This window comes from Poromitra crassiceps (assembly GCF_964638095.1).
Source record: "Poromitra crassiceps genome assembly, chromosome: 7".
In the NCBI taxonomy this organism is placed as follows: Eukaryota; Metazoa; Chordata; class Actinopteri; order Beryciformes; family Melamphaidae; genus Poromitra; species Poromitra crassiceps.
In genome coordinates, this window is record NC_139628.1 from 2081864 (window position 1) to 2226042 (window position 144179).

A 144179-nucleotide genomic window follows, 5' to 3' on the forward strand; every position below is an offset into this window, starting at 1 on the left:
GTTTTCTAATCCGTTGAAATTTTTGAAATTGGTGGTTCGCAGTGATTCACCGTTGATCTAGACGAAAACTTGCCAGGAGACAGACCTAACTTGTGAATCAACGTGACTAGACTTTTTTGTTGAGAGACAATAATGGCAGTAAAATGCGGAGTGAAATCGTGCACGTCGAAGAAGCAGGAGTTAGGCTAACTCCCTCACATCACATAGGCCCATTGGATAGTGCTGCTGCCTGCCCGCCCTCCCCTCTCCATTGTACAGCTCACTGCCTTGGATGGGTATGCAGGGCTGTAGTGGTGGCTAAACGCACGTAAACAGCGTTTACGTACCTTTTTCAATGCTCTGCAGCGTTTAGGCACCTTTTAAGATGGTTTACTCACATGTTTAAATCGTTTATGCACACTTATTATTGCACGAGTTTTAACACGTTCGCAAAACTCCGTTGATGCAGAGACCATGCCAAGCACGTCACACACCAAAAGAAAAGAAAAAAGATTACACATGGGCATGTCACTGACCAGGATCTCCGTGAACCGTAGCCTATTTTTGTGGAGCGCTCCGCGGGAAAGGTACACGGCCCCGGTCACGTTGGTGCCTTTATCGAGCTGTGCTTGCCTGCCCAGACAGCGCTCCCTTCAAACAACTTAACGGTGCCATTGTGCCAGCGATGCGCAATGCGCATTTGGAGAGCTGAACATAGGTAAGGTTGGTTAAAAATGTGTGTCCGGAGTGGGGAAAATCATATAGGCTCACCGTTTTACAACTGAAGAGTGAATCACTGGTGTAAGAAACATGATTGATTTCCCTCTGATCAAGTAAAGTTTGTAACATTAGGTGCGTGCGAGTCGACTTGAATAGTCCAGGTGCTACTGTATAAAGCCAATATAATACGACCATGTTGAAAACTATCTAGAAACATACTGGTGTTTGTTGTGCCGAGATCTGTATAAATAAATATTGGCTGACTAAAATTTAGTGGCCAGAGTGGCAGAACCATGTGTTGTGGACAGTTTGAATTATATATTGGTATTCAAGAATCACAGATTCAATCTGTCTACATACTTTTAGCTATAAAGCTGAAGCTGACAATCACAGGTACAGTGTGTGTGAGAGAGAGAACTATATTACTCTTCAAACTGTATATACTGGGTTCATACAAGGTCCTTTAAAGTAGGCTACCTACTGTATAATTTAACTTTTCATACCTGGGGAAATTCAACAAATGTTCAATAAATACATTTTATATTGATTGTTTAGGCCTAATTATTTGTAAAGTCACAACACATTAGAGATGTGTGTAGTTCATTTTGCTCTTAAATGCACCAGGTTGATGAATTTTACTTTAAAATGTAAAAAAAAATCTTCCGGGGGAGAATCCCCCCGGACCCCCCTTGAGGGGCAAGGCCCATCCCATAGCCAGCTATACTTTTTCTATCTGGCTGGCTACTCAGAAATGTGGGGGAACCCCCTGATATACCAGGGCTATGATTCAGATTAAGTTGTTCTATATACTCTCATATTTTGTCTTGTATATCGGTCACGGAAGCTTATTTATCCGCCGTTATAACACTGCTGGTGCCGCGTGAGAAAGCTGCCTTGAGTCAAAAGTATAGTTTACCCACTTTTTTTTTACCACTACAGCACTGTGGGTATAGGTGATAGAAGGTGTGTGTGTGTGTGTGTGTGTCTGTGTGTGTGTGTGGGGGGGGGGGGGGGTCGAGAGTTATAATAGTAATCAAACGATAAATGCAGAAAGGTACTACTGCGTCAAAATAATGACAACAAATCTATGGCTCACACTACAAGAATCTCAGCTAGCAATAAAATAGATAGATATATAAAAGTGGGATTTCTAGTAATTATAGGAGTTGGCTATTACAATATGCTATATGAGACAGTATAATAGGAGAAAATAAATATTACAAAAAAATATAAAGTCATCAAAAACTCTGTACCTTCTAAGTCCCTGTATAAATGTTATAGATTTATTTTTTGTTGATTAGATTAATTATGGAGGTGTTGTCTTAGCACTACATGTGGTTGACTAGAAAAAACTGACTTCGAAATCGGCTATTAGCTGAGGGAAATTGGCTGAAACACTTTAATATCAATCTGCCATTCCCTGTTAGTCTTTTTACTAATGCAATTGAGAGATCTGAGCAGATTACAAGGTCTGAGAGCCATTTCCATATTTTGCTTTAGATGAAAAAGTTATAGAACCACTGTCTTTAAAAATGGATACCTTTGGGGATTGTACGATGCAGTAGGATTTATATTTATACATTCTGTGAAATTTCAAATGGAACAAATAAAGACATTGGATGTGAAGAATTTATTTCAAATTTTAATGAACATAGTGACATTAGCCTATGTAAACAAGATGTGACATGAATAGTGGATGTCCAAATAGCGATGTTCAAATTTCCAATAGTTGTTCAGATCACATTTACCATGATATAGCCTACTATAAATGTTAAATGGATGCCCTTGGATGTCTTATAGAAAGAGTTGTGCGATTGCAACATTGGTGTCCTGGAAGCCACGGTATTGTCCATCATTTGCGGGGTACATGCGCCTCTGATCGCCTGCACAACACACGCTGGCAACACTATACGATGAAAACGTCTTTCGCCTCTCAGGACCCATTCGATGAAATGGCGATAGGCTGTCAGGCGACACTGACAGACTGCAAGAAAGAAAGACACACAAAAAGCAAGATTAGAACGGCAAGCCTATTTGCAGGGTAACGTTTGGTGGTAGACGTTAGATACAAAATGTTCAGATAAATAGTATAATCCTAAATCTATTGCTGAGAGTAGTACAGTAGAGTAGAGATTTTATTTATCCCCCCGGGGGCAATTCAGATGCAGCAGAACTAAATATGTAGCCTAATTCTAAAACATACAGACATGAAAGAGTAAAAAGTAGGGATGTCTTCAAACATAGTACATTTAAAAGGACACGAAACCATGTGTCCTCCATCGCTCCCTCAGGTTCAATCAGGAGAGGCCAGTTGGTAGGATTAGACAAACTTTATTTAACAATCGGCGTGCATGGCAAATGCTTTGGCGCTTGACTCCATTGGCCAGTGGCGCTGCTCTTGAGGCAGAGGAGGGCGCCTGCATGGGCTAGGAGATCCCCCCCCCGTGGGGGATCAGGAGTCAAGACTCGTTGGTGGCGGACTGGGGAGGTGGGTGGGGCAAAACAACGCTTCGGAGGCCGGCTTCAAGGGAGATGGACTGCCGTGAGCTGCTGCTGCTATGATCGGCCAGAGAGAGAGAGGTGACGTAGAACCCTTGCTATATATATGAGGATTAACTGACGTCATGTTTGACGTCATAGCAGACGTCATACTAGGATTTTTGACTGACCACGTTATGCTAGAACTTGACTGACGTCAGGGGATGATCGGATTATGCGTGAGTGGCCTTCTTCTTGAACTATGGTCTGGAGACCTCACTTCAATCAGGAGAGGCCAGTTGGTAGGATTAGACAAACTTTATTTAACAATCGGCGTGCATGGCAAATGCTTTGGCGCTTGACTCCATTGGCCAGTGGCGCTGCTCTTGAGGCAGAGGAGGGCGCCTGCATGGGCTAGGAGATCCCCCAAAAGGAAGATCTGATTACCGGAGGGTAATTGAGATCTGCAGGCGCCAGTAGTTGATTGCACTTTTCCGGCCTTCGACCTTTTTAGCGACTTACAGCTATTTGCGGCTGGCGCTCCCAACTTGGTCGGGCCTTCGATCTTGCTTTTCCTGCCTTCGACCTTTTTAGCGACTTACAGCTATTTGCGGCTGGCGCTCCCAACTCGGCCGGGCACCTCGCGATAGCGCTTCCCAGCTTGGCCTACCTGGCCGCCTTGGCGCTTCGCGATTGTACTTTCCGGCCTTCGACCTTTTTAGCGGCTTACGGCTATTTGCGGCCGGCGCTCCCAACTCGGTCGGGCCTTCGATCTTGGTACATTAAAATTTAGCTTGGCGCTTCCCGGCTTGGCCTACTAGGCTGCCTTGGCGCGACTACCCTGACTTTCTGCTCTCTCTTTCTCTATCCCCCCCCAAAAATGAGCCGGGGAGTTTACTGCGCCTTGCTGGTGCCATGCTTTCGGGGAGCCACCACCAACGAGACATTTTCTTCATCGGCACGGAAGTCCGGGACATTGTTTGTTGCCATGCTCACCGATTTAAGGGAGGAGGGTTCTTTGGGCCGCCAGTATGGCCGCCTGCTCCGGGCGGATGTAGCTGGAGAATGCCGATGACGACCAGCGGCCCATTTGCTGGAGGGAGGCGGAGGACACTCCTTGCTCGGCGGCTGAGGTGGCCGCTCCGATCCTGAAGGAGTGGCTGGTGTAGTTCTTTGTCGGGAGGTTGCATTGCTGGAGCGTCTGCTTGAGGTGCAGGGTGAACCAGGATCTTGTCATGTGGTGACAAGGTGCGATGAGGAACAGGGGGGCCGAGGGGCCGGTCCGAGGCCTGAGCCTGACGTAGTGAGCCATGGACGAGAAGGGGCAGAAGGGGGAATTGTTCCGGGCGATGACGATGGAGCATGCCCCGCCTGCTTTGGCGTGTTTGAGGGCGATGCTGTAGTGGTCGGGGTAAAACTTTAGGTCGGCCAGGGTCACGTCCCGTGCGGGGTCGAACGTTGTGGGGGAAGTGAACTCGCTGACCCTGAGGAATCCGTAAAAGGCTAGGGAAAATGCGCATTCTAGGAGGGCATTTATCAGTGGTGAGGGGCTGGCCTCTCTCGAGCGGGTCAGCAGCTGCCGCAGCACGGGGAGGGTGATGGGACGCCTGACGTCTGGGGCGGGGGGGAAGGCCTTGGTAATTCCTTTTAGCAGGGACTTGATGATGGCGGAGGAGAACAGGCTGGGGAACGCGGGGTCGTATTGCCTTGCGTGGAACTGGATCCCCGCCACTAGGCTGCGGATGTAGCGGGGGCGCAGGCGTCGGGTGGTTGCGCAGAAAGTCATGAAGGCGCATACCGTGGGGAGCAGGACCGGGTAGGTGGGAAGGTCCACTGAGACGCAGAACGAAGCGAATGACCGCCAGGCCGAGTCGTAGGCTTTGACCGTGGAACTGGCCAGGCCATTCCTGATGAGGAGTTGGGCAGTGTGGAGTAGATTGGTGAGAAGGGGATTGTGGTGGTGAGGGGGCAGGACGGGGAAGGGCTGGCTTACGAGAGGGTGAGGGTGGAGAATGGGGGAATCGGTGTTGGAGATGGGTCGGCCTCGGGGCAGAGTCTGCGGAACGCCTGAAAATTGAAACGGGAGAGATGGTCAGCAAGGATATTAGAGTGACCGGGGAGGTGCTGGGCTACTATAATGAAGTTATGGGCGACTGAGAGCCAGGTCAGGCGCCGCACGAAAGGCATGATATCCGGGGATGCTGAACGCCCCTTATTGACTATGTCAACCACCGCTGCGTTGTCGCATTTTACGGCTATCCGTTTCCTTGCCCAGAGACTTCCCCACAGGTGACATGCGACCACTATTGGGTAGATTTCGTACAGCGCGGAGGACTGGTCCAGCCCGGCGAACTGCCGCGGCCATGGGCCGGTGAACCACCGGGCTCCGAAAAGCCCCCCGAAGCCCACGGACGGGGCCGCGTCTGTAAAAAATTTTGGCGAGAAGTTGGGAGACTACTTCGGGTTCCTTGAGGGCGGATTGCAAATTTTTTGATATGTGGGGGGCCAGGGGGGGGGAGACTACGCCTATCCTGAACCCCTGGGAGAGGCCGGACAGTAGGTAGTCGACGAAAGGGCGGTTGGGGTGAAGGGACAGCTCCTGTGTTAGAGCTGGGACGTCGATGGGGGTGGAGGGGTGGAGTTTTAGTATTGCCGAAAGCCCGATCTCTCCCTCTTGAGGTTCAGCTTTGGGGGGCGGTTCCTTCGCGGGCAGGCGGAGCGGGGGTGGGCGTCCCCGCAGAAGCTACATGAGTGCAGGAAGGAACAGTTAGGGACCGTGCACACGTTCTCGTTGAAATATTTGCAGAGCGTGTTGAGGCCAATGTTACGCACCTGGTTGCCTGCCTGGGAGGACCCGCTGGTGCCGGGCGCCTGGGAGGGGGCGGCGCCGGACTGAAAGGCCGCCTTTGGGCAGAATTGAGCGGAGTGCCCCGGTTCGCCGCATGAGTAGCAGGTGTTCGCCGGCCGCCCGCTAACCAGCTTCATGAATATCTGCATGTCCATGACGGACCAGTCAAGCCGCCTATTTGCCCGAGTGATCATCAGGGCGGCTTTAGCGGAGAATGCTTTATGATATTGGTAAAATAGTTTACCGTGGCTGGAGTAGAGATCCCCTATTAACGCTAGATATTTGTCTAGCTCATGGCGGCGCTCTGGATACACTTCGCAGATCACGTCACGGTAGACGCCGAACGTGTTCAGGAGGTCTGGAGGTTAGTGCGACCGGGAAGGACGAGGCGTCTCGCGGCGGCCCCGCGGCCTGCGTTTCCCCGGCGGCTCCCGGCTCTCGGGGCGGCTGCCTCTACTGGTCTTCGCCCGCGGCCTCTCGCGCGTCCGCGCCGAGCGGCCTCTCCTTCCGGCACGCTCGCACGCGTACTTGGGCGTCCACGGGCCGTCGCAGTGGCGCGCCCCGTGCCACGGGAACGCGTGCTGGGCCTTCTCGTTGGGGCTATGCTAGCAGCCTGTGTGCTAGCAGCCTGTGCAGCCTGTGAGCTAGCAGCCTGTGCAGCCTGTGGTCCAGCCACTTCGCCAGCGTCTTCATCAGAAGACTCGGAAAGCAGGTACGCTCCGTTGCCGGTCCGGAACAGGGAAGCGATGTCTAAGCTGTCGTTGCTGTCCGTGGACAGCTCTGGCTCGGAGCTCGACATACCGGAGTGGAGTGGGGAGCGTTGAAATCTGCGGTGAATATCCACGGGTGGAGAAGGCTTGAGGATGCTGATTCGGTCTGCAGATGTGGAGCAAAACACGCTTCGGAGGCCGCAAAACAACGCTTCGGAGGCCGGCTTCAAGGGAGATGGACTGCCGTGAGCTGCTGCTGCTATGATCGGCCAGAGAGAGAGAGGTGACGTAGAACCCTTGCTATATATATGAGGATTAACTGACGTCATGTTTGACGTCATAGCAGACGTCATACTAGGATTTTTGACTGACCACGTTATGCTAGAACTTGACTGACGTCAGGGGATGATCGGATTATGCGTGAGTGGCCTTCTTCTTGAACTATGGTCTGGAGACCTCACAACAATGGCTGTAGGCTATCTCTTTCTGAAACAGCGGGCCATCCGTTTACATATTTCTCTTCGTAACCTACTGCTATATCGAGACTAACGTTAAAACACAAACACCAAAACAGTATAGTGATGTATTGTTACACGTATCGTTGTATTGCTCAGAATAACATCACATAGTCATTTAATTAGTGCCCAGAGGCCACTATTCTATTCGGCATATTTATAATCCGCACATATGTTTTGTGATACTAGTTTGGTTTGATATACGCTCAATCAGTTTCTACTGCTATCTTCGCCTTATCTATTTTATCGATCGAAAAACATCGACTGTCTTGAACTGGCATAATACAAAGGCTGTTCATCCATATCATACACTTCAATTTCATCGGATAAGTTTGCTTCAGCCATGGTACAATACTTACTCTATGCTCAACCGCCCGTCTGGTCCTGCTGGCCGAGGTTGTCTTTTCCAGTTGATCCTCGGTCTCAGGAAGAAGGTTTCCAATACCCAGCGATCCATGTGCGGAACACAACTTGGATGCATGGTTAGACATCCCTCTCCTCCGTCCGCCGCGTATGCTGGCACTTCTTCGAGAAGAAATTGGCCTCTGTGAAATTCGCTGCAGCATAGCGACTCCTCTTCTGTCTGCATAGGTCCACATTTTCGGCATCGACACCAAAAGTTCTGACCCGCTCGGGGTGGCTGTGGGCTTGGGGGGGAGCCTGCCTCGTCCTCCTGTATTTCTTCTTCTGCTTCCATATGGAGCAATTCCTCTGCACTGTATTCTGGCTCATATAAGTAGCCCTGAATGTCAGAGTTTATTAGCACACTATCAAAATCGTCTTCATCCATATCATACACTTCAATTTCATCGGATAAGTTTGCTTCAGCCATGGTTCAGGAGCAGCTAAGTTAGCTAGCGTAGCAGTCAGCCGATGCGGTGAAGAAAAATGGCTGCCTTTTGTTTTGGTACAAGAGTTGTGAAGGGGCGTGGAGGACCTCTAGAGGCGGGACCATGGCGGCAGAGTCCCACACTTGTAGTTCATAGGCGCTCGACTTCCGCAAGGCGGACTTGGACCAGATGACGCGAAACGCGTCGGCTGGCCCAAAAAATATGTAAGAGATGGTTGATATCTCTGGCAGTGAACCACCAATTTCAAAAATTTCAACGGATTCGAAAACCTTAGGGGCGTGAGATTTAATATATATTCATATTCCCCATGGTAAAGCCGTCCTTTAACTGTGTTTTAAACTGACTGGCTGGCCCCTGCCAACATGATAACGTTTCATCATTGTGTGAAGAATACTGGGTAAAGTCTCCTTTCACTTTAAGTTCCAGTCCAACTTTTCTTTTCAACTGCCATATTTTATTGCCATATTATATATATATATATATATATATATATATATATATATATGTGTGTGTGTGTGTGTGTGTGTGTGTGTGTGTGTGTGTGTGTGTGTGTGTGTGTGTGTGTGTGTGTGTTTAGGATCCTTACCTGGTGACCTCACGTTCTCACGTTATACCACCTGTAGAGGAAACACAGAGAGAAGACGTTTATTCTGCGTCAGTGTTGATCCTCATAATATTATTATGACATCACACCAATTGAACCTGTTACCACACCTGTGGAAAAATCACAGATCAGGGATGTAGTTCTGCTGTTCATCCACTAGATGGAGCACATTAACCATGTCATCTACAAGAGCAGTCTCAGCACAATCAGACTTGAGTGGAGTTGGCTCCTGCTGGACATTAGAAAGTATGCAGTTTGGGGGAGGGTGGGGGAAGGGTGGCTCTGAGAGCAGAGCGGAGAACATACACCGAAGTCCGAAGTCAGAAAGAAAAGGAATCTCCTAAGGTTCAGTAAAGTGTAGCATAGCCCACTCCTCAAATACATATGATGTTCATTCAGCGTTCATTCAGCGTGAGCATGGAGGTCTCATTTATTTATTTTCTCTATGTAAATAACCTATTCAGCTTTTGTAGGAGGATTTGTAAACAAGATGGAGATGTTATCTTGGACACAAAAAGGCATAGCTCCATAATCAATTCAATTGAAAATACATTACATTCTGACATCTAAATGCAGCTTCAGTTCCTTGCTATTTTATTTGAGTTCCTTAGCAGAAGTAGGCAATGAAAATCACGAGGTGGCCCTGTCCTGCATTTAGGCTACAGCACCCACACAAGAATACATTGAACAAGCATCTCACCGTGAGTCTCACGGCCATTACAGTTCGACACCCCCCCCCCTCCCCCCTCCCCGTAACCCTACCGTGAGAGGAGCACACGGAGTAAAGTGTGGAGCAGTTGTAGCAAAAGCCAGTGGGGAAGGAGACAGCCAGGCTGTGCGGGATAGATGTGCTGCTGTAGGAAGCTGAAGCAATACTGACTCAAGAGGCGTGTCTGTGCATGTTTATTTGATGATTATAGCTATGTAGGCCAGTGATACTCAACTTGCAGCCTGCGATGGGATTGCAATATATATATATATATATATATATATATATATATATATATATATATATATATATATATATATATATATATATATATATATATACTTTTTTTTTGGTTGGTTTTATGGTTTCCCACTCCCAGTCCTCTCTTCCCTTTATAGCCTAGGGTGGCATGTGCGGGGGGGTCAAACTGTAGGCAACACAGAGACACGCCTCATGTGTCACATGACTTACAAGAAGGGAGCTGTTTTACTAACCTGCACTGCCAGATGGTTTGCTGCTTTACAGGAAGGGATAAGGCCTAACTTTTTGCATTTGTAGCATCTGGTGGTAGAGATCAAAATAGCCATTGTGATTGTGTTTGTGTATTCATTCAAGTAGCCTATTTATAAAAGAAAGAAAGACATACATAAAGAAAGAAAGAAAGAAAGAAAGAAAGAAAGAAAGAAAGAAAGAAAGAAAGAAAGAAAGACAGACAGACAGACAGACAGACAGACAGACAGACAGAAAGAAAGAAAGAAATTAAGAATGAAGGAAAGACAGACAGAAAGAAAGAAAGAATGAAAGAATGACAGACATAAAGAAAGAAAGAAAGAAAGAAAGAAAGAAAGACAGACAGACAGACAGACAGACAGACAGAAAGAATGAATGAATGAATGAATGAATGAAAGAAAGACAGAAAGAAAGAATTAAAGACAGAAAGAGAGACAGAATGAAAGAAAGAAAGAATGAAAGACAGAAAGAAAGACAGATAGAAAGAAAGAAAGAAAGAAAGAAAGAAAGAAAGAAAGAAAGAAAGAAAGAAAGAAAGAAAGAAAGAAAGAAAGAAAGACAAACAGACAGACAGAAAGAACAAAAGGAAGGCAGAAAGAAAGACAGACAGAAAGAAAGAAAGAAAGACAGACAGAAAGAAGCTATATTAGAGAGCTGCAGCTGCGGGGCCCTTGGGCCTGCCAATACGGGCGAGGCCGGGCTTGTTTTTTATTTATTTTTAATTAATAGGTCCGGGCCGGGGTCGGGCCGTTTCAATAATTAAATTAAATATCGTATTACTCGCTTAATTTTACACAGCAGAGCAGTCAGACAAAGAGGAGGAGTGCACAGATACTCCCCCAGCCACACAGTCACACAGTCACACACAGACCCTCATGTGACGTTAGTCTGCCAGGACTCATGTCATGACATGTAGCTTTCCGTTCAGTCAGCGACAGACAGTGTGCTGTCAGTATGTAAAACACAACGTGTGTGCCGCGTGTCCGTCTGTGTACAGCAGGGGACTGCTCCCGAACAGAGAGAGAGCACCCGATCTACTATGAATCACCTCATTCAATGGAAAGGAATTGCTTCAGAATGTCCTATGAATCACCTCATTCAATGGAAAGGAATTGCTTCAAAATGTCCCCATTCTCTGGGGTGGAGTTGTACAATCTCTGCAACCCAGTTTCTCTGGGGTTGTAGACATTGGGGTACTGTACTGTATATATATATTCAAGTCACCAAAAACACACATTTCAACAGTGCCAAAAAGCTATATGTACATCTCAGCGATTTTCCAAGATTTTCCATCCTATGTGCCACCTACTATGGCAACGCCCACTTGCGCGCCTTCCTCATTTAGGTCCGCAAGTCAGGTATAACCTAGTGGCACTGCCATCGAACTGCTCCCAATTTCTTCACTCAGCAAGACTGACAAGACCTAGATGGACGGCTTCCAGCGCGACTTCAACGCCAGTGAAGGACCCTCGGGCAGCGCCACCAGGTTGAAGCACCTCTCTTCTCACTTCGAGCAGGTCGTTCACCTCTGCCCGGAGTGCAACACCGGCTTCATCGTGCCCGACGGTTTCCACCACAAGTGCTCCTCGTGCTTGGATGCTCGGCACGCTGGACTGGCGCTCAGCTTTGCTGAACCCGCCTGCCCATACTGCCGGAGCCTCTGTGGAGTTCTTCGCTGGCCTGGCTGAAGGAGACTAGTCTGACTGGGCGGCAGCTGCTCCCAGCAGCACCGCGATTTGGTGCCGCTCTCGACTCGAGCTCTTCAGAGCCAGAAACTGCCAGAGAGGAGGATACCATTTCCCTTTCCCCCTCTTCTCCCCTCGAAGAGCTGGGTATCATCGGCTAACCCAGCCGATGAGGAAGGAGCCATGCCGTTCAGGCTTTCCCTCTCACCGACAAAAGAAAAAAGAAAGCATGCACACTGCAAGGCTCCAAGTTGAGTGTATTTATTTTACACCGGTGGTTTCGGGCAGCACCCTGCCCTTCCTCTCACCGGCCCCGTCCTCTCCATCTCCGCCTGTCCCCGCTTCCAACCCGCCTGCCGCCCCGCCTCTCCGCGGTTCGACCTCCCAGGGATTATTGGCAGAGCAGCGCGCCGCCTGGACCTCATGCTGCCTACCCCGATGGTGAGGCGAGCTGACGGGTGCTCCAGTCCTCCCCTGTGGCCCGCCATGCCAGGACTCCGGGACCTGAAGACGAGCGCTTTAGCCAGGCTGGCCGAAGAGCGGGGCCCTGCTACAAGATGGCAGGACATGACAAGGGTGGCCGGGGAGACAGAAAATCGATTCTTCACTGTTCCCCTGCTGGAGGCCAGCCTCATCCCTTCTCTCCTGTCTGGTGCTTCCTTCTTCAAGAAGCGAAAGCCCACACCTCCGCTGGAGAGAGATGTGGCGTTAATGAGGTTGGCGGATTGGTTGCAGCTGCCTCCTCCCTCCTCCAGGCAGCGATGTGCCCCCAGAGGTACCTCCATGGCGGTCATCGCCCAGCTCACACAGGCCTCTATTGCCAACTCTTCAAGAACCGTGGCATGGCAGATGCAGATCGAATGAAACATTTGGCTGCATGCCTCGTTGCCCGCCGATCTACGCCAGACACTGCTGGACGGGCCCATATCCTCAGGTGGGTTATTTGGCCCGACTCTGCAACGCGTAAGGAATGATCTTCACCTTGCCACCATGGAAAGAGAGAGAGGCAGAGCACCGCCACCCACAAATGCAGTTGTTGCCCAGTTGTCTAACTCTTCACCAGACTATAAAAGTCCCCTAACAAATGCCCAGGTTCTTGGAGCCCCGGTTTTGCATAGAAAGGCACCACAGAGCGCGGCCTTATTGCCCAAGCATAACGCTGTGCTACTGTCCTCCGCTCTGATAAAGCGTACAGGACAGCCCAGTGTACAGTCTAATCAAATCCTCCCTTCCCGGGCCTCACCACCGGCTAAGCGGCGTAACATTTGGTTAGCAGCGGAGTTCGATATAAAACCCAATATCAACCGCCCATTGCCAAATGAGCAACATGCTTTTATTCCCTCTCCCTTTTAGTCATATAATAAACCGGGAATAAAGCATGAAGTGGTTTCTAATAGTGTAAAACCCACTTTGTCAAGCGTTTTCAGCTGCCAGGAAACCCGCTCGCCCGCTACGCTATCGGAGTTTCATTCTGTAATTTTTTTTTCTGTAAAGTTTTTCACGGGGCCGGAGTTCTCTAATGATAGAACAATAAAAGAGGCTCACGCTCCTAAAATGTTATCACAAAGCGTGCTTAGTGCGACTTCCAGGGTGCTGGTGAAGGAGCGGACTCTCCCACCGATGATGCCCGTGCCGGCGGTTCCCCACTCAGCCACACCCTTCACGACAGCTCCGCTGCTCTCTCAAAGCTCCAGAGTGGCCTCCAGGCGTTTGGAACAAAAGACCTCAGCCACAAACAAACCTCCTGATTGGTCGTGGCAGGAAGGGTTTCTCCCATACAAGCAGAAGTGTAGAACCACTCCCACCTGATGCATGCACTCAAATCCGTCCAATCACAAGAGGGGAAGCGAAACAACAGATTTTGAATATCTGCGCGAGCGGTCACATTCGGTGAGCAGAGACATTTTTTCTCCCGCTCTCCCTCTCCCCTCTCGGATGATTTTAACCACGCCAACCTCACATGAGGACGATATGGACTCAACCTTTCCGTCCAATCACAGAGGGGGAAGCAGTGACACAGCATTTGCATATTCACACAGGCGGTCTCTTTTAAATAGAAGTGACTTTTCCTCTCTGGCTCGCCATACAGCAACACCAGCAGAGGAGCGGGGCAATCCCAGAAGGGATAGCGCTCCTCCTCCCATAGTGGCCCCAGCGAGCACAGCAGTGGTGCGGTGGGACGAAAGTTGGCTGTTAAATCAAACAAACAATACAGATCCATACAGGGTTACCCTCTCAGAACACAACTCAGTTTGGACACAGATTGCCCACGATCAAATAAGGTTTTTGAACATGGTCAGAAGGGGATACGCTCTACAATTCGAAACAATACCCTCTCCTTTCATCCTTTCAGGGGCATGTTGGAAACAGTGGTCTTCTTCCCAGAAGGGAATGTAGCTCTGGAGAAAGAATTGTCAGACCTTCTGGCAAAGGAGGCAATTTCTTGCGTCCCCACGGGAGGAAGTACAGAGCAGCTTTTATTCCCGTTAATTCCTCACAGCAAAAAGGTTGGGGGGGCGTGCGCCCAATTCTGGATCTGTCATATTTCAACCACTTCCTAAAGAAACGTTGACGATGAGACATTTGATGGCATGCATAAAACAAGATGACTGGTTTGCAACGATAGACCTGGCAGATGCCTACTTTCACATACCGATCTGCCAGGACCATCGCAAATATCTACACTTCTCCTTCAAAGGAGTAGCCTACCAATACAACCGGCTTCCTTTCGATTACGCGCTAGCTCCTCGGACCTTCACCAAATGCATGGAGCTCGCCCTGGCCCCCCTAAGAAAGAGAGGCATCAGAGTCCTGCACTATCTGATCCTCTTGGGGCACTCAATGGGCCATTCACACAAGGGAAACAGTGGAACACCTCCAATTACTGGGCTTTGCCATAAATTGGAAGAAAAGCTCCCCTTTCCCCAGCCAAACGGGGGTGTATTTGGGGATACACCTCAACTCCAAGACCATGATGGGGAGACTGTCCTCAGAAAGGGCAGAAGCCCTCCTCTCTCTCCTCCGTCATTGTGTTCCTGGAGCATCAGTGGCAGCCCTCACGGTGATGCGCCTGTTAGGAATGATGGCAGCAAGTCACGTGGTAGTGGTGCTAGGTCTCCTCCACATCTCCCTATCTTCTCCCTAAGCAGGGAGAAGTCCGCTACTTTACAATGTGATGAGCCCTCTTGAATAAATTAACTGTTCGTTGCAAATCCACACTCGGTGACTAGTACCTTGACGGCTGCATCGGGGTGAGAGCAGTTAATGGGATACGCCACTTTTTCGGGAGTTTAGCTCATTTGCCATATCCCCCCATAACCAAGGTACACCATGCCTTTACCGTCACTGTCTGAGCAGTATGCAGTGAGCTACAATCGTGAAGTTAGTAAATATCACCTTACAATGGAGGCCAATGCAGCCATTCAAAATAACCAAAAACACATCAAATATCGTCAAAATACATGTTGTGCTTCGGGTACTCACCACGAGATGAAATATTAATCCATAGTTATGTGAAACGTCATTTTCGGAATAAATCCCCACCCTGAGTTACTTCCTTATTTGCTTGTAAATAGCGCTTCCGCTGTTACACAGCGCATGCGCTGTATGTCGCACATGCCTGGTGGTCATGTTTAGAAAATAATTCCGGCTATGTATTTCCCTTAAAAAAGATAATTTCTCTGCATTTGGATTAATATTTCATCTCGTGGTGAGTACCCGAAGCACCGCATGTATTTTGGCGCTATTTGATGTATGTTTTTGGTTATTTTGAACGAGTGCACCATTGGCCTCCATTCTAACGCGATATTTACTAACTTCACGAGTGTAGCTCAGCGCATACTGCTCAGTGACAGTGACGCTAAAGGCATGGTGTACCTTGGTTATGTGGGGGGGATATGGCAAATGAGCTAAACTCCCCAAAAAGTGGCGTATCCCTTTAAATGAAAAACCCTTACCATCAGGTTAGCATAGGGGCAATTTTTTTAAAACTTTATACGGTGTCACCGGTAACACCGGCGTTGTCACATGTTTATAAACCCGTGGGGAAATGTCCACACCGTGGCATCCCTACAGCAAACAGGAATATATTGACAACATTGCACAATGTTATTGCATGCAACATTTACTAGGTTGGTTGGTACTTGGTGTCATTGACATTAATGATTAACTAGGTTGGTCTCATTGACATAATGGCTCTTTCAGATAGGACACGATTTGCACAAACAAAATAATTGAAAATACTGTTTCAATATTGTACAGAGCAGACAGTTCGATTTATCCTTTGCTTTCTGCTCAAAAATAATCAAATAGTTGTTTACTAGGAACTAACTGGGACTGATAACAAGAATCTGAAACTGAAAATCTGAAACTGATAACAGGCCTACCCATTTCTACCTGGAACAAAGAGCAGCTTAACCGGTCACAGAAAAAACATCAAGCACCTGGTGTCCCTTGGCAACAGTCCAAGGTGTGTGTGCGTGCGTGCGTGAGCGAACTTGAATACTGCCATGACGCACATACCCTGCAGTGTTGTATTGTTAGTCAGTTGAATGTGAAACAGAGACAAAGCCTTCCTGTGGTTTTCCCCTCAGGGTTAACTCAGCACTGGACTGAAGTTAGGGACCATTCGTTATTTAATAGGAGGGGGGGGGGGGTGGGGGGGGGTCACTGGAGGAAAATGAGGGAGGGTGATGCTTTTTTAAATTTTGTCTCAGGGAGGGTACACTGTTATTAATTTGAACAGTGGAATTCAGAATTCAGCAACTATACCCAACAACACCCCTCCTGGCCAAACTTTTTGATATGACCTGGTGTCATGGAAAAAACGAAAAGACTCAAAAACGTCCAGTAGCCTACAAGCAACACCTGTGTGAGAGAGGGAGAGAAACGATCGATCCCTGGCTATCAAAACACATCAATCGCATATTGTCAGTTTTGATGCATGAGCATGTTGGGTTTGTCTAATCAATGCTCCTCACTAAATGTAGGGAAACGAGGCTTGATGACTGAACTTTTAAATCTTCAAGAAAGAAAAACAAACACCTGAATATTATGTCAGGGGGAAACTGATGGGCGGTGGATGGCGACACTATCAAATCAATTTCATCTGCGCATTTCATCAGCGGGTCTCCTGTGTGTATTACGCGTGACTTCAGCGCACCTGATTCAGCGGCTTTGATCTCTATACAGCCTCCGAATCCCACGCTACAAGCGGAGAATATGAACTTGATACTTGTATATTGCTCGTAACACTGTGTCAGAATACATTCATCTCGGAAACTTTGCAATAAGACAATTCTGTAAAGGTAAAGGTAAAGTCCCAACGATTGTCACACACCTGAGTGTGCGAAATTTGTTCTCCGCATTTGACCCATCCCCTGGGGGAGCGGTGAGCGGCAGCAGTGCCGCGCTCGGGAATCATTTGGTGATCTAACCCCCCAATTCCAACCCTTTGATGCTGAGTGCCAAGCAGGGAGGCAATGTGTCCCATTTTTATAGTCTTTGGTATGACTCGGCCGGGGATCGAACTCACAACCTCCAATCATCACTAAAGTGCATGTCATGCAGGAGAACCAATAAAAAACAAATTAAATGGTTATCATATTGACATTTAAGGTGTGTTCACGTTGGATTTGCACCCCTAAAGTAGGCTATGTTACTGCTCTGTTTTGAAAAAGTGATCTGAACATGACACAATTTTATCCCATGCGTGATGCCCTTGTGCTGCCTATGATTTTATTGACACTGAACATTGTTTCACAAGTGAAAATAGTATAACATTTCTTCAGGGAGGGTCAATCATAATTTTCCAATCACTTGTGGAGGGTCAAGGAAAAATATATTTTGGCCAGAGAAGGGTCACAGCTTTTTATTTCAGAGTGCTGAGAATCCCTCCAGTAGTTACCCTCCATTTTAAATAACGAACGGTCCCTTAGTCTGAAAGCGTAGTCCAACTGCTTTGTGCAATAACAACAGACCAGTTTGATCCTTCTGCTCTGGCTTTGAGCAGCATTTTGTTGACAAGACTGAACAGGCTGTTTACTGTGGTGAGGGCTGTGGGTTAAGGTTGCTTCAGGTCATATTTTACTGTCAAACTCCACCCATCCTCGCCATGAATGAGGAAGTGTTGTTGCAGCAGCAGAGAACAGTGTCCCTAAATGACACCATGTCAGCAGTTAGAAACTCTGTCAGCAGGCAGACTAGCAGCCAGATGCAGACATGCAGATGCAGATAAACTATGAAAACATACTTTACTGTGTGTAAAGTAACATACAAAAAGACAACCACACAGGGATCAGACAAGGCAGAATCAGAGAGACATATGTCAATAAAACACAAGGACAGAGAAAATAGAGTAGAATAAAAATATATTTAATAAATAGTTCCAGCCACAAAGATACAACAAATGTAATAACTAAGTGGTGTTGATGAATGGGACACATAAAATGGCATCTGGCACAGGCCTCGAGAGTTCCGTTCAGTCTGGGGCATAGGAGATTGGGGCTGTGGCCCTCAGGGCACCTTGCTGATAGTACAGACTAGTCTACGTCTTGTTTTTGCACTGTTTTGTTATTCCTGTTCTGTCCCACTTTTGGGAACCCCCCTGAACGTGAGAGGATTACTGGATTCCTTATGCATCCAAACGACCAGTGTTGGCCGAGCACCGGCATGCTTCCAGACTGCAGACCACATCAGATTTCAGACATATATATGTATATATATAGTTTGGGTTTGTGACATCAAGGGAGCGGGAAGGTGGGTGCTGAGGGTGCTGCAGCACCCCCTGGTGGCAAGAGATGGGATTTTCGAAATTGTTGGATTTGGCTATCTTGTGTTTATAGGACCAACAAAATGCATTTGTGGTTCCCAGCTCTAATCGTATTTCATACGCTCTCTCTTCAAAAGTGTTTTTTCATCATAATCTGCTTTACCATAATAATAATAATAAGTTCAGTGTTTATGCCTGTGTTGCTGTCTGTTGTAGTGTAAAACAACTAAAGGAAGAGCAGGTGCTTACATGAAAGTGAGTGAGAAAAGGAGAAAATACTGAAAAATGACATCACAGCAGTATAATCCTAATGTTAAATTAAAATTAAATATTCTTCTAAATATAGATGAAAGTCAAAAAACGTCCAATTTTCTTGCGGACAGCGTCGAGATTCCATTCCTTACAGCACCCCCTAATTAATAATAGTTCCAGGGCGGCTGGTGACATTGTTCAGAAAGTTTGGTGCGCTTGGAACAAATTGCTGTGTGAAAGTGAACCAGACCAAATGAAAAATGAAACAATGTTGCAACTTCACCCCCCCGAATCGCACTGAGTCCACCAGTTTATATGTGAAAGCGACCTTAAAGCAGGACTAAACCCCAAAACACTTTTTTTCAGCTTTTAACCAATATATGACTTTGGGGGTGGTGTGTGAAGAATTCTGGTCAAAATTTCCACATTTGAGACCAAACTGTTACCATTGTACCATTTGTATCATTTTCAGCAGCATAAGTTCCCTCTATGGGTTGAACACAGCTTTTTTTTGTGCCCTCAAATGAATGGGATATTTGGTACATCGTGACGTCACGGTGGGTTTAGCACGCGCCCCACTCATGTGAAAAATTGTTTTTTCCCCATTGATTATTACTGTAGTTCACGTGGCGCGAGCCCTTTAAGACCAATGCATCCCTGGGTAATGCCTACTGTGGCTTATATTAGCCGCTAGTTAGTTATGTTATATGGCAGTAAAATGCCACTGAATGACCAAATTGATATAACTTTTAACCATTTCGAGTAACACTGTTTCCATACAGATCACCAGCGTTAGTTCGTTGTTTATAACGTGGCTATATTCATAACGTTTTCTATCTCGGATGTGTTATTTCGAATCCCAAATAGGTTACGCTGGCGCAAAGCGTGTGGGTTTCAGGACGAAAGTTAGGACCACTAATGTTATCTTTAGAGCACAATATTCCTGGAATGCAAGTTTAACTAAACAGTTACATGTCCTCTGCATTCTACATAAAATTAAGATATTACGGGTTGTTTTATTTTGTATGTTACATACTTATTGGCCAAGATATGTTACTTTATGGGGGAGGAATTCTGCCAGCTAAGGAGGGGAGTGTGGGCGGCCATCTTGCCTGCGGGGTTTTCGGATCGAGTGGAGTGCCGTTTTACAAGAAATCTGGGGGGTTTAGTCCTGCTTTAAGCCTCTCTTAGGGCAATTGAGATGAATGTTACAAAAGGGGTTGAGTGAAACTGCTCGGCTGAGGGGAGCAAGGAGAGGACAGCAGAAGAGAGGGAGTTAGATGAGAGTTTTTAGGTTGCGTCGGGTGGTGATAGAGTGAGGGGGTGATGGGTGGGGGGTGGGGAGGGAGATGGGAAGGGAGATAGGTCGGATACAGGAAGAGGAGTTGCAGTGAGGTTGGAGGCAGGATCTGGTGAAGGTCAAGCACAATCCCTGCTTTGTGAGAGTAGGTGAAGATGACAAGGCTGGGTATGCCCAGCTGAAGCAAACTGCACAGAACTGACTCCGTTGGCGTAGTGTGGTTGCGGCCCTATAAGTCAAGTAAGTCGAGCTGTTTACTATAAAAACTGTGGCTGAAACTGATAATCTGGAACAAAGAGCAACTTGTGCAGTTACAGAAAAACCACCAATGCACCTGCAAGTCTTTTTATTATTCATTTCAACCGTGCTTCTTTCACTTCCCCTCATTGACTTCCTCTCAGCGCTGTCCTCGTCGCAATCTTACTCAGATAACTCAAGTGAACTTCAAGGGCAGAGGCAGCGAGTCAACAACGATGTAGACTTCTGCAATTGTATTATTGTTAATTATTAGGCCTGCTAAAGGGCAAGAGTGTTCCATTTCAAATATCCTGCTCCCCCTCAGACCTATATGGAGCTATGTGTGTGTGTGTGTGTGTGTGTGTGTGTGTGTGTGTGTGTGTGTGTGTGTGTGTGTGTGTGTGTGTGTGTGTTTGTGTGTGTGTGTGTGTGTGTGTGTGTGTGTGTGTGTGTGTGTGTGTGTGTGTACGTGTGTGTGAACGCATGCGTGTGTGTGTGTGTGTGTGTGTGTGTGTGTGTGTGTGTGTGTGTGTGTGTGTGTGTGTGTGTGTGTGTGTGTGCCTGTTTGTTTGTGTGTGCGAACTTGAATAGCGTCATGATGACATACACTGACTGCATGGTCTACTCTTGTATTCAGTTGGAATGTCAAACAGAGCCAATTTTTCCTGTGGTTTTTGCAGTAACAACAGAGCAGTTAGATTACATTTTGAACAGACTGTTTACTGTGAGGGAGGGCTGGGTTAAGGTTGATCTAGGATTACTGAGCGAGCCAACCAGGCCTTTACTGCCCTGCAGTCAAACGGCTTAGTCATTTATATCAACACATTTATGTTAACACCAAAACCACAAAACTGCCCCTATAATAATCTGAACTTTAGTTTGAAGGTGAAGGTCCTACTTGTTTCCCTTCTGATCTGTCAGAATAGCACACTGACTCATATCAAGCTTGCTGTGTGGCCAGATAGGAGATTTTGGGGCATTCCAGAGACAGTTAGACATTTTGCACTTTTAAAAGTTTTTTGGTCTAGAATAATATGTGTTGAATTAATAACAACAACAATAATAATAATAATAATAATAATAATAATAATAATAATAATAATAATAATAATAATATGCATACTTTATATAATATTATACATGCAATGACGGTGTTAGGGGTGAACATTTTCAGTGATTTAAAGTGTTTTTCTAACATGCTGTTGGCTTTGACTGTGTAGATTCTAAAAGATTAAAATTATATTGCGTGATTACCTCTGCATATATATGTGCCTGTAGGGGAGAGTGGGGTGAGTTGTGCCAGTTTTTACTTGAGGTGTCTTTAAAGTGAGGGCTTGACAGTAATGCCTCCAACTAGAATATGTAAATATATTTCAGGATGTTGTGCACCACTGGGAACACTCCCTTTGGATCTTAAATAAACTGTTAAATAATATGGCTTTTCAAAAAAAGAGTGGTCTCTTGGCACAACTTGCCCCCGGTGCGGGGTAAGTTGTGCCTTTGGAGAGAATACGTTGGGGTAAATTGTGCCATTGATTACTGAAGTAAAACAGAACATTTTCATCTCATATACTGTAATGCTATATCAAAGCAAGACAAAATAAAGATAACATTAAAGTCCAGTGTACTATAACAGGGTTAAACAAGGCTAAACGGTAGCAGCAGTTGACCTACATATTTAACATTTTCAGAAATAAAAATTATGTTCAAAATGAACAAAATCAACTATCACAGAGCCAGGCTACACTTGCCAATACTGCAATATTCTTCAACAAGGTATATTTAAACATTTAAGAACAAAATGAAATAAAAATTCACTAAATCAGCTGCAACTGCACTGGCACCACTTAACCCAGGCCTTTTGGCACAAATCACCCCATCCCCACCATTTTAACAAACTTGTATCATATAGCTGGTTTGGAGCTAACATCATGCTAACAGTATAGCCTCATATTGTAGCTTACTAAAACACTAACACATGTGTGAAATGTTTTCAAGCTTGTCTATAATTGTTCAGACACAACAATCAATAAACCTTGATCATAAAAAAATTACTTTGAGAGGCAAAATAGTTTTTTTAACTTAAATGTGCTTACCTCTTGTGCCATCTGCCTTCCGTTCTCTTCAAAAATGTGTGGTCACATGACCAATTTCTTCTATGGTTTTCTAAATACAAGGGGTGGCACAACTTCCCCCCTGGCACAACTCACCCACTCTCCCCTACTTATTGCAAAAATGTGCGCTTGTGGTAGCACATGGGGCAGGGTGGCTTTGACTCATACGGCTCTAATCTAGGCCTAGATCTAATCTAGATTAGGGTTAAACTCCACCATCTTCTACATTTAGGCCTATCTGGCCTAAATAAGTGTTGTTGCAGCAGAGAACACCGTCCCTAGCTGAGCCCGACACCACAAACTCTGTGTGGTCGACAGGCAAACTAGCAGCCAGATGCAGACACACAGAGGCAGATCAACTATGAAAACATACTTTACTGTGAGTAAAGCAACATACAGGCAGGGATCAGACAGACATGTCTATGTCAATAAAACACAAGGACAGAAGCACAAGGAAGTCGAGCAGTGGAAAGAAAATGTATGTTAAAAATCAAAATACAATAGAATAAAAAATATATTTAACAAATAGTTCCAGCCACAAAGATACAACAAATAACTAGTGGTGTTGATGTGCATGGAACTCTGTATAGCAGCTGACTCTAAAGTTGCCTACTGATGTCGGACTTTCCCAGCAGCACCTGAACGCACCACTGCTGTTGTTCTGGGCGTTCAGTGCAAAATTGCAGACCAAATCAACTGATCTAACCGTCACATGGCAAGCTGAGCAACAGGGTGGTGCTGCACGTGATCATGTCCTGACATGTTATTATGGATCCCACTGCTTTTCTTGACAAGACCTGCCCTACTCTGCATCTGATTGGCTACTATGGCTAGCCCTCATATTCTTACCCTAACCTAACCAATCTCTAGCCTGGCATTGTCTGACCAATTCACATTGCACTGCATTGTATTTGTCACAGCAGATGAAACATGAGCTAGCTGGCTAACGAATCTCACTCCTCGTGCCTAAACCTGACCAATCCAATCTTGTGCGAGCATGGGCTCCTGGCCAATCCTAGCACTTGAATGCTACGCAGGGCGGGTCTTGTCAAGAAAAGCAGTGGGTTTTGTACTGACACTCCAAAATCTTGTTGTTTACCATTTTCTAGATATGAACTGAATTGACACTTCTGTATTATTGACTTTACATTTATTTACATTCGTGATGACTGACAAGCTTGGTATTTTTATTCATGCCATTGTTTGTGGTAGGCTATGTAGAAACACACACACAGCTGTGATTATGAACAATACTTTTGTAACAAAAATATAATGTTGAGAATATTGAATCATGGTTGTCTTTACCTTTTAGGCTGTAGATCTGTTTGACTGAATATTTGATTTGATTTGATTTGATTTGATTTGATTCCATTTTATTTCAAATATGCAAGAAGAAAAACATTTACAATTTACAGAATAAAAAACAAACAAACAAAGGTCTCACTTTTTCTTTTCTTTTTTTTTTTTTTTTTTTTTTTTTTTTTTTTTTTTTTTTTTTTCCTTCTTTCACTTCTTAGCATATTTGAAAGGGAGTGGGAAGAAGTATACACTTTTTTAATCCCACCCCTTTCATTAAATCATTAAATCATAACATAATCATAGAAACTGCAACCTGTTCCTTAACTTAAAATGCAATTACTTGAAACAAAATTGTAAACTGTTATATAGTTATAACTTGGAAGCTATATATCATCATATATATTACTATGAATTATATGATTTATATTACTTGGAAGTTATATAGTTACTATAGTATAAATATATATAAAACATACTCAGACAGCATACCTTTATAATCCTATATAAATACATGAACATTCACTTACATGAGTTCACATGCACGTTTCGCGCGAACACGCAACCACATCATCCCCACCATTTATCATGGGAGTGGTATCATACCACTCCACACCAATATACTTGGAAAGGAAACACATCTCTCCAACAGAGAATTGCATGGAAATATGTCAAACGTGATTATTGTTGCTAATACTAATACTTCTGTAGGCTAGTGACCTCATGTTTAACAGTTTAAACATGAAACTCAACTTCCATATAGGAAACTCATGTGGTTTTGAGGTGTGGTGACAGCAGATAACTAAAGAATACTTTACATAGACCTGTAGGCCTGCCTGACTTATAGGCGTTGTGCATATGTGGCAGACCGTCCGTGACTCACAGTTTGAATATCAAAGTATTTTGCTTTCTTTGATGGCACTGATGGCAGTCTGCCAAGGTAGAAGAAGGCTCAAATTTCACTGGGTTTTGAAAAACATTTTTTTTTAATGAGCGAGGTGAATATTACATAGTGAGTAAAATGTATAATCTGAAAAAAAAAGTAGATTTATAATGTTCTACAAGACTCACATTGTCTACCCGAGGAGTTTGTTGGCAAAATGCATGATACAAGCCTGGCTGTTTGTAAAGCCAAGTAGCCAAGTATGTATGTGTGTATATATATATATATATATATATACACACAGAGTTTGTGGTGTCGGGCTCACATGAGGGATATATATATCCCTCAACCCCTGCTACAGAGAAGTAACTCTTGACTTAGATGTTTGGCAAAGTCAGAGTAGCACAAAGAAAACAAGTGAAAAGTGTTTCTACATTGTACATTAGGAACACCCTGTAGGCGTCGATTTATTTTGAGCTTTCTGCTAAAAATAATCTAATAGTTGGAACTGTGGCTGAAACTGATGATAACAATGGAAAAAAGAGCAGCTTAACCGGTCACAGAAAAAACACCAAGGCACCACACACACCTGTGTCCAAGATATGTATGTGTGTGTGTGTGTGTGTGTGTGTGTGTGTGTGTGTGTGTGTGTGTGTGTGTGTGTGTGTGTGTGTGTGTGTGTGTGTGTGTGTGTGTGTGTGTGTGTGTGTGTGTGTGGTGTGTGGTGTGTGGTGTGTGTGTGTGTGTGTGTGTGTGTGTGTGTCTGTGTGTGTGTGTGTGTGTACCGCCAAAACACATACCCTGCCATACCATTGTTATTACTCTGCAGACTCTGGAATGTCAAACAGAGCCAAAGTCTTCATGTGGTTTCGCCTCAGGGTTAACTCAGCACTGGACTGCAGTTAGTCTGAATATCAAAGTGTAGTCCAACTGCTTCCTGCAGTAACAACAGAGCAGTTAGATTACATTTTGAACAGACTGTTTACTGTGAGGGAGGGCTGGGTTAAGATTGATCTAGGATTACTGAGCGAGCCAACCAGGCCTTTACTGCCCTGCAGTCAAACGGCTTAGTCATTTATATCAACACCAAAGCCACAAAACTGCCCCTGTAATAATCTGAACTTTAGTTTGAAGGTGAAGGTCCTACTTGTTTCCCCTTCTGATCTGTCAGAATAGCACACTGACTCATATCAAGTTTGCTGTGTGGCCAGATAGGAGATTTTGGGGCATTGCAGACACAGTAAAAAGACATTTTGCACTTTTAAAAGTTTTTAGGTCTAGATAATGTGTTGAAACTGTAATGGCTTTGTAAATGATAGTTTTCTCTCCCATAAGTACATCCGATTAATAACAATAATAATAATAATAATAATAATAATAATAATAATAATAATAATAATAATAATAATAATAATAATAATAATAATAATAATAATAATAATATGCATACTTATATTATACATGCAATGACGGTGTTAGCGGTGAGAAGTGGTAGAGAGGGTAACCTCCTTCCGGTTCCTCGGGACCACCATCCATGAATCCCTTTCATGGGATCTCAACGCCAGTCTCATGATCAGCAAATCCCACATCCCACCAGCGACTCTATTTCCTGCGGCAGCTCAAAAAATTCAGGGTCAGTCAAGCTGCAATGACCCACTTCTACAGGTCTGCTATTGAGAGTATTCTTACTTTCTCCATGCTTGTCTGGTTTGGTCACACAACCACTCAGGACAAGACTCGGCTGGAAAGAGTAGTACGCCGAGCATCTAAAATCATCGGCTGTAGTCTCCCCTCACTTACATCACTCTTCTCCACAAGAATCATCAGGAAGGCGAAAAAAATCATAGCAGACAACTCTCATCCGGCACACTACCTCTTTAATCTCCTCCCATCAGGCAGGAGATACAGAAGCATTAAGAGCAAAACATCTCGCTTCAGAGATAGCACCTACCTCCTTGCCATTAGACATCTGAACTTGCACTGAACTTGCACTGATCCATTGATTATGTCTGACCTATAGCACTTTAAACTGTATGCACTTCTGCTGAATACGATGCTGCTGGATACTGTTCCTGAATGTTATTTTGTTCTTGTGTTATTGTTTGTATATGGTGTGCTGCTGCACTGTCTTGTCTTTTTTGTTTGAGAGCGAACCAAGACAAATTCCTATCAACTTTGTTGACATGGCAATAAACTGATTGAATCTTGAATCTTGAATCTTGAATCTTGAACATTTTCAGTGTTTTGAAGTGTCTTTCTAACATGCTGTTGGCTTTGACTGTGTAGATTCTGAGTTGAGATTAAAGTGATATTGTGTGCTTGTGTTGCAAAAAAATGTGCTCATCTTGTGGTAGCATGCATGAGGTGGGGCTTTGACAGTGTTGAACTGCACCATCTTCTGGCCTAAATGAGTAAGTGTTGTTGCAGCAGAGAACAGTGTCCCTAAATGACACCATATGACTGTGTGGTCGATAGGCAGACTAGGAGCCAGATGCAGACACACAGATGCAGATAAACTATGAAAACATACTTTACTGCCAGTAAAGCAACATACAAAAAAGGCAACCAAACCAGGCAGAGATCAGACAGACATAGCTTATGTCAATAAAACAAAAGGACAGAAGCACAAGGAAGTCGAGCAGTGGAAAGAAAATGTGAAAAATCAAAATACTGTAGAATAAAATATATTTAATCAATTGTTCCAGCCACAGCAAATGGAATAACTAGTGGTGTTGATGTCAATGGAACTCTGTATAGCAGCTGAATCTAAAGTAGCCTACTGATGTGGGACTTTCCCAGGGACTTGAAGCACCTGAATATGACTGCTGTTGTTGTTCTGAGCGTTCAGTGCAAAATGGCAGACCCGATTTTAAATCAACTGATCTAACCGTCACATGGCAAGCTGAGCAACAGGGTGTTGCTGCACGTGATCATGTCCTGACATGTTATTATGGATCCCACTGCTTTTCTTCACAAGAACTGCCCTACTCTGCATCTGATTGGCTACTATGGCTAGCCCTCATATTCTTATACCCTAACCTAACCAATCTCTAGCCTGGCATTGCCTGACTAATTCACATTGCACTACATTGCAATTGCCACAGCAGATGAAACATGAGCTAGCTGGCTAACCAATCTCACTCCTCGTGCCTAAACCTAACCAATCCAACCTAGTGCGAGCATGAGCTCCTGGCCAATGCTATGCAGGGTGGGTCTTGTCAAGAAAAGCAGTGGGTACTGTACTGACACTCCAAAATCTTGTTGTTTACCATTTTCTAGATATGAACCAAATTGACACTTCTGTATTATTGACTTTACATGTATTTACATTTGTGATGACTGACAAGCTTGGTCTTATTATTCATGCCATTGTTTGTGGTAGGCAGGGGCGGTTCTAGGCCGTTTTTGGGTGGGCTTTAGCCCACCCAAAAATAGTCTCAGCCCACCCAAAAAAATAGAGAAAAAAAAAAAAAAAAAAAAAAAAAATTCTTCTCTCCAAATCCATGGTGGTCATTAGTAGCAGTTTCTGACTACACTCAATGCGCTGTGTGCATGTCCCCCCCCCCCCCCCTCTATGTTCTTAGGGTGGGCTGAGACAAAAATTTACGGGGGTTCAGCCCACCCGAAAAGTTTCTAGAACCGCGGCTGCGCAGGCGCTCCCTCCTCCATCTATCTGTCTAATCCCACATCACTTCACACAGGTCACACACACAGTACAGCAGCGAAGTGGTCCTCCACAGTCCACACAATCGTTCTCCCCACTCATGATCAATGAAACTGTGAGGTGAGTATTGAGCAGTCAGAGTCGTTAGTAGTTACTTAATTAGCGCATATTGATATACAAGTTAGTGCTTAAAGTTGTTTCGTAGGCTAAACAAAAGAACTGCCTGCCAGACAAACAGGTGGACTGGAGGAAGGTAGGTAGGCTACCATGGCTCCAGCCAGCCATGTCATGCTAGCTCGCAGTAAAGCGGGTGTAAATGGATGCAATGTTTTTTGAGAAACATATGGGCATAAGTGACAAACATATTTTCAAATGGGTCCCTTGTTATCTGAATGAAATTAAGCCCTTCAGAATCGCAAGTGGCTGCTTTACACAGCCTGTCTGATGTGATGATGACGATAGCTTAACATGCGTGCATGCCATCACTTATGTCTTGCTGTGATGTTAGTTCAGTATCTAAGGGAGTGCAAGGCAGATATTTAAACAGCCTTGTTTGTGTACAGTACCAGTGGCATGGTAGTAATAAAAAGGGATTAAGGACCAGGACCCCTGGTGGTCAGTAAGATGGGCTGGTTGAGCCAATGTTAAAATGATCTTTACTTATTATTTATTTTTGCTTTAAAACTATTTTTTAATTTTCTGCTTAAAGTTCATGAAAAAAAGTGGCATTCTTATTTTTTCCCACAATAATTTCATAATACCATTTGTAATGCCACCGTTCAAAATTAAAGTACATTTTCTCAGATTTATTGGTGTCTTTCTAGTCACACAATTTAATAGTCAGTGTTTCCCATACACTGATCTATTTCTGGTGGTACACCCTACATAGATTTTGACCCCCACAAATACTGCCACATATTAATTTCAACTAGTTGACTGCAAACTCCTGCTTTAGTGCTTACAGTATATTATTATCTTGTCGGAATATTATTCCAGCCAATAAGTTAGGAAGTTCCCTTTTGATTTAATTTTACTTTTGTTTTGCCTACAAAGCAAAATGTTACTTTGAAGTGATTTTGGTATTATTTATGCAAGCATAATTCTACCATATAGTAACTTGTATGCAGAATATATATAGTATATATAGGGAAACAATTATTTTTTCATCGCTGGAAAACCACAGAGTGGTAAAGAAGATATTGATGTGTGTAGTTCTTCATAGATCTAGTCTCTTCATTTTGATCTTAAAGTGCGCCAGTTTGATCCATTTTTACTTGAAACTGTACAAAGTTTTCTTCCGGGGGGGCATGCCCCCGGACCCCCCTAGGGGTTCAGTGGTCTATGACCTTTGGGTGGGCTGAGCCCACCCAAAGCTCTGATGCTAAAACCGCCCCTGGTGGTAGGCTATGTAGAAACACACACACACACAGCTGTGATTATGAACAATACTTTTGTAAACAAGATATAATGTTGAGCATATTTAATCATGGTTGTCTTTACCTTTTATGCTGTAGATTTGTTTGACTGAATAGACTTGGAAAGGAAACAAATCTCTCCAACAGAGAATTATGTCAAACGTGATTATTGTTGCTAATACTAATACTTCTGTACGCTAGTGACCTCATGTTTAGCAGTTGCTTAAACAGGAAATTCAACTTCCGTATGGAAACTCATGGTCTCGAGGTGTGGTGACAGCAGTATTAATTAATACACAGGACAAGATGTTACTATCCCTTGTGCCAAAATCCGAGGAAAAACACATTTAGAAGCCCAATCCAGAATAAAACAAGCTAACAGGCTAACAAACTAATAAACAAGACACAAATCACCAGTTACCTACCCTAGCCAACAGCAGTATGAAGCATGTCATTGGGGTTTTCAAGTGGGCACCTTCCTTCACCGACGTTTCGTTAAGTTAGGCCCACGACACCTCAAGAAGGCTTAACGGTGTAATCCAGCGTCCTGGAAACACCCCCCTCCATGCTACCACCGCACAACTGCATATTACCTCACTATCTAAGCCTAGCTATCCAGGTCGATTCGGTATGACATTCCTGACTACACCACCACTGTCAATGATTCAGCCCTGTTGATGCGGACCGTTAATCATGACCACCAACAAACAATCCCTAACTACACCACCACTGTCAATGATTCAGCCCTGTTGATGCGGACCGTTAATCATGACCAACAAACAATCCCTAACTACACCACCACCGTCAATGATTCAGCCCTGTTGATGCGGACCGTTAATCATGACCAACAACAAACAATCCCTAACTACACCACCACTGTCAATGATTCAGCCCTGTTGATGCGGACCGTTAATCATGACCAACAACAAACAATCAATCTGACCTTAGCGAGCTCCCCAGCTAGCATGTTTCCTCCTTATCCACAGCCATTCACTTGCTCGTTCTGCTGCCTGAGACATGTTGCTAACCGCAAGTTTCAGGCTCCGTCCCCGAATGCCCAACTCAGTTAGTAAGGCAATAACGGACTTTGCCACAAAACCACGGCAGCCCACCTCTACAGGCCGCACTCGAGCCCTCCAACCTCGCTGCTCTGCCTCTGCTGCCATTTCAGCATACCTAGCTTTCTTGCGCTCATAAGCCTCCTCAACTCGATCTTCCCACGGGACTGTGAGTTCGATAAAATAAACTCTCTTCTCTACCTCAGACCACAGTAACAAGTCCGGACGTAGCCGGGTGCTAACTATATATGCTGGGATGACTAGCTGTTCATTCAAGTCAACCCTCATTTCCCAGGCTCCACCTACACTTAGCTGCCCTAACTTGTGCCTGACCTTAATTGGTCTAATCTTTTCTCCCTCACGTACAAATTTGATCTGTCTATTCTCTTTGCTAGCAACTAGAGAATTTACTTCTAGCCGCTTTTCCTCAACTGCAGCTGCCAAACATTTCAACACCTGGTTGTGACGCCAGGTGTATCGCCCCTGGGAGAGACTGACCTTACACCCTGACAGTATATGCCTCAATGTACATACACTAGAACACAACGGGCAGGCACCATCCTCGCCCAACCACTGATTTAAGTTCTGGGGAGATGGCAGCACATCATAAGTAGCCCCTAGAATAAATCTAATTCTGCTGGCCTCCATGCTCCACAACTCTCTCCACTTCAACTTTCTCTTCTCTACACTCTCCCAGTTCACCCACTGTCCTTGCTTTGCCTGCGACACTGCCTTAGTACATCTTACTGCCTCCTCTTGCCTATGTACTTCTTCAACTACCATCTTCCTCTTTTCTATTACTGATGCCTTGTTCCACACAGGTTTCCCTATGCACAACCCTAAGCCTCCACGCCCATGCTGCACCTGACCTATGATATCCCTGTGTCTAAGAGCTGACTGTGCTTGCTGTACTGCCTCCTTTGGGTTCCACTTCCTCCCTGTTTTAACTGTGGGCGCTACACTCCTAACCACTGGATCCTTTGACTGAGTCAGAGTCATTTCCAGTCTAACCTTAGCACACTTGAACTCCTCTGTCAGGCTAGATAATGGCAATTCCAATATGCCTTTCCCATATAAGGCTACACTGCTTAGGCAGCGTGGGACTCCGAGCCATTTTCTAATGAATGAGTTAATCATCCTTTCTAGCTTTTCTACCTTTGAAAGGGGAACCTCATACACTGTCAGTGGCCACATCAACCGAGGCAACAATCCAAACTGCAAACACCACAACTTTAACTTTCCTGGGAGCCCTGACTTGTCTATACTTGAAATACCTTGAATCATTTCCTGCCTCACCTCCTCAAACTGTCCCTTATCACTGAGACTTGCATCATACCATCTTCCCAAACTCTTGACTGGTTTCTCTAACACTGTAGGCACCACCTCATCATTTATAACAAACTTCTTACCTACTACCCTCCCTTTAATGATTGAAATACTCCTAGACTTACTTGGCTTCACTTTCATTCTAGCCCACTGCAGATTACTATTTAACTTATCCAACAACCTGCTAGTACATGGAGCGGTTGACGTCATAGTCGTCATGTCATCCATGTATGCCCTAATTGGAGGGAGCCGCAGCCCTCCCTGCAGCCTTTCTCCACCCACTACCCATTTTGAAGCCCTAATAATGATCTCCATTGCCATGGTAAAAGCTAATGGGGAAATTGTACACCCTGCCATAATGCCTATCTCCAGCTGCTGCCAAGCTGTAGTGTACTCTGCTGTGGTAAAGCAGAGTTGAATATCTAAGAAGTAGGCTTTAACTAAGCTCTTTATACTACCTGGCACTCTAAAGAAATCAAAGGCCTCCCATAACAGACTATGCGGCACTGACCCGAAAGCATTAGCCAGGTCCAAGAATACTACATGCAGGTCTCTCTTCTCACGCCTAGCTGACTGGATTTGGTGCCAGATCATGCTGGTGTGCTCTAAGCACCCGGAGAAGCCGGGAATTCCAGCCTTTTGCACCGAAGTATCTATTAGCCTATTCTTTTCTAGATAACTAGACAGCCTCTGTGCCACAACACTAAAGAAAACCTTCCCTTCAACATTAAGTAGACTGATAGGTCTAAACTGACTTATCTCTAACGAGTCCCTTTCTTTAGGAATGAAGATTCCCCCTGCTCTACGCCATGCCTTAGGAATAACCTGCTTCTTCCAGACTACCTTCATCAGCTTCCATAGAAACTGCAACACATCTGGAGCACTCTTATACAGCCGGTAGGGGACTCCATTAGGACCCGGGGCTGAAGAGGCCCTTGCACGTCTCACTACTTCTTGAACTTCTTTCCACCTTGGTGGGCTATCATCACACTGGCTCTCTATTTCACCAATAGGTGGAATATCAGCTGGGACTGTCATCTCTCTAAACCTTTCCCTATCTTTGTGAACCTCCTCCAAATATTCCTCAAGCTTCTGCTTAGGTACCATAAGGCTACCATTCTTTTCCTTACTAAACAATGACTTCACAAATCTAAATGGATCCTTATAGAATGCTATTCTAGCTCGCTCTTTCTTTTTCCTATTTTTCCTAATGCTCTCTGCTCTTCTTAAAACTGCCAACCGATCCCTCACATCTGACTGCAAGCAATCAATGCCTTCCTTCTCAACCTCTGTAGCTTTCCTCCACTGCCTCTTAAGCTGTCTTCTCTCCTGGATAAGTCTATCTATCTCTTGTTGGCGCCTAGATTTAACTACCTCACCCTCTAGTTTCTTCCTTTTCTCAAAGACGCCAAACCTTTCCTTACCATAATCATAAATACAATCTCCCATTTTCTCCAACTTACTCTCAGCAGTTCCTTTAAGCTTCTCTAACATCCTAACCAAATCACTATTGATATCTTCCCACTTCCTACTTTCCGCTGCACCTGGCCACTTAACTCTAGGCTTCTGACCGCTAATCTTCTCCCTTTTTGGCTGGCTGGCCTCTCTGCTTTCCTCGGTGCTAGGACCTGCCTCAACATCAGGGGTGCTGATGTCCTGCGAGCTGTGGGTTACTTCCTGTCGCTGGACTTCACCCGACTGACTTGATAAACTTCTTAAGAAATAATTATCAATGCGGGGATAACTAAAGAATACTTTATAGACCTAGTAGGCCTGCCTGACTGAAGGCTTTGTGCATATGTGGCAGACCGTGACTCAGTTTGAATATCAAAGTATTTGCTTTGTATACCCAGAGCTCTCTTTGATGGCTCTGATGGCAGTCTGCCGAGGTAGAAGAAGGCTCAAAGTTCACTGAGTTTTGAATACACTACTTTTTTAAATGAGCGAGGTGAATATTAGTGAGTAAAATGTAATCTGCAAAAACATTTAGATTAATAATGTTCAATTTTAAGTGTATTTGCATCACATCTAACCTCGTGATTTTGCATACATGAACCATATTGTGATATATTTATCTTTTTTTTACTTTGACTTCACACTTCCCTTCACACCTCTTAAGTCAAATTTTGCCTTCACACCTCTAAAGTCTTATGTGCCCTTCAGACAATAGATCCTCATATCCTAATAAATGCTTTACTATTGTTGTCCTGATATCCTTCTGTAATACTATAAATATAATTTAATAGCCTATGACACAGCTTTGCACTGCTGTACAATGAACATGTCCAGACAGGCTGTTTGTATTTAGTTTGCCTGCTGCTCTTTTGTGATGAAAACTATTTTCCATATGAACTAAAACTTCTGGCCTGTTTAGTGTTTACATTATTATTTATTCACAACGTCTTTGAAAAGTCTGTCTATTTTTCATGCCGTAAACACTTTGAAACAACAGCACAGAAAATAGAAAAATGGCGATCACAGTCGCACTGTTTCTGTAGTGACCTCATGTTGTTTAGAGCAGAGAGAGAAACTCTACTTCCTCATCTTCCTCTGGTGTAGAGGCGGTCATGCGCTCCCCCTGTTGGCTGCTTTCTGTCACTGCTCAGCTTATTGACCCCCTGATAGGAAACTGGATCAATACAGCAGCAGGAGGAGAACAAAACTTTAAAACACAAGTAAAAACACAATTAAATAAAAACAGTAAAAACACAATAGAGACTATTTTTCTCTCTGACTTTTAACCTTCAACAAGCTAAAACAAAGAGGCTACTTTTACATTTTAAAAAAATCGCTTCTCTTATGCAGTTTTTTTACTGCATTAAACCAAAATAATGGTTATATCTTCCATTCCCAAGACACATTGTATTTAGTTTCACAGGATACTAATTTTCCTGTATGTTAAATAATTAATTGTCTGCATTACTACTGCAGGATAAATGCAGGATAAATAGATACATTATTCACGGACTCATGTAGCTCTCAGACTCCACAGATCAGCAGGCAGTCTGATGTTTGCCTTTCATAAATGTGATGGATTGTCCTTCTAATCTGATGTGGTCTCTGACTCTTTACTTTACTTTACTTTATGTCATTTAGCAGACGCTTTTGTCCAAAGCGACTTACAATGCAATACAATACAGTGCAGTACAATATAAAATCAAAGAATACACATTATCAGCAACAATACAGAAAAATATATCAAGCAATGAACAAGGTAAAAAACAACAAACACTTATAAAAAGTATCACTTATAAAGACATAGCAAACAATAAGCACGGTGAACCATCAACAATTGAAAAATAGCACTTAAGAAAGGTTTGATCCGGAAGGGCCAAAATATAATCCAAATAGGTGAGTTTTTAGTCTACGACGGAAAATAGGCAGTGTTTCAGCTGCACTGACCGAAAGGGGGAGCTCATTCCACCATTGTGGAAAAGAGTCGGGATCTAGATGAGCGACCCCCAGGTCCGCAGATTGATGGAGGGGCTAGATGGACAGGACGGGTGGAGGTACGGAGAGAGCTATGCAATGGTTGGAGCTTAACCATGGACTGTAGATACTCCAGACCAGAGCTCTGACGCCACTCATCATTCCTTCAACAAGCTCAAACTAAGACTAAGACCAGCTAACTTCTGCTGTGAGCTTGAGCTTCAACTCTGGGTCAAACAAAGTTCTCTGACTCATCTGGGATGCATCACAACATCACACACAGACACAAATTCACAGCAGCCAGAGATGGAGAAATGTGATCTCCATTTTACAACTTGTTGATATGAGATCAACACTGAAATGAGTCTCATCTCACACCAAATGCAGTGTTGTTTTCATGGTTTAACATACATGCTACAGCATGCGCTGGGACGCGTCATCAGTGATGTTAACTGGGGTCGTGAGGTGTTTCGGGTCTCTCAACATCATACACCCTTGCCCAGTAGACCCAGCCGAGGCCAATTAAGACCCTGACTCGCGTCCCAGCAGCAGCCACTCACGGATCAGCCTTCCTACTCTGTCTGCAACGTTGCCCGCGGAAGGGTTGATCACGCCCAATCCGCTGCAATAGAGTTAGTGCTACACTGCAGTATTGTAATGCCTTCGGTGCATGGAGGGACTAGGCCCTGTGGGTGACTCCAGGCCGGGCTCCTCCTTCATCTCACCAGACCCTCCGGGGGAAAAGGCAATCCTACCATGGGCAGAGAGGACGCCTCAAGAAGGCCTGTGCGCTGCACGTCATTCAGACGGAGGTTGCTCACTGGGGCATGAAGCCATCATGGGGGGTTTTTCTTCCTGGTTTTACTTCCTGATTACTTCCTGACCATGCAGGCCAAGGCGAAGTGCGCACGTGTGCCATGATGTGTTCCATGACGTCTCCCACCCCTTCCACCCATGGATTGTATTACAGGAAGAAAATACACCCGTATACGGCTCTTAGTGGCTTCTGAAGAAAAAATGCCCCATACAAAATGAGTTGATAATTAAAAGAGTCGTTTTATACTTTGAGTGACACCCGGAAAAAATTCCCCTGGGTTTAACAGCTGCCGGGGTCCCCATGCAAGTGGATGGGAATTTTCCTTTCTGGGCTGCATGGCGTCACGTGACTTGCAATACAGAGCTTCGCCACTGTTGGAGAAAAATATAAGTTCCATGCCATTTCCTAATCAATAAGCTATATTTGCATACACATAATTATGCTATAAGTTAACATGACATCTGACACATTAATCAATAAGCTATATTTGCATACACATAATTATTCTCCCCTTTGCTCTGGCCCATGACATCTCACCCATAGCAGAGGACTTCTCCTTTTTGCTGAAACCTTGGTCACAGTGCGTCGTGTACCATAACAATTGATAACAGTCTCTCAGTCAGACTGGAGCAGCGCACACACATGTAACCCCCCTCCTCTCTTTGTTTCTCTCTGCCTTCCTTTGCCTATAAAGCTTATGTCAAATTGTGACATCGCCGCTGAATATTTGACTCTGTACATTGATCAGAAATGTGTACATTGAGGTTCAGCCCTCTGACAATACATATATTGCAGAGAATGTTATGGTAAATAAATATACTTTTATGAAGACATCTTCCTAGACTCATGGCTTCAATTTATTTGGTTTAGATAAGCTGTTATATATACATTTAGCAGAATGTAGAATTTTATTCTCTATCAGCCACCATGTTCAAATGGCTTCACAGCCCAGCGCTATTCCTGGGGGCTTGGTTTTGCTGTGGAATAGTGCCGCGCAAAGCCCTAATTGTGGGCGTGTCGGCCCGCTGCACTTCACGTTCACGTCATCTCAGCGCAAACCACTTATGCCCATAAAGGATTCACACGGTGAGATCACTCCCCTTAAAAGCCACAGCCTCACTGCCATCACGTCACCAGCTTCTTTCTTGCTGAGAGCAAGCAGAGAAACAGAGAGAGAAAAGAGAGAGAGGGTGAGAGAGGGGGGGGGGGAGAGAATGAGAGAGGGAAGAGAGGGTCATGTCAAAAACACACAAAGAGGTGGTGTCAGTGAATCATTAGAAAAACAATAAATTGAAATAAAGAAACAGTATAAACATATTGACACAGCTACTACAGGACTCTTACGTTTTTCAGAACTGTCCACTGTAGAGCATATTATAATACTGTAGCGTTCCTGCTATTTGTCGGAATCAAGAGGCTTCTTGTTGGTACAGGGCTTTTATTCTTAGCTTCACACACAGGACACAGCTCCTAGCGGTAGCTTCGCTGCTAGCTCTACACACAACCAGCTAGCTCTCTTCCATATACAGGGGGCACGGTGGCTCAGTGGTAGAGCTGTCGCCTCGCAGTCAGAAGGTCCTGAGTTCGATTCTCGCCTGGGACACTGCGGGCGCTGTGGTTGTGTTCCCCCCATATCTTCAGTGCCTACTGCCCAGGTGGGGTATCTCGTCGCAAGGGCCTTTCTGTCTGTGTGGAGTTTGCATGTTCTCCCCGTGCTCCCCCAGGGGGGTTCCTCCGTATATAACCCCCCCCCCCCATTAAAAACATGCAGAAGATCAGATCGTCATCGTCATCCGACCAGTGACGACAACATCCGAAGTCGGTCCCCGGGCGCTGTACGAGAAAGCGACCACTGCTCCTGGCCTGCCCCCCGGAGGAAAGGACAAAGCCAGGATGGGTTAAATGCAGAGGACAAATTTCACCGGCCACCGTCAGCATGTGTGTGTTTGTGGCCCTCCGTGCATGTGTTGATGTGTAACCGTGTGACAATAAAGACGGGGCTTGTCCGTCTGAAATCGTGAATCGTGAAGACTGACCCATGCCTCCAGACAGGAAGGCCACTTACACACCGTTCCCCCCAGGAACACACCCACACACATCAGTTCCTAGCTAAACACGGAACACCACATTACATGTAAAACCCGGGATCACTACATATTCCCCGCCCAACAATAAGGCCAGCTCCCACGCTGGCACCACAACCCACACATATCCCCCTGTACCAAAACACACCAACCCCATACATTTTTTGCATTCCCCCAAATAGTCTCTTATTATTACCAACACGTCCAGCGACTCTGATGGCAGCTGGCTGTATGGGGTTCCTCTGCCTTTCCGACGCCCTGCCACTCCGAACGTTAACTTCCATTATTCGGACTGGCGGTCGTTCACCTTAGAAGCCGCAATGCCGACCTTAGGTTTAGGCGTGGGGGTGGGAGAGGTTAGGTTTTGGGTTAGGGTCTGGGGGAGGTTAGGTTTAGGCATGGGGGGAGGTTAGGTTTGGCGTTGGGTCTGGGAGAGGTTAGTGAAAAACGGGGAATATAGACCCCCTTTCTGAGTGCCGATATTTCTGAGTGGCAGAACGTCGGAGTGGCAGCACGTCGGAGTGGCAGCATGTAACCGGCTGTATGCGCGCCGGCTGAGAATCTCAATGTCTGTTGCCAGTGCCCGCAGCGACTCCCCCGGCCGTCTAAGCCTGTTACACAGTTCCGCAACCACGATGCCTTTCTCTTTGCATTGGCCTCCGTAGGGCCGCTACCACCACATCCAAGTTCTTTGTATCGGCCATTGCTGCCACGGACGTTATAGCATCGCCCTCGAGGGACATCACAAGATGGTTGGCTCTCTCCTCCCCCGACCAGCCATTTATGTCTGCCGCCACGTTAAACATCGTGCAGTATGACTCCCACTCGCCTTTACCGTTGTATTTCGGGGGATTCACTTCCTTCTTGCTTCGGCGGGCGCGGTCCCGCGCCGACTCGGTTCCCGCCATAGCCCCGTCACTGGGCCGCGGGATAGCTTCCGTGGCTACGGCGGCTCCGCCGTCTGGCTCGAGCTTCACCCTCACCAACACCGGGCTTGCCACTGCTCGCTCCGCCTGGTTCTCCGCAGGAGCGGCTATGTCTTCCTGGCCGTGCTCCTCTCCGGCCGCCTGGCTGTCCGCCCGGGCTTTCTCCCTCCTCGCCTCTCATTTGATTCCTCTCCGCTCCCTACTGCAAAGCTTATTTACCATCTTGGCCGACACGGAGGCAATATGGCTTAACTTCTGACACCATTGTAGCATTCCTGCTATTTGTCGGAATCAAGAGGCTTCTTGTTGGTACAGGGCTTTTATTCTTAGCTTCACACACAGGACACAGCTCCTAGCGGTAGCTTCGCTGCTATCTCTACACACAACCAGCTAGCTCTCTTCCATATACAGACTGACCCATGCCTCCAGACAGGAAGGCCACTTACACACCGTTCCCCCCAGGAACACACCCACACACATCAGTTCCTAGCTAAACACGGAACACCACATTACATGTAAAACCCCGGATCGCTACAATACTATGACTATGACTGTACACTGTGTGTACAAAATGTGCAATGTGGACAAAGGGCCCTATCGTTGTATGGCGCTATCGTTTGCGCTGCGTTTGCGCGCCTCTTATTGCTATCTTCCCAGCGTCTTAAGCTATCGTCTGCCTCCACCGTCCAGTTTTGCGCTGGGATGAGACAGGTGTAGGCGTGGCCCAGGCGTGTCGGTGGGCCTCTATCATGTGTCTCGCAAAAGTGTAATTTAGCGCTGTGGGGAAGATACGGTCGGTATGTGCCGAGCGCAAAGAGAGGTTTGGGTGTTGCCCGTTCCCAAATAGGCGTTCCAGGGCAATGTGTTAGAAAAAGGGGCCTTGGGTGCTCTCAATTTTTTTTTCTGAACTTTAGTTTGAAGGTGAAGGTCCTACTTGTTTGCCTTCTGATCTGTCAGAATAGCACGCTGACTCATATCAAGCTTGCTGTGTGGCCAGATAGGAGATTTTGGGACATTGCAGAGACAGTTAAAGACATTTTGCACTTTTAAAAGTTTTTAGGTCTAGATAATAGTCTGTTGAAACTGTAATGGCTTCGTAAATGATAGTTTTCTCTCCCATAAGTACATACGATTAATAACAATAATAATAATATGCATACTTTATATAATATTATACGTGCAATGATGAATGTAGGTGTCCATACGGATAATCCTATTGTGAGAGGTACCCTACGCATATGGACCCAATTTCGTATTACCTTGAACCCCCTTTTTAAACCTTCTTTGACAGATACAGCATTTCAGTTCTGGTATGGAAAGGGAATACGTTGTGTGGAGGACCTTTTCATTGATGGGACGTTTGGTTCCTTTGATCATTTTGTTAAAAAGTACAACTTACCACAGTCTCACTTTTACAGGTACCTACAAATTCGCGATTTCACCCGCACACATTTCTCAACATTTCCATCTAAACCTCTGGCTTGCCCATTTGATGATTATCTGAAACTTAATCCCTATTTACCAGGCTGCGTATCAAATTTATATTGTATGATTCAAGAAATGGAAGACTATTCGCTGCACCACCTGAAAGTACAGTGGGAGGAAGACTTGGACACGGAGCTCTCTGACGAAATCTGGAAAAATGCTATAAGTAAAATACATAAATTGATTGATTGATTGATTACCTTTATTTACCCAGGGAAGCCTCTTGAGAGCAAGCCCTCATTTTCAAGAGTGCCCTGCTACAAAAGTACATATACAAAAAGTTTCAGACAAACAGAACAATCAAAACAACAAGGTCAATTTAAAGCAAGTAAAATCGAAACAGAGCAAATTACAACTAGAGTCCGTCGACAATAGAACAATTAGCTAAAAACATGTGCATCTCTCACACAAGGTGTCGCGAAGGAGTGCCTTGAACGAGACCAGAGGAAGTAATTGATCCAATTTTATAATGTCCTGCAGTGAATTCCATTTGACCAGAGCATAATACGAGAAAGCAGTCTTTCCTTGCTCGGTCCTCACACGCGGGACACGCAGCCTGATGTAAGACTGTGAGCGTGTGCCGTAGCGATTGCTTGCATGAGTGAGAAGTGAACACAGATATGGAGGAAGCTGACCGATTAGGGCTTTATAAATAAACAAAAGACAGTGCTGTTCTCTTCTGACTGAAAGAGAGGGCCAACACACCTTTTCATACAGAACACAGTGGTGAGTAAGAAATTTATCTCCAGTTATGAAGCGCAGCGCGCTCTGATACACGGCATCAAGTGACTTCAAGGCAGAAGATGAGGCATGCATATACACAATATCACCATAGTCAAAAACAGACAGTATTAGAGATTGAACCAATTGTTTTCTAGAGGATGCAGAAAAACAGGACTTATAAATCCATAAATCTTCTGTCTGTATCAGACATGGTGTGTTACAGTTTAAGATACTCCACCGATTACACCTTTGTAAAGCCAAACTGGCCCGGATATATCCTGGCTCAGACCCAAATTGCATCAAATGCCATCAGTTTCCGGGTACTCTAGGCCACACGTTTTGGACTTGCCCAAAATTGTACACATTCTGGTCAGACATTTTTAATACATTCTCATTTCTATGTCAAAAACAGATTGACCCAGATCCAATTACTGCAATATTTGGGGTTGCCCCTAGCAACAGTGGGATATCCAGACATCAATCAGATCTAATGGCCTTTTCAACATTACTAGCTCGCCGGCTTATTCTTTTTAGCTGGAAATCGCCCACACCTCCATCACACTCACGCTGGATTTGTGAGGTAATGTCATTTCTTAAGCTAGAAAAAGTCAGATGCACAGTCCAGGGTTCTCTGGAAAAGTTTGAAATGACTTGGCACCCCTTCTTAGATCATGAGGAATTTGACGCAAGAACTTTAGATTAGTAGCCCCTAACAGCTCTACCCTACCCTCTTCCCACCCCCCTCTTGTCCTTTCCTTGTCTTTATTTTTTATTTTTATTTTATTTTATTTTTTTGTTTTTGTTTTTTGTTTGTTTGTTTGTTTGTTTTTTACACTTGGTTGTCATTGCATCACAATTATTCAGGAGATTGTATACATGTATGACATCATGCAACCTTGCACCTATTTTGTATTGTCTGTCTTCTACTGGGTTTGTTTTTTCTTGTTTGTATTGTTTAAAAACTAATAAAAACAATTTGAAATAAATAAATACATGCAATGATGGTGTTATGGGTGAACATTTTCAGTGTTTTGAAGTGTTTTTCTAACATGCTCTTGGCTTTGACTGTGCCTAAATAAGTGTTGTTGCAGCAGAGAACAGCGTCCCTAGCTGAGCCTGACACCACAAACTCTGTGTGGTCGACAGGCAAACTAGCAGCCAGATGCAGACACACAGAGGCAGATAAACTATGAAAACATACTTTACTGAGTAAAGCAACATACAGGCAGGGATCAGACAGAAAATAGCCTATGTCAATAAAACACGACGACAGAAGCACAAGGAAGTCGAGCAGTGGAAAGAACATGTTAAAAATCAAAATACAGTAGAATAAAAATATATTTAACAAATAGTTCCAGCCACAAAGATACAACAAATAACTAGTGGTGTTGATGTGCATGGAACTCTGTATAGCAGCTGACTCTAAAGTAGCCTACTGATGGTGCCGCGTCTATGTGCCGACAGGCCGCAGTGCCGACAGGTCGCAATGCCGATAGCCCACAAGCAGAACCAGCTGAGCGAGGCGGCGTGCAGCGTGTCGGTGGAGCTAACCTCTCCCAGCCCCCACGCCAAACCTAACCTCCCCCCATGCCATGCCTAAACCTAACCTCCCCCAGACCCTAACCCAAAACCTAACCTCTCCCACCCCCACGCCTAAACCTAAGGTCGGCATAGCGGGTGGACCCCCCTACTGATGTGGGACTTTCCCAGCAGCACCTGAACGCACTGCTGTTGTTCTGTGCGTTCAGTGCAAAATTGCAGACCAAATCAACTGATCTAACCGTCACATGGCAAGCTGAGCAAGGTGCTGCACGTGATCATGTCCTGACATGTTATTATGGATCCCACTGCTTTTCTTCACAAGACCTGCCCTACTCTGCATCTGATTGGCTACTATGGCTAGCCCTCATATTCTTACCCTAACCTAACCAATCTCTAGCCTGGCATTGCCTGACAAATTCACATTGCACTGCATTGCATTTGCCACAGCAGATGAAACATGAGCTAGCTGGCTAACCAATCTCACTCCTCGTGACTAAACCGGACCAATCCAATCTTGTGCGAGCATGGGCTCCTGGCCAATCCTAGCACTTGAATGCTACGCAGGGCGGGTCTTGTCAAGAAAAGCAGTGGGTACTGTACTGACACTCCAACATCTTGTTGTTTACCATTTTCTAGATATGAACTGAATTGACACTTCTCTATTATTTACTTTACATTTACATACATGATGACTGACAAGCTTGGTCTTATTATTCATGCCATTGTTTGTGGTAGGCTATGTAGAAACACACACACAGCTGTGATTATGAGCAATACTTTTGTAACAAAAATATAATGTTGAGAATATTGAATCATGGTTGTCTTTACCTTTTAGGCTGTAGATCTGTTTGACTGAATATAGTTGGAAAGGAAACAAATCTCTCCAACAGAGAATTATCTCAAACGTGATTATTGTTGCTAATACTAATACTTCTGTAGGCTAGTGACCTCATGTTTAGCAGTTGCTTAAACAGGAAATTCAACCTCCGTATGGAAACTCATGTGGTCTCGATGTGTGGTGCCAGCAGATAACCAAAGAATACTTTATAGACCTGTAGGCCTGCCTGACTGTAGGCGTTGTGCATATGTGGGAGACCGTGACTCACAGTTTGAATATCAAAGTATTTTGCTTTGTATAACCAGAGCTCTCTTTGATGGCTCTGATGGCAGTCTGCCGAGGTAGAAGAAGGCTCAAAGTTCACTGGGTTTTGAATAAAGTACTTTTTTAAATGAGCGATGTGAATATTAGTGAGTAAAATGTAATCTGCAAAAAAATTTAGATTAATGATGTTCAATTTTAAGTTTATTTGCATCACATCTAACCTCGTGATTTTGCATACATGAACCATATTGTGATATATTGATTTTTTTTTTTACTTTGACTTCACACTTCCCTTCACACCTCTTAAGTCAAATTTTGACTTCACACCTCTAAAGTCTTATGTGCCCTTCACACAATAGATCCTCATATCCTAATAAATGCTTTATTATTGTTGTCCTGATATCCTTCTGTAATACTATAAATATAATTGAATAGCCTATGACACAGCTTTGCACTGCTGTACAATGAACATGTCGAGACAGGCTGTTTGTATTTAGTTTGCCTGCTGCTCTTTTGTGATGAAAACTATTTTCCATATGAGCTAAAACTTCTGGCCTGTTTAGTGTTTACATTATTTTTTATTCACAACGTCTTTGAAAAGTCTGTCTATTTTTCATGCCGTAAACACTTTGAAACAACAGCACGGAAAATAGAAAAATGGCCATCACAGTCACACTGTTTCTGTAGTGACCTCATGTTGTTTAGAGCAGAGAGAGAAACTCAACTTCCTCATCTTCCTCTGGTGTAGAGGCGGTCATGTGCTCCCCCTGTTGGCTGCTTTCTGTCACTGCTCAGCTTATTGACCCCCTGATAGGAAACTGGGTCAATACAGCAGCAGGAGGAGAACAAACTGTAAAAAAAGCAGCTTTAAAACACGAGTAAAAACACAATGAAATAAAAACAGTAAAAACACAATAGAGACTATTTTTCTCTCTGACTTTTAACCTTCAAAAAGCTCAAACTAAGACTAAGACCAGCTTACTTCTGCTGTGAGCTTGAGCTTCAACTCTGGGTCAAACAAAGTTCTCTGACTCATCTGGGATGCATCACAACATCACACAAAGACACAAATTCACAGCAGCAGAGATGGAGAAATGTGATCTCCATTTTACAACTTGTTGATATGAGATCAACACTGAAATGAGTCATCTCACACCAAATGCAGTGTTGTTTTCATGGTTTAAAATACATGCTACAGCATGCGCTGGGACGCGTCATCAGTGATGTTAACTGGGGTCGTAAGGTGTTTTGGGTCTCTCAACATCATACACCCTCGCCCAGTAGACCCAGCCGAGGTCGATTAACACCCCGACCCGCGTCCCAGCAGCAGCCGCTCACGGATCAGCCTTCCTACTCTGTCTGCAACGTTGCCCGCGGAAGGGTTGATCACGCCCAATCCGCTGCAATAGAGTTAGTGCTACACCGCAGTATTGTAATGCCTTCGGTGCATGGAGGGACCTGTGGGTGACTCCAGGCCGGGCTCCGGCAAGAGTTTGCAAGAGTTTGCATGTATGTGCATTTTGAGTATTTTGATCTGTTGTTTCAATAGTTGTATCAGGTATCAGTAGAAAGAGTGAAAGCCAGTGCAAGTCTATTTTAGTTTATTTGCACCACAATAAAACATAATTGATGCAATAAAACCACAGTGATATGATAAGTGTAAGCAGATGTGCAAATGACTTTAATTTGTAATTTGTGCAGGTGAGCGATTAAATATCTCACCTCAAAATGAACACAAGAAAAAACTTAAAATCAAGATAATAATAATCAAAGGCACAACTGGCACCACAGTCTAAAACACAACATGGTGAAAACTGGGTAGAACAACCACATATAGCTGCGAGATGCGTTGAATTACAGGAGAACATGGGGGAACACAGGGGTTGTGTGTGTGTGTGTGTGTGTGTGTGTGTGTGTGTGTGTGTGTGTGTGTGTGTGTGTGTGTGTGTGTGTGTGGTTGTGTGTGTGTGTGTGTGTGTGTGTGTGTGTGTGTGTGTGTGTGTGTGTGTGTGTATTGCTCCACCCCCTCTGCCAATCCTGGGAGAGTTATAGTCTAGCACATGCTTCCTCCGATACATGTGTAGTCACCAGCCACTTTTTTTCACCTGACAGCGAGGCGTTTCACCGGCAGGACATAGGATCACAGTATTCCCCCCCAGTTCCCCTCTACTCCGAACAGGTTCCCAGACCGACCAGAGGAGGCACTAGTGCAGCAATCAGGACTCATACCCCACCGCCTTCCCGCCCGCAGACACGGCTAATTGTGCCTGTATGGACGTCCGACCAAGCCGGAGGTAACTCGGGGGCTCGAACCTGCGACCCTTGTGTGGGTAGGCAAGGAATCTATCTAAGTATCTAAGTATCTATTCAACTGGCGGGCCCACCCGCCAATCAAGTCAGACCAGCCTGCGGATGAGTTCTAATTATTATAATTTAAAAAAAATAGATTTATATATATATATATATATAAATATAAATATATATATATATATATATATATATATATATATATATATATATATATATATATATATATATATATATATATATATATATATATTTTTTTTTTTTAACTGGTTGTTTTTCAGATGTGATCTAGCTAAAGTGAACTAAACAAGTCAGATCCACTATAAATGTTTTTCAGGAGATGCTGTGATGTAGCTAGCTAGGTTCTAAACAAGAAATATGGCTAAAAGATTCAAGATTCAAGATTCAAGATTTTTATTGTCACTCCATGGTACAAGTATCACGTGTGAAATTCTTGTGCTGTGGACTCCGTTTACGACATAGTACAAATAGGCAACAAGCAATGAGCAATAGGCAATAAGAAATAGGCATCAATAAGCAATACTAAGCAGCAATAGGCAATAAGGCAGAATAGCGATAAGACAAGTCAGTGGCTTATTCATTGCACATAGGTGCACGTCATGTGCATACGTTAGACGTGTTCAGACATTTTAAATTCGACGTATTTGACATACAGTGCAAATAGCATGTACCTTATTAAACATACAATTAAACATTAGGCATTGTGCATACGTTAAGACGTGTTCAGACATTTTAAATTTGACGTATTTGACATACAGGTGCAAATAGCATGTACCTTGTTAAACATACAATTAAACATTAGGCATACATAATGGTAGCAGCTGCAGTACGATACGGTACGACTACTACACTATTTGTGTATGTTAAGGAGTCTCGTGGCCTGCGGGAAGAAACTGTTCCTCAAGCGATTTGTGCGTGCTTTTGGAACCCTGTATCTCCTCCCTGAGGGTAGCAGGGAGAACAGGCTGTTGTGGGGATGGTTTGTGTCTTTGATGATCTTCAGGGACCTCCTGAGGCACCGCTGTTTATACAGTTCATGCAGATCTGGCAACTCACATCCTGTTACGTGCTGGGCCGCGCGTCTCACTCTCCGTAGCGCCCTGCGGTCCATGGTGGTACAGTTCCCGTACCAGGTGGTGAAGCAGCCAGTCAGCAGGCTTTCAATGGTGCGTCTGTAGAAGTCCGTGAGGATTTCTGGCCTTAGCCCAAATTTCTTCAGGCGCCTGAGTCCGTGTATTCGCTGTTGGGCCTTTTTGACAACAGTGGCGGTGTGGCCGGCCCAAGTCAGGTCCTGGTGGATGTTGACTCCCAGGTACTTGAAGCTGTCCACTCTTTCCACCACTGTGCCGTTGATGGTGATTGGGGGGGGTGTGCCCCCCCCCCCTCCTGTAGTCTACAATGATCTCCTTGGTCTTGGAGACGTTCAGAGAGAGGTGGTTGTCCTGGCACCATTGTTCCAGGGCCCCCACCTCCTCTCTGTAGGCCGTCTCGTCGCCCCCGAGATCAGCCCCACGACTGCGTGGCGACTCAAACTTCGAACACCATCGTGAAGTTTGCAGACGACACAGCGGTCGTGGGGCTGATCTCGGTAGAGGTGTAGAGGTCGTACCAGAAGGGGCTGGAGACGCACCCCTGGGGCGCTCCTATGCTGATGGTCAGTGGTGAGGAGGTGAGGTTGCCCACCCTCACCACCTGGCGGCGGTCTGTCAGGAAATCCAGGATCCAGTCGCACATTGCTGTGTTTAGTCCCAGATCCTTGAGTTTGTGTACCAGCCTGGTAAAATGTTTACAGTTTTCCTTTATTGCTGCACTACAATGTTAGAATGGTGACGACTTACTCTACTAATTTAGATGCATTGCTGCCACACAGTGATGCATGCTAATATACTGTTTATAGTACAATCTATTTATGATGGCAACACATACACATGAAACAATAAATCACATCAGCAGTGTTTGTATGTATGTAATGTATGTACAGTCAGCGGTACTCAACCACATTATTCAGCCACATCATTATTATTATTAGTATTATTATTAGTATTATTATTTGTTCTAACCTGCTGCCTGTTTATATTTCCTGCTATAAAGCACTTTGTAATATGTGCGTTTGAAAAGTGCTATAAATAAAGTATTACTTACTTACTTACTTACTTACTTAGTTACATTGACCAAAAATACTTTGCAAGAGCCACAATCTAACCTTGCCCTATTCAGGAGCCACATTGACAAAAAATACTTTTGTAAGACCCACAATCCAAAAGCCCTTTCCTCTCTGAAACCAGTTTGGTTCAGTTTGAGTCTCGCTCTTTATCCCTTAGCTCTCCACCTTTTGGAACGTCGGTCCTGGACCTTTGATGCTTTATTTTATGATGTTGTTGGGAAATAAATGTTAATTGTGAAATGACTATCACAGCAGAGAGATGTTCTCAGTCCGCTTTAAATGTTCGAGATTCCTCTTCGTATTTTCTTTAGCCATTTTAGGTTCATGCTAAGCTAGTTTTCCCAATGGAGTACGATTGTATTGTATGTTATTTTATGTGTCAAACCAAGCAGTTCAGCTATATTTAGAATCAGGTGGAGAGACCATAGAACATTTTTTATTTTATTTATTCTTTAGGTTTGGTCCGAGTAAAATATCATCTCTCTCTTGTGCGGTCCATCATCTCAAAATTGCTGAGCCAATCTTGATACACTTTCTTCCTATCTTTCTATTGTAATTTTGTATTTTTCTTTGTAAATGTCTAAATGCACTGCAACAGGATGTTCTTGCAAATAAGAGCTTGCTCTCAAGGGCCTCCCTGTATAAATAAAGGTTAAATAAAAAAATCTACAGACTCACTCAATGTGTAGGCTAGGCTGCAAGCAGAAATGCTGAGGATTTCAAGATTGTTTTGATTTAATTCATTCCCATATCAAAATCTATCATTACAAACGAGTGTATAGAGTACTGCAGGGGTGACATATTTTTGTAGGCTTACCCAGAAGTCTCTGCACTTCCTTCCTGGTTCCTTTTATGACTTTTGAAGCATTTTCTGAAAACCAAATTTTAAAAAATGCATAATTTACACTTCGAAAGTCATAAAAGTGGTCCTCAAGATTATTGCTGAACACAAAGTTAGCTGTTTCATAAACTTGTGTTAACCACATACCTTATTTCAAGTATGTAACCAAAATCCACATATAAAAATCCCATTGACTTTTACCCGCAGGTGAAATAAACTGGAGACAATCAGCTGATTGACCTCATTATTTTGGACTGGACACCAAACCAGGGACCTGGGAGGACAATTAAGAGGAGAGACATAGGAGGAGACACAAAAGACAAGCCTCCAACATAACACCTACAAGGCATGTTCTATGCTATGACTTCCATGCATGTACTATACCAGAGGGTGCCAAACTTTTCAGACTTATCACTATACCAAAACAAACGTCCCAACTAGGCTACTACTTCCTACTGCAGATACCCCCATCCCCATAATAGAATTCACTGATTTAACCATTCAATAGCATCAGAAAGGCTAAATAAGTAGGTATTTTTTTTCCGTTAACTATGCTGTAGTTAGCTATCTGCCGAAAACATAAACACATATTTCCTAGCCTGAATGGTACATTCAACACCATGACACTCCAAATGCCCAAATTTCCTAGGCGCACTTGACTGCGTCACAATGTGATCATTGAATGTCAATTACTTGCTTTACTGGTGTTCATTTCTTCGTGTTTTATCAGCTTTCAGGTAATTGTCATAAACTTCTTCATGTCTGCTTGTCAAATGTCTGAGATTGGATGTGTTAAAGTTATTGCTTGTAAGTTACCTCCGCTTGTCTTACAAACTGCATGTCGCTGATCTTTCTCAGGAGAACATGCATTTGGAAGCTGAATAAGCAATGTCAATGTGTCATCTGTCATGTCGGTCAGTCGGTCATGAATAAAATCAAGGGGAAATAATCGGTAGATCTCTGTAATTTTATTTTAAGTAACTTTTCCCACGTCCGGGGGTCCACTCCCCACCCTGCTTAGTAGCGTTCGCAGAGTAAAACCTGGCCATTTCCACCACTGTTACTACCTATTGGATCTTCTCTGAATCTCCAGCTGAGCTACTGTTGTCTGAGTCAGACCACAAATAACAAATCCAACATTTAGCCAGCACAAAATTGATGTGACACAAGTTACAACAGATAAACATTGGCCACTGCCATCAGTGAATGTCATCTTATTTGCAGATAGGCTGGTGGCAGTCAGCAAGGCTCTTGCGTAGTACCACCAGGCGTACTGTACCACAGTTTAGGAATCACTGTACTACAGTATATGATCACACACTTCACTGTAATATACTATACTATAGAATATTCTACTGTTGTTGTTGTTTTTTATCTAAAGCAAAACTGTTGTACATTTGTAACTGTAGCTACAACAACAAAGACCCATACAGAGCAACAGTTACATATATCGATCTAACGTGTTTAGTGTTAGTTTGATTAATATGAATCTATATTACCCTTACAATTTCCCAAAAGACATCAAACAGCAGATCAATAGATGCAAATTAATAATTTAAAAAATACAACAAAAACACAAAACTCAACATAACAACATCTTGAGAAATAACACATTTGACAACATGAAAAATTGGATGAAAATGTGGGGGGAGAAATGTTAAGAAATCATGGACTATTCAAAAAGTCACATACAAATCATTCAAAATCTGTAATCTCATTAAAATAGTTTGGACCACAGTGTGTGCGTGTGTGTGTATGTCTGCGCGCGCATGTGCGCGTGCGCGCGCGCGCGCGTGTGTGTGTGTGTGTGTGTGTGTGTGTGCGCATGTGTGTGTGTGTGTGTGTGTGTGTCTATCTGACAGAGTTAACTCAGCTGCAGTTTAAAGGCCCCAAATCCTACACTTTCCAGTGTTATATTTTCTGTCTTGAGGTCCATTCAAAGCTAACTGCAAAACAGACAACAGGTGCACTTCTTCCAAAAGGAAACTTTGTAGCTGCCGGATTTCAATGATCAGAGTTCAAGTTAGAAAGAAAGCACCACCAATATTGTATTAGAAAAGAATGTGACAAAAAAGGGAGAGGTGACTTGATTTTCACCAATAATTTTTTTGGTCATGACTGCTATGTGTGAGTATGACTCCTTCATCAGAGCGTTAGGAAGGTGTAATCATGGCACAATATATTTTTTTAAACACACCATAAACAATATACAGAAATACTTATTGGCTATTGCTTTGGGGGGGTGGCACTTTGTTAGTAACGGACAAACCCGTCTTTTATTGTCACACGAACACCACAATACATGCATGCGGCCACAACACACTCATGCTGACGGTGGCCGGTAAAAAGTGTCCTCTGCATTTAACCCATCCAGGCATGTCCTTTCCTCCGAGGGGCAGGCCAGGAGCAGTGGTCGCTTTCTCGTACAGCGCCCGGGGACCAACTTCGGATGTTGTCGTCACTGGTTGGATGACGATGACGATCTGATCTTCTGCATGTTTTTAGTGGGGGGTTATATACGGAGGAACCCCATGGGGGAGCACGGGGAGAACATGCAAACTCCACACAGAGAGAAAGGCCCTTACGACGAGATAACCCACCTGGGCAGTAGGCATTGAAGATATGGGGGGGAACACAACCACAGCGCCCACAGTGTCCCAGGCGAGAATCGAACTCAGGACCTTCCAACTGTGAGGCGACAGCGCTACCTACTGCGCCACCGTGCCTGTTATTTCTTACAGAAATGATAATGAGCGAACCTTTGTGATGCCACAAAGTTACAGAAGTCCAAACAGCTCTTTTAGAGGCTCACTTTTCTAATGTGTGGAGACCCTGTGCGCTTTGATATGTTCCTGATGTATCGCACATCCAATGCTTTCATGATCAAACAGTGATATGGAACCTTTAAAGAGCATGGCGCAGGTTGACTTTTTTTTTTAATGAATTTACATTTTGGGCTCATGATTAGCACGGCGAAAAATACAGGCCCCCAGGGCAGAAAAAAAGGTGGCATGGGAACTCCTGGGCGTTCACCTTTGACATCACTTGTTGCTGGTTCTGCTGCTTGGCACTGCTGGAACAGTGGCCAGCTGCTTTACAAAAATGAGTCTGTATGCAGCTATGTATGTGTGATTTATTTATTTATTATTATTATTATTATGGTTGTTGTTGTTGTTGTTGTTATTATTACAGTATTATTATTATTTAATCCCATTGCTATATACCCCATGCAGTGTCATCTCCAACCTGCACCATGTTGTTCAAAGTCTGGGGACTAATTCCTGGTACATGGATAACTGAGTTAGTTTGATCAAACTGACTAGCATCATGTTGGCTTGGATGATTAACTCATTGAGTGCCAGCCACTTTTGGAGAACGGACCTCAGTGCCAGAGTTTTAGAGCGTTTTCAGTGATTTCTCGAGGCCCACAGAATATTGTGTGATATTACTATGTAAACACCGAACAAGCACAAAGAACGAGGAGACTCTATTGTATCATCAGCAAAAAAAAGTTTATTGATACCATTTTCCGTTCTTTAGTTATGAGCCGGAGAAGATAGGTTGTTTTCAGCAAAAACAGACGTTTCAAATTAGAAGCTGAGATATTCAGCCTTTTGTGAAATGAAGCATTTCAAGCACATTCACTGACTCTGAAGCTAATATTTTCTGATGTAGTGACGTGGTGTAGTTGTGTGGTGCCCTGCGTGCCCCACCCCCCTCTCCCCCTCAGCTGCAAACTCCTCCCCACACTAACACACAGCCTCACGCACCCAGCGTCTATTTTCGGAGCGCTCCGTTTTTGTGCGCCGGCTCCCAGCGCGACACCGAAAAGCCAAACCGGACTGCTGAGAATGGTTTGGCCCTTCAGCGTCGGGTGCTGCTTTTCTGGCGGCTAATCGTGTGGAGAAACTATGCAGCAGAGACAGAGGGGCTCAGTTGTGGGCGCGGATTGACTGCTGTTTGCAGCCAACGTCAGCTCCAGCCAGAGCAATCTATATGGCTCTGGCTGCAGCATGCATCGGTTTCTCTTTCATCACGGCTTTTTCCTGCTGTTTTCCTGACCTTTCTCTAATCTGGAGAGCACTGTCGCCACCTAATGGGTCCGTAAAATAGGTTATACACCTTCAATAGCTACAATATTTGTACAGGAGATGCACGAGGCTTTGATCCACGTCCCACCGTCAAAAAACGCAATTGACGAACATACTCGTCCTTGGCACTCTACGTTAGTATCTGAATTGACGAACATACTCGTCCTTGGCACTCAATGAGTTAACCAAATATATATATTATTTTTAACCGAATGACAATCATTTGATGGCAAAGTCAGGGCACTCAGTCAGTCACTCATGGACATTTAGTGAGTTTAGTAGGAAAAGGGGCCGTAGCTAGGGATAGGAAGGTGGTAGAGAGTAGGGATTTGATGGGTGGGTAGGTGGAGTGGCTAGGGGGATATGGGTGGTTGGGGCAAGGAAGGGGGTGGAGAGCGTTAAATAAAGCAGATTTCAATATTTCCGTAAAGCCCCCCTCCAGTCAGTTTTTCTACCTGTTTAATGCTTGGTGTTGACTGAATCACCATGACATTGCATTAACAACACCTGCTGATTGATTTGAATTGTGGAGATATCATAAACTTGTTTATTGTTTATTTATGTTGTGATTTTCATCCATAATTGTAACGTTAAAGATATAAGCCATAGTTAAACACGGTGGTCTGACCTATCTGCGTCTGCTAGTCACACGTCATCCGATTCTGTGCTATACACCAAGGAGATAATGCCCGGAAAAACAGCGCGAGTTACGCCAGAAACAGTTTTCCTCCGTAGCGTAGCTGCAAGGAATAGCCACATTATTGCTGAGATCTCAACAGGCGGCCAACGGATTTAAAAGCTGATGGGCTTATTGGAAAGAGCGCGACTCGAACGCTCATGTTTTGGTCACTCAGTAGCGTTCCGAGCCCGACAAACGTGGTTACAGCCAGCAGGCTTAGCTAAGGTAGCTAACAACTAGCTAGCTAGTTAACATGCCAGCTTGTCCTCACTCAGAATCGAATTGTCATTCGTTACGTACGACTATAGCATTCAATTGAGTGATAGGCTACGTCATTGTTCCATTTTAGCAAGTAACTTAATTTTGAACTTGAGCAAAAAATAAAGTTATTTGTCACAAAATATAACAATAACATATTATATAACATATATAATGGCCCAGCACAAAACAGGATGTGAGCTACCAGAACTGCAGGAACTGTAGGCTACAATCAGCGGTGCCTCAGGAGGTCCCTGAAGATCATCAAGGACACAAACCACCCCCACAACAGCCTGTTCTCCCTGTTACCCTCAGGGAGGAGATACAGGGTCCCAAAAGCATGAACAAATCGCCTGAGGGACAGTTTCTTCCCGCAGGCCACGAGACTCCTTAACACACACAAATAAACAATCATGTAGCAGCTGCTACCATTACATATGATAATTATACCTATGTTATTTGCACCTGTGCAAACAGAATGTTTAATCATGTTTTAAGGTGTCTACGCTAGAAAAGAAAAGGAAAAGTTTACTGTTATTGCTTGTTGTTCTCTTGTTTTACTGCATCTATATGCCCTGTTTTTGCACGTGAAAAACAGGGCAAAAGAATTTCACACGTGATACTTGTACTACGGAGTGACAATAAAAATCTTGAATCTTGAATCTAACATAATATATAACAATGTGGCTAATCAACATAGTCAGCACATGACTCAGAAACATGAAATATCTTAAAATGACAAAATAGACTGGAGGGGGATTTAAATGCCTTGAATTCAGACAAACGACTCGTCCAGTCTTTTCCAGGATCATCTGCTCCCTGTATTCACACCAGCTGCAGTCACTCACTTAGTGGTTTACACACATGGAGTTAGAACTGTCAATTAAGCTGTTAATTATTAAGGTTAATCAATGGTAGGGCAATTGTTTCCCCATTACCAGACGACAATATATTGTTTTACCATGTGTTGAGTGTAAATGTTCCCTTATAAAAATATATATAAATCTTGTCCATTCCCACACAAGCTGCTACAGCCACTAAATGAACAGCTAATTAACTGTTAATTGAGTTCATTAATGTTAATTTGTTTCCTGTCTATTTAGTGTGTGTCCCAACATCTTCTATGTTCATCATCCATATCCACACGCTGCAGTCATCCAGCTGTGACTTTGGTCTCTGAGGCACACAGAGTTAGAACAGCCAATTAACTTGTTAATAGGGCGGGAATCACACGTTTCATCACAATATGATATAATTTCAATTCTTTGGACGACACGATATTTGCTGATATCACAAAATCTGCCACGATACGATTTCGATTCGATTCAGGAGCCTGCGATCGATATGAGACAATATCATAATATGATACTGCCTCATATCGATGTCACTGATCGAGTTTAAATGAACATAATATGCCCAACTAAACACGGTCAGTTACATTTATATCAACTCAAAAAAGCAACTAAAATATGATTTGACAATTTTATTTCAGCTCTTGCAGACATTTAAATGAAAAACAATAGATCTATTGTTCACTATAGTATAAAGTGCCACATTTCTCACGTTTAAGTGCAAATGATTTTGATCAGTTAACTTAAAGAGCCTTTCAATTATGAACACAAGCCATGCAGCTTCATCACATTGGATTTACAAGGCCTACGACGATATGGCGCTATATATCGATATATATATTTTCACGTTCGATCGATATTCATGATGTATTGATACATCTGGTCCCACCGCTACTTGTTAATTGATTTAATTCAAGCTTATTAAGACTCCCTTCTGGTCTATTCCTCACATCATGTATGTTTCCACATCATGTATATGTGTATGATCCCATACATACTCCAGTCACCCAGGTTTTAGTCTCTTAGACACATGGGGTTAGGACGGTTAATTTGAGTGAATTGATGTTAGTTAAGACTGTTTTACCATCAATTAACTGTAAATGTCCCCTTATTCTGTGTGTGTGTGTATGTGTGTGTGTGTGTGTGTGTGTGTGTGTGTGTGTGTGTGTGTGTGTGCGTGTGTGTGCGTGCGTGTGTGTGTGTTTGCGCGCGCGTGCGTGTTTGGTCCATTTCCACAACTGTCACACACTTTGAGCTGTGGCTTCTGACACATGAAGTTGGGCTAATAGAGAGCCAAAGTCACACCCTCTTCCGGGTTAGGCATATGAACCAAGGGATTTTCCGCCATTCTTTTTTGCATAGACATTTCGTAAAAAGCTTATAGAAATTGTTTTACTTGGTCAAACCAATGATTCAGCTATTTAGAGTCAGGAGAGACCATAGAACATTTCACTCTGGCTAAATAAATAAATAAATAAATAAATACAAATTTAAAATAAATAATACTACTAATAAAAGGTTTTCTTCTTTGTCTGAGTGAAATTTTCTGTGGTGTCTCCTGATTCTAAAGCTGAATCGCTTGGGTTGACCAAGGAAAACTAATTTTGATAAGCATTTTACGAAATGTCTGTGGAAAAATACATGGCGGATGAAATCCCTTGGTTCGTATGCCTAACTCGGAAGAGGGCGTGACTTTGGCTCTCCATTACCATGACTGCTGTCCCTTGTGGTGTGGAGCTGCTCCCGAATGTTTCAGAGGTCAGACTGTTCAGTTGCCGTGGCGATGGTGAGCAGCTGTCACTCAAATGAAGAACGAGGCCGTGTCACCAGTCAAGACATCCAATCAGGAGCTGATATACTGACATCCCATAGTTTCACTGGTTACCGTAGAAACACCATGGTGAGAAGGCCTGGGGAGAGGGAGAGAGGGAGAGAGAGAGAGAGAGAGAGAGAGAGGGAGAGACAGTCAGATATAGTAGAGGAACTAGGGTCCCTAAAAGGTGAGATACCCCTCCCCGTGGTAGAACAAATCACAACCATGTTTTTTTCACAACTTCAATATGTCTACTTTTTTAAATGGATGGTTGTATAAAAAATACGTTGCTCCTAAATTACTTAATTTGGTTGATGTATATATAGTCGGGGGCGGGGCGGCTTTAGCTCAGGAGGTAGAGCGGGTCGGCCAATGACGCAAGGGTTGGCGGTTCGATCCCCGCTCCCTCCCAGCTGCTGTCGTTGTGTCCTTGGGCAAGACACTTAACCCTCCTTGCCTCGTATGATTGGTATGAATGGTATGATTGGTATGAATGTAGACATGAATGATGGTGGTTCGGAGGGGCCGTTGAGCGATAATGTGTGGCTGCCACGCTTCTGAACCACCGGTCCAAATGGTGTGAACGAATAATGATTCTGTGTAAGCGCTTTGAGCCTTGGAAAGGCGCTATATAAATCCAATTCATTATTATTATTATTATAGTATAGTAGTAATATTGTAATTGTAGGCTAAACAGCATATTTAAATCACTGATTTTGGATGGAAAATATCAGGTTATATATAATAAGGATGACCCCAGTGTATTTCTGTACTGTATATAATGTATTATTAATTCAATTTATGCTGAGTCTAAGCCATTTTTTCCTAGCTTGGTAAACCAGCCGGTCTCGTGAACTCACGTTTCATTTCATTCTACCAGAACGTCTGGCCAACAGCCCTGGGAGGGTTGTTATCAGAAATTACAAAATGCTCTAGCCAATCAGTGAGCCACCTCATAGTTGACATCGTAACCAGGAACGCCGCTGGCAAAACAGTAATGGCTGCCTTGGTTCGTCGAGTTTAAATAGCCATAAAGTGCAGTTATTGCAGAAATAGACTCAATAACAACAATTAAACAAGTACAGGAGCATGCAACAGTGGAAAATATGTTTTTCGCCGTTCTCCTGAGTGGATCTGGTTGACTGGATCCAACGCTGATTGGCTGAAGGAGTTGTCTGTCAAGGCACGTAGCCCCGCCCAACTTCCGCCCACTGCAAAGACTGGGTGAAAGCTGGAGGCCTGACGGAACAGAATGTGAGTTCAGGTGACCGGCTGCTTTACCAGGCAAATTTTTTATTTTTTCTTAATTTTTGTCTCCTTGTGTAATAATGTTTGTATAACCTCAACCCTGTAATGCACAATCAAGTGATACCTCTTTACTTTTATACATCTTTTTTTTTCAGGACAACTTGGATAATGTATGCTGCAATGTCACTAGCCGGTCACGTGAACTCACATTTCATTTCGTTCTACCAGACTGTCTAGCCTCAACTCTGGGACGGCTGTCTGCAGAAACCGCAAAGCGGACGAACCAATCAGCGACCCGCGTCGTAGTTGACATCGTAACTGGCGAATCAGGAACATCGCTAGCAAAACAGTAATGGCCGCCTCCTTGCCTGTCCGCCTCGAGGAGTAATGTCAACGTTTGACTAGTTTAAACAGCCATAAAGTGCAGTTATTGCAGAAATAGACTCAATAACAACAATTAAACAAGTACAGGAGTATCACCGCAACAGCAGAGTTTCTGGGCGGAAAATGTTTTTGCTGATTGGCTGAAGGAGTTGTCTGTCAAGGCAAGTACACCCGCCCAACTCCCGCCCACTGCAAACACTGGGTGAAGGCTTCAGGCCAGAAGAAGGAAATGACCGGCTGCTTTACCAGGCTATGATGTCATGTATTGTTATAATGACCATTTAGACAAAAGAAAAAACAATGCGGAAATTGAATCTCACAGGCAGAAATTACACAGAGAACAATAATAACGAAGGTCTTTGGCAATTGAAAATTGTTCTCCCAAGTCTTAGTGATCATGGGGTGGGGATAAACATAACTTGCACACTGCACTGTATCAAAAGTTATTTACATTTTTCACAAAGAAGTCCTTCCATTTTTTCACCCAATAACTTATTAGTCCCTTGCCTCGAAGCAGTTGGACTATCTGCAATGAATAGGCAGAGAACTATCTGAGGGTGGTTTTTCATTGGGGACCCGCCCGGGACCGCTTCCGAGCACACTTGACCCAAAACTGACCCCGGGTCCGGTTCGTTTGATGAGTGTGAAGGATGCCTTCCATGCCCGGGCACGAGCAGCGAACCGTCCCCGGGTCCAGTTGAAAAGGTGGTCTGAGGAACGCTTCATGCGTGCCCGGACGCGGTACACTTGAGTGTGAACACAAGCGTACCAAAACACTGAAGTGTACTGCTATTTTTTTCTTTACTGTTTGATGAATTGTTATCCTATGGGTTGGGCTTTTGTTACCATGGGAACCTGACGCTAGCTACCTGCTAGCTCAGTTGCACATAATCCACTTCACAAATTTTGAAATGTAACGTTCTTCTTTGTTGTGTTTATTGGCGGATCGCAAGCCAACTATGTGCATATCACCACCTATTGTATGGGAGTTGTATGGGAGTTTGTAGATACTCAAGTGTTCCCCGGTCACGGAAGAAATTTAATGTAAAAGCTGACCAGCTGGGGAGAGGGGGGAAGGGGGGAAATCGTACTCGGACACGGAGGGAAAGCAATCGTTCCCAGTGTGAAAAGGCCTTAACACTAATCTTTGACGACGCAATGAAAAGTTTAGCTACCCTTCTCTTGTCTATTTATATACTCTTGGGGTTTTCGTGGCAGAGGAAGTCCCTTTGGGTATAATACAGATTCTGATTGGTTTGATTTTCAAAGTCTCCAAAAGGACACGCCTGTCACACCTGAGAACAATGGATTTCTTTTTTAAGTATTCTTTTTTTTAAATACTTACAAACTGCCAAAAATGAGCCAACGAGATACAGCTGTGATACTTGGTGCATGTCTCTCTGTATTTGGCATCTCTGTCAGTCTGTCTCTCTGTGGAGAGATCACGACGTCTCTGTCTATGACTGTATGGATGTTTTAAGTCAATAACATTCATTCTGTAAATAGTGAAGCTGTCCATTTCATTACTTTATATGTATTGTATTCATGTATTAAATCAATCAATCAATCAATCAATCAATCAATCAATCAATCAATCAATCAATGTCAATTAGATGGTAATCTGCATGAGAAAAAAAAAAAAAAAAAAAATCGGTTATAATGATCATCCAATTTAGTGATCAATTTGACCCCTCCCAAGTGATCATTATAAGAGGAGTGCACTGTACCAACACTTAATAGCCTGTGCTCCTCTACTGTACTCTACTCTACTCTACTGTACTCTACTGCACTGTCCAGTCAACATAGTGACATCATAGTGACATCATCAAGCAGCGCCCTAGTTGGCGAAAAGTAAAATGTTCTTCATCTTTCTAGCAAATCTATGTACATTTTAGACTTGAAAGCAGTGTCTTCTCTGAGGTGAAATGCAAATGAACTAGAGTCATATGATCAAATGATTCATGTCCTCTGTAATAATGAGAAACATATATAATTTCCGCCTATAATTCATGTCGGTTTATACATTTCAAAGATGGACAAAGGCATTGCTGAAATATTTTCTTGATAGTATGAAATAACTGTCTGTGAAAATCCAGTCCAGATGTGATGACATTCTGATCATTATTTCCATAGAGACGTGTGATAAGAGAGGATATTTTGGCGAAGCCTACATTTTCACTATCTTCGGTTTTGGGGAGGATCCAAACATCAACCAAATAAACTAATTTAGCAGTAAAATATTTTTATACAACCATCCATTTCAAAAAGTAGAGATATTAAAGTTATGAAAAAAATAATTTACATGGCTGATCATGATTTAGTCTTACATTTTCTAAGTTTCTCTCAAGTAACACCTGTAGTATCTCTACCTACCCCTTGGGGTATGCATACCCCAGTTTGGGACTACTACTAATAGTCAGACTAACAGACTACCGTAAATTCCGGACTATAAGACGCACTGGTCTATAAGCCGCGGGACCAAAATTGACTATTTTTTTCTTCTATAAGCCGCACCGGTCTATAAGCCGCGGGTGTTTTGATGTTTAATTACCATATGAAAGGGTTCGTGCACAGAGAGGAATGTCGGGAAAGAGATGGCTGTTTTGGGGAAGCTCCCATTTATTAACATTTCAACAAAACAAAACAAAAGTCAGGTCACTAATCCCCAGACAAAATCACACAACAATAGGCTGTGCAGCAAACCTGTAACCAGAGAAGTCAAGTCACTAATCCTCGTCTTCCTCTTCTTCCTGTGTACTGAAACCACCAAAGTCCTCATCTTCAGTGTCGGAAACGAACAGGTTCAGGGTGGCTTCGTCAACCACTCTCCTCTCTCCTTCATTGTCACTCAAAACCAACGAACTCCTCTTCATCACTGTCGGCATCGAACAGCCTCTGAAGCCTCTGACGGCCCTCAGCGCCAGCTGTGGCGGCGTCATCCTCTTCATCCCGCAGCAGTCCAGCGTTTTGGAACCCGTTGGTGATTGTGGATGTTTTCACACTCCTATAATATTCCGTGATCTTCCTTTGTGTGAATTCGCCGAAGTTTGTGATTTTCTCCTGGTAGTCGGGAGGGAGTTGTTCAGTAGTTCTCCCCCGGACGGACAGTCCCTTTCGTCTCATGAATCGGTAGCACCAAGATGGCCCACCTCTGAAATGTTCAATTTTCATCTCGGTGGCGACTGTTTTGGCCTTCAGTCGGATCTGCACCGTGGAAACGCCTCGGCCGTCTCCTCTCTGGGTCAACACCCAGTCCTCAAGGGAATCTTCAAGTTCCGGCCATCTGCTTTTGTGGCCTCTGAAGGACTTTTTTGTCTTATTACACTGAGACAGTTCCTCCTGCTGCTTCTTCCAACGTCTCACCATTGACTCATCGATGCCCAGGGTACGCGCTGCTGCTCTGTTTGTTTCTTTTAGTGCGAGTTCGACTGCTTTCAGCTTGAAAGCTGCGTCGTGTGAATTTCTGCGTACCTTCCCCATGGTAAGTGAGAGAGAGACTGCTCGTCTTGTTGTGATTCCGGGCTGATGAACTTTGCTTACCGTAATTACCATATGTAAGGGTTCACGCACAGAGGGGATTGTTGGCTGTTTGAGGAAGCTCCCATTTACCGTATTACCGTAACATTTCAACAAAACAACATAACACAACACCTTTGTTTATTTCGACAGTGCACACAGTGTCCGCGGTGTGGTGAAAAGAGGGCAACAGAGGAAATTAAAACAGAAGTGGATTTATAGGTAGAAAGAGTGCTAAAAAAGAGAGATTTTATTTGTATTTGAAAAAAAAATTCTGAAAAAATCCATAGATAAGCCGCACCGTTATATAAGCCGCAGGGGCCAAAAAACGGGAAAAAAGCCGCGGCTTATAGTCCGGAATTTACGGTACTAACAGACAGACAGACAGACAGGCAGGCAGACAGACAGACAGACAGACAGAGACAGACAGACAGACAGACAGACAGAGACAGACAGGCAGGCAGGCAGAGACAGACAGACAGGCAGACAGGCAGACAGACAGAGACAGACAGGCAGGCAGACAGGTGTGTGTTACCCAGTGTGTATGCGCAGACCAGCTTCTGGTTGGTGGAGACGTGCAGGCAGCGTGGAACCATGGAGCCGCTGTCTGTGTGGAGGGGGAGCATCAAGACCGCGACACACAGCACGGCCACACACACACACACCGCACACTGAGACACACTGCGCACGGCTACACACGCGCGCGCACGCACGCACACACACACACACACACACACACACACACACACACACACACACACACGCTATTAGAGGTGGTAGGGAAGCCCGTTGAGGACACACACCAAAGGAGGGATTAAAGATCGGTATCAATCCGTTAGTTCATCTGTTTGTTGGTTCATTTGTTAGTTAGTCACACTGTAATATTGACTTTGTGCCACTAGGGGGCGTCATTGACAATGAATGGGGACTCGGCGGTAAAGCATTATCATCGGTAACAGAATAGTCTACACCAGGGATTCTCAACCTTGAGATCTGCTAAAAGTGTGGGCTTAAAACATCATATAACGATAAAACCTGCCTGTATAGAGCTCAACAGTCATGTGACGTTCCGTTTTTGTTTTGTTTTTGCTCCACGTGAAATGGTCACTCACGATTCAGTACGCTGCTGGTTGGCTTGGTTCCAGCCTTTAAAGTCATCATATAAGGATGAAACGTCTATGGAGAAACTGAATGGGGAATTCCCTTCCGGGTCTGGAGACGTCACGGAACGTCACATGACTGATGAGCTGTATACCACCTTGGTTAAGCCGGTTCTACTGTATGGGGACTGGGTCTCTCACCTGTGCAGGCGGGCAGCCGCAGCGGAGCGTGCGTGTTCGTCGGCACCAGCAGAGGAGACAGAGGAGTCAGAGTCTGACCTTTCTGCAGGCCACGCCCCCTCTCCTGCAAGCTCCGCCCCGTCTCCTCCTCGCCTTCCGCCCCCTCCTCTCCCCCTCTCAGCTCGGCCCAGACCTCCCGCCCCCCCGCCTGGCCGCCTCCTCTCACCTCCAGACGGAAGCGGTCTCTGCGGCCCCAGTTGGCGGGGGACACGTCCTGGTGACGCACCACGCTGGAAGACAGACACGGGAAGAGGAAGTGATGTCACAGCAGAGCGGAGGGTGACAGTGGTGTTAGAGAGTATAGAGAGACAAAGTCACGCCCACTTCGGGGTTAGGCATACGAACCAAGGGATTTCATCCGCCATTTATTTTTCCTTAGACATCTCTTAAAATGCTTATAAAAATAATTTTACTTGGTCAAACCAAGTGATTCCAGAGTCAGAGTCAGAGTCAGTTTATTTACCATTTGCAGTCGAAACTACATTGGAATTGGGGTGCAAGAGCTTAAAACATAGACACAAATATGACAAGTCATGACAACATAACATAGCATATAAATAGACAGACAGTAAAAAGGTTTAAAAAGTAAATAAGATAAAATAAGAGAATAAAACAATAAAATAATAAAAGGAGACAGGTACATCTGTGGATAAAGGCCCGAGTCATCCAGCTCACTTATTAAAGTGCAGGAACAAACAAAGTGCACAGTCAGACATAAAGTGCACAGTAGTAAAGTGCCTAAGCAAGGATTAATTGCATGAGAAGACCAGTATAAGACATCTTAACAGAAAGAAAAGAAAATAACAGAAAAAATAAAGGTCTAGGTGTGTCTAGGTGGACTAGACAACAGAGATCTACCGTTTAGATTTGTGATCGTTCAAACTACGCACAGCACTCGGGTAAAAGCTTCTCGCAAAGCGAGTGGTGGAGCATTTAATGGAGCGGTAGCGTCTACCCAAAGGGAGTACCGTAAAATACCAATTATTAGCCCGGGCGTTAATTGACAAAATATGTAGCCAGACCCCGCGTCAATATGGGACCTGCGGCAGTTTGGGACCTGCTTTAATTATTTTGGTACAAAAATATTGCTCAGAAAAGATTGTAAATAGTATGAAATTGTTTATATAAACCATTTATTTTAATGAGTTGGCTACAGCCCTCCACACGATTGCTTGTCTATGGGGAGAGTCGTGCCTCCCTCTCAGCGCAGCAGAGCACATTGCATGCCAGTTCTGGCCTGTACATGAAATCAAATAAAATTTGAGCTGAACTGTGACCTACCGGTATTTACCACTAAACTTTCTCCGCTGAAGGTGAGAGAACATGATCATCATGTGAGCAGATTATTTGTTGCATGCGCTGCCTCCTCCGCTGGCTGCATGCGCTGCCCCCTCCGCTGCAGTGTGCGGTGAAATACCAATTAGAAGCCGACTTCTATGCCCGCTGGCAGGGAAACATACCATATAGGCACATTTCTCAAAATAATTATTACACCAGAGATGTCGGTTTTAGTGTATAAAAATCTTCAGGAAATGCCTACACAATTTTCAGAATCATCAGATGTTGACAGAAAACGAATTTTGATCAGCAAGTTTCGTGCATGTGTTTTTTTTCCTCGTTGTTCCTCGTTTCCTCGTTGTTCGTCTTCTTCATCCGATTTTTCTTCTTCGTTGTGTTTGGGAGATGCATTCAACAGGATGTCGCAAAGGTAAAAAGAAAACATTGAAAAAACTAACCGGGCGTCAAATTGGGACCTGCTTTTATGTACAAAATATGTATCCAGACCCCGCTTATATATGGGACCCGCGGCAATTTGGAAGTCGGCTTCTAATTGGTATTTTACGGTAACTCAAAAAGACTGGCGGCCGGGTGACCTGCAGGGTCCCTGATAATGCTGGAGGCCCGGGACAGAAGTCTGGAGCTATAGAGGTCTTCTAGAGCCGGCAGGTTGGCACCAGTTATCTTGCGGGCAAGGCGCACTACCCTATTTAAGGATTTACGCTCCTTAACAGTAAGGTTACCAAACCATACAGTGAAGGAACTAGTGAGAATGCTCTCAATAATACAGCGATAAAAGTTGACAAGGATCTGGCTGTTGTGAGTGAACTCCTTAAGTCTTCTTAAGAAGAAAAGACGTTGCTGAGACTTTTTAACAATCGCTTTGGTATTTGAGTGCCAGCTAAGATCATCCGAGATAGTGACACCTAGAAATTTGATACTTTTTACCATCTCAACCTCTGTACCATTGATTATTATAGGATGGTGAGGTGCCTTTTTACGGCGGAAGTCAATGACAAGCTCTTTTGTCTTGGAGGCATTGAGAATTAGGTTGTTGGCCTCGCTCCACCTGACAAGTTCTTCTACCTCAGATCTGTAGTTAGACTCGTCATTTGAGCTAATGAGCCCAATGACAGTCGTGTCATCCGCGTATTTAACTATGAGATTATTGAGGTAGTGAGCGATACAGTCATGGGTAAAAAGAGTAAACAAGAAGGAGCTAAGAATGCATCCTTGCGGTGAGCCAGTGCTCAGAACAAGTCTATCAGACAGATTATTTCCGATCCTGACTCTTTGAGGCCTCAGGATTAAAAAGCTAAAAATCCACTCACAAAGAGCATCACACAGACCAAGATTTTGCAGTTTACGGATCAGAAGTGAGGGAATGATCGTATTAAAAGCAGAGCTATAGTCTATGAAAAGCATTCTGACATAAGCTCCACTTTTATCCAGGTGTTCATATACAGAGTTCAGAGCTATAGAAACTGCATCCTCAACTGATCTGTTTTCCCTATAAGCAAACTGCCAAGGATCAAGAGTAGGAGGAATCTGACATTTAATGTGGTCCAGCACCAAACGCTCCAGACATTTCATAAACACTGATGTTAGTGCAATGGGTCTGTAATCATTATGACATGTAACAGGAGATTTCTTTGGGACTGGGACTACAATGGACTCCTTGAAACTTTTTGGAACAATGCGACGCTGCAGTGACATATTAAAAATATCTGTCATCACAGGGGCAAGCTGCTCAGAGCAGGACCTGGCAACTCGGGGAGGAATGCCGTCCGGTCCAGCGGCCTTCCCCACCTTGGTCCTGGACAGAACCTTTCGAACCTCGTGTTCAGATACAGTTAGCCCAGTACAGTTAACCTCGTGTTCAAGTACAGTTAGCCCAGTACGGTTAACCTCGTGTTCAAGTACAGTTAGCCCAGTACGGTTAACCTTGTGTTCAAGTACAGTTAGCTCAGTACGGTTAACCTCGTGTTCAAGTACAGTTAGCTCAGTACAGTTAACCTCGTGTTCAAGTATATTTAGCCCAGTACAGTTAACCTCGCGTTCAGGTACAGTTAGCCCAGACAGGTCACTGGGGTTCGAGGGCATAAAAACAGGTGACTCATTGTTCATGGCATCGAACCTCGAATAAAAGTTATTGAGCACATCAGGAAGTGAGGGGTCATCACAAGCTGCAGTAGCCAGGCTCCTGGGTTTGTATGAAGTAACATTACTAAGACCCTGCCACATACGTCGTGGGTCGTTCTCCTTGGCCTCAGGCCAAAATGGCGGAAGTGTAACTCTGTTGCTGGCGCTGACATTGCAATGTAACAACTTATTCGCTTTCACTTTTTGGTTCTTTGGTGGTAGTAAGAGACAATAGATAGTATTAGATCAGCGTCATCACGGTCGCTGTGGCCATATTACTAGTGACAGCCTAGGTGACAGTAAGCACTAATAGGGAGCTACTGTCTTGCTGGCAAGTATCACATTCATAAGGCTAGAGTGCTTCAATAAAGTTTTTAATTTATTTTCCTAAAAACCTTTCGCTGACCCTCTGGCAAAGTGCCACGGACCCCCATTTGAGAACCACTGGCTTACGCTTCAAAAATCATAAAAGTGGTGTTCATTAATTTTGTGAAGATTATCTTGCTGAACAAAAAGGTACAGTATCAGTTTCATAAACTGTTGTTAACCATGTACCGTAAATTCCGGACTATAAGCCGCACCGGTGTATAAGCCGCACCTTCAAAGTTGACTATTTTTTTCTTATATAAGCCGCACCGGACTATAAGCCGCGGGTGTTTTAACTCATTGAGTGCCAGCCACTTTTGGAGGACGGATGCTCCCAGTGCCAGAGTTTCAGAGCGTTTTCAGTGATTTCTCGAGGCCCACAGAATATTGTGTGATATTACTATGTAAACACTGAACACGCACAAAGAACGATGAGACTCTATTCTATCATCTGCAAAAAAAAGTTTATTGATCCCATTTTCCGTTCTTTAGTTATGAGCCGGAGAAGATAGCTTGATTCATCCCAAAACAGCAATTTTTTTCTAGAAGCTGAGATAATTGGCCTTTTGTGAAATTAAACATTTCAAGCACATCACTGACTCTGAAGCTAATCTTTTCTAATGTAGTCACACCTCAAAAATAATTTCCTTCAATAAAACAGTGAAGGCCAGGGAATTCTGTTTGGCAGAATAATATTTTTTAGCTACAACCAGCAGCGCTGGCCCCTGCGTGCGCTGCTGGTTGCAGCTTCTTGCTGGTCTTCATTTGCTGCTGGTGGGCATCGGATATTCTGGCTTGCGTTTGTCAATCCTGTCCTGCTGCCTGGGTCTGTCTGGGTGTTGTGTGTGTGCTGCTCTGCGTGCCCCCTCCCCCCCCCCCCCCCCCGCCCCGCCCCGCCCCGCCCCGCCCCGCCTCGCCTCAACTGCACACTCCTCCTCCTGTCTGTGGTGGCTCTCTGCTGAGTTTGCTGTGCGCACAGTGAAGGGTGCTAGACATCCTGCTTTTTTACAGCGTTCCGCGTGTGTTTGTCACCGGCAACGATGCTTCCAGTTGAGAATAATAACAACTCCACGGTGTGGATGTGCGGATTTGCTGTCGCAACCGACACGGAGCGGCTCAATTGTGGGAGCAGATTGGCTGCTGCAGGCACAGCTGCAGTAACGTGCTTCAGCATATCGATGCATACGGATGCGATGCGATTTCCGTTTCCATAACGACTTCTTCTTTGTTTTTTCCTTGCCTTTCTGTTATGTGGAGAGCACTGTCGCCACCTAAGGGTTCTGTAAAATAGGTTAGACACATCCAATAGCTATAATATTTGTACATCAGAGGCAGAAGGCTTTGATCGACGCCCCACCGTCAAAAAACGCAATTGACGAACATGTCCGTCCTTGGCACTCTACGTTACTAATTGAAATGACGAACATGTCCGTCCTTGGCACTCAATGAGTTAATGGTATTTTTTTTTTTTTTTTTTTTTTTTTTTTGGTGTTTTAATGTTTAATTACCATATGTAAGGGTTCATGCACAGAGGGGATTGTAGAGGAAGCTCCCATTTATTAACATTTCAACAAAACAACATAACACAACACCACCTGTGTTGTTTTTTACAGTGCACACAGTGTCATACAGTGTCATACAGTGTGGTGAAAAGAGGGCAAGAGAGGAAATTAAAACTTATTATAGTTATATAGGATTTATAGTTAGAAAGAGTGCTAAAAAAGAGAGATTTTTTTTTTTTTTTTTTGAAAAAATCCATAGATAAGCCGCACCGTTATATAAGCCGCAGGGGCCAAAAAAGGCCAAAAAACGGGAAAAAAGGTGCGGCTTATAGTCCGGAATTTACGGTAACTTATTTTCGGACATCTAACTGAAATCCCCATACAAAAATCCCATTGACTTCCAGATGACGGAACCGGGCGATGCTAATTTCCAGGTTGGCCTACAAAAATACATCATCCCTGCAGCACTCTGTTGCAGTGGCTCTCAAACTGTTTCACGTCAAGGACCCCTAACATGACACAAATTAGGCCACGGACCCACAGTTAATACGATTTTGTCCCAGGGGCCCCCATCTATTAAGATTTTTGCTTTTAGATGTTTTAGTACAGAAAGTGTATGAAATCCATGACCAAAAATAGTCATACATTCTGTCATTGTGTTACTTATGGATGGAATTATAGTGAAAATAAATGATTTCCCTTTTTGCTGGGGACCCCCTCAAGGACTCCTGGGGGTCCCCGGACCCCACTTTGAGAACCACTGCTCTATATTGACCAGATTTCTTGTTTGGTACGATGACACGGTAAAATGGAGGACACTGGCGGTGCTGCGGTCATAAATCCCCAGGGTCCCGGTGCCCGTTTGGGCAGCTCCGGCCCCGGCTGCATGAGCGCTTGGCAGGCTGGTTTCCTCTGTCTGCTGGGGGCTTTCCCCATGTGGAAGTGTTTTGCATTCTACACTGTAGAAAGTAAGTAACCAAGATTAGGCTGTTTAGTAGCTGATACTCTACAACAACAAATAATCTGCTGACTCGCCTGCTACTAGCTTGCCACCCAAGTGAAAGACTGCTGACTAGCAGAGGAGACACAGAGGAGCAGGGCTGGAGCCTGTAATGGCAAATTATTGATCAAGTGTGTATTGATTGATTAATTATTAATTATGGCCCTTCTAAGATGTATTTTGTGAACTGTGTTTTTCATCAATGCAGAAGATTGCTGTTCAAGGAGAACATGTAAGTTTCTGTGAGAACATATGTCTTGTTTTGGGAAGTGTCTATGGGAATAGAGTTTCCTGTGAGAACCTGTGTCTTGTTGTGGCTCTAGACTGGACTTGTTATGTATTCTTCTGAACATCAGATTAGCTACATGGCTGAATGGAAAGAACTGCCCTCCACGGTGAGGGGCGGGCATCGATAGTTTTCAGTATAAGATGTGATGTAAACAATAATTCGGGGCTCTTGTATTGTCAAATGTAGACAAGAGGAGACCTCTGCGCAGAGATGATTGTGGAAATAAAACCTCCTATGAACATTTAAAACGGATACCGTAAAATACCAATTATTAGCCCGGGCGTTAATTGACAAAATATGTAGCCAGACCCCGCGTCAATATGGGACCTGCGGCAGTTTGGGACCTGCTTTAATTATTTTGGTACAAAAATATTGCTCAGAAAAGATTGTAAATAGTATGAAATTGTTTATATAAACCATTTATTTTAATGAGTTGGCTACAGCCCTCCACACGATTGCTTGTCTATGGGGAGAGTCGTGCCTCCCTCTCAGCGCAGCAGAGCACATTGCATGCCAGTTCTGGCCTGTACATGAAATCAAATAAAATTTGAGCTGAACTGTGACCTACCGGTATTTACCACTAAACTTTCTCCGCTGAAGGTGAGAGAACATGATCATCATGTGAGCAGATTATTTGTTGCATGCGCTGCCTCCTCCGCTGGCTGCATGCGCTGCCCCCTCCGCTGCAGTGTGCGGTGAAATACCAATTAGAAGCCGACTTCTATGCCCGCTGGCAGGGAAACATACCATATAGGCACATTTCTCAAAATAATTATTACACCAGAGATGTCGGTTTTAGTGTATAAAAATCTTCAGGAAATGCCTACACAATTTTCAGAATCATCAGATGTTGACAGAAAACGAATTTTGATCAGCAAGTTTCGTGCATGTGTTTTTTTTCCTCGTTGTTCCTCGTTTCCTCGTTGTTCGTCTTCTTCATCCGATTTTTCTTCTTCGTTGTGTTTGGGAGATGCATTCAACAGGATGTCGCAAAGGTAAAAAGAAAACATTGAAAAAACTAACCGGGCGTCAAATTGGGACCTGCTTTTATGTACAAAATATGTATCCAGACCCCGCTTATATATGGGACCCGCGGCAATTTGGAAGTCGGCTTCTAATTGGTATTTTACGGTATCTAATTATTGATGAATCAGCAGAGCATTGCAGTCGATTTTTCCTCCACAAGCCAAAATATTCAAATTCATTCAAATGAATTGCGTGTCATTCCAAATTTGTTCAAACTTGATTTCTTGCAAAAGTGACCACCCTGAGTGCTCCTGTGCTGGCTTAGATCCCCAGTCTCTCTCCCTTCACATCTGTGGACGGTAGTGATAGCATACAAGCTAACTTCGGGGGTTTGTTCGCTGTCATTACTACAGCCGCATGTAACGCAGGCCACCATCGCTACTTTACATCCTAATGGAAGAGAAACGGTAATAGACGCTAACATGGCTAGCTTCCCATTAGCGCTGCTGTCACCCAGGCCAGTGGTTTTCAAAGTGGGGGCCATCAGCAAATTCATGGAAAAAGAGAAAAAAAATTGGTAAAAATTATTTTTATGTGGACGGAAATGATTCTATTATATTTGTTGATACTACAGTAAAATAAAATAAAACAAATATAATATTTTTCTAATTTCCTGCCAGTCAAAATGTCATCGCGTTCATTGTCATTGTTGACCTGCTAATAGGGTGACCAGATCCCAGCAAACCAAATGTGGGACAAAGAGTATACTTGTGTGGGACATTGTGGGACACCATTACCGATGCTGCAAGGTAGTCTAAAATTGAGAGAGAGAGAGAGAGAGAGAGAGAGAGAGAGAGAGAGAGAGAGAGAGAGAGAGAGAGAGAGATAATGCATATAAAATACCTATCTAACATAAAGAAATAAACATTTCTATTCTCCCGTCTCCATGCTTTGCCCACTGGTTGATTCTCAACTGTCCCAACTCACAGGCTAGGTAAATACAGTAAGCAAGCAACACATCTAATCTGACTACAGTGTGTAGGCTCCAATAAAACAGGACAGGTTGCTGATATGGGATTCATGGCTTCTGTGCAGATATGAAAGACATGTTTGTGCCTTCCAACGATATAGCATTAAAGTTAGTCAGACTTTTCTAGTAGAACAACTAATAGCTTATACTGAAGTAGAACCATACTGCAACTGTAGTAGGCTACATTACTGGTTCATTTGAACAAAACATTAAGAATAAGAGCAGCTTATGGAATTTATAAATGTCCTTTGTAGCAGCAGTGTAGAGACTAAATATCTGCAAATGACATCTCAAAGACAGGATGCTGTTGAGAAATATTTGAGGCTGTCTTCAATTGTGCTAAAACAACATTGGAGAGCTTTGTGCAAAGAAGATACAGGCCCACTGTTGTATTAATATTGGTATCCTATTTTATGGTTAAAGGGATAGTTCGGTTTGTTTGAAGTGGGGTCCTATCAGCTAGTTCGATACACTAACTAGCTTTTGAAGGTATTGGGTAGGCTGTGAAACTGAATTGCCCTTCTGGGATTAATAAAAGTTGTCTGAAGTCTGAAGTCTAACTGAAATAGGTACAGTGTTCTGGACGCTGAGCGCACCGTCTATCGAGACCCAGCACTCTGAAGCAACAGCCTCCACACCTCTGTCTCTCTAGTACATGGGGCCAAGAACTAAAACGTAATTTAGCCACCTAAAACAACGCCCACCTAAACAAATCAATATCAGTGTACATGCACGCTCTATTTTGACAATTTTCAGTGCTTTACTTTACCGTTAAACAGCCCTCTCATTCGGCACTATTTCCTCCCAACCGTACAACTACCGTATTCCCCCACTATGATGATGCTGACTCAGTACTATCTGTACAGTGTTACTGTGATGATGCTGACTCAGTACTATCTGTACAGTGTTACTGTGATGATGCTGACTCAGTACTATCTGTACAGTGTGATGATGCTGACTCAGTACTATCTGTACAGTGTTACTGTGATGATGCTGACTCAGTACTATCTGTACAGTGTTACTGTGATGATGCTGACTCAGTACTATCTGTACAGTGTTACTGTGATGATGCTGACTCAGTACTATCTGTACAGTGTGATGATGCTGACTCAGTACTATCTGTACAGTGTTACTGTGATGATGCTGACTCAGTACTATCTGTACACTGTGATGATGCTGACTCAGTACTATCTGTACAGTATATGGAAGGAAAGGAGGGCTTCGGCGTTCCTTAAAGTGAAAAAATGCTTACAGAAGGTGCTCTTTGGATGTTGGGGAAGGCATAGAGTTCATCAAAAAGGTTCCAAGGCACTCTTCTTCATTAAAAAGCTTTAATATAAGGCTAGTTCTTCATAGAACAGAATAAAACGGCCCTAATGCAATTCTAGCGGTTATGGATGTGGCCGCACTTTACACATCAATTGATCACGGACAGGGGCTGACCGCCCTGAGACACTATCTAGACCAACGTCCGGACACACATGAACCACCTACAGACTTCCTGATCAATCTTACTGAATGGACACTCAATAACAATGTGTTTCTATTTCAGGATAATGTGTTTAAACAGATCAAAGGCTGTGCTATGGGAGCATGCTTCAGCCCTTCCTACGCAGGACTCTATATGGGTAAATGGGAGGAAGACTATGTATATCATCCACGTAATGTCTTTAGAGATCACCTAATCTGGTGGGGAAGATACATCGATGATGTCATACTGTGGTGGGGGGGGACAGAAGATGAGCTGTTATCTTTCCATAGCTATTTAAACTGTACCAATAGTAACATCCAACTCTCTTTAGAATATGATCAAAATAAGATTAACTTTCTAGACCTATGTATCAGCAAAGATGCTACAGGCAATCTACATACTTCTATCTACAGAAAGGAGACACATAAGAATACCATACTCCACTCCAATAGCTTCCACCCAAATACATTGATCAATAATATCCCCTTTGGACAGTTCCAAAGATTACGTAGACTATGTGATACAGACTTGGATTTCCAGATTCAAAGTAAGGAGATGTACAGCCGTTTCAGAGAACGCAATTACCCCCCAGAGACACTAGACGCAGCCCTCTTCAAAGCCAGCGCACTAGAGCGGCAGTCTCTTCTTACACGTAAACCGAAAACCAACAAACCAGACCAAGTCTATTTCTCCACCAGATTTAGCACACAGTCGTACGTAGTGAGGAATATCATTAAACGTAACTGGGATCTCATCAGGAGCGATGAGACGTTATAAAGTGTCTTCCCAGATCCCCCTATATTCTCTTTCAGAAGAGCACCAACTTTAGGGGATAAACTAATGCGCAGTCACCAACCTGCCAAGGAGACAGCCACTTGGCTACCTAGAGTCCCAAATGGCACCTTTAAATGTGGCCATTGCAACCAATGCGACCTAGTAGTAAAATCCAAAGGCTTTACTCATCCACACACATTACAGACCTACTCTTTAAGACATTTTGTGAATTGCAAAACCACCCATGTGATTTATATTCTGTCTTGTCTTCGATGTGCGGCGTTCTATGTAGGACGCACTAAGCGACGGCTTCAGGACCGTCTAGCAGAACACAGATATGCTGCTAAGATTAACAACATGGACTATGCTTTGGTTAAACATTTCAAAGATAGCCATGCTGACTATTCTGTTTCCTTCACAGCCATCGCTATAGATCACGTCCCGTCCACATCTAGAAGAGGAAATCGAGAGAAAGCCCTTAATCAGCTAGAAAGCCGCTGGATCCATAGACTACAGGCTTTACGTTCCCCAGGGCTGAACGATGCTATAGATATGGTTTCTTTCCTATAGACATCCTCCCCTCAGGAATTTGGTAGCCCTCTCCTCTGCTTTTTTTCCCCCCAGCCCCCCCCCCCCCTTTTTGTTTACAAGGGTTATGCATCATGATTATTATATATGTATTTTCTTATTCTATTGGTCTCACAACGTATTATGATTATAGATGTTTGTTGTTTTGTGGTGTATGTACTTTTCTAGCCTAGGAGTCTCTTTGTATATAGAACAAAGGTCAGTACCGATAAGTGTATTCATGTGACATGTTGACCTCTTGTGGTTAATATTAGGTACTTTTTTTCCAGCTAACAGCTGTTAAGTATTGCCATTAAGGCCACACCCATGGGTGTGGCTTGCTGAACTTATTAAGGCTTCCTTTACTGACTTGTTTCCTGTTTGCAACTAGCCCTGAAGAAAGGGCTGTTTTATTCTGTTCTATGAAGAACTAGCCTTATATTAAAGCTTTTTAATGAAGAAGAGTGCCTTGGAACCTTTTTGATGAACTCTATCTGTACAGTGTTACTGTGATGATGCTGACTCAGTACTATCTGTACAGTGTTACTGTGATGATGCTGACTCAGTACTATCTGTACAGTGTGATGATGCTGACTCAGTACTATCTGTACAGTGTTACAGTGATGATGCTGACTCAGAACTATCTGTACAGTGTTACTGTGATGATGCTGACTCAGTACTATCTGTACACTGTTACTGTGATGATGCTGACTCAGTACTATCTGTACAGTGTGATGATGCTGACTCAGTACTATCTGTACACTGTTACTGTGATGATGCTGACTCAGTACTATCTGTACAGTGTTACTGTGATGATGCTGACTCAGAACTATCTGTACAGTGTTACTGTGATGATGCTGACTCAGTACTATCTGTACAGTGTTACTGTGATGATGCTGACTCAGAACTATCTGTACAGTGTTACTGTGATGATGCTGACTCAGTACTATCTGTACAGTGTTACAGTGATGACGCTGACTCAGTACTATCTGTACACTGTTACTGTGATGATGCTGACTCAGTACTATCTGTACAGTGTGATGATGTTGACTCAGTACTATCTGTACAGTGTGATGATGCTGACTCAGTACTATCTGTACAGTGTTACAGTGATGATGCTGACTCAGTACTATCTGTACAGTGTTACAGTGATGATGCTGACTCAGTACTATCTGTACAGTGTTACAGTGATGATGCTGACTCAGTACTATCTGTACAGTGTTACAGTGATGATGCTGACTCAGTACTATCTGTACAGTGTTACAGTGATGATGCTGACTCAGTACTATCTGTACAGTGTGATGATGCTGACTCAGTACTATCTGTACAGTGTGATGATGCTGACTCAGTACTATCTGTACAGTGTGATGATGCTGACTCAGTACTAACTGTACGGTGTTACTGTGATGACGTTGACTCAGTACTAACTGTACGGTGTTATCAGCTGATCCACCTACAGTATATGTACAGTGTTATCATCAGGAATGTTTGTACTTACAGGTCCACACAGGACTTTGCTCTGACGCTTCCCTCTGCCTCCACCACTCTGTAGAGCAAGGGAGCTGTGCACAACACTGCAGAGAGAGAGAGACGGAGACAGAGAGGGAGAGAGAGACAGACAGAGAGGGAGAGACAGAGAGAGAGAGAGACAGAGACAGAGAGACAGACAGAGAGGGAGAGACAGAGAGACTTTGACTTTTGATGTTCCTTTAATGAACAGTCAACTTATCTTTAAAAAAAACAGAGCGACCTAACAAAGCCAAAACCTAAACAACAGAGAGGGAGAGACAGAGAGAGAGAGAGAGACAGAGACAGAGAGACAGACAGAGACAGAGAGACAGACAGGGAGGGAGAGAGAGAGATGGAGACAGACAGAGAGAGAGACATTTGTTAAAGGAACACGCCTACATTTTGGGAGATTGGAGATTTGGGCGCTAAATAGCCGCCTACTGGCCTCTGTCTGTCTGGCCGGCTACTATTTTGGATAGAAACATTAGGGGGAGCTGGGGCCAGGAGTGATGATGTGACAGGAAGTCAACTGCAGTCTGCAAACTCCTGCTTTAGAGCTTATATAAGTATTGTCTTGGATGAACATCATTCTAATCAAAGTTAGGAAATCCCCTTTTTATTTGACTTTTGTTTATGCATGCAAAGCAGATGTTACTTGAGTTCTCTTCTATATATCATTGTAAAGTCACAGCACAGTAAAGTGTGTAGTTCTTCATCGATCTAGAGAAGAGGATAGATTCTAGCCTCATGCCCCCCGGACCCGCTTTGAGAGCCGGCTACTTTTCCTATCTGGCTGGCTACTCAAACATTTAGGGAACCCTGTGGACAGACACACAGACAGACAGACAGACAGACAGACAGACAGACAGACAGACAGACAGACAGACAGACAGGCAGACAGGCAGACAGACAGGCACACAGACAGACAGACAGGTACTGACTCTTGAAGGTCAGGTTGAAGCAGTATGGGTTGTACAGGGTCAGCACTCTCCTGTGGGTGCTCCTCTGGTTGGAGTAGAACAGCAGCTCACCGGGGAACAGGAAGACAGGCAGCGGGGACCGGGGACCTGTCTCACCTCCCGGGGTCTCACCCCCCGGGGTGTCACCCCGCGTCTCATTAGGAGCTTAGAAAAAATAAAAATAAACATAAATAAAAACAAAATCAAAGAAAACTTTAAAGGCATTTTTAAAGAACATTGGAAGTAAACCTAAGCTCAGTATTATGTTAGGTGTAACTTTTAATTATGGATATAGGTAATTCTATGAGGTCTAGGTATTTGTTTAGGCATATGACATTGTGTTCTAATATTTGTATATTTGTAATATAGTTTTAAAGTTAATGGCTTAGCATATGCAGCAAAGGTACCCTGAATTGTAGATATTTCATGTATGGTATATTGGTTGTGGATGTATTGTAACTGTAAGGTTGAATGATCGGGTTGTATGGCATGTATGCATTATTATCCTTATATAGGCTGTGTTGTGTGCATGATGCCATCAGTGTGTGTGAATGTGTTGCTTTTTCTAGACTTCTTTACTGTACTATGTTTCTGTTATCTGGATTTAAAAAAACGATGTGGTGGACTCTTGGAAGAATAACCCAATATGGCTAAAATATATACAAATAAACAATCAATCAATCAATCAATCAAACAAACAATCAATCAATCAATCACCCCCCGTCTCACCCCGTGTCTCACCCCCGGGCGGCCGTCTCGCCTCCGCTCCGCCCGTCTCCCTCCTGCCTCGCCCCTCCCCGGCCTGGCCGTCCCGTCTTCTCATTGGTCCGCCCCGCGCTTAGCCCCGCCCTCTGCTGCCATGGTTCCAGCGCTCTCATTGGAAGCGAGCCGGTGTGATGTCACGGCGTCGCCATCCGCTGCAGACACGAGGAGGAAAAGGGTCGGTGAGGAGAAAAGAAGTATGGAAAATCTGCAACCTGTGTGTGTGTGTGTGTGTGTGTGTGTGTGTGTGTGTCTGTGTGACCTGCATTGTGTTGACAGCAATGGCATGTTACGCTGCAGCCACACTTGCGCGACGTTTTACGCAGGCTGTCACTGCTGCCCATTCACTTTGTATTGGATCGCATAGCCAGGTATCCCAGCATGCTTTGCAAGGCGATGAGCAGCGTGTTCAATACACAGTGCAGTGTTGCTGCACCGTTAAGGGCTTGCCAGGGATGGAGCGGGATTTGATCCACTGACCTACCACGTCCAAAGCGCACGCGCTGCTAATCACTATGACAAGAGAGCTAGCTCCTTTGGCGGAGCTGGTTAACTCATTGAGTGCCAATGACGTCGATCGGCGTCAAAGTAAATAGTAACGTTGAGTGCCAATGACGTCGATCGGCGTCAAATGCGTTTTTTGACGGTGGGACGTGGATCAAAGCATCAGGCATCTCCTGTACAAATATTGTAGCTATTGAAGGTGTATAACCTATTTTACGGACTCATTAGGTGGTGACAGTGCTCTCCAGATTAGAGAAAGGTCAGGAAAACAGCAGGAAAAAGCCCCGTGATGAAAGAGAAACCGATGCATGCTGCAGCCAGAGCCATATAGATTGCTCTGGCTGGAGCTGACGTTGGCTGCGAACAGCAGTCAATCCGCGCCCACAACTGAGCCCCTCTGCATAGTTTCTCCACACGATTAGCCGCCAGAAAAGCAGCACCCGACGCCGAAGGGCCAAACCATTCTCAGCAGTCCGGTTTGGCTTTTCGGTGTCGCGCTGGGAGCCGGCGCACAAAAACGGAGTACTCCGAAAATAGACGCTGGGTGCGTGAGGCTGTGTGTTAGTGTGGGGAGGAGTTTGCAGCTGAGGGGGGGGAGAGGGGGGTGGGGCACGCAGGGCACCACACAACTACACCACGTCACTACATGAGAAAATATTAGCTTCAGACTCAGTGAATGTGCTTGAAATGCTTCATTTAACAAAAGGCTGAATATCTCAGCTTCTAATTTGAAACGCCTGTTTTTGCTGAAAACAACCTATCTTCTCCGGCTCATAACTAAAGAATGGAAAATGGTATCAATAAACTTTTTTTTGCTGATGATACAATGGAGTCTCCTCGTTCTTTGTGCGTGTTCGGTGTTTACATAGTAATATCACACAATATTCTGTGGGCCTCGAGAAATCACTGAAAACGCTCTGAAACTCTGGCACTGGGAGCGTCCGCTCTCCAAAAGTGGCTGGCACTCAATGAGTTAACAGGCCTTTTTTTTATCAACAAGGACAATATCGGGCGATACGGCATACGGGCAGTATATCATCATCATTGGCTACTCCCAAAATGTAGTCAATTAGTCGTGAGAGATTTATTTTTCACGTTCCTGTGCAGCTTGGGTTTGCCCGATACATCCTTCCTATTTTTGTCCCACTGATGATGTCATCAATGATGTCATAAATCACTGAAGAGGTCATAAGTGATGTCATCAGTGATGTCACTTGAGCCATGAGCAATTGTGCATTGTGACATCACTGATGATGTCATCAGTGTCATCATCAGCATTGCCAATACAGCAGGCGAGGCCTCGCAGCAGCCGAGCTGTGGGCGAGGCCGTGCAGCGGCAGAGCTGCGTATGCGAGCTGCAGGACCAGCTCGGTGAGCTGCAGGGCGGGCGAGGCCTAGCAAGCTAGCGTGCCCGCGCAGCGGGCGAGGCTAGGAATCGAACCCGGGTAGCGCGTGAGATGCCTAGTTATACCAAAATACAAAGTGCGGTCCAGGGCCTCTCGGGGGTCTTTGTGGGAGTTACAGCTAACAGATATTATTTACAAAGTATGAGAATACAATCATTAAACACATTACAGATTAGGTTATTAATCGGGAATAAAACGTTTATAACTGTTTATGACTTACTTACTAATGCTTAGTAATTTATGAATAATGCTTTATAAATGACGAAATTCATGATGAATTAAGTATTTACTAATGCTTTATTAATGCTTTATAGTGTATAGTTATTATAGAGTGTTACCGAAAAATTATATGTATAATTTCTGTGAGGAAAATGCAGTTAGTTATTTTCAAGTGTTTAGGTGTTGTTTTTAGATGCAAACGAGGATAAGTCCGCGGTGAATACATGAACACAAGCTATCACTCTGCTAAACAGCCTCGTCCTGCATTAGAAAGGCACACAGTTAAAACAACCAAAAAGCTAATAATAATAATAAATTCAATTTATATAGCACACTTTAAAATCCAAGGACTTCACAAGGTGCTTTACAGATGCATGATAAAAGCAATCAAGAAATCAAACAAGGAAAAAAAAACAAAAAAAAACAGCTGCTAAAAGAATAATATAATAGAACAAACTAGAACGACCGCACCGCGGATATATGCCTCCGCCAACAAGTGAGCTATCGACATCCATGTCTGTCGAGACTTTGATGTTTGAGCAAAATGTGAAGAAATTCCATCAAGGCGTTACTGAGATATGGCGTTACCGAGCTTGTAAATGGTGTTCGGTCACAGTGACCTTGAACTTTGAACTTTGACCACCAAAATGTAGTCAGTTCATCCTGAAGTGGACGTTTGAGGCAAATTTGATGAAATTCCGTCAAGGTGTTCCAGAGATATCGCATTAACAAGCTTGGCAATGGCGTTCCAGAGGTCACAGTGACCTTGACCTTTGACCACCAAATTCTAATCAGTTCATCCTTGAGTCCAAGTTGACATTTGAGGCAAATTTTGTGAAATTCCATAAAGGCGTTCCTCAGATATTGCAATAATGAACATTGGACGTACGGATGGACGTACGGACGTACGGACGGACGGACAACCCAAAAACCATAATGCCTCCGGCCAGGCTATCACCGGCGGAGGCATAATAAGCTTAATAAGTATGTAAAACAGTTACAAAGAATTTACAAAACATTCCTAGAAATATCAGGAAAACTCATCTCTGGTGCAATATTCACATAATCTGCTCAATATTCATCCAAATTGCTCGTTGTACACAAACTTCCTGCAATTACTGCGTTAACTATTTCAGGGTTTTCCCTGCCAGTATAAGGCTAACACACAAGCCATTTTGGCCACCACCTATGCCAAAATAATGTCAAATCTAGTGGACTACTTTAGCCAGTTATGTCTTTAAGCTTTTTGTGTGCTGTTTATTTATTATCTGCTCTAGCTTTTCCAAATGGTTTTACACAATGCATTTTTTTTGTCGTTTTTTGGTGGTGGGGTGCGGGGGGAGGGACATACAATTTTCTATCCCTATCCCCTGACCAGTGACACAGCACCTATACTAATACGGCATTCAAGGCAACTCGGTCCTCTTAACTTCAACTCAGACATTTTTTCGAAAGCACGTGACTCTTCAGCTTGAAATATGCATAAAATATCTCCCTTGTCACGGGGTCACGTGTTTACTCAGTGACAGAATAGGGGTCCCTGCTAAAGTTTAGACACAGAATCAAACTGGACTTTACAGCTGTCGTGTCAAAAAGTTGATATACGTATAGCTGCTTTTCAGATAATATGCAAATAATAATGTGCAAATACACCTAACTCCATGTCCTAAGGGAATAAAGGGATCAGTGTTGGTAAACAAATGGCTTACTCGTTGTAACATTATAATGGGACCCGTGGACCCTATGGAGCCACTGCCAGCCTTGAGTGTCTCACTCTAGCCGGCTGTGCTGTTTACTAAATCTACTTCATTTTAAAAACTGTGACAGTTTACACAACTTTAACACGACATACATAGATTATCAGACTCTTGAGCTACTTCTGCTCTCACTCAGAATATCAAATATAACTGATGCTTTTGAGGTAGTAACAACGTTTGTTTGGCACAACTCATACTAGTTAACTACTGCGGGGTTCCACATTCCTGGGTGATTCTGATTTCACGCTGATTCGTCCTATACGATGGATCGGCCGAGCAGCATTTTGGTAAACAAACCGCGTCACTGGGTGGCAACGGCAATGGAACCCTATGGACACATAGGGTTCACACACATGGATACAGTAGCCTACTGTAGGGGTTGACAGATAATAGCTAACGCTAGTCCGACCGACCGGTCACACAGCCAGGGCTCCTCGCTGCTCGTTAAATATTTCCAATAAGCGTTATTCTGATAAACTGGTCACATATTTGGAATGTTACGTTCTCATCCGGAAAAATATTAAAACTTTAAAACAGTTTGTTTTTTACTTGAAAACTGTTTTTTGGCAAGTCTGAAAATGATTACGGTAGACTTCCGGGTCTAATACGGAAAGACGATTACAAAATGACGTTATGCGGAAGCGTCCTTATACGGGCAAATAATAAGGTGAATAGCAAAGGTAGGTGTCTTTATGAAACTTGAATGTCTCTTTATTTACACATTTACACAATTATAGGCAATAATAGGCCTATTGTTTCTGATGTTTATGTGCTTGGTGTTTCCAAGCACACTTTAAATATCCAGACTATATGGATGGTCATAAAGAAATTATCTCTTTTGCAGTTAAGATGACTGGATTATTTGTACCTGCTCTGTGGCCTAGAATAGATTACAACCACTCCAGTCCTTTATCATTTTAAATATCTGCAGTTTTTAATAGCTTTTATCATGCTATGCTAGTCTGCTAACTAGCCCGTTTATTGACAGCCAAAGTCACGCCCATTCCGGGTTAGGCATACGCACCAAGAGATTTCACCCCCCCATTTATTTTCCCATAGACATTTCCAAAAATACTTAGTTTACTTAGTCAAACTAAACGATTCAGCTATATTTAGAAACAGAGAAGACCATAGAACATTTACTTTACCAAAACTAAAAAAGAAATGCATAATAAAAAAAGAAAGAAAAAAAATATATATTTTTTTAATCTGATTGAACTGTTATATGTTTCTCTTCCCTGTTTCTAAATATAGTTGAATCGTTTGGTTTGACCAAGGAAAACTATGTTTATAAGCATTTTACGAAATGTCTTAGGGAAAATAAATGTCGGGTGAAATCTCTTGGTGCGTACGCCTAAACCGGGAGTGGGCGTCACTTTGGCTTTATATAGCCCCTGTGGGCAGAGCTGTGAGGTAGCGAGAGCTGTCACGTCACACAAACCGTGCGAACACGTTGAAATAACGCAGAAACCCGTTTACGCGCGTTGTCTTGTTTAAAATAATGGTCCAAACGTTCACGAACCCACTTTACAGTATATAACCGATACACGCACACACATTACAGGTTTGTTTTCCAACTCACCAGCTGCTCTGCTTCCTCCGTATGAGCTGTTGCATCTGATAGGGCCCCGCCTCTTACAGTTCTCAGCCAATGGGCGGAGAGGAAGAGGAAATAGCGGGGATTTATTGGATGTTAGCAGCGTCAATCATTCCTGGTGTGTTGTGTTTGGTGTTTACGTTCCCCTGCACCGCCCAGCCCCAGCTGATTGGCCAAAGGGAAGAGGCGTGCGAGTCAAGCTGCGCAGCCATTGGTTAGATTTTGACAGGAGCGCTGTGCGTCAAAATAGACCACAGAAGAAACTAGTCCCCCCCCCTTCCTCTCCGTTCATCATCCACACACATCACGTCACATACTAATAATAATAATAATGATAAGCACTATGGAAAATTAAATAAAACAGATTTAAAAAGAAATCGATGTCCCCCCCCCCCCTTTTTTTTGTGGTCTCTCGTGATTCTAAATATTCATGAATCGGGTTTGACCAAGTACAACTATTTTTATGATAATTTTACGAAATATCTATGGGAAAAATACTGCCGGATGAAAAACCTTGGTTCATGTACTGAACGCGGAAGAGGGCGTGACTTCGGCACTCAGTTGATGCGCGTGCATCCCCGCCTCCTGATTGGTCCGCTCCCCTTGCTGACGCCGGTGACGTGCTCGCTCCCGAGAGTCACCTTGCTGCGGTACCACTCTCTCCTCACTCTCTCCTCTCTTTCTCTGTGTGTTGTGACCGGGCCCAGCGGCACACAGGCAGGCAGGAATTTGACCGGCCACCATGGCGGACGCAAAGCCAAAGACCTCCCCGAAGGCCATCAAGTTCCTGTTCGGAGGCCTGGCCGGGTACGTGCCTGTCGGGGCTAGCTAACGTTAGCTTTAGCCCTGCTGCTAGCCCTCTGACAGCGGTCAGGGGCTAGCAGCAGGGCTACCACGGCTAACTGGCATTCATTCCACCAACAATAACACATAATAACAATAATAACACGTGTTGTTTGTCAATCTAAACTCGCAGGACACAGGTCTTCCTGTTTAGGCACATGACGCTGTCAGCAGAGCATGCTAACGCTATTGGCGACCATCAACAGCTCAGTCTAAATGTCACCGTATGTGTTAGCCGAGGCTAGCTGTCATTTAACCCTCAACCTAAGGTTCGGGGACCGCCAGGGGTCCTTGAGGGGGTTCCACTTGGTCCCCAGCAAACTGATGAATTGTTAAACCTAAACATTATTTCATTTCAGAAGTGAACACACTTAGAGAATGTAGCAGCATGACTGTTGTGTGATCTCATAGTTTTTCTGTTCTCTCTCTACCTACGATACAGATCAGTCATAGAGTTAATCTGGACTCAATCTAATCTGACAATAACAATATTCTCAAAGTTGAGTCCAGAGAGACTAAATCTCATCAACTAGTGGTCCATTTGGGGTCATTGATATTGGTCTAATGTCACTGTGTTAGCATCTCTGGGCTAGCCAAGGCTATCTGTCATCAATTTAACCTCAGAAACGCCTATTGTAAATAGGAGATATGATGTGTGGGGCGCTTTGATGTGGTAACATTAGCCTAGGCTGGGGCCAGTTACATAAGGTTTATGCAACTGGCCCCAGCGACAATAGAAAAACACAGAGCCAGTTGTAGGCGTAAATAATTCCTTTAAGCATAAGGATTTTGTTCCGTAGGAAAGTTTAATGTTGTTCCACTACTTCTGTGGTTGTTGCAGATCTCTAACGGGCTGTTTCTGCCTCTAAAGAGTAAAGACTATCTCTTTTAAAAAACAACAACAAAAATCATACTAGAAGAGATGGCAACTTGTATGACATGGCTTCATATTAATGTTAGACTAGTCCAGTGATTTCATATCAAGGACCACTAATTCAGTCCACATTAGAGCCATTGTCCCCCATCTGATGAGATTGTGTCTCTCTGACCCAAATCTGACAAACAAATGTATTGACAGATTTGATTGATTTAATTGATTTGACAAAAAAAAAAAATACAATACACCAACAAGCATGCAGTATAAAATTATTAATCAGGATATCACAATAAAGTCGCTAAACTTATTTACATTGTGGTCCTCCTGGTTGAGTCCATAACTCCATGACTGTCTGTATTGTAGGTGGAGAGAGAACTGTCATCACAACAGTCATTCTGCTACATTATTTAACTGTGTTCACTTCTCGTAAATTAAACAACAGAGAAGTTTAACAATTGACCAGTTTGCTCTGGACCCCCTGCAACTGCCTCCAAGACCCGTGGTGGTGCCCAGACCCCATGTTAAGAGCCACTGATCTAAGAGATGATATGATGCTGTCTCTGGCTCTCTGGCCACAACACAGCAGAGCTAGCAGCAGGTCACGTTAACATGTTTCATTCATTCTCCTCCTGCCTGTGCTGCTCCTGTTAGCCTGCTAGTGGCTAGCTAACAGTGACGTTAGCTGGCGCAGAGTAGCGGTGAGCAGCCACAGCTCACCCCAGTCAGGGAGGCCTCGGGTCAGATGAAGAATGACCTGAACTCCCTGGAGCTGACTGGTTAGCATGCTAACTGTTAGCATGGGGACTGATACTGTAGCATACACTTAGATTAAATGTTAGTAGTTCTCTCTTTGTCTGTCTGTCTCTGTCTGTCTGTCCCTGTTTGTTTGTCTGTGTCTCTGTATGTCTGTTTCTCTTTGTCTCTGTCTGTCTCTCTCTCTGTCTGTCTCTCTCTCTGTCTGTCTCTCTGTCTGTCTGTCTGTCTCTCTCTCTGTCTGTCTGTCTGTCTCTCTCTGTCTGTCTGTCTCTGTCACTCACAGCTGTAGTTAGTTCATCTGTCTGTAACGTCTCGTTCACATGCATCCTTAAATGTCATGACCCCCTCGCTCCTCCTCCCCACTCCTCCAGCCGTGCACAAGCCTCAAAGCGTGTCGGCCGGATCCTCGGGAGCGTGCATGTGGAGAATGTGTGCGTGGGGAGTGTGCACGTGGGGAGCGTGCACGTGGACAGCAGCAGCATCCCCTCAGGCAGCTGTTGGTGTCAAAATGTTTAGGACCTTTTTTTATTTTGTAACTGGCTCAACAGGTTTCACAGGGACAGGAATGCCACTGGCTCCTCAGACTCAATTCTGTTTAGTGTGTGTGTGCGTGCGTGCGTGTTAGAGGTTGCATGACTCCACATTTTTGCAAGTCGCCCTTTCTACCAATAAAGTCGAAGTCGACTAGTCGTCAAAAAAAGCCGTCACCCAGGAGGAATGTAAACACAATCATAGTGTGATTGGCTTTATCAGTGGCTTGGGAAAACTATCTGGGCAAGTACTGTCATATGATTGGTTGACTGACTGTAACACAATCACAAAGCAATATGACACTCCAGTATGACTGATGTGTAGGCTTGCCGTGGTAGTCTGTGTTACCGGTGTTACACGGTAGTGGGACATACACAGATTACATAACATGTCCACGGTAACACCTTTGTTTTTATGGAGAAAGAAATGAAAGGAAAACTCTGCAGTTTCAGCGTGCGCCGGTGTAAATTACAAGCGCTCCCTCTGGGCTGCAGTGTGGCTCCGCTGTTATGGTTAGACCAGCAACTAACGTTAGTTAACGCTATGCATCTTATGAACACACATTATGCCCTCCTCATACACATGTAGGTAAGACCCTTAGCTAAGCCTGCATGCGTGTGCATACTGTTGTCAGTGCGGGCCATCTCTGGAAATGTGCCTTTTTTCGACAGCGAAAAGTGGATGCTAATTTAGCATCATTGCTAGTGGGAGGGAGGACTTACCAGCATTCAGTCAGTGCCTGCTTACTGCTGCTTGCTGGTATTGTTAATCCCATGTGAGAAAAAGTCTCAAGATGTGTCGCTAATGTTAGTTTCTGTTCTGAGAAAGATTGTCTCCACGGGCGTCTGAGTCAGATGCAGCCATGAGTTGTGAGTGAGGCAGCCAGTGTTGTATGACTGTGCTAAGCTAACGTTAGTACGTTACACAGCAGCAGCGTCTTGTCTCTATGACTCTACAGAATGGACTGTTAAAGCATAGACTCTTGCTTACTTTAAAACTTTTATTATCAACATACATATAACGCAACGTTCGCTCTAGTCTAGCTGCTGCTGAGGATATCCGACTGGTGTCTCACTGTTATTGTTCCCGGGAACAACATGCACTAGTAGGAACTAACAATCCTATTGTTTACATCAAGAAAAACATGTATGTTAGGGTTAATACTCCTGTCAGTGCCCCTGACCAAGGTACTGGCAAAAGAACTGGAGTTGGTCCCCGGGCGCTGCACTGTGGCTGCCCACTGCTCCTAGTTCTAGGAAGGTTCCTAGTAGAGGATGGGTCAAATGCAGAGGATGAATTTCCCCAAGGGGATAAATAAAGGATAACTTATAACTTATAACTTACTTATAACTTAACTTATTTATTTTTACGGTGTCTCCGGTAACACCGGTGTTGTCACGTGTTTATTACCCGGTGGGAAAATGTCCACACCGTGGCATCCCTACAGGTGTGGTGTATTATATAATAATATTAATACATATTATATAAAACAGCGCACGGAGCGTTTTTTTGTGTGCTTCATTTTGTTTCCCCCTGCAGTCGCGTGCAGTACGGTTTAGGACACAACGACCACATAGAGCATAGACGGTAGCCAGCTGGTTTTGTCTGTTTGATGTTGGTGACTGTCAACATGAAAGCCAGATTATTGCTAATTCTGGCAGCAGCGGAGGTTGAGGATCCCTCTGGGAGGAGAAGGTAGGTAGGATGAGTGAAAAGATGAGCAGCGCGCTTTTCCTCCAAATGTTCAACATTTTTCAGCTTAAAACGCCCAGAGCGCTCCTCCAAAAAAGACGAGACGCCACCAGCGTTTAAACGCCAAGTGTGTTCCTTGAAAGAGGAGCGCGTTTAGCACGTCCTTACATAGAGAATGAATTGCAGAAAGACGCTGGCAGCTCAAATGAGCGCGTTGTGTGTGAACGCCGCCTAAGGCATCATGGCAGTTAGAAATAAGGTGGATAGGATAAAGTGTGCTCAGAGCAGTCAGTTTTCCGACCCTGGCTGCAGCACCTGAAGGCAACACACATCTCCCTCTGTATGCCTGTCTGATAGATGCACTTCCTCAAACGCATGCATCTCGTGAGAGGCAGGTTCAGTGTTTTTCCTGCGTAGAGAATTCAGAGGTGGCCTCCTCTGTCGAATGTCATGCCACCTCCAGCTTTTGACATTGACACATCTCTGACAGGTGTCTTCATGGGAAACACTATTTTCTAACAAGCGTTGTACTCTGGGGATTTCTGTCATTTGTAATTGTGTTATTACGCCGATGTCTTGACAATTTAATGTGAAATATTCTTTAATAATAGTTATTTATTTAAAAAAGCAGCCTTCTGAGTACATCTACATAGTCAAATCGGTGCACATTAAATCAACATAGAAAAACGTCTATTTTCATTCCAACAAGAACAAAAATCATCATGTCGGCCGCCTATCGGTAAGTGGTGAATTTCCCCGCACTGAAATCGGTAATGGTATCGTTTCAAAAATTCTATATCAGTCAGGCTCTAGTTCCAAAAACCCTGAAGTTATTGCAAGCCGACGAGAACACACATCAGACACACAAAACAACGTTGATATTATTTACTGTCAATAAGTAAATACCGTGTTTTAGGGAGATCTGTTTGTTTGCTACCTCTGTGCTGTGTTTCTCTGTCTATGTGATCTCCATGGTGAAATTAAACTCCAGCGCGGCACTGTGTTTGACACGCCCACAAACAGAAATAAACCAATGCGAGCCAGGGCAGCCACACAGCTCTCTGCCTACCCTGTTAAACTGAAAACTACGCATGGGCAGACTGAACTAGAGTGGGACAAAAGATCTAAAATATCGATATAGAGCTCAACAGTCACGTGACGTTCCGTGACGTCTCCCAAGTCCGGAAGAGAATTCCCCATTTATTTTCTCCATAGACATTTAGAAACAAATCGAAAATAACAAATCCAACATATAATTTCCCCCCACTTTAAATCTTTTGTTTTTGCTCCAAGTGAAATGTTTTATGGTCACTCACGATCCAGTAGGTCGCTGGTTGGCTTGGTTCCAGGCTTAAAACTCGTTATATAAGGATTTAATCATGGAATTTGGTAATAGAAATGTAATCAACTGTAAAACATGGAATATTGCAGAATGTTCCATAATTTGGATGAAATTGATAAAAGTAAGTCCTAATTATCAAAATCACAAGTAGACCTAATTATTGTAGTAACCTAAATTATTTCATAATTGTAAAATAGGCCTAGAGAAATAATTCCGTTTTGGATTGGGGTGTTTTGAGAGGGGGGTGGGTCTTGTGTGGGACCAACAACTTGGTTTTCACTTTGAGAAACATGTGGAAGAGGCTGCGGAATTTCATCAAATTTGCCTCAAACATCGACTTGGACTCAAGGATGAACTGATTAGATTTTCGTGGTCAAAGGTAGGGGTGGGACAAAATATCGATACCCACGTTATCGCGATATTTCCACCTGCGATACGTTATCGATACACTGGCGCCAAGTATCGATATGTTTATTAATTTTTTTTTTTTTTTTTTTTTTAATAAACAGGCTAAAATATTATGCTGTGTGTGGTAGTTGAAACATAGTTTCAAGTTGACGTTTATTTATGTTTGTAGTTGAAACAAAAACATAACTACTGTAGGCTACATGAATGGAAATGTTTGATCATTAATATCTACTTTTAGAAATTATATAGGTAGGTAGGTAGGTTATATAGGTTTTCTTGTTTTAATAGTAATAATAAAAAGACTTAATGTGTAACTTTTCCTCCGTGGTATCGAAAATGGTATGAGTGAGTGAGTGAACTCAGAGAGTTCATGTCAATTCTGCTAATAAATGCATAATACATGATTTTTTGCCTTCAGAGGTATTTTACATACCTCTGAATACATCACGATACACAGGTATCGTGATGTATCGTCTTCCAATATATCGCAGTATCGCAGTATCGCAGTATCGTGATATATCGTTATCGAGGGCCAAGTATCGTGACGATATCGTATCGTGAGCTACTCAGCGATTCCCACCCCTAGTCAAAGGTCAAGGTCACTGTGACCTCACGAATGGCATTCCAAAGTTCGTTAAAGCGATATCTCAAGAAGGGCTTGATGGAATTTCTTCCAATTCGGCTCAAACGCCGACTTGGGCCCAACTAATGGTGGAGGCATAAATCCGTGGTGCGGTCGTTCTAGTTTTCCTCTTCAGTTACACAAATATCATGATGTATCATAGATTAATTTCTTGCAATGTATCAATTATCACAGTATCGTTGTATCGTGATATCATCAAGTATTGTGATAGTATCGTTATCGTAGCGCGAGTTACTCTGCGATCCCACCCCTACTGTGAACTCTACTACATACTGTAACCAGCAGGGCAGGCGAGCCTACCCTGTGGTGAGGACATGCGACTGTTCCACTGCTTTCACTTACATGCACTGCAAAGGGAAGGCACAGCAGCATAGATTTGAACAGATTTTAAACATTTACGTTTTAGACATTTGCGGAATTTTGATAAAAAATAACACCAGTTTAGAAAAATACAATAATAATGATAATACTAATAATATTAATATTAATAATAATGGTAAAATAGAATACAATTATTATTCATAATACAAAATATATTAAAAATGTGTCATTTTGATAGGATTATTATCACACCCTGACCGCACGCACATCACTGCTGTAACGAAACAGTTTGATATCCAGGCTGCACACGTCCAGAGTGCCACCATATTGTTCATGTAGCGACTCTCCCCTCCTTTGTTTGCACTGCATGAAAAACCTGCTTTCCGGGCAAGTAAATGAGCGCATAGGGACTCAATATGTAGACACTATGTGGTACTTTCCCCCACTTTGCCACAAAGTGCCACAAAGTAAATGATGCTGCCGCTCAGTCCATGCTCTCACTGCAACTCGTGTCCGAAGCGGGCGGCTAAACTCTGCATAGAAACCTATATTGTAACATTAACTCTCCTCTTCCTCAACCATCGCCTCCCTCCTCCCTGCAGCTGTAGGCTATTTCCTTCTCAGCTCTTGGGGATTTTCGCCTCGCAGACTCACACCAAGAGCCACACGGCAGTGACCGCACACTGTCAGTCAGGATAGGGTGAGTTCAGCCCCGACAACATGTAGCAAAATGTTGATTAAAACGGAAACGCTGGTGCATCGAATCATACGAGGAAAGATGAACCTTCAACCTGGGAAGGGACCGTAGCAAAACTGTGCACACTAAACCTTGGAGCCGCTCACAACAATAAAAGTACTCCGATAGCAAGAAAAACAACAACGGATGTGTGAAGCCACATATTCTAAGCTAAATCAAATAACGTAGCTTAGTTCTTTGCCAAATAAATGTAGAAAAAGTCAATCTAGAGAAATGTGTGAAAAAGACACACGATGAGATGAGCAGCTCTGGCAGGCTGGGGGCGGGGCCAGCGCTTTGAGCACATCACTTGATGACATTTCCACATCACAAGTTCATGCAACCAACTTGTGTGTGTGTGTGTGTGTGTGTGTGTGTGTGTGTGTGTGAGAGAGAAGTGATTTGGGGCATAGGGGAGTCAAACAATGTGTTACATGAGTGGATTATGGATTTTTTTCCTTAAATACTGATCCAACTTCAGACTGCATAATCACACACACACACACAGTCTGACTCGCTCTGTCTCTTTAAACTCAACTCATTATTATTATGTATAATTATATTGTGTATTTTTGTCAGCTATATGTCAGCTCACATTAAATTAAAGTTTTAGAATGTTTTTTGTATTTTCATCAACAGTAATTACTAATTAATAATAGTAGGAGCTTTAAAATTAAAATGTACAGTATTGAATTATTTGCCATTGCCCTTCTCTTGTTCTGCCACTAGATGGAGGCACTGCCATGTTAAATAACTGTCTCTCTCTCCCTCAAATGTTCAAATTCACATTTGAATATCTCATGAACAATATTACCAAAGCATCAAGAATTAATGAAACAAAATAACATTAATACAATACAATAATAATATCCCTCTGTCTTTCTCTCTCTGCTCTCTCTGTCTCTGCTCTATCCCCCTCTCTCTCTCTCTGCCCCCCCTCTCTCTCCCTCCCTCTCTCTCTCTCTCTCTCTCCCTCCCTCCCTCTCTCTCTCTCTCCCTCCCTCTCCCTCTCTCTCCCTCCCCCTCTCTCTCTCTCCCTCTCTCTCTCTCTCCCTCTCCCTCTCTCTCCCTCCCTCCCTCTCTCTCTCTCCCTCCCTCTCCCTCTCTCTCCCTCCCTCCCTCTCTCTTCATCTCTCTCAGGATGGGAGCGACGGTGTTTGTGCAGCCATTGGACCTGGTGAAGAACAGGATGCAGCTGAGCGGTCAGGGCTCCAAGGCCCGAGAATACAAGACCAGCTTCCACGCCTTGACCTCCATCCTGAAAAACGAGGGCGTGGGAGGCATCTACACAGGGTGAGAGAGAGACCATCTACACAGGGTGAGAGAGAGAGAGAGACCATCTACACAGGGTGAGAGAGAGAGAGATAGACCATCTACACAGGGTGAGAGAGAGAGAGACCATCTACACAGGGTGAGAGAAAGAGAGACCATCTACACAGGGTGAGAGAAAGAGAGACCATCTACACAGGGTGAGAGAGAGGGGGAGAGAGACCATCTACACAGGGGGAGAGAGACCATCTACACAGGGTGAGAGAGAGAGAGAGAGACAGAGAGGAGGAGAGTCAGACACTGTACACTGACTCTGAAACTTTTGTATTTTTGTATTTTTTTTTGGAACAGGTTCGATTTTCTGCATTTTTTTGCATCAGTCAATAGCCTTTTGCGAGCTGTTTGACCCATCTGTGGTTTCAGATGATGGATTAAAACAACGCATACAAAAAAAAGGAATAAAAAAAGGACTGTGTGCGCAAAGACCTGAATCCTGAATCCACGCCATCGCAGTAACGCAAGCTTATACTGTACACTGACAGTTATTCACGCTGGATAACTCTTAAATAACGTGATGAAGCAATGCCACTGTCACATTCTTTCCCCGGCAAACAAGAAAAAGCAAAACAAAATAAAGCTTAACTAGAGAAATAGGTTATTTTTTATTTACTTTGGTTTTCTTTTTCTTAACCACCACCTATACCCCACTATTTCCTAGCTTCCTTCTATTTACTAATCCATCACCTGATTCAGAAGATCAAACACTTTAACCCAGATCATAAAGATTCCTAGACGTTTGGACTTGCACACAAACCTTCTGAGTTTGTATTAGTATTGGTTAACTAAATCTAATGAAAATGAGTGGGAAGCCTTACTTCCACTCTGTTCCTTTCACACTTCCTCATAAGCAGTAGAAACCTCAGATTCAGGATTCAAGATTTTTATTGTCACTCCGTAGTACAAGTATCACATGTGAAATTCTTGTGCTGTAGACTCCGTTACAAAATAGTGCAAAAAATAAAAGATATATAAATAAAAAACAAGAGGCAACAAGCAATAAAGCAGTAAGACACGCCACAGACAGTGGCGTGTTCACTGCCCATAGTGCATACTTTAAACATAATTAAACATAATAACATTCTGTTAGGTGCAAATAGCGTATACCTAATTAAACATACTATTGAACATTAGTCATACATAATGGTAGCATCTACAGTGCGGTACAGTACGGCTACTACACTATTTGTATATGTTAAGGAGTCTCGTGGCCTGTGAGAAGAAACTGTCCCTCAAGCGATTTGTGCGTGCTCTTGGGACCCTGTATCTCCTCCCTGAGGGTAGCAGGGAGAACAGACTTGTGGGGGTGGTTTGTGTCTTTGATGATCTTAAGGGACCTCCTGAGGCACCACTGGTTGTACAGATCTTGCAGTTCTGGCAGCTCACATCCTGTTAAGTGCTGGGCCGCGCGCCTCACCCTTCTTAGCACCCTGCGGTCCATGGTGGTGCAGTTCCCGTACCAGGTGGTGAAGCAGCCAGTCGGCAGGCTTTCAATGGTGCCTCTGTAGAAGTCCGGAAGGATTTTTGGCCTCAGCCCGAATTTCTTCAGGCGCCTGAGTCCGTGTATTCGCTGTTGGGCCTTTTTGACAACAGTGGCGGTGTGGTTGGCCCATGTCAGGTCCTGGCGGATATTGACTCCCAGGTACTCAGGAGACCTCAGCAGAGCTCTTCCATCAGTGGATATCCAAATCAAACCAAAGGTTTGCTGCTATGAAACTTGACCATCTTAATCAATCACTTTCAATCATTTACTTCATTTTTACCCTTGTTCGGCCTGTACTGTCCATTTATATCAATGTCGTTTTTTTACCCGTTTACACTACTACCGCCCCCCGCTGCACGAGTCTGCAGTCTGTTACACCACTAATCATATGTGTGTGTGTGTGTGTGTGTGTGTGTGTGTGTGTGTATGTGTGTGTGTAGGCTGTCAGCCGGTCTGCTGCGTCAGGCGACCTACACGACGACCCGCCTGGGGATCTACACCATCCTCTTTGAGAAGATGACCGGAGCCGACGGAAGACCACCCAACTTCCTTATGAAGGTACACTCTCTCTCTCTCTTTCTCTCTCTCTCTCTCTCTCTCTCTCTCTCTCTCTCTCTCTCTCTCTCTCTCTCTCTCTCTCTCTCTCTCTCTCTCTCTCACACACACACACATACGGTACATACACTCATGCCGCACACATGTGCAGACACACACACACCAGGTTTGGAATTTTGTCATATTAGGGGCCATTGGCCTTCGATGTCGCAAACACTTTTAGGGCACTAAGGAGTTAAATAAGAGCATTTCAGAGTGAGTTTATTTGCCATTTGCAGTAGACGCTACATTGGAATTGCGGTGCAAGGAGCTTAAAAATGTACATAACAAACATGACGATTCACACAGACAAATTATGTAAAAACAATTGGATATAAAAGAGTAAACGATAAAACAAATAAAAGGGGACAAAAACACTTGTGGATAGGCCCGAATCAAAAGTGCAGGATAATAAAGTGCACAAAAATAAAGTGCCTATGGACGCAGTATTTCATGGATAAATAGCAGCATAAGACATCGGTGTTTCCCCTACAATTGTACAACGAGGACAAAATGAGGGGGGGGGGGGGGATGTTTTTTACAAATTCCAATACAAACCTTTATGGCATATTACCATACAACAAAACCTATATTGATGTTGACAGTAATATATATATTCACCTTATGTTCATACGCGGGGGTGGGCCAAATTCTTCCGGGTCATGTTAACACTTCCGGCCGTCACGGCGCAAAATACAAAAGAACGTCAGAAGAAGAGAGTTGTTTTTGGAGCGGACAGTGCAGGGGGTAAAACAAAGAACGTAGCCTACTACTTTGAGCCGGGTACACAGCAAGCAAGCGAGTATCCACTGTTAGCCAGGTCAGATAACGTTATCATCGACAATGACGAGCACTTTCTTGTAAAACATACCTGGACTCCAACAAAGAAAGCTTCAGATGGTTTTCTCTCCTCCGAGTGCAGCGCGAGCCACTTACGACCTGCAGACCTAGCATGCAGAAGACCTGCAGATGTTAACGTAATTCCCTGGAATGCGAGAATTAACGAGCCAGTTACATGGCGTTGCATTCTTAAGCTGTGTTCACACCAAGATATTTATTTTTCGCTCTGTCGCTTGATTCAACCCTTTGGAATCGCTCTGTCGCTCTGTTTAAATCGCTCATCAACAGGCACACGATTTGACGGACATGTGGGGGCTATAACGTTACGCAATGTCATCTGTCATCTTTGTCCACTACGAGCCACCGTCATTGTTTACAAGCTAAAGCCTATCAGTGTGCTCCTAATGCGAGCTCCATACCGGTAGTACAGACTTCACTTCATGTCAGCTGTCAGCCTGTCAATGCGGTTTGTTGCCACACAATAAACCAGCGGTTTGTTCCAAGCGTGATGTGATCCTTGACTCGCTCTCACACGGCAGCCAATCAGCGTTGAACAGCGAGCGACTGATGCCAGCGTATTTTCGCTCGAGTTGGGATATTTCATCTGGGGCGACGAGCGAATTTTCTCCCTATCGCTCTGTCTCTGCCGCTCGGACGCCCAGCGATTTTTCTCCCAGGCGAATATACGCTCAATCGCTCGTTTGCATTGACTTTGTATGTAAACTCGACGCCAGCGAAAAACTTTAATAGGTAGGTGTGAACGCAGCTTTAGACATTGTCGTTTGCTTTTTTTTGGTATGTTACATACAATTGGCTAAATTATTAGTTAATTCAGAGTTAGATGATATTGGAGCATCTTAGCCTTCCAGCATTTTAGCCGGAAGTCGTCACACGACCACACAACCGGGTCAAATGGGTGTGGCTACATAAGATTCATGTACAAGAGCACTAAATAACGCCAAATATACATTCATTCAAATCAATAAGGATTTGCTTTTGGGAGCCTGTGAGTTTTCACCCTTGCAATGTTTTGCAATAAGTTACTCAGCTTATTTATTCAACAATAAATGCCCTTTATTAAGTCATCCTCTCCTTGTGATCACTTAGTTTTAAGTCTTGAATATAGCGTGGAACAAAAATTTGAAAGTAAATATAAATTGCGCCATCTGACCGAAGCTCACTGCACCAATATGCCGTCCCACCACGGGATGGTCGATTTAGGTTTTGTTTTTGGTGGATACCACCAGGCCGGAAAAAAAATTCAAGGGGAAACACTGGACATCCTATACAAATGAAAAACAACAACAAAAATGGCGTGGTCTAGGAATTCTAGACAAGTGCATTTGTCTAATATTTGGAAATGTGATCGTTTAGACCAGGGGTGGTCCGCCAGAGAATTGTTTTTTTTTGTATATACAGACAACAGTTTTTACATACACATTAACGAGGAGTAGCTGGATTTTCAGAAATATCGCGATATTTGGGAAAATCACAATTTTGTACATTTACTTACAGAGGCTGCAGCAGGCTCAGTTTTAAAGCTTTAAAGTTTCTGGTATCATATGAAACTAGAAGACCTAAGGAATCGACAATACTCACCTGCAGGGTCCCTGACAATACTGACCTGCAGGGTCCCTGACAATACTGACCTGCAGTGTCCCTGACAATACTGACCTGCAGGGTCCCTGACAATACTGACCTGCAGGGTCTCTGACAATACTGACCTGCAGGGTCTCTGACAATACTGACCTGCAGGGTCCCTGACAATACTGACCTGCAGGGTCCCTGACAATACTGACCTGCAGGGACCTGACAATACTGACCTGCAGGGATCTGACAATACTGACCTGCAGGGTCCTGACAATACTGACCTGCAGGGTCCTGACAATACTACTGACCTGCAGGGTCCCTGACAATACTGACCTGCAGGGTCTCTGACAATACTGACCTGCAGGGTCCCTGACAATACTGACCTGCAGGGTACCTGACAATACTGACCTGCAGGGTACCTGACAATACTGACCTGCAGGGTCCTGACAATACTACTGACCTGCAGGGTCCCTGACAATACTGACCTGCAGGGTACCTGACAATACTGACCTGCAGGGTACCTGACAATACTGACCTACAGGGTCCCTGACAATACTGACCTGCAGGGTCCCTGACAATACTGACCTGCAGGGTCCCTGACAATACTGACCTGCAGGGTCCCTGACAATACTGACCTGCAGGGTCCCTGACAATACTGACCTGCAGGGTCTCTGACAATACTGACCTGCAGGGTCTCTGACAATACTGACCTGCAGGGTCCCTGACAATACTGACCTGCAGGGTCTGACAATACTGACCTGCAGGGTCCCTGACAATACTGACCTGCAGGGTCTGACAATACTGACCTTCAGGGTCTCTGACAATACTGACCTGCAGGGTCTCTGACAATACTGACCTGCAGGGTACCTGACAATACTACTGACCTTCAGGGTCCCTGACAATACTGACCTTCAGGGAGGCACGGGACATAAGTCTAGAGCTATAGAGCTCTTCTAGAGCCGGCAAGTTGGCACCAGGGGCCAGTTGCACCAACTGATCTTACACTGGTCTTAAGCTAAGTTGGTCATAACTTTACGACCTAACAGCTACGCCGGTTGCACCAAGACAGCTTAAGCCTTCTTTTCACTACGACCAGGCGTAACTCCTACGCCTGGTCAGGAGGAGGCGTAGAGCCTGCCTGTCTCCGCGGAGACCTTTTTGAGTCCTTACCGTCATCGTCGTAACACAGCCAGTTCTCCGTCTTTGGAAGCACGATGTTAGATTATAACTAACTAGTTGTGTGGCTTAGCCTTCCCAAATGTTGCCGTTAATTTTTTAGAATTTAATACATAGAATTGGGAACGTTACATTCAATTTAATTCAGACTGTCTGTCTGGCTCAATCGCCGCCATTTTTCCCCCGGAGCGAGGGAGGGTGGGATGAGGGAGGGTGTAGTGATGCACATACAGTAGTGGCTGATAGAGCGTAGTGGCACAGTGACGCTCCAAGCAGGTCGCGAGGCACATTTTTTGCAACATCATCCAATCAGGGGGCATTCCCTGGCAATTCACATGGACGCACATTGCTACGACCAGCATAGTTAAGACCAGACGTAAGCCGTGTTGGTGCAACAGGCATAAATCCACTCTAAAGACTGGTCTTAACTAAGACCGACGTAGGAGTTACGACCAGGCATAGTTAAGACCACTTGGTGCAACCGGCCCCAGTTGTCTTACGAGCAAGGCACACTACTCTGTTTAAGGATTTTCACTCCTTGACAGTAAGATTACCAAACCATAAAGGAACTAGTGAGAATGCTGAATAATACAACGATAAAAGATCAGGAGGATCTGGCTGGGTAAATGCCTTAAGTCTTATTCAAAAGAAGAGCCGTTACTGGGACTTTTTAACGATTGTTTTGGTATTAGAGTGCCAGCAGGGACAGCAATATAGTGACACCAAGAAATGTAATACTCTTTACTATCTCAACCTCGGTGCCATTGATTATGATAGGATGATGGGGTGCCTTAGTACGGCGGAAATCAATGACTAACTCCTTTGTTTTAGAAGCATTAAGAATGAGGTTGTTAGCCTCGCTCCACCTGACTATAGGTTTTGTACTTCTGATCTGTAGTTAGACTCGTCATTTGAGTTTATAAGCCCAATGACAGTGCTATCGTCCGCGTACTTTACAATCAGATTATTGAGGTAGTGAGCGATACAGTCACAAGTAAAGAGAGTAAACAAGAAAAAACTAAGAATGCAGCCAGTGCTTAGAACAAGTATGTCAGACAGATTATTTCCAATCATGACTCTTTGAAGCCTCAAAATTAAAAAGCTAAAAATCCATTCACAGGCAGCGTCACACAAAACAATATTTTGCAGTTTACGGATCAGAAGTGAGTCTATGAAAAGCATTCTGACATCAGATTTACTTTGATCTAAGTGTTCATAGACAGAGTTCAGAGCTATGGAGTTAGCATCCTCAACTGATCTATTTTTCCTATAAGCAAACTGCCAAGGATCAAGAGGAGGAGGAATCTGACATTTGATATAGTCCAGCACTAAACGCTCCAGACATTTTTTTAACAGAGGTGCAATAGGTCTGTAATCATTGTGACATGTTACAGGTGATTTCTTTGGTACTGCGACTGCAATAGATTCCTTGAAACTTCTTGGAACAAGACGCTGCAGTGACATATTAAAAAGGTCTGTGAGCTAGAGGTCTTCACGGGTCCAAAATCACGGACCCGGACCCTAATGGACCCGGGGAATTTGTGCCCGAACCCGTAATGGACCCGTCTATTATTAGACATCTGAGACCCGGCCCCGTTCAGAACCGATAAATGTCGGACCCGGACCCGGAGTGGACCCGTCTATTATTACAAATCTGAGACCCGGCCCCGTTCAGATCCGAGAAATACCGAGGCAGAGACTAGTGGTGTCGACGTCAAAGTTGCTTGTTAACTGCTACAAGTTGTATATCAAATGAAACTTTGTGCATCTTAACGTTATAGCATTCTCACCTGGTTGATGCTGCCTAACGCTAGTTAGATAGTACAGTGGTAGTCTCTCTATGCTACCGCCGTTCCTTCGCCCAAAAACACACACAACAGCGCTAGAAACAATCGCATGTATCACTTATATCTTGCGTCCCCTCCCCAGATTTAAAAGCAAGGGCACGTTCAGTTTATTTGAATCTGACGTCAGTGTTGAGCCATGCTTTCTGGTTGGAGTATTGCTTGACCATCTTACGGGGAACGCAAGAGTCAATGCAGAAGTAAATATATCCAGTAACAGAGTCACAGTATTGGTCGAAGTCCTCAGATTTAAAAACACTCCAATCGGTGGAATCGAGACACCCCTGTAGTTGTGTTCAGCATCTTTTGACCAGCATTGGATGGAGCGCATGACAGTTTAATTAGTATTCTTCTGTTTGTAAGTGGGCAGGAAAAGCATGGATAGATGGTTGGATTTGCCGTAAGCAGCTTTTAGATTGCTGTAGCATCTAGAGTTATCTAGAGTTTCCCTGCCCCCTGTAGGGTGTTTCACATGCTGGTAATAGTTAGGGAGAGTATATTTTAAATGCCCGGCTGCTATGAACACTGCATCTGAGTGGGAATTATTATGTGTGATATCAGCCAGTTCATTATGAGCAACAGAGGCGTCAACCCGTGGATGATATAAACAGCAAACAAAACAAAACAAAACCAGATGAAAACTCTCGAGAGATAGAAGGGGTGACATTAAATGTCTAGGCATTCAAGATTAGCTGTGCAGGTTCTGTTCATAGTAACAGTGTCTGTGCAGGTTCTGTTCATAGTAACAGTGTCTGTGCAGGTTCTGTTCATAGTAACAGTGTATGTGCAGGTTCTGTTCATAGTAACAGTGTCTGTGCAGGTTCTGTTCATAGTAACAGTGTCTGTGCATGTTCTGTTCATAGTAACAGTGTCAGTGCAGGTTCTGTTCATAGTAACAGTGTCTGTGCAGGTTCTGTTCATAGTAACAGTGTCTGTGCAGGTTATGTTCATAGTAACAGTGTCAGTGCAGGTTCTGTTCATAGTAACAGTGTCTGTGCAGGTTCTGTTCATAGTAACAGTGTCTGTGCAGGTTCTGTTCATAGTAACAGTGTCTGTGCAGGTTCTGTTCATAGTAACAGTGTCTGTGCAGGTTCTGTTCATAGTAACGGTGTCTGTGCAGGTTCTGTTCATAGTAACGGTGTCTGTGCAGGTTCTGTTCATAGTAACAGTGTCTGTGCAGGTTCTGTTCATAGTAACAGTGTCTGTGCAGGTTCTGTTCATAGTAACGGTGTCTGTGCAGGTTCTGTTCATAGTAACAGTGTCTGTGCACAGTACAGGTTCTGTTCATAGTAACAGTGTCTGTGCAGGTTGTGTTCATAGTAACAGTGTCTGTGCAGGTTCTGTTCATAGTAACAGTGTCTGTGCAGGTTGTGTTCATAGTAACAGTGTCTGTGCAGGTTCTGTTCATAGTAACAGTGTCTGTGCAGGTTCTGTTCATAGTAACAGTGTCTGTGCAGGTTGTGTTCATAGTAACAGTGTCTGTGCAGGTTCTGTTCATAGTAACAGTGTCTGTGCAGGTTGTGTTCATAGTAACAGTGTCTGTGCATGTTCTGTTCATAGTAACAGTGTCTGTGCAGGTTGTGTTCATAGTAACAGTGTCTGTGCACTAGTTCTCATTTATAAGAAAACAAACACCACCTCCCTCAGACGCTCGGAGCAAAAGACAGTGAAACCCGGCGGTTGGAATTTGGAGCCGACAAATGAATAACTTTCTGATGAGCGGGAAAAACAGGAACATTTGAAGTTGTCATATTCTACCTCCTTTAAATGAAGGCTTTGCTGATTTTCAACCCGCTTTGTATGATTATAATCTCGGTAATATAAGCAGATGGATAGTTTTTACCTTCTCTATTCACCTTATTATTTGCCCAACGCAGGACGCTTATGCATGACGTCATTTTGTAATCGTCTTTCCGTTTTAGACCCGGAAATCTACCGTGATCATTTTTAGACTTGCCAAAAAGCTTGTTTCAAGCAAAAAAACATTTTTTTTGTTTGAATATTTTTTCAGAGGAGAAAGTAACATTCCAAATATGTGAGCAGTTTATCCGAATAACGCCTATTTGGAAATATTTAACGAGCAGTGAGGACTGAGCGCTGGCTGTGTGACTGGTCGGACTAGCTAGTATCTGTCAGCCTACTGTAGGCTACTGGCAGTGAGAAAACACTGTCGACATGCTTTTGTAACTAACGTTAAATGCCGACCGGGTACAGCCATCGGCTCCTCGCAGCAGTAACGCTATGAACATGTAACTGAAGTTGGCCACAGTGTAGCTTCTGAATGTTGCCAAACTTCATTCATAGTGACGTTTTGTTTTGAAATTGGCCGCCAACTAGCGCTGAACCGGAAGAACAAATACAATTGCGTCTAACACGGAAGAGAGAAAAAGTGGGCGTGGTGAATAAGGTGAATATGTTTTCTGTGTCAAGTAATTCCTGTTCGTCTGCCTGCAGAAACTCCGCCCCCACCAGCTGGTATGGCTCATGAACGCTTGTTAAGGTGAAGATGTGTGCATACAGAAAAAGTAAAAAGAAACAATCTGGAGTTGGAACAGCCGTCCCTCGTGCAGAACAGCCGTTCACGTCCGCGTCCAGAATGAGGCGTTTTGTGTCATTGTGCCTGAAACAACCTGCAGAGCTCTCAGTGCAGGAAAACATGAAGACAAGGGAAAGGCTGCCCACCTGCTTATATTACCCACATTGTAATGATACAAAGCAGGTTGAAAATAGGCTTTATTGTTGGGTCTCTTACAGCATAGAGCAGGAAGGGGCGACCTCACTCAGTGCTCCATCAATCTAACTCACTCAATCTAACCCATTGGTAGTGAAGGGGGTGGGTGCATAGAGCATCCTGTCAATTTTCAAAATAAAACACCCTGATTGAAGATGGTGTTGGCTCTCCAGCCTATACTGTATGCAAGATTTTTTTTTTCCTAGGATAGGGTTGGGATGACCACGCCCCGGAATCATTTGATTGGTCGCCGCAACTGCTTCTTCCTGAAAACATGTGGCAAGTAAAAAATATGTGGTTAAGATTAGGGTTAGGGTTTTCTTATTGTTGTACTTGCCTAAACCTAATGTTTTAAAATGAGAAAAGTGCTTGTTAAAAGTGTGGTTTGACCAGGAATCGAACCCCAGTCTCAGATTGGAAGGCAAGCGCTATATGCATTACGCCACCAGCTGAAGCACAACCTGAGCTGAACTTCCCCACCCCCTAACCCTAATCTTAACCATATTATTTTACTTGCCGCACGTTTTGAGGGAGAAGCAGTTGCGGGGACCAATCAAATCACTTTGGGGTGTGGTCATCCCAACCATATCCTAGGAATAAAAATATTGCATACTGTATAGTATACCATCTACCTGACAGCCAGGAAGGGGTCACCATGTCACTCAAACGTGAAGGATTTTCGTTTCACCACACTGCAGGCGCTGACAACATCTCCACAAATCACTTGTCCTCAGGACTTAGTTCCTAAACTCTTGACACCGTGTAAATTGCTTCTGACCTCAATAATACAGCAAATAACATTTCGACAGTCACATTTGTGTTATATTATGCTATATATAATGCAACCGGGTGCACTTAAAAGATTTTTTCTGAATCACTAATTTGTCATCTGCCGTCATGCATTATTATCGTTTATAGCGTGACGGTCCGCATGTGATGATAGTCCTTCATTTACCATCGATATATTATGTTTTGTGTTGCTAATGCAACCGGGTGCACAAGTTAAAAGACAAGCGATGACGTTTGCAGATGGCATTTTGGATGTTTGTGTTGTCGCTTCTGCTGACGTAGCAGTCAGCTAGCGACAACGTTTGATGACGTAGCGGTAATCGAGTGCTGTCCCATTTCTTAGGGGTTTATCGTCACCCCTAGGCCTTGGCACTCTGTTTTGAGGGGCAAGGGCTAGGGGTAAGGGGTAGGGTTACAAATGAGAATTGGGATTGGGCCTCAATAGTGGGGTGAATCTCTTTTCTCACACCGGTGTTACAGTAAAAGCTGTGCCCACGGGCGAGTTTGACCGGAAGGGGAAACTAAATCATTATGGGGATCATAGTTGAGTGTAACACCACCAGTATCCGCCATCAAAGGCATTTATTCGGGCCAGGAGCCGTGAAGATGACAAATTTACAAAAATGCCGTTTTCTTCCGTTTCTGCTCTGTCTTTGGTGAAAACGATCTACATTCAGGTGTCGATAACTAAAGAAGGGATGAAGGTAGAATCAAACTTTTTTTTTCATATGAAAGTAGAGGCTCTCTTCTTTCTATTTGGCATATTCAGTCTTTACGTAGTCATAAGTCGTGTTTCCATTACCCTCAGAAATGCGCAAAATCTAAATATCGCAATAGAAAGTGGGTAATGGAAACACGTAAATTTCGAAAAACCTCCCAAATATCGCAAAAAGTTTTTGCGCTCTCATGAGGTGGTTTTTCAGACGTGTCGATATAGCAGTTAATCGCAAAAGTGTAATGGAAACACATTTTTCGCATTTGCATGTCATGTGACCCATCTTCTCCTTTGGAAAAGGAGCGGAAAATGAAAGGAAAATGAGGGAGAAAGGGTTCGATAAACCGTGGCAAAACCTCCGCAGCAAGTGGAAAACTTTTAAGCAACGCTACCTAGCAGAAAGACGAGTGTTGTGCAAAAGCGGAGCTGGGGAAAATAGATCATGTTTAATGACAGAAATCGGTCCATGGTGACAGGCTGCCTGTCTGTGTGCGTGCAGTAGGCTACCTTTTTTCCTCTGCCTCTCGCGCTCACTGCATTCACCGCAGCCAGCAACATGTTGACACTCATTTTCTTTTGAATTGATAATCAGGCTCGTTTATATGCGTTGTAACTTCATGTGGTGATTTGCATTGACCATTGGTTGGATTTGAGCATGCAGGGGACGGGATATGGGCAGATCCCCATGCGTAATCACTGTGGCAGCTGCTGCAACGGGGAATTGCGTTCAGGTGTGTGCGCCGTCACTCAAACTCAACTTCAATGAAAACGCCTACAAGTCGCAATTGTACATTGTCGAAGTTGTAGAAATATCGCAATTATTTTGCGAAAAACTGTAATGGAAACACAGCTATAGAAGAAGATATCCTGTGGGCTTTGGAAAATTAATGAAAATGATCAAAAACCCAGGCGGTGGCTAGTGACTTCTCCACTGAACTCTGGCGGCGAATGAGTTAATAACCCTGCTGTGTGGTGGCTTCCCCTGCAGGCGCTGATAGGAATGACGGCTGGAGCGATCGGAGCGTTCGTCGGCACGCCAGCAGAGGTCGCTCTGATCAGGATGACTGCTGACGGACGGTGAGGGAGAGAGAGAGAGACCCCCACCGCCTCTGATGATATTGTATATTTTGACAGTCCATTGACCTGTCCCTCTGTCTGTCTGTCCCTCTGTCTGTCTGTCTGTCTGTCTGTCTGTCTCCAGTCTGCCTGCAGATCAAAGGAGAGGTTACAGCAATGTGTTTAACGCTCTTGTCAGAATCACCAGAGAAGAAGGAGTCACGACACTGTGGAGGGTAAGCTGTGTGTGTCTGTGTAATTAAAGGTCCCAATTCGTGCAGCTGTAACTTCTTAAAAACGTGTGTCTCTGGTCCATAAAACATGATTCTGGATTAATTTGTGGAAAATATAGCAACCCCGTTTGTTGTGACAGTGTTGTCCCTTCCTCATCTCGTCGCTTCCCAAGAATGGTCTGTTTCTATAATATATTCAGAACTAACAGTTCCCATTGGCCGCTGAGGGAGAGCCCGCCCCAGGCTCCCAGCGGCCAATCAGATTAGCGTCTGTGGACCAGCACGCTAGGTTGTGTCCACAACTAACGTTAGCAACGAGCTATCGCTAACTCTAAAGAGGACATCTCAAAATGCCTAGACTTACCGAATGCACCTCCGCAGTTGCTGCATCACGTACAGTTGGCGTCGCTCCAGCTAGAAGTGTTAATTTTGTGGCTATAGACAAAATGGTGCAGGTAGCTTGTGTGAGAGAGACGCGCACAGTATGCTTGAGGACCATTGTGATGTCCCAATACCCCGTCTGGGGAACAGAGCGTTAGGGGGTGTGGCTTGAAGGAGACTGCAGGGGGAAGCTGGATAGGGACAAATCCAACTGTGGCAGTTCTGAGGTTGTGACCACTCATTACAGGGAGGGATGACAGCAGTATATATGCATTTACAAGTAAAAACAGGTTTTGCACGGAATGGGACCTTTAATGTTACTTTTCAGCTTTACTACGGTTTACTAACTTCTTCTATGAACAAGCACTTGCAGGGTGTCACTGTGTCCACATACTGTCTTTCTGCCAGTGTCTTTTTTCAGTGAGGCGTGTGGCTGCCTTCTTTCAGAGCGCACCGACGTTTTTGTGTAAAGCCCCAGACTAGAGTTCTCTAAGTCAGCCCGAACCGGATGGGTACCGTCGGGACCCGCTCAGTCCGACGGGTTTGGGTCGGCACGGGCTGAGATTTTATCTTAATTGGCCGGGTTGGGCCGAGCACGGGCTGAAAAAAATATATATTTAGGACTAGAATACGCTATTTACACACAGAGCGCAGAGACTGCTGCACGGTGCTCATGTTTGAGTCAAATAATATGTTCAATGTAGTTATTCATTTTTATGAATCATTATTATCTCTTGTTTGCTGAGCTGTTGTGCTGCACCGCAGTCCGCAGCCTATGGGAGGAGTCATGCCTGGCCCTGGACTGGAGGCTGCTGCAGGGAATGAGAAGGGGAAAAATGACGAATGCTGGCAGGGGAAAAAAAACAGATAGGAATTCTCTAATGAATGATTGGACTAAAATTGGTCAGATTTAATGTATATCAATTAGAGCTGCAACAATTAATCGATTAATCGATTAGTCGATTAGTCGATCGACAGAAAATCAATCGACAACTATTTTGATAATCGTTTTGAGTAAAATTTTAAGAGAAAAGGTCTAAATTCTCTGATTCCAGCTTCTTAAATGTGAATATTTTCTGGTTTCTTTACTCCTGTATGACAGTAAACTGATATTATCTTTGAGTTGTGGACAAAACAAGACACTTGAGAGCGTCATCTTGAGCTTTGGGAAACACTGATCGTCATTTGCTACCATTTTCTGACATTTTATAGACCAAACAACTAATCGATTAATCGAGAAAATAAACAACAGATTAATCGATTATGAAAATAATCGTTAGTTGCAGCCCTAATATCAATTACTAGAAACAAATGACAAAAGCTGTTAACGATAATGTGTGCTGGTGGAACGAAAATTCCACTTGAAAGAGAGCAACATCACTCAGCGCGGCTCTCAGTACGCTGCGTAATTACGCACGCAGCAGCAGAGATGCAGGAGAGAGAGCCCGAAAAGGAATAAGCATAGCGTCCATAACAACATAGCATGGAAGCTGAAAACATTTATGGCAGTAACACACACACACACCGTTCCTATTGTATTTTTGAGCCGCGCCGACATTAATTGCACACTTTTTATAATGTCCTAGGTCTAATAACTGTCGGGCTGAGTCAGGCGTGGGCTGAGTGTTCTATGTGACAACGGTGGGCGAGTCTGAAACGGGTTGGGTTGGGTCGGGTTAGATCTTTTAGGACCGTTGAGAACTCTACCCCAGACACCTAGAGGCCGACCGATGCGTCACCTCGCGTCTCCTGGGTCGGGGCCAAAAAGTTGCATTGCTGCAAACACGACAGCCGACGGGTAACTAGTGCGTACGTTCTGTGCCTGTGTGAGACCTGATTCATCAAACAAAGCAGCGTTTGCCGACCATTTTGCTCACTTAAAGGGTTTCGTATTAGCTGCTTCTAATGAAGAATATGTCTGATAAAACGTTGCAAATGGCTCTGGCTTTGTCAGCTCTTGTCTGGTCTTTTGCTGAAAGGAAGAGGCGGAAAAAGCAGGAGAAACTGCACTAAATATAATGCAGTGAGAGGCTCACGGGACTTTCCTGAAGGCGTCAATGTGAAAATATCAGTGTTTCGGAATCATCAGATGAGATGAAGTTGGAAAATGAGCAGAGCGTTTTGTGTGTGCCCCTTCTCTTCTTTGCCTGCGCTGTTTCGCTACCCCTGACCAGCCAATCAGAGTGATTTCTCTACCAAGAAGCCAAGAAAATGGAGGAGAAGCTTGTTTTTGCCGTGTGGGTTTATATATATACAGAATATATGTACGGAAACTAGGGCTGCACGATATATCGTTTACACATCGTCATCGCAATGTGCGCATGCGCGATAGTCACATCGCAGGACGTGCGATGTCAAAAGCAAATTAACTTGTCATGTTGCTTGATAAACTCTCACTTTAGGAGTAGCCTACTGAGTGAAATGCAGTCTCTCTCAAAGGAGAGAGACGCCCCACTACTGTACTCACTCATTTAGTGCTTAGCTTCAACACAACAAACATGCACAGAGCTCAATTGAATTGTTTTTGCTTATGTTGCGTTGCTGACAGTAGCCCGTCTGTAAACGATGTGATTGCGGAGGCGGACTTGTCCACAGCTTGCAGCGCACTAGTATACAGCAGGCTGGCTGCTGTAACTCAACATGTCCATGGAGTGGAGATATTTACTCTTGAAACACCAAAAAGCAAGACCGCAACTTATAATGACACGAAGGCTAAAGTGATTACTGAGAAGTTGTCCGTGTATCACTGCAGCTGTCTCTCCCCCTCACGTCTCTGATGATGCATCAGATGATAGCAGTAACGTTACGGTAGAGTTAATCATACATAGCGACTCATTTACACAAAACATGTCGGTGAAAATAAAAAGACAATAGACATAGCTGGGCAATTAAATGTATATTTATTACTTTTCACGAATGAATTGTTTGTCACCGGTCGGCTGCATGTGAATCCTCTCTCTCTCTGTACTGCCCTGCGTGCGCTCAAAAACCGGAACTCCCCAAATGCGGAGCGTACCACTTGGTAGTTTCTGGAGGGGGGTCAGACCAAGTGTGTGAAGTAACCATGTGTGAAGTGGCAGCGGTGTTTCATTGTTGATTTATTGAAACGTTAGAAGAACGAAAGAAGTTGAAAGCAGTGATTATAATCAATTAAATCTAATGTTTTTCTGCAAATAGCATCATTGGGAGGTAGATTCTGGCACTCAATATTAGGGGTGGGCAATATATCAAATTTATATCCATATTGTGATTTGAGACTATATAGTCTTAGATGTTGGATGGTAATATGGTGATACAGCATACATGTTGTCTTTCCCTGGTTTTAAAGGCTGCATTACACTAAGTGAAGTATAGGCTAGTGGCATTTTAAAGTAGAATGTCATAACTCACTCACTTTTTCATGTATGTAAGTCATGGAAATCCATTGATCAAAATGTGTATGCACCCTGATAGATGACGCTCTGAGGCCTACCAGTAGGTCACAGCCCAGTGGTTGAGAAACATTAAAATACCTAATTTCCCCTCCAAAATCAGATGGACTCCTCTACAAAATCATCCCAATCATTCTAGAAATATTATTTTCTTTCAAATAGAGCTATTCTGGTAATCTGGTGAAAATCTGTATTTTTTCATATCGCAATATATATCGCATGGGCAGGGAATATCGCAATGTCAGTTTTTTCCAATATCGTGCAGCCCTAACGGAAACTATCTCAGATCAGCCAGACACTGAATGTTGCTAGTGAGTCGTGTTGGGTATTCAGGTAGTTGGTAGAGAAGTTGGAACTGGGAGCTGCCATGTTTGTTTGAGGAAACAGCAGAGCTGAATGGTTTTCTTAGTTATGGCTGAATATTTATCTGATTTTGAGAATATGGACGAGGCTTTTGGATTCGATGGCGCCCGTATTTATTTGAGCCGGACTACGTGATACGGATTACAATGTCAAGAGCTTCTATCTCTACCAATTTGTCGGACAGCAGACAGAGACAGGGTGAACATGTTACTAACATGTTACTAACATGTTACTAACAACACGCTGCTGCAAGGTAAATACAAGCGTTCATTTTCTCTCTCTCTTTTACAATAACAATCTGAGCCTGTGCCCGTTGCAAAAACAAGCTTGTTTAGTGGAGGTACGTGCGGCCGGCTGCCAAGGCAGGAGAGGCATGTGGGAAAAGTGACTGAAGCGATCTACGTCAATACTGCACCAAATTAAAAAAGAATCTGCTCACGTGACTCAGTTATATATAACAGATATGAAAATAGGTTGGAAAATACAGAAATTCTCTAATGTCAATCATTAAAAACCCTGGGAGAGCATTTCTGACAGATAAAAAATACAAAATAAAACATTATGTGGACACGCATCAACAGAGTTGTGTTACATCAGCAAAGCTCATTGACGCCCATGAAGAGCAATTTAATTTTAATTTAGGTTTTGCTCCGAGTGAAATGTTCTCCGGTCTCTCCTGTTTCTAAATATAGCTGAACCGTTTGGTTTGAAGAAGAAAACATATTTTTATAAGCATTTTACGAAATGTCTGGGAAAATAAATGCGGATGAAAATGTCTGGTACACTGAAGGAAGTGACGTCGACTTTGGCTCTCTATTGAAAAGCATATAGGGTGGCCCAGAAGGTAACTTTGTGTGTGTGTGTGTGTGTGTGTGTGTGTGTGTGTGTGTGTGTGTGTGTGTGTGTGTGTGTGTGTGTGTGTGTGTGTGTGTGTGTGTGTGTGTGTGTGTGTGTGTGTGTGTGCCTGCGTACAGGGTTGTATACCCACTATGGCTCGAGCGGTGGTGGTGAACGCAGCTCAGCTGGCTTCATACTCCCAGTCCAAACAGGCCCTGCTAGACTCAGGTACACACACATACACTCACACACACACACACACACACACACACACACACACACACACTCACACACACACACACACACACACAAGCACTGTTCCAAACCGTTCTCTGTTACAGAAAAAGTACACTGTTGTATCCACCATTCTACTAGTGTCTGAATTCTCAACAGTTACTTTGATTGTCTGTTAGTCAGCACTTCTCCTTCACCTGACAGGTGTGTCATATCCAGATACTGATGAAGCAACATGGTTATTGCACAAAACAACTCCAGTCTCAAATGTGCCGTTTCATCACACAACACAATGCCACAGTTGGCATGCTGACTACAGGTCATGTCCACCAGTGCTGCTGCCCGTGAATTTAATGTTAATTTCACTTCCATAAGCCATCAAATTCATTCAAATGGAACTCGACATGGTTATGATGTGGATATCGCATGGCTTCGAAGTTGTGTACACGACATCGTGAACTCGGAGCTTCTCAGAAAATGTCCATCTCCCAAATCGTGAATGACACAGGAGGTGGGCGTTCATGTGGGCTCATCCCATGAACACGGTAAACACGACCCCATCTGAAGGCAGCATTATTGTAACCGGTCCAAGGCACACCTGTGTATACCTGTGCGATGATCATGCTGTGTAATCAGCATCTTAATGCCACACCTGTCAGGTGGATCAACTTGGTGTTGGAAAGTGGTGGGGACATAAGGGCTCAGACGAAAAAACGTATCGTGTACACGACTTCCCATGTCGTCACCTCGAGCTCACAAGCTCCATTTGACGGCAGCAGAACACATTGGAGATGTCTTATGGTGACATGAACATTCAATTCACAGGCAGCAGCACTGGTGGACATTCCAGCCAACTCACAACTTTTCTCATTGTGTTGTGATAAAACGGCCTTTTATAGAGAACCCTTCTCCAGGGCAGCTCCCAAGCTCTGGAACTCTCTCCCCCCGGACATTAGAGAATCAGACTGTCTTCCAATCCTGTCTCAAAACCCATCTCTTCTCCTCTGCCTTCTCCTAGCTCCCCCTGCCTATCCCTGTGTGCCTGTGTCATGTTTGTCCATTGTCTGTTGCACTGACGTCGTCCCCGCCCCTTTAGTGTTTCTTTTTGTACAGCGTCTTTGAGTCCTAGAAAAGCGCTATAGAAAACACATGTTTATTATTATTATTATATAACCCCAGGAATTAGTCCGGAAGTATACTTCCGGGTTCGTCAGGGGAAAATTTAATTGGGTTTTAGAATGGGGATTTCACTTAAATGCATAAAATAAAGAAACACAAACGTTAATAACTTTTATGACTTTTGGAACGTAAATGCATTTTCTTTTAAACGTGATTTTTAGAAAACACTTCAAAAGGCATAAAAGTGATTAACGTTTGTGAAGATAATCCTGAGTCCAAATTTGCGTTCCCATAAACTTTTGTTAACCACAGACCTTATTTGAGACATTTAAAAGGATAGTTCAGTTTGTTTGAAGTGGGGTCCTATCAGCTAGTTCGATACACTAACTTAATTAGGTACAGTGTTCTGGAGGCTGGGCGCATTGTGTAACGAGACCCGACACTCAGAGCAGCAGCCAAACCAGCTTTTTCTCTGTAAGTACGTGGGGTCAACAACTAAAACGTAATTTAGCCACCTAAAACAACGCCCACCTAAACAAATCGATATCTGTGTACATGCACGCTCTATTTTGACAATTTTCAGCGCTTTACTTTTCCGCAAAACAGCAGTTTCATTCGGCACTGCTTTTTCTCCCAACCGTACAACTACTGTATTCCTCCACTAAAAGCCAGCCTTCAGAGTAAAAGCATAAATTGTCACTTATGAGGGGGGGAATTGTTTTGAGCTCTGCAGGGCAACAAATGGTTAGAGAAGTATCATAAATATAAAGTATAAAAAATAGACTCGAAAATCAAATTTTGAGATAACAAATCTGAGATTTTATTTTTAGGCAAAATCGTACAGCCCTAATGACAATGACATCTTAGCTTCTAATGTTAGCTAGCATCCCGCTAACTATAACTAAGCAAATTCTGGGAATAACATTACCCAACATGTAATTCAAGATCACTAAAATGTGTTGTTGACAATATGGCTATGCTGTCTGTTAGCTAATGTTACACCATCTAAGAGCAGCTGCTACAGTTTGGCTATAGAAAGCAACATTAGGTGATAGCCTACTCAATGATTTTCACTGTCTGCAGTGCACAGTGAGGTTATCATTCACAGCACACTGTGGGATATGTCACTACACTAATCGTTCACAATCACGATCACCAATCATTACAAAATGTTGGGCAAACAACAGATGACTAAATAAATGCTTAATGATAATTTAATGACAACAATCGCCAATGAGCTGCATTGAGTCATTCTGAGAAGAAATTCATGGTGCATCATGTGAATACAGTACTTTAATTGAATTAAACTAAATTGTAATGTATCAGAGATTAATCATTGTGTCCTTAAAATTATTTATGTGCTCCTAACTTTTTCAATTTAGGAGCATAATGTAAGGTGCTAATCTGTGTCTGTGTCTGTGTCTCAGGTTATTTCGGTGATGATATTCTGTGTCATTTCTGTGCCAGTATGATCAGTGGTCTTGTTACCACGGCAGCTTCCATGCCTGTCGACATCGTCAAGACCAGGTACGCACACACACACAAACACACACTTGTTATGTGTGAGATTATTTAGAATGAGGAACTGCACAGAACAATTGTATTGTGTTTTTATGCCTCCGCCGGCGATAGCCAGGCCGGAGGCATTATGGATCCGGGTTGTCCGTCCGTACGAGGTTCGTTAACGCGATATCTGAGGAACGCCTTGACAGAATTTCATCAAATTTGACTTAAACATCCACTTAGACTCAAGGATGGTCTGATTCGATTTTGGTGGTCAAAGGTCAAGGTCACTGTGACCTCTCGAACGCCATTTTCAAGCTTGTTAACGCGATATCTCAGGAATGCCTTGACGGAATTTCATCAAATTTGTCTCAAACATCGACTTGGACTCAAGGATGAACTGATTACATTTTGGTGGTCAAACTTCAAGGTCACTATGACCTCATGAAAGCCATTCCCGAGTTCGTTAACGCAATATCTCAAGAACGGCTTGATATAATTTCTTCTGATTTGGCTCAAACATCGACTTGGACGCAAGGATGAACTGATTCCATTTTGGTTATCAAAGGTCAAAGGTCAAGGTCACTGTGACCTCTCGATCGCCATTTTCAAGCTTGTTAACGCAATATCTCAGGAATGTCTTGATGGAATTTCTTCCAATTTGCCTCAAATGGTCATTTGGACTGTAGAATGAACTAATGGCGGAGGCATAAGTCCGCGTTGCGGTCGTTCTAGTTATAATAATAATAATAGGAGCTTTAAAACATTTACATTTTATGTTGTTGTCGTCCTTCTCTTACTCTACCACTAGATGGAGGCACTGCCATGTTAAATAACTATCCTCTCTCTCTCTCTCTCTCTCTCTCTCTCTCTCTCTCTCTCTCTCTCTCTCTCTCTCTCTCTCTCTCTCTCTCTCTCTCTCTCTCTCTCTCTCTCTCTCTCTCTCTCTCTCTCTCTCTCTCTCTCTCTCTCTCTCTCTCTCTCTCTCTCTCTCTCTCTCTCTCTCTCTCTCTCTCTCTCTCCCCACCTGCCTGTCTGTCTCTCAGGATCCAGAGCATGAGGATGATAGACGGGAAGCCAGAGTATAAGAACGGCTTGGTGAGTTTAGACCTGGATCTGATTTAATCCTGTCACTCCAACGTTCTGAAAGGGGGCACTATGGATCAGTCTTATTTAGCTTTGAATCCTTACTGTGTGTTCACACCAAACATGATTTTGCATCTTTGTATGGTGTGATTACATACAGAGTCAATGAAAAGATGCGAACCCGATTACGTGTCTGATGCGAATGACGCGAAATTTGCCTCAGCTGCGCATTCACTCGAGTTATAAATTCTCCAACTTGAGTGGAAATTTTGTGTGACGCTCTCCCTCTCTCTCTCTTCCCCTATCTCCCTCAGGAGGTGCTGGTCAGAGTAGTTGGTAAGGAGGGCTTCTTCTCTCTGTGGAAGGGCTTCACTCCATATTATGCCCGGCTCGGCCCGCACACTGTGCTCACATTCATCTTCCTGGAACAGATGAACAAGCTGTACAAGAGCCACGTGCTGGACCGCTAGCTAACACACACACACACACACACACACACACACACACACACACTAGACCTGCTAACGTAACATCATCTCACAAACGTAATCTACAGCTTTTAATGTAATAATCCCACAAATGTAATACGTCATTTCCTGCAAACATAATAACTGTTGAGTTTGCAGGGATTTACTATGTTTGCATGAAGTTGAAAATCTTCAGCTGTCAAAATTGTAATGGCGTCGCACAAATGTAACAAATCACCAATATCATCAAAATCTTACATTTGCAGGAAATGACGTACATTTGTGGTCGGTAACTGCTGTTAAGTGTGTGAGTGTGAATTTGTGTGTGTACACATACATTCACACACTTACAAAGTGACAGATATACAGAGAGAGAGGGACACACACACACTGCCATCGAGACAGACAGACAGACAGGTGCACAAAGACGTGTAGATACAGAGAAACACACAGTGTTTTTGAAGCGAGAAGATTCTTTTTGTAATGAGAAGAATGTAAAATTGCTGTTGAAAGCATCATTTAGTGATGTCATAATAACTTTAGTGATGTCATCATAATAAGTTTATAGAGTTATGACCTCACCCTCAACACACTCCATCATGAAATAGCTCGGTAACTACAGTTACCACCAGTAAACGGTGATGAGAGACAGATGAATAAAGAGCTTTGAGCCTCGGTCTATCTGTGTTTTTACCAGCCCACATTCACCATTATGAGTCAATGACAAGTGATTTATTTTTCCATTTTGTTTTTCCATCTCATCATGTAATACAAACTGTGTCGTAATATAAACCTATTTAACAATAAATAACAAAACATGTTTAAAAAAGTGTTTTCTTATATTGTATTGTATTGTATTTTTATATCAAAATCCCATTGCAGTGTTTTTTTATGACTGCATTTAAGTGCTATTGTACTGTATATCCATCCATCCATCTTCAACTGCTTATCCGGGATTGGATCTTGGAGGTAGCCGTTCCAGCAAAAAGTAATTTAATTACTTCACAAGTTACTCGATAGTAAAAGTAAGTAGTTACTAGGGAAAGTAAGTTTGAAAGTAATTTGCACAAATCTCCTCAATGGAGAATGACAATTAAACAGATGAAGGGACACCGTTAGGGGCAAGCCTGTAACTTTTTCAGTTTAATGTGGTCTTAAACAATTTAGGTTTGCTTCTAATACATATATGCTTGCCTATTAGTAAGGTTTAAACAAGTAGCCTACAAATGGTTAATACAAATAACTGAATACAAATAATTTAGGCTAAGCCCAGCACAGGCAAGGACAGTTGCGACTATTTTGGCTGAACAAAAAAGATAGAAAACGTTTTTTACTGTATTGAAAAACATACCGTCAGTGAGTATTTCTAAATACCCCGGTATATGTAATAATACCACCCAAGCCTAATTAGAAATGTATTTTCAGTGAAGTGTATTTTCAGTCAGTTTTAGTGATTTGATGTTTGTAGACGTTGACCCTGAAGTTATGAGAAGTGACCTCACCCTCACATCGAATGAACAAGTCTCTGTCTCTGCTGTGAATTCACCCGGCAAACATCTTCCAAGGTACTGTAACATGACTGTTTCATGGATGCACTAGTGGACATTGTATGATGTGACTGTATGATTGTGTGACTGTTCTAAGACCAGCTGCTGAAGTATTGCAAATCGCCTGCGGTTTGCAGAGGGTGTTCATAGTGCCATAAAACCAACCTGTGTTCTCTTTGTGAACATAGATTATTTTATTTGGAGCCTGAACTAAACTAAACTCTAGTTAAGTGTTCTATTGTGTTTATACTTCAGCTCAATGTTGGTTAATAAACAGGTTGAAAATGCAGTCTCTAAGGATGTGTATTCCCCTATAACTTTTGCTAGGATGAATGAATGAATTTATTTGACACGTCTTAAATGCCACAGGTATACATTTCATCAGCTCAAAGGAGGCAAAATAAATAAGCATACACAAAAGCAGGAAAGAAGAACTGTTAAGTATTATCATTAACTATTATCTGAAGTTTATACAAAATACAACACTTGGTGGTAGGGCATCATCTGTTTATTATAGAGGGGTTAAATGTTTTCGCAAGACTGCATGTCCAGTCTGGTAGGACAAGTACCTTAATGGCTTTTATGTTATGAAAAGTGCTATATAAATGTATTATCAGGATGATTATTATTATGATTATTTTTTACGTGCCCCTTTAAGGAGGGGGAATTCTGAATACTTTACAAAGATATATTTTATTTGCAGTGTTTTCAACAACCAAATAAAATTGAATAAAAAAAAAGTCTTGATTCAATTGACTCCAGTGCTGGATCACCTCCATGACAATAGGTTTCAATAGAATATAAATTGACCCGCACTCAGGAAAACCATTAATTTATTTTATTTTACATGATGTCCATGTAAAATAAAAGAAATCAATAGTATTCTATTTGCAGTGGAAAAGTGGATTACAGGAACACATGTTTTGCTTAAAATACTGCATTCAGTTTAATGTACATTTCGAGTCAAGTAGATGTCATTGTGGAAATGTCAGTGATTTTGATTTTGTATTTGAATAAACAAAGTCCTTTTCACATTTTGAATAACAGCGTGTTTGGATAACTTCCACACAGTGACAGTGTGTTTGGATAGCTTCCACACAGTGACAGTGTGTTTGGATAGCTTCCACACAGTGACAGTGTGTTTGGATAGCTTCTACATAGTAACAGTGTGTTTGGATAGCTTCCACACAGTGACAGTGTGTTTGGATAGCTTCCACACAGTGACAGTGTGTTTGGATAGCTTCCACACAGTGACAGTGTATTTGGATAGCTTCCACACAGTGACAGTGTGTTTGGATAGCTTCCACACAGTGACAGTGTGTTTGGATAGCTTCTACATAGTAACAGTGTGTTTGGATAGCTTCCACACAGTGACAGTGTGTTTGGATAGCTTCCACATAGTGACAGTGTGTTTGGATAGCTTCCACACAGTGACAGTGTGTTTGGATAGCTTCTACATAGTAACAGTGTGTTTGGATAACTTCCACACAGTGACAGTGTTTTTGGATAGCTTCTACATAGTAACAGTGTGTTTGGATAGCTTCTACATAGTAACAGTGTATTTGGATAGCTTCCACACAGTGACAGTGTGTTTGGATAGCTTCCACACAGTGACAGTGTGTTTGGATAGCTTCCACACAGTGACAGTGTTTTTGGATAGCTTCCACACAGTGACAGTGTGTTTGGATAGCTTCCACACAGTGACAGTGTGTTTGGATAGCTTCCACACAGTGACAGTGTGTTTGGATAGCTTCCACACAGTGACAGTGTTTTTGGATAGCTTCCACACAGTGACAGTGTGTTTGGATAGCTTCCACATAGTGACAGTGTGTTTGGATAGCTTCCACACAGTGACAGTGTGTTTGGATAGCTTCCACACAGTGACAGTGTGTTTGGATAGCTTCCACATAGTGACAGTGTGTTTGGATAGCTTCCACACAGTGACAGAGTGTTTGGATAGCTTCCACACAGTGACCGTGTGTTTGGATAGCTTCCACACAGTGACAGTGTGTTTGGATAGCTTCCACACAGTGACAGTGTTTTTGGATAGCTTCCACACAGTGACAGTGTGTTTGGATAGCTTCCACACAGTGACAGTGTGTTTGGATAGCTTCCACACAGTGACCGTGTGTTTGGATAGCTTCCACACAGTGACAGTGTTTTTGGATAGCTTCCACACAGTGACATAGGTCATCCAAGTAACCGACTAAGTGGTACATTAGGAAGAAAAATATATGACTGCCTTGGTTTTTCAGTAGACATTCTCAGTTCAGTGCAATGAATGATATGAAATTCGATAACAAGAATAACAGCATTTATTTTGATAGATGAGCCATGTGTTACTTTGCAAAACCAAAAACTACAATACTCAAACAATTAATTAAACAATCCACCTGTTGCTATTTTTCATTTACTTATAGACGGTTTTAACATAAACATTCTAAATTGGCCCTAGCTTACTTCCTGTTGCAGTGAAGGCTAATACAATAGCTGACAGGAAATAAGGTAGGTTTCAAACTGTCCCTTAGGAACACAATTCTGTACCGTCTATATGTGAAATCGAAGCATAGCAAAGCTCCACCTTTGCTGGATGTACGCTTATAAATAACTTTGCAATACCTGACTCAAAGCCTCATTCATATATTGAACGGCATATTAGTGTGCAATATCTGTAAACATATCTGTATAAGCCTTTGTTTGCGATCCTGTGTGGCTTACACATATACTGTACTATACAATCTTTCATATATACATATTTAAAATACACACTTTACACCACACTTATTGTATACAGTTTAGTAGTTACTGTACATTTGTGCGAATGTTTAAATGTACCCGTGCCGTCTGTTTTTAACTTGTGCATCCCTTTTTTTCTGTGCCTTACTGCAAACTGGAGTCAAATGTCTTGTATGTGTAAATACACTTGGCCAATAAAGCTGATTCTGTTTTTTCTGCGACCAGGGAACACACTTCCTGTTGGGGGTAGGCAGGGTGGAGGCAAGGCCATATGGCCTTCGTTGTCACATATTCCTTTAGGGCACAAGGCCACATGCCAGGGCACAAAGGCAAATTGCTCTATTGACATTGTGAAGAGGGATTTTCTGAAATGTGTGTTAAAATGAGCCAATGACACATCCTTTCCATAGGGCAGCTACATTAAACAGATCACTGATGCTTTGAAAGCAGCTGACAGTAGCAGGCTGGTATCAGGGCACTGCCAAGGTGGCCTTAGGTATCTCAGGGCATCACGGCCAGAGGGAGGGGCAGCGGAGGCCATGGCCTCCATGTAATTCCCACACTGTATCTTGGCACGAATCTGGCCACCGTTTTTCTGCGAGGAGCGTTAGTTTGCTGCTCCTGGTTTTGTTTCTACTGTGTGAAAGTGAAAGAGCATTGTCCATCAATGCTTGTAGGAGATCCTGTATATCACTGCTCTGCAAACGTCTGTAAATTCCAATCTTGGTGAACGTAACTCCAGTTGAAAGTAGCCTATCTGTGCTTACATGTCTTTCCTTTGTCTTTCCTCTGTCTTTCCTTGTGTGTGTGTGTGTGTGTGTGTCACAGTGTGTGTGTGTGTGTGTGTGTGTGTGTGTGTGTGTGTGTGTGTGTGTGTGTGTGTGTGTGTGTGTGTGTGTGTATATATATATATATATATATATATATTTTTTTTTTTTTGCTTTATTTATACAGGGAAGGCTCTTGAGAGCAAGCTCTCATTTTCAAGAGCGCCCTGTTACAATGAACATATACAAGGGTTTACAGACAGACAAAGATAAGAGCAATAACAATTGATAATCAGCTAAAACATGTGCATTCCTCATGCAGTGTGCTCTCGAGGAGTACTCTAAATGAGTCCAGAGAGATCAATTTCTCCAGCTTCAGAGTGTCCTGGAGCATATTCCACTTGTTAGGGGCATAAAATGAGAAAGCAGTCTTTCTTTGTTCGGATCTCACCCGTGGAATACTGAGGTGAGACCGTGAGCATGTACAATAACTGGTGTTAATGTGATTAAGAAGTGCAGACAGATACAGTGGAAGCTGTCCAATCAGGGCTTTGTAAATAAATAAGAGACAGTGCTGCCCTCTTCTAGCTGTCAGAGAGAAGCCAGCTCACTTTTTCATACAAAATACAATGATGAGCAAGAAAACAATCACCTGTTATGAAGCGCAGGGCACTGTGATACACAGTGTCGAGCGACTTCAAAGCAGTTGAAGAGGCATGCATATATACAATATCTCCATAATCAAAAACAGACAATATTAGAGATTGAACAATCAATGTTCTAGTGCAGAATGAAAAACAAGATCTATTTCTATACAGGAAACCAATTTTCCTCCTTAGTTTCTGTACAAGGTGATCTATATGCACGGTAAAGGACAATTTGGCATCTAGCCAGATGCCTAGGTATTTATATGAATTAACACGTTCAATTGGGTCATTTTGCAATGTAATTACACTCAAACTGTCGTTCACAAGAGGAGATCTCGAGAAAAGCATCCATTTTGTTTTATTTGAATTTAGGACCAATATATATATATATATATATATATATATATATATATATATATATATATATATATATATATATATATATATATATATATATATATATATATATATATATATACGACGTGCTTCATCAGGTTCATTCACAAAGTGGAGATCACAAACACCTTTGAAGCGGGCCATGTGACAGAACGGCCCGCCCCTCAATGAACAGCTCAATCAATCAATTAGCGTTATAAGAAAAGAAAAATAACACATATGTATAGGCTGAAAACATTAAGATGTGACAATCCATGTCTACATAAAACATAGCTATATCTTATACATATAAATCCACATTTGAGAGGATAAAAATATATAGGCTTTGTGAATGAACCTGATGAAGCATGTCTGCGAAACGTGTTGTTCTTAATAAATCAAGTCTTTTTGACAAATTTGGTCATCATCTTTGGAGTGTGCGGTCTACATTATGGACTTGTTCCTGACTAGCTGATGTTTTATTTAGTTACCGTAACCACGTTTGACCCATCCTGGCTCGTCCTCCTCCATGGTCAGGCCAGGAGCAGTGGGCAGCTGCAGTGAAGCGTCCAATTTCTTCAAACCGCCGCTGCAGACGATGATCTTCTGCATGTTTTTAGTGAGGTAAAGGTAAAGTCCCACTGATTGTCACACAATGTGTGAAATTTGTTCTCCGCATTTGACCCATCCCCTGGGGGAGCGGTGAGCGGCAGCAGCGCCGCGCTCGGGAATCATATGGTGATCTAACCCCCCAATTCCAACCCTTTGATGCTGAGTGCCAAGCAGGGAGGCAAATGGGTCCCATTTTTATAGTCTTTGGTATGACTCGGCCGGGAATCAAAACTCACAACCTCCCAGTCTCAGGGCGGACACTCAGACCACAAGTCCACTGAGCTGGTAAGTGGGGGTCCATATTGATGTTACAGGGAGGAGCACAAGGGGAACATGCAAACTCCAGGCAGAAAGGCCCTTTTGACGAGATTCCCCAGGTGCGGTGCCCAGGTGACCTGCAGGCAGGGCCGCTGGAAGTGGGGGGTGCTGGGAGGAAGGGACGTTTTTTTTTTTTTTTGCCATATTCTACAGGAATATCTCATTTTAAATTAACATTAGGATTATACTGTTGTGATGTAATTATTCAGTATTTTCTCATTTTCTCACTCATTCAGAGCAAATAGGGAGATATATATCATAATGATAATGCTCTATATCTCCCTATTTGCTCTGAATACACCAGTTAACATGACAGAGTTAACATGATAGAAATATTATCAGCAAACTTAATGACTAACTAATTATTCTGATCTGAATGGCAATGATTATATCAAGAAACATTGACTCCTCTCTTTGCTGTATAGTGGGAGGTGCATTTTTGAGTAGGCTATTAAAATAGCATGTCAATTTCACATTTCTTTATTGCCAGATTAAACAATTTGTATTGGTTGTTGGTTGGTTCAACACAACATGTGCGCACATGCGCGCTTCTTCTTCTTCTCTATAGCCTACAAGCACGTAACTTCCTTGATTGTTATTGTTGATAATTCTATTTAAATAGGCTACATTTTCAGTATATCAATAATATATACTATAATATATATTTTTTTGATCAATAATCAAAAAAATCTATTATAAGACCCCTGACCTATATATGTAATCTCTCTTTTCAAAAGGGAATATTTCCCAATAGCATGAAGCTAGCAAAAGTAATTCCAATATTTAAAAATGGGGACAAGCACCGCATGGACAACTACAGACCTGTATCTCTTCTTCCTCAATTTTCCAAAATAATAGAGAAATTATTTGTGAAACAGTTGGATTCCTTTATCAGTAAAAACAAATTATTAGATGAAAATCAGTATGGATTTCGGGAAAACAGAACTACTACCTACGCAGTAATGCAGATGGTTGAAGAAATTGCAAAGGCAAGGGAAAATGATGAATATTCCATTGGCATTTATGTTGACTTACAGAAGGCTTTTGACACCATAGATCATAGGATATTGTTGAGGAAATTGGAGAAGTATGGGATGCGTGGTGTTGTAAATTCTTGGCTGAAAAGCTACTTAGAAGGTAGGCAGCAATGTGTACAAATTAAAGATACTGTGTCAGCATTGAGGGACATCACCTGTGGGGTTCCACAGGGATCAGTGATTGGTCCAAAACTGTTTATTTTATATATCAATGATATTTGCAAAGTTACAGATTTGTTAAAGTTTGTCATTTTTGCAGACGATACAAATTTATTTTGTTCTGGTAAAAATTTAAATGAACTTTTGAGTGATGTTGAACGGGAGTTGGAAAACCTCAAAACTTGGTTTGATGTCAATAAACTATCATTGAATATTAACTCATTGAATGCCAATGACGACAGCTGTCGTCAATTCAAATACTGACGTAGAGTGCCAATGACGACGGTTGTCGTCAATTGCGTTTTTTGACGGTGGGACGTGGATCAATCCCTGATACATCTCTGGTACAACTATTGTAGCTATTGGAGGTCTATAACCTATTTTACAGAACCCTTAGGTGGCGACAGTGCTCTCCACATAACAGAAAGGCAAGGAAAAAACAAAGAAGAAGTCGTTATGGAAACGGAAATCGCATCGCATCCGTATGCATCGATATGCTGAAGCACGTTACTGCAGCTGTGCCTGCAGCAGCCAATCTGCTCCCACAATTGAGCCGCTCTGTGTCGGTTGCGACAGCACATCCGCACATCCACACCGTGGAGTTATTATTCTCAACTGGAAGCATCGTTGCCGGTGACAAACACACGCGGAACGCTGTAAAAAAGCTGCACCCTTCACTGTGCGCACAGCAAACTCAGCAGAGAGCCACCACAGACAGGAGGAGGAGTGTGCAGTTGAGGCGAGGCGAGGCGAGGCGGGGCGGGGCGGGGCGGGGGGGGGGGGGGGGGGGGGCACGCAGAGCAGCACGCAACACCCAGACAGACCCAGGCAGCAGGACAGGATTGACAAACGCAAGCCAGAATATCCGATGCCCACCAGCAGCAAATCAAGACCAGCAAGAAGCTGCAACCAGCAGCGCACGCAGGGGCCAGCGCTGCTGGTTGTAGCTAAAAATATTATTCTGCCAAACAAAATTCCCTGGCCTAAACTGTTTTATTGAAGGAAATTATTTTTGAGGTGTGACTACATTAGAAAAGATTAGCTTCAGAGTCAGTGTGTGCTTGAAATGTTTAATTTCACAAAAGGCCAATTATCTCAGCTTCTAGAAAAAAATTGCTGTTTTTGGATGAATCAAGCTATCTTCTCCGGCTCATAACTAAAGAACGGAAAATGGGATCAATAAACTTTTTTTTGCAGATGATAGAATAGAGTCTCATCGTTCTTTGTGCGTGTTCAGTGTTTACATAGTAATATCACACAATATTCTGTGGGCCTCGAGAAATCACTGAAAACGCTCTGAAACTCTGGCACTGGGAGCGTCCGTTCTCCAAAAGTGGCTGGCACTCAATGAGTTAAGAAAACTAAGTATATGGTGTTTGGAAATCAGAAAGGAATTGATGATGATATTGAATTAAAAATCTGTAATATTGACATTGAAAGAGTATTTGAGACCAAATTCCTTGGGGTTGTGATTGATCATAAACTGTCATGGAAACAACATGTAGATTATATCAAAGGGAAAATTTCAAAGTCACTAGCAATCCTGTATAAATTTAGAGATGTATTGAATTATAAGGCCTTGCATATCATTTATTGTTCACTCATTTTACCTTACATGTCTTATTGTGTAGAACTCTGGGGATCAACCTTTAAAACAACTCTAAATTCAATAGTTGAAAAAACGAGCCATACGTATCATTAATAAAAAGAATTACTATGCTCACACAAATCCACTGTTTCTAAATTCCCATGTTATGAAATTTAACGACTTGTTCTATTATAAGATAATGCAAATAATGTTTAAAGCAAAATCAAGGTCACTCCCATTCTCTGTGCAAAAGTTATTTTCAATACGGGACAGCAAGTACGATCTAAGAGGTGTGTGCAAGTTTAATGTGCAAAAAGCTAAAAAAGAGATTAAAAGGAGATGTGTTTCCATTGTTGGGGTAAAAGTTTGGAATGATGCACATATAAATTTGAAGATGTGTAATTCGCTTTTGGTTTTCAAAAAAATGGTTTCTGAAGCTATTTTTGAAGGTTATAAGTGTGAATAAATTTTCTGATGCTGTTTAAAAAAATATATATATATATATATATATATATTTTCTGTGTTGTAAACATTGACTGTTGCAAATTTACTTTTCTGTTTTTTATTTTATGTTGGAGGAAAGCTTAATTGAGTAGAAATTAGGTCAGGCTTAATATAAGCATTTTGCTTCTGCCTGAGCCTGTTCAGTCTCTGGTTGATTTGATTTTGTTTATACTGTGATTTTGTTATTTATGATGACTGAATAAAAAAAAATAAAAAAAAAAAAAATGCAATCATTTCCCGAAACATTCCCAAAAAAGAAAGGAACATAGTGCACTGCTAAATATTTGTAATTACATTTGTAAAAAAAGAAAAAAGAAAAGAAAAATAAATTAAAAAATCATCTCGCCACTAGGGGGTGCTGCAGCACCTGCAGCACCCGTACTTCCCGCGGCCCTGCAGGCAGCAGCTGACAGACAGATGAGAAAGTCTCTCCCTCGATCATCGATCAATTCAGCGCCATCAAAACTCATAAAGTTATTTCACGTGATTGCTGACAGTGTCGAAAGTGGTACGGTTGGAGCCACACCTCAAGGCTCACCTAATTGGCAACAACGAAGGTCAGCGTGGGATGGAAGGCGCGGAGAGGCCGTGCTGGAGCGGCATCCTCTGTCGCCTCCTGTTCCCCGGAAAGCAGTGTATGGTGGAAGGCGTATGGAGGTCACGTCGGAGCGACGTTCTCCGTCACCACCTGTGCCGCGAAGGGGTCGTCGCAGGCAGTTCCGTCCATATCCTTCTAATTGGACGATGGAGCGAGCAAGGGTTGAGGCAAAAGCAGGTGGGGGCGTAGAGTCGGTGGTGGGGTCTCTCAGGGAGTCACCCATGCCTCCCGACCCCCCCGATTCTGGTCTCATCTGGGGGGGCAAGCCCTACGACGCCTTAGCCGCCTGAGCTGCCAGAGGAGGTTGGATCTGGTTTCGCTTCTACGGCTTCTGATCCACCTCCGTCACCGCCACCTCCGTCGCTGGAGGCAATGGAATCTGGTTTGTCTCCTACAACACCCGAGTTATCTCCGCAGCCTGAGGCTAGTGGATCTGGCCTTGCTCTTACGACACCCAACCTCTACGACGCCCAGTGGCCTCTATCTTCCCAAAAGCGCTAATTTAGCGTTTGCGCTCGTTTAACGCCATGCGCAATGCAAATTGGGGGCGGACACAAGCGCATGCCTGTGATAATTGTACTGGGCATTGGCTGCCACAAGCCAAAGAAGGCGTTTCAGCGCTAAAATGTGGTGATAGATGGCATTATGCTATCGTCAGCAGCGCGCAATTACTTTGCGCTAAGAGCTTTGAAAAGGACCTCTTACGCGCAAATACCTCGCTGCGCTCGGTTGCGCACCATAATCTCCGCGGAGTGCAAGTAAAATCATTTTTGGATATGTCATTATGCACAGCCTTGCCATGCCAGGACATCAAATTATGCTGCTAAAATTGGGTATTAGCAGATAATTCAGTGAGGCAATCAACTATAACTCACTGAGAAACTTTTATCACATCTTGTTGGACAATGGACATAGGCTATTTACCTTCATAACCACCCGGAGGGTCGTTGTCAATAAGCTCTCTCTGTCCTCGCACGAGTGAGTACACTCTATTACGCATGGAGAGAATTATAGCATATTGCATGCCTCGGCGAGGCAGCCTCGCGCAAACAGCCATTGCGAGACGGGAATCTGATTGGTTTTGATTGACGTAATGCCCAGCCTTGCCTGGCCACGCCTGTGAATAATTCTGGTAGTTAAGACCGCCCAAATCCCGTTTGCGCAGGCATTTTGGGGCGCAGATGATTTTGGCATGGCTCTAATTTGCGCTTGCGACAGGTGCCGTGAACCTTTCCGCATCCCGGCCGAGAATTGCATCCCCAACATATTTCGGGGCTGTTTTAACTTAGAAATCAGGGAGGTCACGTCTACCAGACAATTATATCACTTTTAAACAGTTACATTTCTGTATAAATCATTACAAGTATGCTCCCGTGAGGTGGGGATGCTTTTTTTTCCTGCTGGACGGGGGAGCAAAACTCGGCAGAACACCTGGCGGACGGCGCAAGGCGGAATGCTATCTTCCGTGACTTAAGGCAGGCGCAAACAGGCGTGCAAGCACTATTAGGGGATAGCTAAATAAAGGGGCGTATGCCCCTTTATTTATAGGAGCGGTAGCCAATGGTAGCCAATGCCCAGCTGCCATAGCCTGATGAAGACCCAGTGAGGTTGAAACGCGTTGCGTTTTCCTGTATTTTGTATGAAGTTGTACATTGTATGTAAACCTGAGGTTACCTGTGTACCAACACTTCTGGATTAAATTTCTCGTAAAAAAGTAACCAGTAAGCTCCTTTTTTCACTTTTGCATTCTACTTGACTTTGAGCTTGCTTGCTGCCACTTTCTCTACTCCTGATTGTGGTAATGAAACAAGAAATGTGAGAAGTGAAATGGGTGGCGTGTGCTGTTGAAATAGGTAGCCAAGAGAGGAAGGATGGAAGGGACAGGTTTATATGGCAATATTCAGTTGAAAGTACATGTGAAAGTACATTTTTTCCCCCGGGCGGGGTGGCCGAAAGTGAGCAGGGTTAAACGCTGAACATGACCTAGGACCACCTGATACAGACCATATTTGGGGTGATGGTTAGGAAGTGAGAGTGAATGCAGAAGAGGGATGAGCGTGGAAGTCCGGCTGGGTGGTCGCAGATGAGGAGGACCTGGAAGTAATGATAGGAAGTTATAGTTATAAAGTTCCATTCTAGGTTAGAAGTTCGGCAAGAACCGCGTGACTGGGCAGGAAAAGTGCTATAAAACCGGCGAGTAACTCGAGAAGGGCTTCTCATTCCGGACGGCGTGCGGATGCTATACTCGACCTTTGACCTGAGACCAACCAGCTAAGGCAGCCTGAGGGGAGAGGAGATCTTAACGTCTGAAGAAACTCATCCTGATATTAACGGGTAGGAATTATTTTCCGTCAAAGGTTTAGAATGTAGTCCTATAATAGGGTGTCAAATTTTGTCCACTGACAGCTAAAAGAATGGGTGAAAATGAAGTGATGTTTTGCACGGACACTTGGCTGTGTTAATGTGGTTATTAAACCAACGGTTGGCGGGCCGTTTGAGGTAGCATCTGTCATAAGGAAGGGAGTGTTATTTTTAACTTGGCTAGATTGTATGGTCTTTTCCCCTGGCTGCCTAATGGGTGAAATATCTTAGCTAGGGAGGAAATGAGCTGTTATTGTTGTGTGCTATAGGGGCAGTTGAAGTGGGCATTGAGTTTTCCGTATGGCATCATTGCTCTGCTTTGGGGGGCCGTGTGTCGGGGGAGTATTTGGCTTGAAATGGTCCAGATAAAGGAGTTGTAAATTAACAGTTGGCTTCTATAATTCACTGGTAAATTAGGGGAAGTGGTGGAAGCATAAACAGGGCCAGTTAAAAGTGTTGTGAACTGCCAAATGTCTATGAAGCAAGTGGCCGTCGAGGGAAGCCGTTTTTCATAAAATAGACAATATGCAACATGGTCTGGGCATAACTAATTTAGGAAAAGGAACTACAATTGAAGGTGGAAAAGATTCATGAGCTACAATTGCTAAATTCATTATTTTGTTGAAGATACATTTGGAAAATATGCATAAAAGAGCAAAAGGGTTTCCTGTGGTAAAATTGCTGTAATCAATTATTTTATATCGAAACCATTTAGAAGAATGATGGTCAAATGGTAAATGGTAAATGGTCTGCATTTATATAGCGCTTTTATCCAAAGCGCTTTACAATGAGTAGATAGTCTACATTCACCCATTCATACACCAATGGCGGCAGGCTGCCGCGCAGGGTGCCTACACACCATCGGGAGCAAGGAGGGTTAAGTGTCTTGCCCAAGGACACAGCGACGGCAGCTGGGAGGGAGCGGGGATCGAACCGCCAACCCTTGCGTCATTGGCCGACCCGCTCTACCTCCTGAGCTAAAGCCGCCCCAATGATGCATGAATAGGGACACATGCTTTTCATATAATAAGGTTGCTGTTATAATTTATTTAAGTTTAATTCATACAGAAACAGAGAGCGGAGATTATGGGAAGTCAACCTGGGTGGAAATTGTTGCAATAATCCCACAGATAAAACCCATCCCAGTCGGGTCGGGTTACAGTGTGGTTAGGTTATTGTGAGATATTAATGTCACTGAAATAAGGTTGGGGGTAACGTGGTGAAAATGTCTGCTGCTATGTGTGAGCGGAGGCGTAATCTTGCTACAGTCGTAATATTACCCCTGTAAGCCTGTCATTTGAGGGAGGCCTAGGTGGATTGAGAATATGCTATGTGGTTTTCTATGTGGTTTGAAGATTCAAGGTTCAAGGTTTCTTTATTTCGTCTAACTGAGGCCAAGTTAATGTTTGAGGCAAATTTGATGAAACTCCATGTGATGGGGCCAGTTTTGTATATTTTTATCTGTTCAGTTTTACAGAGAACTGCCGTCTGACTGTCCCTGAAGGCCACAGCTGTGGCCTAATCACAGAAAGTACCCTCACCTGTGCAGGCTGAGGGTATATATTTATTTTATTTATTTATTTGGATCCCCATTAGCTGTTACCGAGGTAACAGCTACTCTTCCTGGGGTCCACCTTAAAACATAGAAGTATACTCATGCTTTCACATATAAGCATACATTAATACATTTATATATAAGGAGCCACAGTCAATGAGAGAGATTGAAAAAGAGAGCAGAGAGGAGAAAGATGGCTGACTGACAGGAGTCCAGACGGAGGAGCGGCGGAGATGGGGAGCAGCGTTCAGCCCTGCCTGCGGCTTGGGTGAGATGCAGGTGTGAGCGGCTTGGCCGCTGAGTACCCCTCTCTCCAGGCGTACCTATGGGCGCACCGTGGCGGATTCACGGGGGAGAAGGAGAGAGGGGGAAGGCCCGGAAGCCGCTCCACCTGGAACTGGGAGCCGCAGGCGGGGTGGGGCTCCCCAGTCTCTTACAGATGCCGTTCCTCGTCCAGACGAGAGGGACAGAGACACAGAGGAGGGAAGCAGGAGAGACGTACAGGACGAGACGGGAGAGCCAACACCCGCAAACTCCAAGGAAAGGACACGGTCGAGAGCCAGAGAGAGGGAGGAGAAGCCGCCACCGAGAGACGAGACGTTGTGTGTGAGCCAGGTGACGCAGATCTGAGACAAGGGTCATCCCACAGAAGAGCGACACAGAGACCAAACACAGACCGGAGCCGAGCGGTGTAGCGGTGACCAGCGCTGATCGCCGGTGAAAGCCAGGGGGAAGCCAAGGACCCGCAGCAGAGGGGTGAACGTTTCGACGAGCCCCTCTGTCGAGTTAAGTACCTGTTTTACCCCTGGCTCCGTCCTCCCTGCTTGCACTTTATTCAATACGGCGATGGCCGGATTTTAATACCATTTTAGCCTTTTAATATTTGTCACTTCCCCCTTGTTTTGATCGGGCCCTTTTATCTCCAGCCAGTTTTTAATCGTCCACTGTCCCATTTTAATTCCCCCCTGTCAAGCCCACCGGGACTCTTTTTTGGTCGTTAGAACAGCTCACTAACTCCTCAACCTCAATCGGAGTGCCGTGTTTATATGCATGTTTTTGAGCTTAATACCTACGGGTTCGTTTTTATAAGAGTGCAGTGGCTGTTGAAACTGATATATTTTTTGATGTGGAACTATGTGCATTGAGTGACAGTTAGCTGACGCTATACTTTGGCCCCATCAAGGGAACCGGAGGACCAGGACGGGAGACCAGAGCCGGAAGCAGCGACGATTGGACTTTTTAGCATAGTACTGGACTTGGGGCCGGGCCGGGGAAATCATTTTAATATATTTTTGTAATAAACATGGTTAACTTTTTACCTTGGGTTTTTAGTGGTTTTTAACTCTGCTCACTCCTGATTTTAAAGAACCTGTGTGACCACCTCTTTTATTCTTAATGAGTTCCTAGTCTCTTTTAAAACTAGGTGGCGTTGTCGGCAACACTTTTAAAATATTAACCAGGTTTTTTATGTGGTTTTAGCCACGTTACATCCATGAAGGCATTCCTGAGATATGGCGTTAACAAGCTTGAAAATGGCATTGGAGAGGTCACAGTGACCTTGACCTTTGATCACCAAAATGTAATCCGTTCATCCTTGCGCCCAAGTCGACGTTTGAGCCAAATTGGCAGAAATTCCATCAAGCCGTTCTTGAGATATCGCTTCAACGAACTTGGGAATGGCATTCGTGAGGTCACAGTGACCTTGACCTTTGACCACGAAAATCTAATCAGTTCATCCTTGAGTGCAAGTCGATGTTGGAGGCAAATTTGATGAAATTCCGTCAAGGCGTTCCTCGGATATTGCGTTAACGAACATCGTACGGACGTACATACGTACGGACAACCCGGAGGCATAATAATGACTCGGGGGGTGATCGGGGGTGTGGACATACCCATGATCTTCCCTGCCATCTTTGCCAGCCTAATGATTTGAGATTTATACTTAACATTCAGGTTTCCAAACCAGCTGGTAATGCCATACCTTAGGATGGACTCGATACTAGCTCTATAAAAAATCTGCATAATATTTCTACTAACCCCAAATAACCTGAGTCATCGAAGGAAATGAAGGCGTTGATGTATTTTCGCACAGATACTTGTCACATGTGTGTGCCAGCTCATTTCCCCATCAACTTGTACTCCTAGATATTTATAGGTGGTGACCTGTTTGATGTTATGCTGGTGTATAGTGATCACAGTGTGGTCTCCTATGGACCTGGGATCGACTAGATCTTCTCGGTTGGATTTACGTTAATTTGTAGGTGATGTTTGTCACACCATATGAACCTGTCCACTCCAGATGTGTGGCTAGAGATGTCGGACTTGCTCGTGAGCAGACTAAGGATCACAGTGTCATCTGAGAACTTAATTACAAGTTGATTGGGGCTGTAGCTCAGGAGGTAGAGCAGGTCGTCCACTAATCGCTTTGGATAAAAGAGGTCGGTGGTTCGATTCCCGGCTCCTCCAGTCTGAAGTCGAAGTGTCCTTGGGCAAGACACTGAACCCCAAATTGCTCCCGTTGGTGTGCCAGCACCCTGCGTGGTAGCCTGCCGCCATCGGTGTGTGAATGGGTGAATGTACCTACTGACTGTAAAGTGCTTTGGATAAAAGCGCTATATAAATGCAGGCCATTTACCATTTACCATGATTGGGTTGTGAGCTGACACAGTCGTTTCTAAACAGGGTAAACAAAAAAGAGGAACTAACTGTTCCTTGAGGCACCCCTGTACTGCATACTGTTTCCTCAGAGAACACTGAGTTAGATCTCACCTTTTGTGGCCTTTTAAATAAAACTGAGATATACCACTTGATTAGAAAGGGGTTCACATTTAGCTGAGCTAATTTACGAAAAAGAATGTCTGGATGGATCGTATTAAATGATACGCTCAAAGATTTTCATGTCAATAAATGTCTGTTAAAGTCACTATTGAACCTATGGCCCACTGATGGAAGCCTTTGCATTTTAAGTATTGCAGCATTTAGAAAAGTTGAAAAAGTTAGGAGCACATTTAAGGACACTGATTAATCTCTGATACATTACAATTTAGTTTAATTCAATTAAAGTAGGCTACCATTCTCATGATGCACTATGAATGTCTTACCAGATAAGAATGCCTCAATAACCATTTATTTAGTAAGCTGTAGTTTGCCTAACATGTAATGGTGGTCATGATTAGGCTACTGTGTGTATAGTGACATATCCCACAGTGTGCTGCGAAATTATAGTCTCACTGTGCACTGCTGACAGTGAAAAACCGTAGCAGATAGCTGCTCTTAGATGGTCTAACATTAACAGACAGCATAGTCATATTGTCAACACATTTTAGCGATCTTGAATTACATGTTGGGTAACGTTAGTAATCCCAGAATTTGCTTGATAGTTAGCTAGCATCCCGCTAGCGATGCTAACATTAGACGCTAAGATGTAATTGTCATGCCAGCCAACATAACGTTAGTCAGAACTCGTCTGCTGAAGCCGTAGCTTTGTCTCCTGCGTACAAAACCACCATCTGACACATTTTAATTCCATCTGTTTGTGACTCCGATTCCGGTACGAGTGAGTCTGGCCGGCGGTCACACCAGTAATTTGGATGACTGTCCTGTGCTAGAGGCACAACATACGGTTCTCGAGATACGCGAAGGACAGACATAGTGAAAGTCCTGGAATTATTGTATAAAGAAGATATATATAGTGCAGCGCCCCTTCCCCCCTATCAACACCCCGTGGGTGTTCTCTCCCCCCCCCCCCCCCCCCCACTGCACTCCCGTCAGGTCCCCCTAAGTGCATTCCCCAAGTTTGAAGTCGATCCGACAAATGGTTCTCGAGATCCGTGAAGGACAGAGATACAGAAGTAGGGGTGGGCGATATGGCAAAAATATATCACAATTTTTTTTCAGGCAGGATCACGATCCACGATCTTATCACGATTCTTTTTCATCTTGGTTTTTAAGACTATTTTGCAATTTACTGAACAGTACAAGTACATCCAAACTAATTTCCGGGTTTGTACGGTCATGAAAAACCTGGAAAAGCCCAATTTAAAATACTGTACAATTCCCAGGCCCTGGAAAAGTTATAGAAAAAGTTTGCGAAAAGTAATGGAAATTTGTCTCATAAATATTTTCATATCGTTAATTTTTTACGCTGAGTTTACAATAATTCATGTTTGTTTCCCAAACTTTTATCTTGGGACCCAAAAGATAATTTTGTGTCTGCCTGGGACCCAAAAAAAAACCATACTGTAATGAGTTGCCATGACAACCAGTTGGCGACCCACCCCCCACGGGTCCACGACCCAAATTGGGTCCCGACCCATAGTTTGGGAAACACTAAGAAATAATAACGTTGACAAGCAGGCACGCTTGTCACGTTAGCAACGTTGACAAGCGTTAACGTTGACGTTGACAAGCGTTAACAACGTTGACAACGTTAATGTTAGCTTGTTAGTTTGGTGGTGGCCTGACAGTTCCATAAACTCGGTGAGGGAGGCAGGCAGACTAGCCGCTTGGTTAATGGAGAAATAGGCTGCCTGCCTACATCATGTCATGGGCAAGTTGGGCACTGCAACAGACCGCCCGGGTCAAGCAACATGCAGGTTGTGTTGTGTCAAAACATTCAATATTTGAACATGAGAGAGGCGGCGGCATTAAGGAGCCATGCGCAAATAAGGCAAACATCAAAGGCGCTGCTGCTCGTCAGGTAACGTTACTGCATCACTGGACTGGGCGTGTTACCACAGCGAGGGAACTGCTATCATATCACCGAGCAGCACGTCTCTCTCTCGTCAGCTACAGTACCAAGCAGGCAGCGTGGCCGAAAAATGTAGTCTGAACTGTGGAGGCAACGCGACGTTGGCCGCTGACGGCGGTTAATTATTATTATTATTTAACTCGTTCAAAGATGCCAGCCTGCTACGTTAAGTGTGTGTGTGTGTTCACATCACAAGTCAAACCAACTCCTCTGTTGTGAAGGGGGGACTTTGAAGTCGTCTTTCAGACATAGAAATGCAAATGATAGAATGTCCACACTGCATGTAGCGCGATTCTAACGATCTGTCTGGAAAGGCAGATCGTGGAGCCATTCTGATCGTTAACGATCTAAGATCGTCATATCGCCCACCCATATACAAAAGTCGATCGGACAAACAGTCCTGGAGGTACATGAAAGCTGGGATGTTATACGTTGAATTGCACAAAGTTTACCACTGAAATATCTGGGGTTCCCAGCAAGTTTGAAGTCGATCGGATGAATGGTTCTCGAGATACAGTAAACCGATTTTTGTGTTGCCAATAGGTGGCACTATGACTATGCATAAGTCCAAATTGCATGAAATGGGGCACTGCACTCCATCTGCGTCCGAGCAGCACACTCCCCAAGTTTGAAGTCAGTCGGATGAACGGTTCTCAAGATAAACCACTTTTTGTGTTGCCAGTAGGTGGCGCTATGCCGAATTGCATGTAATTCAGCTCCCTGCACTCCGTTGCGTCCCCCTAAGCGCACTCCCCGAGTTTGAAGATGATGTTTGCCAGTAGGTGGCGCTGTGCCGAATTGCACAAAATTCGGCACTGCACTGTGTCGAGTTCCCATCCGCGCACTCCCCAAATTTGAAGTCGATCGGACAAACGGGTGTTGAGATAAGTTGTTGAGATTTGTTGAGAAAAAATGGCAGTAGGTGGCGCTATGCCGAATTGCACGAAAACAGGTCACTGCACTACGTCATGTACGCCTTAGCACGCTCCCAAAGTGTGAAGTCGATCCGACCAACGGTTCTCGAGATACACGAAGGCAAAGCTAGAGGAGAGGAGGAACACACAGACAGACAGACGCACAGACAGACGCGGCCGAACATGATCTCCTGGGGGAGATAATGAAGCAATATCCAATGAGACGGAGCACAAAATAAAATAAACCACAACCACTGTCTTGTATAAAAGATGATAGGGACGTATGAAACCTAAGTCTTTGGATGACAAAATTATAACATTAGAAGTCAATATTTTAGGGATGGTTTTTATCTTCAAATGGTGATATATCATTTTTGAAACAGACTCTTCAGATATTAGAACTATGTACATTTTCTTACCATGAATAACCTACTACTGTACCCCTGTCCCCCTCTAGTGAAATATGGCCCTGTCCAGCTATCCAGCTCCGGGGTTGATTGATGAGTCCAGTCTGCAGAACTGGAAACTGATCGGCTCCGGGCGTTTTGGAACAACCTATAAAGCCAGGCATCGTCAGTGGGGCTGCAACGTGGCTGTTAAACTGTTTAGTGTAGTCTTAGACTGAATTTCAATCATGGAAGACCAAATAAGGCATTAATGAAGCACCCCATGCTGTCATACCCCTCAGCCCAAATGACGTCACTAAATGACGTCACCATCTCCGACGTCACCTTCTCTATGACGTCACCTTTGCAGTGTGACGTCAGTTGCCCAAATGACGTCAGTTATGACATCATAAATGCCCTTCTCCCGGTACTATATAAAGCCCCCATCACCACAGCTTAAATCACACTCGTGCAGTCATCACTCACCTTGTGTCAGCATCACGCATTCATCCAGCATCTCCAGAGCAAGAAGCTTCATTCAGTCCATCACCATGTCCGAGTCCGAGCAGCAAAGGTTCAACTCCACCATGGACGCCTTCCTCCGGGGGACGTTCAACGCCCCGGCCAGCCCCGGGCAAATCCCCAATCCCCAGGCTTCATCTTCGGGCGTCACATGGGACGCTCCTCTCACCAGGGGCCGCAGCCGCAAAAGAAAACCCAGCGCCACGGAGGTCCAAATCGTCCCGCCCGGATGTCAGTCCGCACAGCAAAAGAGCCAAGAAATCCACCTCCAAGAAAGGCCCAGCGAAGCGCACCAAGACCGCCGGCTCCTCGGCGGACGCTACAAGGCTTCCAGCCCCTCCAGGCCTCCAAGATCCCCTGATCGCAACGATTTCTTCACTGGTCGGGTCCCTCGTCGATGCCCGGCTGAGGACGCTCGGGAACCCCACGCTCCCCATGGCAGCAGCCCAAACAGCACCGCCCCAGGTTTCAGGCTTGTATCCCCCTTTTCAGCCGGCATCTCTTCCGGTGATATCAGCCCAGCCAGCCCCGCTTCAAAATCCAGGTGTGTGCGCCGAGTTCCCTCCCCTCCCCGCACACATCCCCCCCATGAATACCCTCGCCTCAGCTATCCCCTCCCCCGCATACGGGAGGCCGTATATCCCACTCTCAGCAAACGTATCGCCCAGGCTTCGATCCATGATCCTTCAAGGCAGAGATATCAACCTAGTCAGCATTATCCTGCCGTCTGCTGAGTGCAGCAAGAAGATAATGGGCGGCCAAGATATATCGGCCGTCCTGAAATCTTCCGACCCCCGTCTCGCCAAAGAGCTATGACCAACCGAATTCCTCGTTGCGTTCGGGGTTTTCCGCGACATTATATGCTCAGTGTATCCCAGCCGTCACGCCGAGCTAGATGAGTACTTGGCTCTGATGGGAGACCTCCACCAAAACATATTTTACCAGTACCACAAAGCGTTCTCTACAAAAGCGGCGCTGTACATAACTCGTTCCAACACCCGTCTAGACTGGTCCGTGTTGGATACCGAGCTATTGGTACTGGTCACGGGCGGTCATCAGGCGATCACCTGTTTTTCCTGCGGCGAAGTAGGCCACACGGCGCCCCTATGCCCTACGGCCGCCTTCCAGGCTTCCGGGAGCAACACCCCGTTTTCGGCCGGTCCACCCCCCGTCCTCCAGCAGGGAACCTTCCAGCCATCTCAATCAGACCGCCAGGGGCGCAAGGTAGTTATGCATAACAACATGGCTGTTTGCAATAATTTTAATGAGGGAGTTTGCACATATCCTAACTGCATTTTTCTGCACGTCTGCAGCGCCTGCAGGGAAGCGCACCCCCGCTCCGTCTGCCCCCGCAGGATCCGCCCCCCAAGGCAGTTCCCCAAAAAAGAAAAGATGGGCTATCAATCATAAAATCCCTTCCATCCACCCCCATCGACATCCCAGCCCTGGGCCTCGAATTAGCCTGCCACCCTGATCGCATATTTACCGATCATCTCTTAACCGGCCTCTCCCAGGGATTCAAAATAGGAGTAATTTCTCCCCCCACAATTTCCCACGTCTCTAAAAATCTGCAAACGGCTCAAAAAGAGCCCAAAGTAGTTTCTCAACTCCTTAGCAGGGAATTATCAAAAGGATTCATAATCGGCCCATTTGATTCTCCCCCCTTCCCGGTGTTCCGAACAAGTCCAGTAGGCGGTTTTGGGGGGGTCTACCAAGGCCACTGGTTCGCTGGCACTTGGCCGCAGCAGTTTGCCGGCCTGGATCAGTCCTCCACTTTATACGAAATATACCCGATAGTGGCTGCCTGTCACATATGGGGGCGCTTCTGGGCACGTAAAAGGATAGCTGTCAAATGCGATAATGCTGCAGTAGTCGCCATCATCAATAAAGGACGATCATCTTCCCCGGCCATTATGCCTTTCGTCAGGCGCCTAACCTGGCTTTCCGTCACCCATAATTTTATCATGGTCGCCAGGCACATCCCCGGGCATATTAACATAATCGCTGATCACCTCTCCCGTTTCAATTTCCAGGCGTTCCGCAGACTCTACCCCGAAGCGGACTCGACTCCAACGCCTCACCCCTCCTTTTCTGCCCTCACGCTCTCATAGAGCGCAATCCCCATTTCACCCATTTACTCCACTCGGCCCAGTCCTATATTAGGCAAGGATTGGCCAGTTCCACTATCAAAGCTTACGACGCGGCTTGGCGAATGTTTACCATGTTCTGCCTCTCCGTCAACCAGCCCGTTCACCCCGTTCTAATTCCCACAGTATGTGCCTTCATTACTTTCTGCGTAGACGTCCGCCTCCTCCGCCCTCCTTACATTCGCAGCCTAGTGGCAGGCATCCAATTTTACGCCAGGTGCCTCGACCCGGCTTTTTCCAGTCTATTTACAAATCCAGTTGTTAAACTACTATTAAAAGGCATTTCAAAAGCTTTTCCGTCTGCCCCCGACTCCCGGCGTCCCATTACTCTCCCCATATTACGGCACTTGCTAACCAGCCTCAGACAAGGCATTCACTCCACCTTTTTAGACATCCTCTTAGAGTGCGTATTTTCCCTGGCCTTTTATGGGTTCCTCAGAATCAGCGAGTTTACATCCCCCGCCACGTTTCAACCCTCACGTGACATAACTCTCTCCGATTTAAAATTCCACCCCGACCACTATAGCATCTCCCTGAAACATACCAAAGTAGGCGGAGTTTGCTCTATAATCATTGCTCGCATCCAATCTCCCTTCTGCCCTTTCTCGGCCATGATTCAATACATTAGAATAAGGCCCCCAACTAGTCCCTTGGCCCCCCTTTTCCTCATCTCTCCCCATCATCACATGACGAGATCCTGGTTCATCCTTCACTTCAAGACCACACTCCAGAAATGCAACATCCCTGCAGAGAACTATTCCAGTCACTCCTTCAGAATCGGAGCAGCCACATCAGCAGCCATGCAGGGGGTGTCCTCCGCCTCCCTTCAACAACTAGGGCGCTGGTCCTCATCAGCCTATACATCCTACATTCGTCCAGAGCAAGACGCCATATTATCAGCCCAAAGATCCCTCCTTCCATGACTAAAGAGGCAACAAGCACTTCGTTGGTGGTGATCAAACTCTCCTTTTCTCTTCAATGCGCCCATCCCCGGGCTATCCACATCCACTCCCTTGCATCCCCGCTTTGCCTTAAAAAACCCCGGTCAGCCCCTCATCTCCCGGCATGCATAAATTCTCCCCCTGTCAGCCCATGACCCGACTAAAGCATACCCCAGGCGAGCTCCATGACCCCCCGTTTTCACTCTCCCAGTTCCTGAAATAACTTTAAATTCATTTGGGGGATGTCCTATCTCATACTGCACTGACGCCCCTCTCCCATAAGCAAGTGGAGCGTCACATCATGGAGTCATACGCCATACTCAACTGTCTATTCAATAAAGTTTGTTAAAATTATATTACGAGTCTCTCATGATTGAAGTGTAGTCTTAGACTGAATTTCAATCATGGAAGACCAAATACGGCATTAATGAAGCACCCCATGCTGTCATACCCCTCAGCCCAAATGACGTCACTAAATGACGTCACCATCTCCGACGTCACCTTCTCTATGACGTCACCTTTGCAGTGTGACGTCAGTTGCCCAAATGACGTCAGTTATGACATCATAAATGCCCTTCTCCCGGTACTATATAAAGCCCCCATCACCACAGCTTAAATCACACTCGTGCAGTCATCACTCACCTTGTGTCAGCATCACGCATTCATCCAGCATCTCCAGAGCAAGAAGCTTCATCCCACCACCTCCCCAGATCACCACCAATGTCATGACTCCTGTTGGAAACAAATCCCCTTAGGGGGGATGTCCTATCTCATACTGCACTGACGCCCCTCTCCCATAAGCAAGAGGAGCGTCACATCATGGAGTCATACGCCATACTCAACTGTCTATTCAATAAAGTTTGTTAAAATTATATTACGAGTCTCTCATGATTGAAATGACAGTGACTGGTGGTAACTAACTAGTCACATAGAGATTAAATTTACTGCAAATAAAGGACATGTACAGTATGTTGTAAATTGCTATAAGTGCATCTAACTGACTCAGACACACACACAGGTGGAGCTTGTACCTGCGGCGTGAGGTGGACATGATGCGTCAGGGCAGCAGCCCGTACATCGTGCAGTTCCTGGGGGTTTTCCAGGGCCAGCCCCCCTTTTACCGTCTGTCAAAGCGTGGCCTGGTCATGGAGTTCATGGAGAAAGGATCCCTAGCCTTCCTGCAGGTAACTTTGCTACTTACATACCTATAGACTGAATCACTGTGACATTGTGTTAACAACAAAGCTCCCAGGTACACCGACTGTTTTATATCAATTGTGGGGAATCGGGATATCACAAACGTGTTTGTTTATTTCTGTTGTCATTTTCAGCCCTAATTGTAACGTTAAAGACAGTTCAGAGGTTTTCAAGTGGCGGGCCTCCCCAGGGGGGCTCCAAACAGTTTCAGGGGAGGCTCAGTGAATGGAAGTGAATTTATTGTGAAAGTTATTTCTTACCTTACTTACATGAGTTAAAGATCACACACAGTAGAATAGCATAAATGTGTGTGATTTGGTCATAGAGTTAATTCAGAGATAGTAGTAGTAGTTTCGGGGAATGTTACAGTTTTTCCAACTTTGCCAGAGTCACTGTCATATAAATGCCTTCAGACAGACTTTTTAAATGTATTTGGTGTACTGTATGTCAAACAGCAATAACAGGATATTGGCTCCATCCAGGAATTGAGCGAAACTAAGTGAGTCAACTTGGGGGGAGGTGGCGACTTTGTCTGAGGGGAGGCTCACAGTCTCAGACTTTGAAAACCCTTGCCCTAGTTCATTGTTTCTCAAACAGTGGTCCGCGGAAGGTCAGATCGTGATTCCTATTAAGGACTATATGTATTTCTTCACCCCGAATCCAACGCCACCACCCCCGAGTCTGTATGAGTTACGGTTGCGGAGATATGTCCACTCTGCATGCAGGGCTACAGGAGAGAGACAGAGTACAGCAGACAGAGACAGAGTACGGCTCACCAAGTGGCTCTAGGCATACATTACCTCCACAGCCTCTCTCCTCCCCTCCTCCACATGCACATGCAACCCAACAACGTGCTGCTGGATGACAGCCTCAATGCCAAGGTGAGTTGGGAGATCCAAGTTACTGACCAAACACAGTGGTAAGCGCTGTCGCCTCACAGCTCGAAGGTCCTTGGTTCGATTCCCACCTGGGACGCTGTGAACGCTGAAGGAATGCGTGCCCGTCCGCATGTCCTCGAGTGCCCACCGCCCGGGTGGGGTCGTCAAAAGGGCCTTTCTGTGTGGAGTTTGCATGTTCTCCCCGCGCCTCCCGGGGGTTTCCTTCATATAGCAACCCCCTTCACCAAAACATGCAATATCCTGGTTGCTAATGTGGTTCCTCCTCTGGTCGTTAAGGGCGCCTATTCGGAGGGAGGGGAACTGGTTGGAATAGCGTGAACCTCCCACGTGAAGCTTCCCCTGTCAGGTGAAAAGAAGCAGCTGGCTACTGCCCATGTCTCGGAGGAAGCATGGAGCCAGTTTCGGCTCTCCCCAGATCGGCAGAGGGTGGAGCAGCAACCAGGATAAATAAATTAAATTAGCACTAAAGGGGGATAAAAATGGGATAAAAAATCGGGGAAAAATATTATAAAAAAAAAAAAAGAATAGAGCCATTTAACACTTATTTGAACACAAAACATCACTGAATGCAACTTTAAGATGGCAACAGATAGCCTATTTGACTTTGGCAACATTGTGCATTTATTTAACTTGAAAAAACTTTCTTTGAACTTTGAATATATTTGAACTGAAAAGGAGAAATAAATGTAAAAAAAAAAAAAAGGTAAATGGACTAAAATAAATTGTATATATTTTTTATATCGGTTATCTTGTTGTCATAATTGTGGGAAGCCAGAAATTTGATTAATTGTACAGCCTTAATGCTATTTGTCATTTAATTAGCCTGTAGGCTAATTTGTCATTTACAGTTGAAGTAGTAGGCCTATTGTTTTGGGGATGTTTTGGGAGTTAGGTGGTCCCCGAGTTTTTATTTATTGGTAAAGTGGTCCTTGGTCTGAAAAAGTTTGAGAAACACTAACTAGGGCCTAGTTAAACAAGGTGGCCTGACCGATCTGATGTTTGGTTGTGCTCCCTAACATCTCCTCCCTCCCCTTCCAGGACAGCTTGTGTGGACCCCCACCCTGGCCACTGGCCTTCAGACTGGCTCACCAAGTGGCTCTAGGCATAAATTACCTCCACAGCCTCTCCCCTCCCCTCCTCCACATGTGCCTGAATCCCAGCAACGTGCTGCTGGATGACAGCCTCAATGCCAAGGTGAGTCCCAAGCTTTTGGTGGAAGTTAGGCCTAATCTAGTCTCAGGTGGTCAGACCCAACGTCTTACGTCAGCACGCTTCCAGTGAGGGTCTGAATCAGGGGCGGTTCTAGGCCGTTTTTTTTTTTTTTTTTTTTTTTCCTCTCCAAATCCATGGTGGTCATTAGTAGCAGTTTCTGACTACACTCAATGCGCTGTGTGCGTGTTTCCCCCCCCCTCTATGTTCTTAGGGTGGGCTGAGACAAACATTTAGGGGGGTTCAGCCCACCCGAAAAGTTTCTAGAACCGCGGCTGCGCAGGCGCTCCCTCCTCCATCTATCTGCCTAATCCCACATCACTTCACACAGGTCACACACAGTACAGCAGCGAAGTGGTCCTCCACAGTCCACACAATCGTTCTCCCCACTCATGATCAATGAAACTGTGAGGTGAGCATTGAGCAGTCAGAGTCGTTAGTAGTTACTTAATTAGCGCATATTGATATGCAAATTAGCGCATAACGTTGTTTCGTAGGCTAAACAAAAGAACTTGTGGCTGTGCCTGCCAGACAAACAGGTGGACTGGAGGAAGGTAGGTAGGCTACCATGGCACCAGCCAGCCATGTCATGCTAGCTCGCAGTAAAGTGGGTGTAAATGGATGCAATGTTTTTTGAGAAACATATGGGCATAAGTGACAAACATATTTTCAAACGGGTCCCTTGTTATCTGAATGAAATTAAGCCCTTCAGAATCGCAAGTGGCTGCTTTACACAGCCTGTCTGATGTGATGATGATGATAGCTTAACACTTTCAGTGCCACGGCCCTTGGGCAAAAGGTTGCTTGCTGTGCCACATAGG

General features: G+C 44.0%; 2 protein-coding genes and 1 long non-coding RNA gene across 4 annotated transcripts; 1 reads left to right on the plus strand and 2 right to left on the minus strand.

Moving 5' to 3' along the window:
* Window positions 1-2328: 2328 nt before the first annotated feature.
* LOC310779243 lies at window positions 2329-9574 on the minus strand. The gene is made up of 3 exons (XR_014552823.1): window positions 9468-9574; window positions 8688-8718; window positions 2329-2683 (listed from the first exon to the last, which is right to left on the minus strand). It is a non-coding gene; the product is annotated as an uncharacterized lncRNA (long non-coding RNA).
* A 46300-nt stretch (window positions 9575-55874) lies between these two features.
* On the minus strand, window positions 55875-83667 carry LOC310779241 (motile sperm domain-containing protein 1-like). 2 transcript variants are annotated; one of them, XM_083639754.1, is made up of 7 exons: window positions 83628-83667; window positions 78139-78314; window positions 77380-77562; window positions 76428-76503; window positions 63506-63774; window positions 62740-62895; window positions 55875-57153 (listed from the first exon to the last, which is right to left on the minus strand). In XM_083639754.1, the coding sequence occupies exons 2-7, from the start codon at window positions 78218-78220 to the stop codon at window positions 57125-57127; spliced, it is 795 nt and encodes a 264-aa protein (XP_083495880.1). In that variant the 5' UTR covers window positions 78221-78314; window positions 83628-83667; the 3' UTR covers window positions 55875-57124. The 2 variants fall into 2 exon arrangements, with proteins under 2 accessions (XP_083495880.1, XP_083495879.1); XM_083639753.1 differs by having other exon boundaries at window positions 78127-78314.
* Window positions 83668-84286: 619 nt separating this feature from the next.
* On the plus strand, window positions 84287-116411 carry slc25a11 (solute carrier family 25 member 11). The gene is made up of 9 exons (XM_083639777.1): window positions 84287-84449; window positions 92932-93084; window positions 95041-95158; window positions 105868-105956; window positions 106081-106171; window positions 111318-111408; window positions 113961-114060; window positions 115083-115134; window positions 115437-116411. The coding sequence occupies exons 1-9, from the start codon at window positions 84385-84387 to the stop codon at window positions 115590-115592; spliced, it is 915 nt and encodes a 304-aa protein (XP_083495903.1). The 5' UTR covers window positions 84287-84384; the 3' UTR covers window positions 115593-116411.
* Window positions 116412-144179: the final 27768 nt, after the last annotated feature.

Coding starts and splice junctions, on each gene's coding strand:
- LOC310779241 (XM_083639753.1), bottom strand. CDS start 78,220: ATGAGAAGACGGGACGGCCAGGCCGGGGAGGGGCGAGGCAGGAGGGAG. Junction 62,896..63,505: donor GCGGCTGCCCGCCTGCACAG/GTGAGAGACCCA, acceptor GCGCGTGTGTAG/CCGTGCGCAGTGTGTCTCAG. Junction 57,154..62,739: donor GGTCTGCGCATACACACTGG/GTAACACACACC, acceptor CCCTCTCCCCAG/GCCTTCTCACCATGGTGTTT.
- slc25a11 (XM_083639777.1), top strand. CDS start 84,385: ATGGCGGACGCAAAGCCAAAGACCTCCCCGAAGGCCATCAAGTTCCTG. Junction 105,957..106,080: donor AGGATGACTGCTGACGGACG/GTGAGGGAGAGA, acceptor GTCTGTCTCCAG/TCTGCCTGCAGATCAAAGGA. Junction 115,135..115,436: donor CAGAGTATAAGAACGGCTTG/GTGAGTTTAGAC, acceptor TATCTCCCTCAG/GAGGTGCTGGTCAGAGTAGT.